This window comes from Lupinus angustifolius, chromosome LG01 (assembly GCF_001865875.1).
Source record: "Lupinus angustifolius cultivar Tanjil chromosome LG01, LupAngTanjil_v1.0, whole genome shotgun sequence".
Lineage (NCBI taxonomy): Eukaryota > Viridiplantae > Streptophyta > Magnoliopsida > Fabales > Fabaceae > Lupinus > Lupinus angustifolius.
The window spans coordinates 35,695,759-35,839,937 of NC_032009.1; the positions used below are offsets into that span (position 1 = coordinate 35,695,759).

Sequence of the window (144,179 nt, forward strand, 5' to 3'; positions counted from 1 at the left end):
GTTGATCATTAATGACTTCATTAATTGGCTCATTAACTATTTGTTCATCCTCTAGGTTTTGGATATTATCTTGTTGTCTTTGTGTGTTATTTGACGGTAATATAACTAGAGGAACAACAACCTAAAGAGACATCTTCGAGTGAGGAAAATTTATCAGAATTCTCCATAATCCACCATTTGTGATTTATCACTCCCACTGATTTGACCATTCTCAATGAACCTAGCAATTCCAGACTCAACTATTCTCGTACTATGGTTAGGACAATAAAATTTATACCATTTTGATTTTTCCGGGTAGCTGATAAAGAAACCATTAATGGTTCTTGCATCAAGCTTCTTTTCATATGGGTTGTACACTTTTACTTTTGTTGGACAACCCCAAACATGGAGATATCTCAAACTAGGTTTCCTGCCAGTCCATAACTCACAGGGAGTTTTAGGAATTGCCTTATTGTGAAGCTTATTTAGCAGATACACAATGGTCCTCAATGCATACATCCACAACGATAAAGGTACATCACAATGAATCAACATTGACCTAACCATTTCCATTAGTGTACGATTTCGCCTTTCAGCCACACTATTTTGTTGTAGTGTGTAAGACATAGTATATTGAGCACACATGCCTCGACTTTCGAGAATCTTTTCAAATGGTCCTGGATATTGTCTATTCTCATTATGTTTTCCATAATATTCACCACCTCTATCAGACCTGACAACCTTAAACTTCTTTTCAAGTTACCTTTCAACCTCATCAATGAATACCTTTAGGACATTCAGTGATTGATATTTTTCATATAACAAATATAGGTAATAAAAACTTGAGCAATCGTATATAAGAGTGATAAAATATTTTTCACCACCCCAAGATGGAACATCAAAAGGATCACAAATATTTGTGTGTATCAATTCAAGAAGTTTGCTACTTCTTGTGGTTAAATTCTCTACTATGTTTTTAGTTTGTTTTCCTTTAATACAATCTAAACAAATATCCCAATCGCCAAAATCCAAAAGAGGTAAAATTTCATTTTCGTTAACCTCATTATCCTTTCTTTGGATATATGGTCTAATCTTTGATTCCACAAGTAAACAAAATTCTTATCAAAATCTTTAAGCTGACTACCAACATCATGTTCAACAATATTAAATAAAAATTCCTTATATTTAAAATCAAGATTGAAACAATATAAATCATTCATTAAAGTACCAGAACTACAATAGTACGAATGTTTATTAACGATGCCCAATATTATAATTTAATGGGTAATTAATCTTCTGATCTTGATGCATTTAGTCTCTAAACTAATGATGATTATGAACCATATGAGTTAAGGATTGACGAATCAACTCCACTTGAGATGAATCTGTGTGAGGTTGAACATGTTCATCAACTGCATGTTGTATATTTTCTGGTTGTGTAACATAATCTTCTTCATTATCTAAAACTTGGACATGTGGAGCATGTTGTGGTTGTGGCTCAGCTTCAAATTCTTTTCCTGCTTCTATTAATCCATATGCTAACACCATCATCTGCATATTATAATCAAGTGTTCTAGCTTCAGCTAAAGAAAAGAGATAGCGTAGATGCATATACATAACAAGGATATGATTTGAAAAAAAATAAAAAATAATTCAATAATATACAAAAATATATATCTCAAATTTATGAACATATCAAATATGATATCACAATTGGAGAAATTTATTGAGAAAAACAAATAAGGAACTAATGATTTACCTTCTTACACCTCTTATGGCATATAACTACCACATCTAGCCACTACATCCTCATCTTCCTCTCCAAGTCTTCTTGTTTTTCTTTTTGAGAATCCACTTCTTCTGAATTCTCTAAATGAGTTTCATCCATTTCTTTTTTCTCTAATTGTGTATCCTCGTTTTCAGCAATATCATCTTTTATTGTTTCATGAATCATTGTATTACCAACAACATCATTTGATGTTTGGGAAGTTGTCTTTATTTTCTGACCACCTTTCGTTGTAGTGTTATAACAACAAAAATGAAATTTTAGCTTTTGGGATTGAAGAAAGAAAGAGTGAGATGAAAAATAAGAACTTTTGTATGAGGAACAACAACTACAAACTAATATGTACACTTCATTGAGATGGTAATCATCAAAAAAGTATATATTTATATTTATTTCTACCACCTTTTATAGAATTTTTATATTCCTCAATTTTTAAGGATTTTTTCCTCCAATCTCACCATTTTTCCAATTGTTTATCGGATAAAGATTCAAACTTGACGTGTCATCCACACACTGAGTCAATGAATCATTAGTTGGACCAGTAAATTATTGGTTGGATAGAGTGATATAATATATATTTTTAAATTCATAATAATAATTAATATTATTTAATAATATACTTCAAATTGAGATATATTATCATCACTCAAGTATTTAATTAAAAAACTAACAAACAATGTTTTCTTAAATTAAAATGTCAATAAGTTGAAAATATCATCAAATAACATAAGTTTTATGCTTTAGTCACAACAAAAGTGAAAAAAATAAGTTTAAACATAATTACCCTAACAAGATTCTATTATAATATTTACTAACAAACAATAAATATAAATACAAATAAGTTGAAAGAATGAGATTGTTTTTTCTCAAAATAATATTATTTTGGTTTTTTTTGCAAAGATAAATAAATTGAATAACTCGACTGGTCTAACCAGGTGAGTCACTAGTTTAATACTTAAATCAGTCAAGTTTAACTCGAACAATTAATATTATGTTTATGAAATTTGACTATTTACTAACCATGTAAGTATTATATTGGCCTGAAAATTAGGATCTAATTGTAATGAACATTGTCAATTATGTATCATTATATTAATAAAAATGTGTACCTAAATATTTGTCATAAATTTAAATTTTAAATTTTAAATGGTAGGGGATATGAAATTTGTTGAGTGTAAAAATTTTAAGTGGACAAAATCATAAAATTAGTATAAAAATATATCATGTAAAATAATATAGATTAGTTGGAATTGAATAATAAAAACATATTTTGATAGTTTTTAAATAAAATTAGTTGTAAAAAACTAGAGAAATATTTTTAGAATTATAAAATTGCTAATCATCTAAGAGCAATACATAACAAAAAAATGGGAAACATTTAATCCAATTTTTTTTTTTTGCGTAATAGAAATATATAGTCTCTCAAAAATTACAAGTCTCATCTCTATGTCATGGATATCCCTTTAAAAGACAATATAATAAAGTATGAATCATTTATAACCTTTTATATTTTATTAAAGGTTCCCAAAGGAAGATTAACCCTTTACGGACATATCGATAACGAAAGTAGGATTTATCTCTATCAACAAATTTTTTAGTACATACCAAAAGAACCGAACACATGACATCATATTTACGAAATTCAATTATCTAGTCATTGGTGGCAGATATTGATATAAATTTTTAAGAGGATCAATAATGTTTAATTATAATTTATAATTAAAATTAATTGTGAAACGAAAAATATAAAGAAACGTGCATGATTGGATCATGAATAAGTTTTTCAACTATTTCATTTTCAATATAAATCACTATGTGAACTTCAAGAAATTCATCATCTATCATATTATGTAATTTTGTATGGTTGTCTTCATTCCTAAAATGATATTTATATAGTACCTGAACCAGAATAGCTAAGATAAGATGAATAACTTAATAAAGTAAGATATGACTAACGACATAGGTTGAGAATTTTTCAAACTTGAATGGCTAACGATACCAATAACAAAATGTTGACATTGACATACCAAACTAATTTTTTGTTGCTCAGTAGGATATAAATTTTGAACAAAAATATATATTTTAACAATATTAAATGACTTATAAGTATCCTAGAGTATTCATTATTAATACATAGATAATATCTTTTATCAAATATAAAATCATTATAACTTAAATGAATCATACTATTATATATAAGCAACACCAACATGTATACGTGTAAGAGAACGTGATCTATTATGAATAATTTTTAAAAGGATCATACAAGTTATACTACATATATTTATCAAACTACAAATTAAATAAATATGTGATCTCAAACCAGTATCTCCATAAAGACATCATTTGAGTGTATGTAAAATAAATGTTATTCCAAAAAAAATGTGTCTCTCTTATATAAAATAATTAACTATTTTATTGACCAACTACAATAAATGATATTTAGAGCGATACACTTTGTGATGCAAATAATATATTTCTATAAGTAAAAAAGGTAAAAACTATCTTAATAAATTTAAAAATAAAATTCAGGGGAACAACTCCATCCACCTACCCCACTCATGATCTGCCGCTGGTCTTCATGTTGATCTTATTAGGATATTTATTGTGTTTTGAAATAATAATATTTTAATAATTATGAATATAGAATCTCAATAATTATATTAGTATCAAACAGATTTTATAATATTAATAATTTTCCATATTTAAAATTTGACACCCATAATAAAAAAATAATTAATAATAATAAATATTTGTGCGTTTATACCAATAAATTAATAATAGTATATTTTACTTACTTAAAATATGGCTATTGTAACTTCTTTTTTATAATTTAGTTATATTAAAAATACACAACCCACTAATTGACATATTAATACCTTCTTAAATTTTTATTGATTATCCCTTGAAATGCATAAGCTTTAAATACTAGATAGAAAGAATTTTTTTATAAATAATAATCAATTCTCTCACTTGAGGATTTCCGTAATTTAAAAAAAAATGTGTATTAAAAAGTATCCAGGTCAATTAATATATCAAATGAAAAAATACTAACATGATGTTGATTTAGTTAATATATAAAATATTATTTTGTGACATATTGTTATGTTTCTTATAGTATAGGAGAATTTGTATTAAGATATATTTTTTTAAAGTCAAAAGGATGTAAAAATATAATAAAGGAAATGATAATTAAGTATTGAACGTCATTCCTTATAACTAAGCATATTAATTAATTTTTATCAATTATAAAAAGAAAAGTTCCTATAAAAAGGAAAGAGAAAATTTCCAAAAAAATAATCATAATAAAATAGAAATATAACAATTTGATTTTTCATTTATGATTGTGCAGGTATATATGGTGCATGTATTGTCAATTTAATCAGATCTATGCCACCTTCATATTAATCAATATATATCTTTACCCAATAGATAAGGCATAAATTCTTTATAATGTGTACTATCATTTTTCCTAAGTATTGTTAGGAGAGATTGATTCATTAGCCTTTAGCATTGGATGATTCTTAAAGATTTGACAAAATCTTACAAACCCAACTAACTGCTTGTCTATTTGGAAAATGTTAGAAAAATAAATTTTAATAGTATGTCATATTTAAATATTTCTAAACTAATGAATATTGACTTCTTTATACTTTAAAAAATATAAGATATAATACACATTACATATTGAATAAAATAATACTTTAGTTAATTGTCAAATGCATAGGACATAAATAAAATGAATGAAACGTAAACATTAACAATGTAAAAAAATTTACACTATCCGCTTATTATCCATCGTTGATTTCTATTACTTTTGTTTGAAAGTCAATAGTAGTTAACAAATCAATGGTAAATAATACTGACAATATAAAAAACCATTACATTATAAATGTATACATACTAAATCCACATATATATATATATATATAAAAATAAAAAGACAACTAGTTTATTTATTTATTTATGTTTATCTGTACTATATACATATATTTCTATACTACATATAAATGGAAAACATGGTGTAATTACTATCATGATATAATTTTTGGTAATTTTTAATTTATACAAAAATCATATAATTATACCATAAATATATTAACAATCCTCTCTCCTTAATTTGACCATTAAAATAAAGACGAAAATATAAATAAAGTTCCCACAATAAAAACTATAGTATAAAATTGATTCAATATAAAAAATATTCTAATTCATCAAAATTTATACTATATATTAAGGAAAAATATGGTGCAAAAACCACATGGTATAATTTTTGTTTTTCTATTTTGCTCTTGTCACTTTTTAATTCCTAAAAAAATTATATAATTATACTGTCAATATATTTACAATCATCTGACCTTAATTTGACAATTAAAATAAAGAAAAAAAATATAAATAAATTGCACACGACGCGAAATACCTATCGCCATACTAATATATATAATATATAAAATGATCGATTTTCTTCTATGGGCTCTTAAATAGAAAGAAATATAATATTATTTTATTAATAAACATTACTTTTGTTGGTGTTTATATTTTTTAATTAAATTAGTCTTTAGTTGTTGGCCAGCTCTTAGTAAAAACATTAAATTTAAACCTTTTATTTAAGTTTTATACGGTAAATATTTATAACATTTAAATATTAAGGTAAGTTCTTAAAAACATCAAGAGATTTTTTTACTCCCTGTTAAATTCATTGAATATGAAATTATATAAAATTAAATATTGTCTGAAATTTATATATATATATATATATATTATTTACATTTAAAATATATGAAATGGAAGCTATACGATTATATATCTATTGATGTTTAAATATAAAAGATGTATTGACATAATTTATATTTTATATAAATTATAAATAATATAAAGTCAATATAATTTGATATATTATTAATGAATTTTTCCTCCCAAGAAATATGATACCCAAAAAAAAAATGAAATATATATATACTTTGTTATATATAATTATTAATCTATTATTGCTTGTTTTTTTATTTAAATAATCCATGAGAGAATTTTCCAATATTAAGTTCCACCTCTTTTAATGAAAGTCCAAATTGTCAATACTATATAAACTTATTAAATTCTCAATATGTTTTAAAATAAATGTAAAATTATCTATACCTATCAAAATTTAATTAATTGGACTATAAAACAAATCCACCACATATACATGCATTATCGCAAATGTTAAGTACCAGTGGCACAATACACCTAGAAGAGAGTTGAATAGGTGTGGCGGAGCTCAAGTTCCACTTTATTGGTTTTTACACACTTGCTAAAAAATGTCCAGTTAATCGATTAACCACTGGGCTTAATCGATTAAATCAAAACAGAAACATAATGATCAGAACAACAACTTGCACAGTTATTAACCAATACACAAGCTGATATACAACATATATTTTTATGCAAGATTAACAAGGATATAGTAAGGTATAAGTGTTAGGTATTAGTGGCAGAATACACCTAGAAAGGGGGTTGAATAGGTGTGACGGAGCTCAAGTTCCATTTTTTGGGTTTTTATACACTTGCTGAAAAATGCCCATTTAATCGATTAATCACTGTTCATAATCGATTAACCAGTAACAAAACCAGAATGATCAGACCAACAACTTGCACAGTTATTAACTAACACACAAACAGATATACAACAGATACTTTTATGCAAGATTAACAAGAACATAACAAGGAACAAGGATGCAAAATATTAGCTCCAAACTCGCATTAAAACATCTTGAAATATAAAAGAGAACAGGATAGAAAAGATTACGCATGGATTTTATCCTTGTTCATTTTGTTGTCCACTGCAAAACTACATCTAGTCTTCCCCTCTGATCTAGGAGATTTCCCTTCTTCACTATAGAATACAATGTATGTTACATACACGCTTCCAAATACAAGACTCAAACGCTCCTTTCTTGGAACCCAAAGAACTTCGTCACTCTTGGTTTGACCTTTCCCAAAACCGTCTCCCAAGAAAACCTTTCTTGCGCGATTCGACCCCAGCTAAGGTATCGTTCTTTATCCCAAGACCTCCAAGTCTTTGTGTGAAGAACACCTTATCTAACCGTAGCTAGGATTTTCCCAATCCTTGAATAGCAATGCTTTGAGTTATTAATGAGTACTTAATACTCGGATATTACAATAAAGATCAAAGCCTAAAACCTAAGCAAGAACTCACAAGACGTCCTAGTCTAATATGAATGTTCATGCATGAGGTTTCTGAAAATATGCAATCATAAAGAACTATCTTTTTTCTTTCAAGAAACACAAGAATGATGCAAGAAAGCTTTTCAAAGAATTCTAATCTTAAAGCCTTAGCATGATCTAATCTTTCTTCTAATGCAACACTCTCTAATAGTTTCTAACAATGATGATTAATTGTCTTTTCTTCTGTATTTTTCATTCTTAGCCGTTTTTACAATTAGCCAGTATTTCTGCAATTACCCAGCATTTATACAAAACAGATTTTGCCTCTAAAAACGGTTTTTTCAGTTATGTAGTTGAAACAGTAGAAAACACTCACGTTAATCGATTAAGCCATGAGGTTAATCGATTAACCAGTGTATTTTTAATACATGATTAAATAGTAAACTACTTATATGTTATATGCTCATGCAATACATGATTTCCAAAATATAATACCTTTAATGCACAAAATCAATGTATTCAAATGCATGAACCTAATTATCATATATTTCTAGATGATGTCTCATTATAGTGGATTAATTACTTTATTAGGTCTTGTGAGACTCACACCTAGGTTTACCTAACCTAGACTCAATATCTATGGCAAACAACTTAGACTTCTAAAAAGATAATAAAGAATTATAACCTAAGTCTAATAAGACACCACTTGAGCTTTCGGCATGTTGATTGTTGTTCCATCTTCAAGCTTTAATAAAACATTGTCTTCATAAAAACATAGGCAAAACATTGCTAGTGCAATCATTGACATTTTGCACTCTCAATCTCCCCATTTTTGATGATGACAAACACCACATCAAATAATACGAAACATTTGATGAATTAGCTTGATGATGTTGTACATTTACATAATTTGAAGCGCTTTCCTCTCCCCCTTAGGTAAGCAATGATTACATGTACAACCTTAAACGTTACTTGTTTGTAGAATATTGTAAAAACATTTTTTCTAAATTTCAAAAAAGCACTTTTTAGAGAAAACAAATCTATAGAAAAACACTTTTTCAAAAAAAATAATGATTTTTAATTTTTTTAAAATGTGATGCTAAAAAACACTTTATTCATATCCTATTTTTTTAAAATGATTATCTTCAAAAGTATTTTTAGGTTGATTTTTTACTCTAAAACTGAGTACAGACAAATTTTGCATGACATATCCATTATGTAAACAGTTTAGACATGGAATGATTAAACATATATGTATACCACTTGTTAGGTACCATTATCACCACTTATTAGCACTTTGTTAGGCAATTTTTATTTTAAAGCATATTTCAATCATTCAATTATAATACATAATTAAGACATGTTCAAGATTCATGCAAAAACAAATTCTATTTAACATAATTAGCAAGGTTTAACATAATTACAAAATACTAAAAGATGGTACAACCATAACCATGAGATGTACTTGACTCAAAAAAATAGACGTAAGCCACAAAACAACAAGAATTAAATTTCAAAAAAAAAATTGAGCCCAGGTAATCGATTATCACAAAATTTAATCGATTAAGATGATTTATTTCATAAAGCTTTAGCTACTGGAACTCATTTAATCGATTACTCGATTACACTGAGGGTTAATCGATTAAAGACAGAAAATTGACAGTTTTAAGCACAATTTTGAGCTTACTAAGAAATAATTTTGTAACCTTGTTAATATAATTACCTTACTTACCCTTTGGGGATAGGTCAAGATTATCACTTGTTTGATGAAAAGTTTGATGATATGATCAATGTTGTATATTTGACATTTAAAGTGTGTTGCTCCCCTTTCATTGTTCTTCCCTTTATCTACTCATCAACCTTGTGCCTAGAACATGTTTTGTTGATTTATCCATTGATGCTCAAATGTCCTTTGGCACACCTTCAAACACAATTTACTTGTCTCTTTTGGGTACCCAAGTTCTTTTGGGTCCCTTCTTGTTAGTAACTAAGGGATCTTGCCCCTTCTTTACCCAAACATATTTGCCACTCGACACACCAAATTTTCTAATAAAGCATGTAGTGCATGTGTGACCATGTGTACCACAATAGAAACAAGTAGGCATGTTATTATTTGACTTCTTATGCATATGAACTACTGGATTTCTATATGGTCTTTTCTTAGGTTCAGGTTTATATCCAATTCCAGATCGCAACGTTTCTTGTATTAGCAAGTAATGTGTTAAGGTTTTCTTGACTATATGTGAGCTTTAGAAGTTTTTGTTTCAAAACAGAATTTTTAGTATTTAAATTCTCACAAGTATCACATATAGAGGGTTGACATAATTTAGAAGTAGAGCTATCACATGAGGCCCATACCTAGATAAGATCAAGAGTTTCATTTTCAAGTATAAGTTCATCTAATTCCTTTTTCATATCAATTATTTTCTTTTCATGCAAGGAGATAACTATTTTTCTATCTATATTTATTTTACCAATTTTCTTTAACTCCTCATGCATTTCGACATAAGCTGCAAATAATTTATCGTATGGAGGAGAGTCATTAGAGCATGATGAAGTATAGGAATGTACCTCAATAGAATCATCTTCATCACTAGATGTGCACTTCTCATGCACTTGTGCCATAAGGCATACCTTTGAATTTTTCTCCTCATTGGATGAGCTTGAAGTCGAATATTTCTCGGAATCGTTTCAAATAATGTATGCTTTTTTTGACTTGGAAATTTGAGAGTTGCTCTTCTTGTTACCGACTTTCTTGAGGTAGTTCGGGCACTAAGGGTGGCATTATAGGTATAAAAATACCGGAACTTGACTACCAAACTAGTCTATAAAGATGTAAGAATAACCTACATGACATATTCATCCTCTCTAAAGGGGACAACCCCATCAAGGTTGTCGATCTAAAAACCAAGCTTACAACTATTTGGAGTGTGATCGGGAAATGAAGTATTATCGCTTTGGGTAGAGGTTTCTATGATTTTTCCTTCTCCTATGTTGATGATATGAGAAGTGTGTGAGCGTTAGGATCCTAGAACCTAAAATCTGGATTTTTGCATCTCTCTCTGGATTCCATACTTTAACCTAAGCCTTCAAAAGCTAACTCACTCTTAATGTTGGATTAAAATTTTAGGCTTACCTTAAGAATATTGGAGTGATAGGATCATATTATCCATTATAGGTGGTATTGGTACACTTATCTCCCTTGTTGCTAAAGAGTTTAAAATGGCTATAGCCTTGAGGCAAGGCGATCCAATAGCACCATTACATTCCTTATTATTGTTGAAGGTCTTAGTGGCATTATGAAAGTTGCATTAACTATGAACACTTTCTATGGATACAAGGTTGAGAAGGACGAGATTGTTATCTCCCACCTTCAGTACCCAGATGACACCTTGCTTATTGGGTGAGAATTCTAATTGTAATGTTTTGGTGCTTAAAAGCATCTTGAAATTCTTTGAATTAGTGTTTGGATTGAAAAGTAACTTCCACAAAAGTAGCTTCATTGGCCTTAACTCGAATCAATATTTTATTTTGTCATGCAGGCAGTTGATAAATTATATTGTGTTATTGATAGTGTCCCCTTCAAATTTCTAGGATTACTTGTCAGTGCTAATCCTAAAAGGCTCTCCAGTTGGTCTCCTATCATTGATACTTTTAGAAGAAGACTCTCCTTGTGGAAACAAAAGCTCATCTCCTTTGGTGGCAGGGTAACTCTCCTAAAATCAATATCATGTTTCCTACCTATTTATTACCTTCCTTTATTTAAAGCTCCAAGATTCATTTGGGGAAAGGGTAAGATAGAAAATTTATACATTGGATGAGTTGGAAGAAGTTGTGTAGGCCTAAAGGGGAAGGTGAGCTGGAGGTTAAAAACTTATTTTTGTTCAATTTATCACTTTTAGGAAAATGGAGATTGTTAAGATAGAAAGGTTCGCTATGGTTTAAAGTTTTAAGTCCTAGATATGGGGATGAGTTTCTAAGGAGTGGAAGAGATGTTGAATTTGAGTGCTTTAAGAGAGGTTCATCTTGGTGGAGAGATTTAGGTAATCTTAGTCAATGCAGGAAAAATGTGGGTTGTAATTGGTTGTTAGCAGGTATTTGTAGGAAGTTAGGTTCTGAAATTTCTATTAAGTTATTGACAAGTTTATGGGTGGGGGAGAACCCCTAAAAACTCTTTTTTAGTATTATTTCAAGTGGCTCTGGAAATAGGTGAAACCATAAACTCCTTGGGGAATAAAATCATGGGATTTGGAGATGGAAACTATAATGGAGAAGGAGCTTGTTTGAATGAGAGAAAGAGGAATATGAAGAAATCTTAAAAATTCTTCAAGTATCTCTTCCTATACAAGATAATGTAGATGGTTGGATATAGATTCATAATAAAAGGATTACTATTCAGTCAGAAATGCATATCAAGTGTTGCAGAATAAACATGGAAGCAATAACTTTAATTTCTTTAAAAGAGTAAGCAATGCTCCTAAAAAATGAAATGTTTAGTGTGGAAACTTTCCTTGGATAGAGTACCCCAAAAAAGTGAATCTAGATAAGAGAGGTGCATTAGGAGAAAATGACCATCATCAATGTACTCTATGTGGGGAACATGATGAATCTTCAAACCACTTGCTTTTTACTTGCTCAACATCCTACAAAGTGTGGCAAAGTCTATATTCTACATTTGATCTTACATCCATTAGACATAATGATGTTATGACTAACTTCTCAATGCATGAGAGTATGATTTGGTTGGGGAACAAGAAAGACAAATGTGGATGTCTCTTTGATTTGTAACTATTTGAACTCTTTGACATATTAGGAACAAAATCATCTTTGAGAAGTCGCAGTTTCACATGCATGAGATGATGGACCGTATTTTTTTTATTCTTTGAGTCGCCCGCTTCCATAATTTCTCTTAGTCTTACATAGAGTGGGTGTGGCATCCTTCAAACTATCTCATTCTTTGTTAATTCTCGAGGTTGTATGGATATGAACACCACTTGTTCTCCTAATTCCTTTATTTCATTATTAATAAATTTCTTTAATGATAAAAATATATATTAAAAGTTAGTTAATAGTCACATTTTTTTATTGATAATTGTTAGTATTTTATTGTGGGTGAGACTCTATCATCAACCTCCTTCACCCTAACCATCAAACTACCTTATAACTCACATTTTTGTTGATGGTGGATTGACGGGACTCGAACTCACAACCTCTTGCACTACATTCCTTAAGTCCCCCCTCTTCACCAATAGACCACCTTATGACTCCCTCAGTTAATAGTCACATGATCACTTAAAAATGTTATGTGTGTTTATCTTTCAATCTTGATAATTCAAATAATATACAATGATGCATATTAATTATTCTTATTTCTTATATTAAAAGTTATTCTTACTTGAGTCACTTTTATTACAAACATATACATGTCTACAATCTTTAACACGTGAACTTTAATAGTTATATGTCGTGCTCTGATTTTCGGTCGCACGACTTTCTTAGAGTCGCCACTACATTTTATGGTAAAAAATGCAAAAAAATATTTTAGCCCAATTACATTGGGCTTTGGATTTTTTATATCCAGGTTCGGGAGTCGGGTATTTTACTTGTGACTTTTCACATGCCCTGATAATAATGAGACTCTCCGATGATTAGAGGTTTCCTGGTTGCAATCTGGTCTAATGTGAGGTTTATTCAAGTGTAAAGTCTCATATTGGATATGAGGGGAGGAGTGCAATAGTTTATATCTGGTCTAATGCATTAATCTTTTGGTTCAAGACGTAGTGTTTCACTTATTACTCTTCACTTTTCCAATGCCCCGATAACAATAAAACTCTCCTGTGTTTGAAGGCTCTCATAATATACAAATTATCTCATTGTGACTCTTGAAAACTTAGATGAGACACTAACACCTATCTTAATGAGAAACTAACACCTAATGATTTTCAATTTTATTTCCTATTTTCATATCAGGAATTGAAGAACTCCATTTTTTTTACATCAAATTGAAACAAAGCAAGCAAGGGAAAGATGATAAATATGGAAATCATTGTTGAGAGGGTTAATCCACATGATAGAATCATCTATATGACTATGTGTTTCATTGTTGCTGGCTTAAACTCAATAACTTAGTGGCTACAATAATTAAGTTATAGAAGTGACGATATTTGTTCCAAAGAAATTGGACACCACATGATAGATAATCATATAATTATGTATTTGATACATTGGCTACTTCATCATTTCCAACCATGCTTAAACTTTCCATGTCCAAACCTACCATGTTTCCAGCGCTTGCCAAATTTACCATGCTTAAACTTTCCATGGCCGAAGTAATGGCCGTGTCCGTAACCGTAATGATGACCGCCACCATGTGTCAGATGGTGAGCCCCATATGCGGCCGCTGCAGCCGCGACTCCCCCGGCTAACAATCCTCCTCCCATACCAACCCCATGCCCTGTATAACAAAGAAGTCAGTACCACAATGCACATTGAAATTAAATCATAACCCTCTTCAATTTTAGAACTATTCTAAAGTATGAGCAATAATTTACTCTGTAAGGCTTGATTTATAGTTTAAAACCACTTGAAAAAATATAACATGACAGTGATATACATTATATAGAATAAGGAAAAATATTTTACCTAAAACATAGTACAAAATAATAGGAGATAATCTATCTCTATCCTAATAATTACACAATCAAGCAAAAAAGTATTAGGAAAAACCATTAAGATAGTAACAAAAACCTTGATCTAAATGATTTTTCTGAAATTGAATTTTTGATAGAACCCAATAGGATTGATTCAATCTAGTGGGACAAAACAGAGGATATTGGAAAGTAATATTTCAATTCCAAACATAATCATATAATAATCTCTAATTCTCCATAACAAATTTGGATAGTTAACTGTACCTGAAGGATATGCACCTGGGTAGCCATGTGAGGGAGGGTATGCAGATGGTTGGTGATGATACCCGGAATGTGGGTAACCAGATGGTGGATACCCTCCCGCTGGAGGATATCCCGAATGAGGATAACCAGCATGTGGATACCCTCCTGCATGTGGATATCCCGAAGGAGGATAACCACCATGTGGATACCCTCCCGGAGGTGGATATGCTGTTGGAGGGTAGCCTCCTGGTGGCGGATATCCTGCGGCCGGGTATGATCCGGGTGGAGGAGGATATGGATAGGGAGGTGCTGATGGATAGCCATAGCCAGTCATATGTGAAAAGAGACCTCTCTCATTGGACTCATCATGCTTGTCTTTTCCATTTCCCATGTTAATTCAATCTAAAATTTATCAATACAAGAAAAACAAAATCTAAATTATGAAATGTTACCAAATAAAATAACATCAATAAATGGAACCTGCTCAATGATTTTCTTCAAGATTTTCATACTTATACCAATGTTATCAAAACATTTCCACCATTCATCATAAAGAAAGTGGTATAATAATAAGATAAAAAGTGACGAACTGGTACGAGAGCCAGTACCCGAACCCGTACCTTATATCATGTAACTTAGGTACCAACAAGTTGAAAACAACTTGCAAGCTGTATTATTTCCTAGACGAGTTCTTGAATAGATCATGTAGTTTACAGAGAGACAGAATGTAATTGTACACTTATGCAACTATGTTTGAAACCTATGTTTTCTGCCACAACATTACAGCAAAAGGGGTATGATACATGCATATGACTTTCATGTGATTAATAACTAACTTTTAATCTTAATCGATCATAATTGATCATATCTTACAGATTTATTGTCTTGCAGTTCTTATATGAGAACCGAGACACTTGAGTTATTCCCTGTATATATATATATATTCATCAACTTTGGTGATAGTTGTTTAGGATTAAAAGTTAAAACAGGTGATTTGAAGAAGCTAAAAATATGCCTTCTCATAAAAGCTAAATTTCAGTTTTTTCTGGTAAAATCCGAATCAAATAAGCATATAAGTGCCAGAACAGAAGTGCTTTTTTAATCACCAAAATCACTTTTTTTTATTTGTGACAAATTCTTAATTCATTAATCTAAACAGCATATCAAGAAAATAAATAAATAAAAGATTCAATTTTTAAACAAACCCATATCTCTTGTAGAATGATCAAACAAAAGGGTAATGAAAAATCAAAGAAAAAACAAAGATCATAATTGATCCAATCCAAAAAACATGGAAACCCAAATTGACCATGGTTCCAAAGATTTTGAAATTTTCCAACAAAAAAAAACATGAAACAATTATCAAAATTTGGAAACAAAAAACAAATAAAAGTAATATTAAGGATGATGATGATACTTACTAGATTGAAAACTGTAACAGCGTTGTCTAAAATTTTGCAAAAGTTGAAGAATGCTAAAAATAAATATTGGAACTAAACTCCACGGTTTTCGTGATTCGTTTAAAATAAATATTAGGTGAACAATTATAATAGTTATTATTATACTTATGATTTCGTGATTCGTTTAAAATGACGCGTTTCTTCTACGCGTTATTTAGCTTTTCATTCATGATGACTAACCATTGTCACTTTTACCTTCCGTCTCTCATTTTAATATCTTTCATAGGGAAGATAGTTCATGTAAGATACGGGCCGAGATCACATGTTCTTAATATTGTTTTATTATCTTTTTTTTTTCAAATTTTGTGAAAATACTAATATTACTAATGTCTAAAGATATTAAGCTATTAGTATTTTCACAAAACTCAAAGAAAAATGAGAATTTGTAAAATTCAGACATTCTATCTCATTGGATTTGGTTCAAATAAAATTTGGGGTTATGATTATTAATATGTAACTTAGTCGACCTGTATGATATTGCATAAAAGCCTATTGAAAGGAAGAGATTAGTTCCTTAAAGATGAGAAAATACCATCTATTAGAACAAAGATCTGAAAAAATAAATACATATTTTTTCTTTATTTTTAATGGCAAAAATATGATTTATTTTCATTAAAAATATAAATTTGTTGTTGGAAGTTTCATTCCTATATTGTTTCGTAGCTTAAATTTGAACATTCCAAAGTCTCCAAATCCAATGAACACTACACCAGTATCTTCTCGAACAAACCAAATAACACACAACTATTTTTTCCACTAAAAGACAAAAGCAACTTCTAACAACAATTTTTTTCACTAACAAAAATAAGCAACTTCAAATAGCAGCAACCTATAAAAACATAGTAAATAAGATACATTGTGCATAGCAGAGCAATGAGGAAGCTTATTGGTGCAAAGCGGAGACAGAAACGAATAAAGCAAAGACAAAGTCACACTAGAATGAGAAAGTGAAGACATAGAATGAGAAAAAAGAACCATAAAGAGTTTTTTTTAGTCTCATTCTTTTGTAATGAAGTAATTTCTTTTGGAGTTCGTGGATACCTCTCTAGATAAGTGTCGCTCCCAAAAAATCAAACTTTGGACATTTGATATCTAATAAGCCTTACACCACTAGACATAAGACATCAATTGTAAGTTAAACCGAGGTCTTATATTTAGCGTACTATGGTTTCGACATTGATTGTAAAATTAATAGACCTCGAATACTTTCAGAGCTCGATTGTTTTATAGTATTAGCCTACTAGGTTCTTGATATTTTTTTTATATCAAGGCTAGTTTTTTTTAAAGAATGAAGAGGAAGAGGAAGAAGTATTGTTAGTATATATTTTATTGTAAAGATCAAACATATTATATAAATGATTGACATTAGGTTACTTATGAAAAAGAAAGAACAAGAAAGGTAATTCTTCCTTTAAAGAAGAAGAAGAAATAGTGAACTAAAAAGAGTAATAAAGAATGAACTTTGAGATCTTTTTTTTATCAAATTGGTTGATTAAAGCAAGTACAAACTCTCCATATTTATAGGACGGAGAATAACAACTAAAATAACGAATTAACTAACCAAAAAGCACGTGTACATTATGAGAAAACAGAAAAATAAAAGAGTTGCTTGTATCGCAAGTAAGCTAACCAACTCTGGCAAGAGATGTTGCATAGCCATGAAACCCAGTTGGAACATGGCCTTGACCGAGGAATCTAACTTGGTCTGGTGCGTGACCCTGACTCTAACCGAAGGAGTGAATTTGGCCTTGATCGAGAATTTAGTTTGCAACAGATTTTTGGTCGTGACCGAGGAATCATGTTTGGCCTGTTGTATGGCCTTGGCCTTGACTAAGGCAGGCAAACTATATGTCTCGGTCATAATGCACAAGCTCTGACCGGGTGTGTAAAATTGGCTTGGACATCCTCGTACCTTGACTCGATCAGAAATAGAGCATGTGCCAAACTTGGCGCACCAATTTTTGGCCTGGTTCCTGGCATGTGCACATTTCCCTTGTGCCTGGACACAATATTTCTGACCCTTAGCTTTGCCTTGCTTGATGGTGTTTGAATCAACTCCAAGTAAACTATTTATGGCAACATTAATGTTAGCATAATATGATTCATTAGTGATATTGGCAAAATAGTATTTGAAATATTGAGTTACGGGCCAACTACTACCAAGTCCAATTAATATAAACATTAAATATTACCATTAATAAAATTGTTTCTACCACTTCATTACATAACATAGGAATAGGATTACATGTCTTCATTCATGTTTTACTTTGTATCCCAAATTAATTAAAAAGTCACATTCAATAAAAAAGAAAAATCATAAAACAGAAATTAATATTTTAATATAATTTTATAAAATTTGATTGGTTAAGGATATTAGGACAATAAAATTATGAGATAGAGGATCCTTGTCCCATAACATAGTCTTCAAATCTAATGGGGGATGGATGACACTCTTGGACTTGTTTGTATGATTTGTTGTGTTATTGGGCTCAAAAGCCCAACATATTATAACAATACTACCTCACATGAGGCCCAAAATCCCTTTATATGCATCACTATGCAATTCTCCATGAGAAAAGGGTTTAAAAGATTACAAAATTATCATCTACAACTACATTATTACAAGGTTAACAGTTAACCAATATGCATGATTAACCATGAATTTATACATCATTAACAATGTGTAAAAATTTCTAGTCGTAAAAGGAGATAAAAAAACCATAGGCGAAATGATCAATATTTTGTTGATAAATATAATTTATGATAGAGTATTATAGCGTCATTCAATGCGTATAGCTGATCACAACTAATGGGATAAACGCATTGTTCTTATTGTTATAATAATGTGTAAAAAATTGGTTTGAGACTAGGAGTTGAAAAAAAATATAATTACTGTTTTAAGAGTGACAAGCTTTATATAACTTAGTCCTAGAAATTAAACTATATGTAATTAGTGAATATTTTTGTTGGTTACCCTACTTTGTTAATGGAAAAAATTCCAAAAACTTTTTATTTCTTTGTGTTTTCTTTGGTCTTTCAATGTATCAAGAACATGATAACAAATAAAATTAAGTTCTTTCTTTTGGAACAGATATTTGGAATCTATGTAACAAATAAGAGGAAAGTTGTTGATTTTTTAATCTAAAAAGTTGCAGATTGAATTAATACATTCTTCTTTCATAACTGGTAAACTCTTACACTATTTCATGCATGCTGATTTAGTTAAGAAAAAACTGTTTTGGTAATAACAATAAACATAAAATGCATTGATATGAATGTTTATCTTGTTCAAGATTCTTCCACTTGGGGTTGAATAAAAAAATTGCATGGGTGCTAGGAGCAATAGTTACCTAGTACACGATATCGATATATGGTTCATCAGGATAAGTAATTTGTCACTTTTTATATTATTTCTATAAAACTTTCTTTACGATAAACCCAATATTAGTATGAAATTCATCTCAAATAAAGGCTTAGAATCAATTGTTCTAGGACAAATCCAATCAATCCAGTAGTTACTTGCAATTTGAAGGGGTGCTTCTTTAATTTTGATAAATATAGCTTTGTTTCTTATTCAACTTCATATGTTAATACAATGGCAACTTCAATTACATGATCCTCGTGAATATGGAATAAGGAGATTATAGAAATTGAAATTGGCTTTTATATAAAAAAAACATTCTTTCTGAAAATTGTCATTCTCTATATTGTTGTTATTCATATTACATATTTTATGGTTGGCTACATAAACCTTATTACAATTCTACTAAAAGTAATATTTGATTTGAAGAAAGAATAAAGACCTTGACAATTAAATATATAGTGGCATGTTAAAAAGATTATTATGATGATTGTTCAAAACTGTGTTCTAATATAAAAAAAATCATGGTTTTTGTTATAGACAATGGTTTTCTAACTGTAGTAGTCTAAGGTGTTGCCTTTTGTTTTGGCAATGGTTTTTTGACATAAGACAACAATGGACAAAAAACCGTTGCCTTTATAACTAACATAGGCAATGGTTTATTTAGTTTGCAAGGACTACGGCTTCTTACCGTTGCCATAAGTAACACCTAAAATCGATGTCTATGATAGTTTACAGAACGGTTATAAAGTCGTGGTCATAAGTAACACCTAAAACTGTTGCCTATAATAGTTTATACAACACTTTAAAACCGTTGCCATTGCTCACATTAATAAAAAAATAAAAAAATTCAGTAGAATTTCAATATCAAGGCATGGTATACACGTATTTCTTAGAGCATGGCTTCTATGATAAACGAATATTTGTTATGCAATCTCGAATTAGGGAAATGAGAAGAAAAACGAATGAACAAGTGAATGAAAATGAAAGAACAAGTGAAGAAAAACCGAATGAACGAAAAAGTGACTTGTTGAATGGAATGAAGAACAAGAACAAGTCACAAAATGGTGATGAAGAGTTAGTGTCCTGGTGATGAAAAACGTGGAAATAAACTCGGAAGGAGAAGCTTCTAGATAATGTGGTCCTCAGAAGGAAGGACGTAATGAATAATGGTGATGAAGAGTTGTGGGATGGTTTCACCGTTGAGGAGAAGCTGAAGGATTTGTGAAGAAAAAGGTTTGTGAAGTGGAACTACTTAAATTAACATGGTGTTTGGCTTTCAAAAATTAATAAAATCATAAGACCATGGTTTTTTTTTATAAATTATATAACTATGGATAGAAAAACCAATGTCAAAGAGAATGATAATAGGCCACGGTTATCAAATTGTGGTCTTAAAGTGAAATAGGCAACGGTTTTTAGAACAATTGCATCAATAGGCAACAGTTCTGAAACCGTAGTCTTAAAGTACATTAGGCCACAATTTTGAGAATAATTACGGCAACAATATCAAAAACCATGGTCCAATATAATTAATAGGCAACAGTTTTAAAATTGTGTCTCATTATACTTTTAGACCACAGTTTTAAAACCGTTAAAGATGGAGGTGTTGCCGTAGACCAAAAATGTGGTAGATCCTTCAACTTATTTTCTTTTAAAGATCAACATAAATTTTAATGTAATATTTAAACAAGTATTAATATTAAATAAAAAGGTTTTGTTAATTTTACGTTGATGATGCTTAGAATGGGCATTAATGTCCTTATCTTTTGATAGACAAAACAGGAAAAGGGAGGATCCATTATAAATTTTATCATTAAATTCGAAAGATAATCGGAGGTGAAAGAAAATTTAAAAAGGGTGTAGAATGACAAAGCGATTGAGTCAGATAATGTATAAAAACAAGAGTGATATGCAAAACTCTGAAAATTATAGGGGTTATTAAGCTCATGCATGGCGTTATGAGATATGATAATTGAGTAGAGATTGAGAAGAAAGATGTATATTAGTGAAAATCAATTTGGTATTATGATGGGGAGATCGACCATGGAGATGATATACTTGCTACGACGATTGATGGAGAGGTACTGAAGGAATCCGAAAAGAATTGTGCATGTTTCCACTGACTTTGAGAAGACCTATGATAATATAAGGTGCCTAGAGAAGTATTGAGTAAAACTCTAGAGAAAAATGTGTTTATATTGTCTACATTTGAGAAATCAATGATAAAAATATTTATCCTGGTAAACGAAGATGTTATTTCTTAATAACTTTGCCTTTAATAACTAACAAATTCCAACTAAATTAGTCTCAGCTAGAAGAAATACTATTCCCTTGATACTAATCTCAATTGAGCTTTTTATGACAAGCATGTAGAAAGTGTCCATCACTTACCACTGAATTGTGAATTTAGCTATGGCATTTGGAATATCTGTTTATTTTCCATCAAATTGTTTGGACCACATCATGCAACATATCCCTTATTAACACGTTGTTTGGACCATTTCATGCACCATATCTTGTTAATTATTAAGCCATGGAAAGGTGGGGAAATTGATAATGATTTGGTTCATATAACTGTGGTCTTTGTAGCTATATTCTCTAAGGGGTTCATAATTATATATGGGTTAGTATCCATTTATATTTATTAATCCATTTATTCTATTTATAACAAGAATGTTAACAAGTCACATTTATGTGACTAGTGATAACAAGAAATAAGTGATTGAACCACTAAAATATGTATAGTTGAGATCATCCACCACTATCACTATCTCAAGTTATTAACTCCATTCTTAGCGCACAACTTGACACTTGTTCATAACATGTCTGACTCAACCAGTTATTACATAGTGACTTGAATTCCATCCACTCATGTCGATTATATAATAATTTTGAGTTAGAATCTTCTCCGGTACTGGAAAGTCCATTTCAGGAATATAAAGCCCAGATTAATTTAGTAATTTAAAAAGAATGTTTAATTAAAAATTTAAAATCTAAATCATTCAAAAATTATAAATACCATATGTCATCATCTCATCTAGTACTGATATTGGACCCTTCATAGAGGATCCGGATTCAATATTTTTACTTCTCATTAAGATACTTTCCTTTTCAGCCATGGAGAATTTAAGAAGTTGCACCAACTTTTAGCAAGCACAATTAATACAATCAGATTACAAATCTTATTTGGATTTTTGAAAACATAGGAATGATAATGTGTATGGATAATTCGGGTAGTGCAGTATCTGGACCAGTCCTGTTCTCTTATTTTATGACCTAAACCTGTGTAGGTATTTATTGGGTCTATCTGTATGGTACTTAGTAGCAAATTCACAGGTATTCTAAAATTTAGAAAATATTTAAAAATCGTGAATAACTTATATATTTGTACATATGTTTCTTATAATAATATGTGTTGTTTTAGATAATTAAAAAATAAAAAAAAATATGGTAAAAATCACAAAACATAATTAAAGTAAAATCATATAACTTTAAATTATCACTTAAAAATAAATAACTTCCTAATTATAACATAGTGCTTAACAACATAATATCACAATTATGATGGAAAATATGTTTATATATGGAGCGACTCATGTGAGAGCAATACGCTATTATGATAAAGATAACAGTTAATATGGACCATTAATTATATTTGAATGATTAAAATTAAAATATACATGCACATAATTATCAAATGACAAATAACTAATTTTTAATCCTAATCATCTACTATTACTCATAAGATCCAAATTTATTGGTCTCACAATTTTAATATGAGATTTGTTTTGACATAAGTTTTGTTTTTGGTTTCCCACATGTATCTTCGCACTGGAGGCAATCATGTCCGAGCTGAGAACATCCATATGTATGTGGGACTAACTCTCCCAGCAGGCATTTTTTCCATCCTTAAGACTCGAACCCGAGACCTTGCTTAAGGGGAATCAAGCATGTACAACTTGAATCAATGCTCGTTCGTGTTTTCACATGAGTTGCTCCCTCGATATATATACATATCTATACATACATATATATTTACATGTATATACATACATATATATTTACATGTATCTACATATATATATATATAGGAATTGTAGGTCTGGATATCTCATTACTCGGATCCATTCAATAATGGATTTAAAAATCTTCAATCTCATCTACCTACTTTTCAAAAAATATGGAACTGGGCGAGAATTATTGATATGTACCCACAGGTACGGATACAATTGTCATCCCTACTAGAACATCACACTAACAGAAGGTTCATCTTTTTCACTAACATGATATTTCAGATGTCTTATGTAACATTTCATATGGATGTCATGTCAATCTTAGAGATGAACATGAAGCTTGTTCTTTAGTATGGAAGTAGCCGGTTGGGCGGGTAAGTTTCGAGCAAGAGATCTTTTGAATATCGCCTAAGTTATGTATGGGAGCGCTTGAGTTGGTACCTGAAAAGATATTTCGACACTGAAGTTAATAAATGAGAGAGATATGTGTGTAGAGAATTAAATGCAAGATCAATAGAGAGTATTAGATGTCAACCCAAGAAGCTTTGCCAATACAACATTAGGGTCGTCCCCTTCATTCTATGCCGACCCCGGCCCGGGGCTGGCTTTTTGGGAAGCCCGTTCCCACCGCGCTCACGGCCCGGTGAGCTAGGCAACTTCCCTAATGAAAGGAATATAGCATAAATTAAATTAGGGAGGCCGTAGATGAAAGCCTCTTCAGTAAACTCTGTCCGCTTCCGCTTCTGAATCTGGATGGCGGCTTTGAGAAGAATGACATAAAATATTTTCTAGTAGATGTTGTTGGCATGACTGAACATATGTCTTGTCGTGTCAGACCTAGACAAGTATGAGTTGTTTTATCTATGTCGGGTAGCTCTAGCATGTCCGTATTCTATGGATAATTTTAGGCATGTCTTTATCACCTAGTAGAAGGTGTTACATGATGCAAGTGGCATGCGTGATTGTGGCATAGATCTGTGCTATTTAGGCGGCGTAACAAATGAATGAGAGAGGCTTGTGGTCCCATGTATTATCCTTTGACTTATGTCCAAACAATTTTGTCCTTTCTCTACATTAGTCGATTGTTAGGTTTTGATCACAGATCATCCGTAGAGGACTTGTCCATGCCCGTTACAAAGCTCATTTAATTTTTTATAGATTTAAGTAATAGAAAAAAATTGGATGACTAAAACGATGGTGATTAAATATTTCAAAAACACCAATAACATTTTAATGTAGGAATTAAACAGAGAAAACAATATCTATTTTTTTGGTGGTAGATGCATTTATGTATAAAATGCACAGGAACAAGTGAAATGAAATAAGACAAGTGGTTAAGTAGACGTGGCCCAGTTCAAGAAGAATCTACCTTTCAAAAACAACAAAAATCAACAAATTTGCTGGTATTGGTTAGTTGGTTGTTGGGAGTTATTATATTATATAGTAATAATATTTATAAAATATAAATCTTAATAAATAACCTTTATTTCGTTTTGGCTTACGTGTGAGATTTAGCATCAAGGATATGCAGAAAAAACTGTGAATGAACAAGATAACATAAAAAACTTTAGTATTAAAGTACATATTCTACAAAATAGGTGATCCATTAAAAATTGCATTAAATGTTATAGCATTATATACCCCAAAAGATAAAGTAGCAAATCAACTATTTTGCCTTTAGTTTACCATATAAGAAAAAGTTTAATATTTCTGTAAAGATTTTATACTTTTAGAATATTATCTCGTTTTCATATGTATTACTTTATTTTTATTCAAGAGAAAGAAGAAATGCTTTTAATTAACAATGATAAATAACAAGAATTAAAATCTTCTCCGAAAAGAAATCGGTAGTAAAATTATAAGGGGGAAATATATTTTCTTAATTTTAAATTTATTTTATTCAACAATAAAATTTAAAATTTGGATATTAATTTAATGTTATTTTCTGCTATATGTCATTATCTCTATCCACTTTCTGGAATACCAAATACTAGGGAGGATGTCGATAAATAGAAAAGCTATGAAAATAGATTGAGTAATGTTTTAGAAAATTGAAAAATCAAATATGATAATTGGTCAGAATTCGTCCACCTGGCCTGGAAATTGATTCAAGTTTGAACTAAGTTTCCTTAAAACCACTGAACTATTATTGTTTTTTGTCAAAACAATTTTTAGTATCAAGAAGATATTAGTTTACTGATATAATACGAAAGTTTGATTCTTATATACGACATTTATTGAAAGTGACAACTGCAAACTTCGAAAGAGATTAGTTTTTGGTAAGGGATACCTGTAGTTGTACAAAAAAACCAATTTTTAATCTTTTTTCATTATACACTCGAAATTTTATTATTTAAAAGAACCTAATTTAGAATGTATTATGTTAATTTTATATATCATTAATTAACCATTCATAATTAGAACTTAATATGATTAATCATTTCATTTACTTAATATACCTAATTTAAGTAAGAAACCTAATCATTTTGTCTTATCAATCCTCTATGACTATTGGTTTATACTTTATACTTTTAATCGTATTTATAACTAAGTTTTATATGCAAATAAAAATAGATTTTCTTGATTTTTTAGAATTTTTATGTGTTTATAATCTTACTCTCATTTAATTAATAGTCTTATTGAAAACTAGAAAAATTAGATATAAAAAAAAGTTAATATGGACAAATGTGAAAAGAAAGTAAATGTTGCATAGAAAATATAAAGTACATTTTAAAAAGGGTGATGAAAGAAATCTTATAGTCTTTGTCTTATAAGATAGAATATACTAGTAATTAATCATTCATAATTTGAATTTATCATAAAATTTATTCGGTTAATTAATATTCCCAACAAGATAAAATTTGAGCAAAATGTTTCCCTTAATCACATCCTCTTCAAAAATATACTTGTTGGAAGACTATTTCTAGGTGCATCACTATTATCTACTCATTTGCATATTTGTTTTACTTATGAAATTAGTAATCAGTGATTATGATATAACTGTGATTATTTACTCCAAATTGATAATTTTTCATTCAAAACACTAATTTATTTTATTATTAGGTAAATGAGTCCCTATATATTCTTTTTTAGTAACCATGGACGATACTCAAATTTTCTATTCCTTGCACGGACAAAGATGAGTTTGCTTATCTATCATAAGAAAATCGATAAATTTTGTACATTAAAATTAAATGAAAATAAGAATTTAAAGCAAATCATTAGGACAAAAAATGAGTATTTATTATATAAAAAGTTAATTATATAAAATAATTTACACTAATATTTCATCTTAAAAAGGACGAAAATTGTGAGAACGTTACATATTTTCTTTTTTTGCTCATCTATAATTTTTTCTTTTTAGGGTTGGAGTCGAGCACATTTTATTTTATTTTTTGTCACATTTTTAATACATCCCGAGTGATTTCATGTTTTGTCCATAATAATATAATGCAATGATTTCTATAATCACCAAATTAACAAACACGAGAGTTAACATGTGATGCATGAATGAATTTTTTTTATATAATAATAAAATATGCCAAATTGGAAATTACTTATGTAAATGAAAAATTGGGCTTCTCATTAATCATTATTTATGGACCATGTGGAGCGTACTTGTCCCATCGTCCTTTGATATCACATCTTTAACTAAAACATTTTTTATAATTTAATTGTAATGCATTTCATAGAACATTGTTTTTGAAAAATAATTAATACTAATTGCCACTTAAATTGAAAATAAAACTATTAATCACATGTCATAATTTAAAAAAAAAACAATATGTAATTTATAACTATTCAATTTTGAAAAAACTATTAATTAGTAAACCTAGTTGGCTAGTTCACTAATTATTTAAAAGCATTGAATTTTAAGAATCTCCATCCACTCATTCAAGAGATGAAAGACTTGGACGAAACGCAAACACATGAAAAAGAAGAAACTTGATTTTGCGTAGTTAAAGCCTAGAGAGGTTAATTGTGAAGAAATATTCATAGGTTGAGACATTTAATAAAAGGGTCTCCAAAGGACGTGTGGAAAGTGTACATTGGTTATCTCAAATTATATCATAAATCATATCATAGATCAATAATATTGAAACAAAAATTGAAAAAATGATAAATATTTAATTTTTTAGTTGACATAATATATTTTCATTAGTCCAAGATATAATTTATGACACAGTTTAGGATAACATATCCTTATTCCATAATAATCCACCGATACTAACACATGCAAATGTTAAAGGGTAGTTGGGCAAAGAACACATACATTACCCAAGATTTACTATTCAAGAGAGCTTAAAATAACAATTCAATCGTGCTAATTAACAAAAAATCTTGTAACTGATACTTCATCTTTTAAGATAGATATACACCTGAAAAACACAACATTAACCATTCAGAATAAAATTACTAAAAAATAATATCATGATATTAAAAATAGAATAATAGAATATGTAAACATAGCATAAGGTAGATAATTTACCAATTATTAGTTAGTCTATTCTTCCTTAAATTTAGTAAACATGACCCTTAATATATTTCAAACATTTGAAATCACATATGATAGCTTATTATTTTGGTATTGTTCAATAATCTTCCCTATAAAGTACATCATATTGTATTTATCATATCTTATGCTACCTAATCTAGAAATAGATTAGATTAGGTCTACCTTCCTATAGATTCAATTACATGTAATCCTTCTTATTTCTCAAGTTTTATATATATATATATATATATATTACTTGTAAATTTGCTTATGTGTTAGGACACCCATTGTTATGATTTTAGTATAATTCACTTTGGTTGATAAAAAAGAAAGAAAATAGTTAATTAAAGGTATTGTTGAGAATTTTTATTCCCTCTACAAATTGATGTGTTACTTCTCTTTCTATACAGAGATAGATATAAGTTGAGTACCTCTCTTCTCTTCTCTGATAACTAATTAATTATAGAATATGAAATTGATCTAGAACTAGATTTTCATTCTATATGGAATAATGGTAACTTTATACACTTGTAAGACAAATTATTTATTAGTGTGATGACAACATGAGACTATAACAATCCAAATATTACTATCATATTTTATTTTTAATATAGTTATTTATATGGCCTATTTAAAAATATCTCAACTACTTCATAATTATTTCTTATATATAGAGCACTACCTGGTTCCAACATTATGCAAACAAATCTTCATTTTCATACCTACAATTAAAAATGGCGTCCAAACCTGGCATACTCACTAATTGGCCATGGAAGCCTCTTGGGAGTTTTAAGGTTCCATCTTTTAATTTTCTCATATTTTTCTAAGGCTTCATCTCTATTGTTTAATATTTCATCTTCTTAGTTTTTTTTCCATAAAATAATATATTCTCCTACTAAAACCTTTTATCCACATTAAATATGATATATGTCACAAAAATAATATATTTTATTAATAATTGGTTTACAACTGACATATATTTCTTTCATCTAAAAGAATTTAGTAAGAGAATATATCATTTCTTTTTTCCACTCATTTGTAGCAAGTAGAGTACAATATTTACTATAATCATACATTAGTTTCTATATATATATTATATGTAGCATACTAACATTTTTTGTAAATATACATGTGTATAATTGTATGTATGGAATGGATGAAGTGGGTAATTTTGGCACCATGGGTTGTACACAGCACCTACTCTTTCATAGTGAATGATCCAAAGGAAAAGGACCTTAGTTACTTCCTAATATTCCCATATATGATGGTGAGAATGTTACATGACCAAATTTGGATCACTCTTTCTCGATATAGAACTGCCAAAGGTAGGAACAGAATTGTTGATAAGGGCATTGAGTTTGAACAAGTTGATCGAGAAAGCAATTGGTAACTACTTCATTTGTGATTTTTTTATTCTTCTCACTGTAATTTCTTTCTAGTAACGACAATTGTGATCGTAATATCGTTATATATATTGCAATTGTGGTTGCGATGTTGTTGTATATACCTCAATTAATAGGCCTCATGAATCACATTTTCATAATTATCCACGATCCGTGGTAGATTTAGAAGGATTATTTGGGGTCCTTACAGTAAGTCTCACATTGCTTACCTTAATGTCTCGTGAATGATTTAAATACTCGTTGTACTACTTCTCTCATTGTCAATTAGTTTTGAGATGAAAATTTAACATGGTATTAGAATCATAATTCAACTTTTTTCCGGTTGTCATATACCAAAAGATGTCATTTAATAATGGGTCAAAGGTAATCATTTACCTAGTTTGATAGGCTTTTGTGGAGGGATGCATGTTGTGAAGCAAGTCTCACAACAGATATCTTATTGTCTCGGGAATAATATAAATATTTGTTGAACTACTATTTTTGTCAATCGGTTTTGAGATGAAAATAATTATAATTTTGCAGGGATGATCAAATATTGTTCAATGGGCTCATATTTTATATAGGTCATATGACAATTCGAGAGAGTTGCTACTTACCAATATGGAGAACAAATGGTGTTATTATCACTACTTTATTGCATGCTGGACCAGTAGAGTTTCTTTATTATTGGTTACATAGAGCACTTCATCACCATTTTCTCTATTCTAGATACCACTCTCATCACCATTCTTCCATTGTTACTGAACCTATTACATGTAACTTTTCTTTTCTCTCCATTATGTTTCACTTTTTTCATACTTTACCAACACTTGTTTAACATGAATGTATCTATTTTTATTCCATTTTACACCCATTTTCATTTGAAAAGAAACTTATATTTTGTTTGTTTATGATAGTTAAGCTTGGTAAACTTGTCTCCAATAATTGCTTCATTTCGTCCTTATTATAAAACAAATTTTATAAAACATTGATCATTTTTATGAGCAATACTAAATTACGGTAAGATTATAATCATATATTATTTTTCTAGAAAATCAAGAAAAATAACTACTTTTATTGAATATGTATCCTTCAGTATTGAAAATCTCATTTCTAGGGTCTATTAATATGAGGAGATTGTGACACTAACACAAATAAATATATAATGCTTATTATTTTTTTCACTAAAATGATTTTTAAAGTTAATAGTCTCATTTCTCCTCATATTTTATATTTTAGCATTAAACTCTCAGGTACCAAAGATAATTTAGACTCTATGGTATTTGCAATTTATTTGGGAGTGTCTTATAATAAGGACTACATAATACATTTTATACTCCTACAATTGATTATTATTATTATTTTCCATATCCTCACATGATCCTATTAATTAATGGTTGAAGACAGGTGTCGAATTACTCCCTATTGTTAAAATAAAATAAAATAAAAATAAAAGATAAAGATTCAAGGGCTTACTTTATCATTTAGAAATACATTTTGTGGCATGAGAACAAAATAAAGGATGTTACACCTATTTCAACATGGCACATGTAATGCTTTCTGAGTAGATACAAGAAGTAATTGCCATTATTCTAGCTTTAATTGTTTGACTAAATAGCAAAACCCCAAAAATATAGGGAAAAAATTAAACATTCAGTAACTTAAGTGAAAACAATTCTCATATAAAAATTGTGTAAATAACAAATATACAATCATACATGTATAGTTAAAATTAAAAGTTAGTTATTATTCATATGATCACTTAAAAATGTCATATACATTTATATTTTAATCTTAATTATTCAAATAAAATTTAACAATTCATATTAATTATTGTCATTTCTTACCTTAAATTAAATAACATATGTTTTGCATGCATGCAATTAATTAATAATTGATTTGTTGAATTTTGCAGCTGTGATCCATCCATTTGCAGAACATATAGCTTATTTTGTGCTATTTGCAATTCCATTATATACAACAATTATTACACAAACAGCTTCAATAGCATCATTTGCTGGTTATCTTGCATACATTGACTTCATGAACAACATGGGTCATTGCAACTTTGAGTTCATTCCAAATTTCATTTTCACAATATTTCCCTTCCTAAAGTATATCATGTATACACCATCGTAAGTTCCTTCCTAACTCTTAATTATTACTCAAATTTTAGTAATATAGTTAAATAAAAATCTATAGAATCTACCTTGTTCATTCTTTTTTTCTTTGCTGTTTTAGTTTTTTAATTTGTTTTTAGTTGATTTACAATTTCAAGGTTTAATCATTTTTTTCAATTATAGTATCATCGAATAATTATATATTATTAACCAATTTTATTTTTTATCCTTTCTTAAAAAGTAAATAAATATATTTAATTAAAATATAATATTATTTAATAAGTTTGAAATTATATGTATTAACTTTAAATAACAAAACATAAAAAGAGTAGGATGAAAATGTGGATTTCCTTGAATAAGTATTGTGTTAGTAGCCCACTCCACATATATAAGAAAAGATTTCCTCCTAAATTATATCTTATACACTATTCTACATCAATAAAAATATATCATATTAGTTAAAAATTTACACATTTATTATTATTATTATTGTTGTTTTTTACTTCATGATCATTGAGTGAGATATTGTCTCAGATGAAATTTTGGACAATAGATCTTTAATTTATTGTACTTTTTTTACCATTAGTCCATTATTACCAATTATTAGATGTATTAATTTTAGAGAAAAAAGTGTATGCAGGAATAGTAAAAGAGTATTATCTTATTATACATGGCTTATATTTACACAATAATACAAATTAATAGTATTAATACACTGAAATCTTTTCATCCCTCTAAACTTTTATTATTATTTATGTGATTGAGTAATTAAGTTTTTAATTTGTCAGGTTCCACTCATTGCATCATACTCAATTTCGAACAAACTACTCACTTTTCATGCCAATTTATGACTACATTTATGGAACCATGGACAAGAACACAGACACAACATATGAAATATCATTAAAAAAAGAAGAAGATTCAATTGATGTTGTACACCTAACACATCTTACAACCCCTGAATCTGTTTATCATCTAAGATTGGGATTTGCTTCATTTGCATCAAGACCATTATTATCTTCAAATTTCTACCATTATTTTATGTGGCCATTCACTCTTTGGAGTGTTCTTATGACTTGGTTTTATGGTCAAACTTTTGTTGTGGAGAGAAATACTTTCAAAAACTTCAATTTTCAATCATGGGTTATACCAAGATTTCATGTACAAGTAAGATTTTGGGCTATTTATTTTTTTCATTTTTTAATTGTGGGAGAAAAATTAACTCCTATATGAATAATATTGTTTCACTTTTATACTTTTGTTTTACAGTACCTCTTTAAATGGCAAAGGGAGACATTAAATAAATATATAGAAGAAGCAATACTTCAAGCAGAGATGAGCAAAGTTAAAGTTTTAAGTCTAGGCCTTTTAAATCAGGCAAGTTCTCTTATTATATATGTACATTTTCATGATATTTATTTCTAGTTCCGCTATTTTTTTTATCGGCAAATATTAGTATGATAATATTTATTATGGGTGAGATTCAAATACTCATCATGGAAATGGGAAATAAAACATTGAAAATATCCAACTATTAGTTTGATGGACCCACACATTTTGAGTTGCAGTGGCAATACAAAGATTTATGTATCTAAGGAATGAATGATGTAAAACTGTAAAAGTTATTGCTTTAAACTAGACTTTGGAAATGTTCTAAATAAAACTAAAATTTTACAATTTCTAAATTTTGAATACCCTTTATAAGTAATTTATTCATAGAATTGTAGGCACAAAAATCTAAAATATATATGATATAAATAAATACTGAGACTTTGTTAGGCAAGTGCATTCATTATTGTCGTCCTAGATTTATCCCTATGTTAAATATATTATTATTTAATAAACTTACTATATTTTATTTTATTTTATTTTTCAGTTTCTTATTCTCTACCCTTATACTGATGTTAAGCAAAAAAAAATTCTGAAGCATTATTTTTTCTTCACTAATTTTATTAGAAAATGTATAAAATGTTAGTTTGGCATAAATGCAAACTAATATTTATAGAAGAGAAAAAATACATATGCATTAATAATGTAAGAGTTTTTTATATTATCACTTCATCATCTATCATTCATGTTTAATTAATAGTGACTTTTAAATAAAATAATATAAATAAATAGTGAATGATACGATCTGATTCTTTACCCTAGCAATTGAATTAATGATTTTAACTGAAAGCATATATTAAAATTCAATGGATGCAGGGAGAAAAGCTTAACAAAAATGGTGAACTTTACATAAAGAACTATCCTCAGCTTAAGATAAAGATTGTAGATGGAAGTAGCTTAGTTGTGGCTATTGTTCTCAATACTATTCCCAAAGAAACTTCTGAAGTGCTTCTATGTAGTAAACTTACTAAGGTTTCATTTGCCATTGCCAATGCTTTATGTGAAAGGGGTACTAAGGTAATGTATGTTTTATTTTAATTGGGAAGTTACTATTATTTATACCGAAAAAGATATTATAAGAGTTTTTTACACGTATCATTTACTATTTATATTTAATTATTATTGACTTTTAAAAAATGGTAAATGACTGTATTTAAATCTTTACACTAATAATGGATAGATATTATAATCATAGTTATATAAAAGGGTGATTATCTAATACATGAAAAAGGGTTTTCATGATCAATTTTTTTTTTCAGATTACAACTATGTATAATGATGATTATGCCTATCTTCAATCAAGGCTCTCTTCTGAGTCCAAAAAGAATTTAGTTTTCCCTGGCTCATATACTACAAAGGTACATCCTTCTAATCATTTATTTATACTATTTATTGTTTCTTTTGTAAACAAATTTAGTGGCAAATTCCAATATATTAATAATAACAAATGTTTTGATAGAGTAATTAATTTTGTAATTTTTCTATTCAATAAGTGGGCCCTACTTCCTATAAGTGGAATGTTATTTTCCTATTATTAATATTTCAACAAGGAATTTACTAATTAAACTACTATATAAAATTATATATATATATATATATATATAGTTTACACCTAAATTTTGTTTACACTAATTACACTCAATCTCAACTATTCATTTTCTTAAATCTAATGGACCAAATGAGTAAATGCAATAAGTTATTTAAGAATTTTCTTTTTCGCTCTCATTATTTATTGCAGTCACCTATTTGGTCCGTTAGATTTAAGAAAATGAATGGCTGAGATTGAATGAATTAGTATAAACGAAACTTGAGCGTAAACGAATTTCTCCTCGTATTATACTAATAATGTTAATGTTTAAAAAATAAGATATATACTTTGATTAGTTTGATTTTAACCATTTGTTAGATTTGGTGATATATAATGTATTAGAGGTATCAACATATGTAATAATTGTGTACTTGATTCTCTTCAATTAAATTTTATAAAAATTAAGTCATTTTAATAAAAAAAAATTATAATTTTAAATAAAATTTTACCATAGCGATTTAAATGAAAACTGGTCGATTGACTATTTTTGATTAATTTTAGTTGATTTTAACTGGTATAATAGCACGATTGACATAATTATTATGTTATATCATATTGAAAACTGATTCATCCGTTTTTCAGTTGACCCGATTAGTATAGTAGGGTTTTCATAAATATGGTTTAACTAAAGGCTAATAATACTTTTATTTCATCTATGGATTAAACTTCAAAATAATCAAATAACTATTAGTGTATCCATTGTAATATTGACAATTTTTGACACATGCAATTTAATTTGTTTATATTTCCTATATTTCTTAGGAGAAGATTTGTATAGTATGAAATAATAAGCAGATTCATCACACAAATGTATATATTAAATTTACAGATATGGTTAGTTGGAGACGAATTTAACGAGGATGAACAAAAAAAGGCACCAAAAGGATCAATGTTCATACCTTTGACACAATTCCCTCCTAAGAAACTACGCAAAGATTGCTTTTATCACACCACTCCAGCAATGATAACTCCTCCTTCTTTAGTCAATGTCCACTCTTGTGAGGTAATAATTACTACTTCCATTTTACTTTTCATTATGCTTTCATCAAATTTTGTATAGTAGTGTAATATATCGATACACTATGAGTGTAATGATTTATACACAATAAGTATATCATTTATCATTTATTTATATATTTTTTAAGAGTCAATGATAATGAAACGTGAATGATGAATGATATAATAACAATATTTAAAACCTATACATTGTTGGTGTATATATTTTTTTTCTCATTTTTTATAGGAATAGTACTATTCCATAAGTGTTTATGGTGTTGTTTTTCAACCATAACAAATGACATAATTTATGGATAAATAATTCGACATCTAATCAAAGCTCCATTATCAGTTTTTTTCATTAAGATTTTATCTCAAAATTAATTAGTAAAGAGATGAGTAGTCCAATGGGTATTTAAATCATTCTAAGGACAATGAGTTAGGCGATGTGAGACTAACTTTCCAATATTGTTCTCATCGGGGAATAAACTCACAAATAACTATAAAAACATTATTTAAGTTTTGTCCTTTTTTATACTAAACTTTGATAATTGAATAAATGAAATTCAAAATATTTCAGGATTGGCTACCAAGAAGAGTGATGAGTGCATGGCGTGTGGCTGGAATATTGCATGCCCTAGAAGGTTGGAATGTTAATGAGTGTGGAGATAACATGTTTACCATTCACAAAGTTTGGGAAGCAAGTCTTCAACATGGGTTTAGGCCATTGAAGATTAATCATGTTGCTTGAGTTCTAAATTAATTATAGCACTTTATATGAAACATTTCAATGGTTTATTCTTTGGAGAATAATATTTCTATGTTTTAATCTACTTGCTTATTATCATGTTTGTAATAAGTAATATGTCTCTATAAAATCATGTAACTCTTTGTGAATCTGTATTAGTTGTTCCTAAATGTGTTTATATGTTATATGGTACTAGTCCTCTGGCTTGCAATTTTATTAAGCATTATAATAGATTGTAAAATAGTTTGTCTGGGAGTTGAATTTTGGAAGGAAAATGAAGGTTTGAAGTCATGAAATACACTAATGATATAACTCCAAAGTCTTTCATTTCATGTCATTTTCTTCCTCTTCAAAACTCGACTCGTAAACATACTGTGAACACCCAATTTTATCTGGCCTATTTACCAAATCTACAAAACTTGCAAAAATTTCAAAAGTTTCAAAATAAAAAAGTGATTCATTATCTCTCATAGAACCAACAATATTATCTTCCTTAATAAAAAAAATATTATGAACTTGTCATATTATTATAGTGAACATCAGAAGAAAAAGTGTCGTAAGAATCAGAACCATCTCACAAGTATAATTCATGGCTCTCAAGCCATCAATTTCCCTCCAAAACTCCCTCACAAACAGACCCTCAATATTGTACCTAAGTTACTCCAAGGAAAAAACACCACCTAGTTATAACAAAATAATGCAACATAAGAGGCATGAAATGAAATGAAAGAATTGTGCTACAATAATAATTATAACAATGTTCATCCAAGGTGTCCAAAGACTCAAAACCATAATCATAACACTTCAATCTTTAATTGAAAATTTAGTAACTAAAGCAAAAATCATCATACAATTTCAGAAAGATACTCTAGTTTGAAAATGAAAACAAAACCAAGAACTAGATGAACTATGAGACAGAATCGCCACCACAGGCGAATACGAAAAACACGAAACAACATGCAGAAGGATTAAGCTTGTAAATTGTCACGATTTCGGCTTGCTAGAACTGATCATTCCGACATTTCACCCGCCCGCTACGTTGAAAATTTTGTACATGAAGGATGAAGGCTTGAGTGATACTAAAAAGGCTAAGATGGTGGAGTGCACACATATCAGCTTCAGATATTACTATGTAAGCTGCAGAAAACAAATACATAACAAAACCAGATATTGAGTCAATAATAATCATGGCAATGAGAAATTGGTAATCATATTGATATTGTGAACCAAATGAGATGAGAAATCTCAGAGTTTAACACTAGGTCCCTATAAATATGTAAAGGATATCCGTGATTAACATAATTATCTATTAATACTAAGTAATAATACATCATTGATTAGTATGATAGAGATTTGATAAAGATGATAGAATCGTGTCTTAGGTAGTTTGGACATGCGTGGAGGAGACCTGTAGAAGCCTCCATAAGGAGAATAGATCAAATGGAGGTTAGTCCAATTCCTGGAGGAAGAACCACAGGCAAAACTACTAAGAAAGACTTAGAGATCAATGTTTTGTTAATGAACATAATTTATGATAGGGCATTATGGCGTCGTTCGATCTATGTAGCCGATCCCACCTAGTGAGACTAAAGGTTGGTTGTTGTTGTACTAAGTAATAATACATCATTCCCTCTTATGAGAGACTAAGTACCCTTGGGATTCTAACAATTGTTAGAATTGGAAAATACAATAAATTTTCTATTAATGCCACTCTCCACTACCTTCCTTATCCCAATATCAATACTAATGACCAGATACAATAATAAGAATCGAGCGTTAATCACACTAGGTGGGGTCGACAATACTCATGACCACATACCGGTTAACAATGGACCTAGTTCAGCATAAATCCTTTGACTAGTACCTTCAATTGTGCACCCACATAGGATCCAAAGAAAAGAGCTTTTCGTTTCTTGTTCCAGACGCAGGAGTTCTAGACGGCGGAGCATGTACCGTAATTGGAAGAACCCATTCAATTTTGTCCCTTCCCTCAATCAGAAGAGGATGCTCATATCTGTGGTACAAAAACTATATATAAGTTTGAATGGCAAATACCTTGAAAATGATAATTCTACTTTTCTTCTTTTGAAGCAAGTGTTATAGTTGTCTCTACAATAATATATGTACAACAAACAGCAATAAAAATGAAAAGTTGGTCTTTCACCATGATTTGAGGAAAACATATGGTACAAATATTACAAACCAGTGATTAAGAAGCCTATAGTGCATGCGCATTATGTTAAAATGACAAAAATGCTCCTCGACTAGGAATGGCAGCAGGCTAGATCGAGTCAGGTTTGTGCTTACCCGAACCCGAAATCTAAAACTCGAACCTGAATTAAGTGGAGTTAAAAAAATACTACCATCCCCAAACCCATCGTGTTTCGGGTAACTCAAACCCTACGGGAACCCGCCCGGAACATTTATTTTTATGTAAATATTGGTTCTATATATATGTCAAATTTTTATTTATATATAGGTTTTATAATTTTACATATATTAATTGGGTTCAGGGTAGGGTATCAATTGTACCAAATCTGAACCCGAAAATTGAACTCGGGTAAAATCCAAACCCAATCACATCGAGTTTTCTCTGTTAAATTCGGGTTGGGTTCGGACAGGTACCCACAAGTTTGGTTTTCATTGTTATCCCTATCCTCGACAAAGAAAATAGGTGCATGTATGCGTCATAGATAGTGGGAGAATGGAATATTATAAAAAGCTTAAAAGTAAATACTAACAAATATGTAGAATGCAGCCAAAGATGCAATGTATGTGGATTGTAGAATAATTTGCTTGCATGTAAGACCAACATAGAAAGCATGCAAGGAAGGAACAGTAGAAGAGTTCAAAGGTGAAATAAGTACTTTCTCCAATCCACATGCTTTGGAGTGTTGAAAAATTCAAACCGGAGAACCCATTGTACAGATACATGTGCAGTGGAGAAGGACATTGGACCATCCATGGGGACAGAAAAAAGGAAGCTTGTCTGCACCAAATCCGCAACAACCTCGTGATGGTCACTCTGAACCTAAAAGCGCAATTCGGAACATGAATGTCAGAATTAGATGCCTATATCACATTATAATAATATACAAATGTTCGCAGATTTTCACTAGTTAAATCATGATCCGATCTTGGATTAAGAGAGATAATATGCAGAAAAAATAAGGCTCGGGACACAACATAATGTAGACAGAAACACTAAATGAACATTGGCCATTTAAATTAAGTTAAGACCATATAACACACTCATAGTAACTCTAGCAAATGGTGCATATAGTTTTGTGCCGCTATTTCGACGCATTACACTTAATCTATTTAGTGAATGCTTGGAAGTAAAGTTTCGACAAGAACACAAACAAATAACTAGCAAATGAGAATATTGAGTCGGATGAATAGACATATAATTATCTAATTATTATGAATGAGAGGAAAACAATAGAAGATCACCTAAAGAGGTTGGATCATGTGAGGTTTAGATCAATACATGCTCTAGTTAGAAAAAGTGAATAAAATGGAACATAGTCTAAGAAAAACATTAGGAGGACATTAACAAAGACCTTAGTCAAAATGGATTGAAGGAAACTTTGGCTTTTAATACAAGCATTCAGTAAAAATGCAAAAGAAGCTCGACCAGTGATAGTGAGAGCTAAAAGCAACAGCCCGAATACCTTGGTGATTGTAGGGGAATTCCTCCTGGAAGGGTGGACAAATCGCCGATTTATAGTTTCCGAAGTTTCCAATGTTACTGAGATCTACAAAATAATAATAGTAGAAGTAATAAATTCCCTTCCAGTGCAGGAATCAAAAATAATTCATTAACTATTAATTTAAATCTTCATAGCTGATAAAAGGGCTGTCACCTCAAGGCATCTCCTAGCTCCTTCTTCATGAAAGAAAGTAAGAGTCCCACCGATCTGTAACAAGAAAATCGATTGTGATTAAACTTTCTAACTGGTGCTCAACATGTATCAAATTCTGCATGATTCTTATTACCATATCACTGAAGTAATATGTTGAATCCGAATTTTTCGGGGAAAATTTAAGCAAAACTTGATCATCAAGTCTAATGTTATAAGACCTTCCTCTAATGAAGCCTTCTGCTGCAGAAAATGTCTGCAAAAAATTAGCTTACGCATAATCTACAAATAAGTTTATGCACAATATCGAATATGATCTAATTGCCTAGGCAGATCTTTTTAAAAAGTGAAGAAAATGGATCAATTTACATGCTAAAGATTCAATGGGTCCTGCTTCTGGAGAAGACGATACTCCTGCATCATCCGGAGAATATGGCTTTCTGAGCTTCTGTTGCTCACTTGGGGAGACAATGCCAAACGACTTCTGGGTTGATAAGGCATCTGTTTGTTAAATGAATTATTATTTCGCAAATATGGTCCTTCGATACAAAGCAGTAGTAAAAGGGTGACACCTATCAATCAAACACTAACAAACCAACATAACTTGAGACTGTTTCAGAATTTATCATTTCCACCGGAATATGCAGTTTCATATATAAACTGACCAGCAGGTATAGGTTATATTACTCACCGGGACCTGAATCAGATAACACCTCAGCAACTGATAATCGAGGAAGTGCCATATTTGATGATAAACTTGTTCGTTGACCTTCAAAAGCAGAAGAATCCCTGTTCAATGATCTTGCAGTAGATCGCAATGATAATGAACTTCCAAAGCCTATGTGTAGATTTTCTTTCAAGTTATATGAGGAAACAGAGGAGACATCATCTCTTGAGCTGTCATATTCCTCGTCAACACCATCGTACATATCATTTGCTCTAACCTGTAAGGAAATGATTGTACGTTATATCAAGGGTCCAAGGACAGTATGCGGTAAGTAAAAGGTACTGCATCAAAAGAAACCATAGGCAGAGAAATATATAATATCCATAAAGAATTTGAAAAAGAGTATAGCACAGTTGAAGACTTATTTTGGGATACAGAAGATTTGAAGAGACTTAGGTTCATACGGGAAAAAGTGGAGTTTAAATACGGATGATATCGGTAGGAGGTCAGGGGGAGGCAGCTGGGAAGGCGTCCATCAATGGACTATATGATAAACCACAACTGAGCCTGGCACTATATCTAGAACCAAAAACTTCCAACATTCTCCTCCTCAAGTATTAATCCAAAAACAAGGACACCAAACACAGTACACTGCCCCTCGAGTGAACTAGTGGAGTATCAGCTCAATGGTCTAACCAAAGTAGGTTCTTTTCTTGAATGGCAGCAAAAACCGTGATAATACAAATAACTATAACAAAAACTTCGCCCGGGCCAAATCATCAGCTTTGGTACGCTTGTTATTGTTAGGAAAGATGAAACGCAAAGATCGATTAAATTGGACTTGAATAGAAACTACAATAGTGAGTTGCCACATCTAGACTCAAAATCTTAAGTATTGAGCCAATAGGTCTTTTCACTCACACATGATTTTTCAACATTAAGGCACATGAATGGCATCATTATAGGTCGATGACCAATTCTTGCAAAAGCTTACGTTGCTCAGATAGTTAGTTCTTCAAATAGTATCAGAGCCTCTATAACCACATAATCAGGAGTTCAACTTCGCCACCCTCATTCTCCAAAATAGAAGTTTAGTTCCGGCACAAGGCCAGTGGGCATGTGCACTGTACATGCTTTAGGGGCAAATAGCTATTGTCGTTGGTGCATGTTAGATAAATATAAATTCATTCATTACCCTTCAACCAACAACTTAAGCTTTGGTGGAATTGGTTATTAGCAAATGAGATCAAATCAAATAATACAAGGGGGGAAAACAATATCAGAACACAAGTGGAACTGGCACCCAACCCCTACGAACATTTTTCCGTCCCGAAATCGTTAAATAACTCAATATCTTCTCCAATGGTTATGAAAATGGCTACTTGCTACTCTTAATTAAATGAAAATAGCCCATCCAAATGCAAGCGTCAAATCGAAGGAATAAATAAACATTAGCCATCAATTTCAAATAAATATGAAATCAATTTCAAGATAAATAAAAGGTAAAACTACTCCTTTGGTCCCTTAAGTTAATTGTTTGTCTCACTTTGGTCCCTTAATTTTTTGTCTCACTTTAGCAGCTCTAATTTATTTCTATCTGTGATGTTATTCCAATGTTAGTTTTTACCTATGAAACACCGACTCCAACACGGATATGGAGCACTACACAGACACTTGGACACGGACATGGTCCAAAATATAGGACATGGGGACTTGACACTATATATATGTATAATATTAAAAATAGAATTAAATATACAAAAGATTTAAATAGAGAACCAATATTTATATATTTTGCATGATGATGATGGACCTCACAAATATTATTAAAAACATCATGACGTAAGCATTTTGGTCTTTTACAAAAAAAATCACAAAACTATCCTTCATTTTAATCTACTTAAAACAATTATCCCTCTCCATGATCATCATCATTGAAAAAGATAGCATCTATCTTAGGTTCATCAAGTTAGAAACTTCAAAATCAAGTGATCCAAACTCATCTCAACTCTCAAGCTATATCCCAGATTTTAATTTCCTCTTTAACCTCTTAGGAAGAGGTGTCGGTGCTTCATAGATTTCTACTTAACGTTGTTAGAATATTTTGTTAGACTAACTAAATAATATTATTTCAACATGTGGCGTTGACTCCGATCCACATGTGGTTTGAGGAGATTCAGTTTAATGGAATAATGTAATGGCGTTAGGTAAAAATTAGCATTAGGACTAGCAGCGGCAACTAAAATAAACTCGAGGGAACAAAGTGAGGCAAAAACACTCCAACACAAGAACACCTAATAGGTTGCGTAAATCTACATTCCCTAAACCCTACTAGGTGGGAGCCTCGTACACTAGGTCGTCCTTTTATACAATAACATAATAAGGAAACTAGCACTGAGAGCATTGTCAATTTATTGCTCACATTCGTTTCCCTAGAAAGTCACTACCACTTATGGTTTTCTCGGTATTCCTTCTAGACGAAGAACATATATGTTTTGTTCTTAGCTAAAGCGCCAGCCGCATCCCATTTTAAGTGTATTTTTTCAAGTCATTTCACATTTTCCAGACTCAATGTTTTAGAATTAGAACCAAATAAGGGCATTCCTAAAGCAGAGAGTGACAGATAAATTTAAGCTAAAACCACAGATAAGTTTAGTTTACCGAATAAAAAAATATCACCAATAGCATACCCAATCAGCATCTCCATTCATCTCTTTCCAAAATATATCCAGTTGGACTGTGGTTGGGGGAACAATATCTGAAAACATATAAGCACTTCGATATATTACTTCGAATGTTTAATGCATATTAAATGAAGCTACAATGCTAGATTAAATGAAAAAAAAGTATAAGTTCTGCAGTCAAGTTTTATAAGCAATGAGTACGGTATCCAATGAGACTATATTTCTTCTGCATCAGCTAAAACAACAATCGAAACCTTTTCCCACTAAGTTGAGTCGGTTACATGGATCAAATGACATCATTGTGATCTTACCATAAATCAGGTTCTCATAAATCAGTTTAGTTCTAAGTCCTTGTTAATGGTTTCCCCTATGGTTTTCTTTGGTCTCCCTCTACCTCAAAGGCTCAAACTATTGGGTCATCCCCTACGGCCCTACCTAAATTGTTCTCCTCGTATAGCCAAACCACATAAGTTGAGAGTCCACCATATTGTCATGTAACACATCTAACGCAACATCATCATATCTGGAACATTGAGCCTATGATCAACATAAGCTAACATTCAAAAATGAAAATAAACCTTTTCCATCAAATAAAGCATATTTTTCTTTTGGTAACAACAAGCATCTTAGAGGGTGAGCCTCGACACATCGATAAGGTTGTTTGCCTTGTAGCATAGAGGTTATAGATTCAAATCCTAGAAACAGCCTCTTCACTTGCAAGGGCAAAGATGGATGCATCTATGCTCCCCACACCCCACTATATGAGAGCCTCGTGCATTGGGCTGCTCTTTTTTAACAAAAGGCATCTTAGTTTATAAAAAATAACATCTTTATATTCACTACTTGAGAAAAATATTTTGTTCATAACTGAAAACAATAAAGTAGGCTTCCATAGGGAAATCAGAAACTATTACAATAGGTTAACAATAAACATAAAATAGAAAGAAAAGTTAGCAACAAAACTAACCTTCATCCATTAGAATGCCAGTGCTTTTCTGGTTTACCCATATTTGTAATGGAATACGAACTTCCTGCCAAAAATTAGTAAAGAAACTTCAGAATCTTAGCAGCAGAAAACTGAAGGTAGTGTATATCTAACACTTTTGAAGTTTAGTAATACTACTATGCTCATGCAAACACTCTAAAATAGGCTATTTTCAATAAGTCAAGCACATTTCAAGTTTAGATCAACTTCTTGGTTTTGTTATTTGCCTGCACCATTATCCCCTATTGATGGGAAACACATCGTCACATTTAACATGTCGGAGATTTGGACAATATATAGAATGATGATATAATCAATAAGGATGAACTTCCACAATTCACATTCTACTCTTGACTCTTGAGATGGCTTGAAACCTTAGACACCAGCAGTAAACTAAGTATATCGGAAGTATACATCTAGGAGAACTAAACAAATAAACAATGAGCATGTTCATCTTCCCTGGACAATTGCTTCACACAGCTTACATATATGTATGCATCTTTTAGATGTCATGTTACACTTTCATCATTTATTAGCTCTCTAATGATGGTTAAATATATTTTTTTTAGAAGAAAAAATGTAGAACGTTTTTAAACAATGTTTAAAAAATAAAATAAAACATTATAGAGACAAAACTTGTGGCATGCAAATAAACTGGTGCTGCATTTCAGCATAAATTAGACTAAGTCATTGAAAAACCAACCAAATCGTTTATATCCTTTATGGACTCTAGACGAGATTGCCCGTTTTCCATAATTAGCCACCCTCCGGTTAATGCACTTTTAACGTAATACAAATAGCGAATGTTTGAACCCTTGTAAGATGGTGGAATGATGTTAGGCAGTAGAGTTCGCACCACATCTGCAAATAACATTCAACATAATCAACCGTCTTGATATAATAAATAAGAAAACTAAAGAATACATGTTCAAATGCAATATCATGAGTGATCACCAAGCAATTATATTGACAACTTGCAAGGGATACAATCAAACAAATTTCATAATTGAAGTGTACAAAAAAATCAAGCTAGATTTATTTTTTGTCATGTCCTTGGAAATTTATTTATTATGGTTTACCCTCTTTTATCATTCATTTGTCCCTTAACTTTTGTGAAGATGTTTGGGTGAGTTCTGCCCCTCTTTTGAGTCTTTTACTAGGCTTTTTCACATACCTTCTTTGCATAATGCCTCAGTCTGCCAGTTTTATTCTAAGGATCATTCCTCTAGGAACTTAGTCTCTTCGGGTCTTATAGACACGATTCGCCCATCTTCTGCTCTTGACTATAGAAAGTGGACACATGATCCTTTATGAGTTTCACTTGTAAATCCTACTTTCAGTTCTTGACTCTATCTAACTATACAGATGGTTTTTGTTGGATACATTTATTTAGAAATGCAAAGCTCCCTCGAAGGTCAAAGCTTCTGTATGGACCGCTGTCGGATATGTTTGCACAGATTACTCAGTCTCCTTGATGAATCTTGGACTATCACTATGGAGCTGCACTCTTTCCTCTTTACTAGATTTCGAGGTTTTTGTTCTCAGAAAGATGCCAAAATTTGGTGATGGTGTACAGTTTTTGCTATTATTTGGTGTACATGGCTAGAAAGGAGTCATGGATTGTTAGAAAATCTTTCTCCTCATTAGAATTCGGTTGGGAAAGAGTAACTTTTTCGGCATCCCTTTGGTACTCTGCCCACGGGCTTTTTTGAGGGGTTTCGATGGTAGACTTGCAAAGGGATTGTCATGCATTCTAGCATCGCTTTCTCCTAGCGTAGCAGTTCTCTTTTCTTTTTGTTCTTTGTGAGGATCACTTATCCTCTTCTCTTGTACTACTCTCTTCTTTTCAACTGAAATTTCTTTATCTTTATCAAAATAAAAATTGTCATGCTGTTTTTTAGAGCATAAAATAAAGAGTAAATACTCATTTCAGTCCATCTTGTTTTTCCACCTTACCAGTTTGGTACCTCAAAAATTGAAAAACCCAAAATGGTCCCCAAAAATTTCATATGTGGGTCAAATTAGTCTCTATCAGGTGTTATAAAACATGCTAAAAATGACTAATTTGACCCACATTTGAAATTTTTTTTAGGGACTATTTTGGATTTGTCAATTTGTAAGGGACCAAACTGGTAAGGTCGAAAAACATGAGGGACTGAAATGAGTATTTACTCTAAAATAAGTAATTCAAATTAATGGCGGATGATGTAGCGACGGTGTATAAATCATTAGACTGACAGTGCATAAATATTACACTCTAATCAATAACTCAGGCTCAAACTCCCCACTTATCCGATTTCACTCATCTAGACGTTGGCTTCCACTTTGGGTCAGTGGTTAACACGTCTGCCTAACTCTATCTTAGATTTGTCATTAGACATGCTCCATTGTTCTTCCACCTTCTTCGATTCACTATCACTTATTTAGACATTTGTTGGAAAGCCTTTTTCACATCAGCTGATAGAAGACCTCCTAATACTATAAGCAAGGCCCCGAAAGATGACAATAGTCGGAATGATCAAAATACTAATCCCATCCAAAATTACGATTATTTCATTCATGGCAATAAACCAAAATAGCACAAGACGAAAGAGTCTCACTTCTTCTATGTTATTTTACTGGTCACAACTAAGCAAGCTGTAACCCTTACTATAATCACATATTGCAGTTCATATCTCTCTACCAAGTATCTCATTTTGGTAATATCGAAATTTCCAAATTTCTAGCTATGGTTGCGTACCAAACAAAATATAAACATATAATTCAATTACAATCGGCAACTCAAAATCAAAGATCCTAAGTTACATACTTCGGGAAAGGCGGATGAAAAAGCTCTTAGACCGCTAGAATGTCGAATAATTAATAAGGAACATCCAAAGTACACCGACTAATTGCATAAATAAGAATCTTTTGGATTTCAAAATTCCGGAAGCATTCCCACTCAAGATTAGAAAATACATGAAATAACTTGGCTTACATGATTTGCTGCTGCCAGCATTAACGATCTGATTTGCAATCATGATTGGTGTTGAGCACTCTAAAAATAGATGTTCACCTGAAAGGAAGATGAAAATATTAATATTAAAACAAGAACAATAGTAATACATGAAAATATATTATGTTCATCTAGTGTTAGAAATAAAAGAGAAAATGCTCAATTTAGTCTCTAAGAAAAATATCAGCCTCCAAATTAAAGCCTGAGAAATTAAAATCAAAACTCCGAACTTGGTCTCCATAAAACATCAAATGTCAGTCAAATTAGTTACAAATAAGGTCTGAAGCATCCATCGAGCTAGTCCCTAAACCTAAAATGACTAACTTTAACCAAATCTAAGGTTTATAGAGAACATATTAAAAGTTTTTTAGAGTTTTCTTTCCTCGGGAACAAAAATATGTATTTACTCTAAAAGTAAAACAACAACCAAGATGATTAAAACTACATTATGGGCCTGTTTGTTTAGATTTTAAAAGAGTAACTCTAAGATACTCTAAAAAGGTGATTTTCTGAGAAGCTAGGGAGTGTAACTTCTAGCACCAACAAGGCCTAGCATAGTTGTTCAATAGTTTGATTCCAAAACAACAATGTCATGATTCAATCCATGTTGTGTGCATGGAAAAAGCTTTGCTGGTACTCCAATGGTCTCTACACCTCAACAAGATTAGACTTCATTGGTAGAGGCAAGTTCTACTTTTTTTCTTCGGTTATCACCTAGGACACTCTTGATTCATTAAAAAGGGTGAACTAGTGCACGTGGCTCCAAGCTACTAGGGTTTGGGGAGAGTTGAGGTACACAATCGTACCTCGTATAGTTTCCGGGATATGAACCCATGACATCCATGTCACAAGGCAAACAACCTTACAGCGTCGAGACTCATCCTCACACCCTTGATAGATAAAAGACAAATATAACCTCTAGCAAGAGCTGAAATTTAGCCATTTTCAGCTTCTACATTTGAAGCAAAATTCCAGGAAAAAAAACACCATCTAATTATGACTATATAAAAAGTGATTATTTTTACAAAAACAGCTTAAATGCAAAGTAGTATACAACAAAACCAACGAACCTCTCCTTTGCTTAGAACCAGGTAAAGGTTTCTGTGTAGCAAACCACTGAGTATCCAATTTCTCAATCCCTTTGATCTCAAAACTGAGTCTTTGAACCAAAAATGAATACCCATTTGATGGATTTGAGATATGAATGGTCACAATAACTGGATCACCAGGTCTATAAACTTCTCTATCAGTTTCAAGTTTCAGTATTGGAACTACTTGTTCTTCAATACCCTTTGATGATAAATTCTTACCAACCAAATTTGATGATGAAGAAGAAGAATCTCCACCTCCAAATAACGAGAATCTCCTCTGCAACATTGCTTAACTTTTTTTCCTGAAAAAAAGTGATTAATGGGTAAGGAAAATTTAAGCAAATTGGTTCAGAAATTAATCAAAGAACAGAAAATGTAGAGAAGGGTGTTACCAACAATGATCAGAGGAAAAGGGTGTTGGATCTGATCTGAGTGGTGATGATATATTATTATGAGAGGGTTGATTCAATTATCACATTGAAATTAATAAAAAAAAATTCTTCTTTTTTTTATTTGCATATTTTGCACTATTTTCTCTTATCAATTATATTTTTGTTGATTCACTCTTTTATTTAATATATTAAAATCAAATTATATAATATTTTCGCAAATGCCTTACAAAAAAATAAAAATAGATTATTAGTATTATTGTAACATTTGACCGTATACAGAATGGAGAGACATAAATGAAACAAAAAAAATAAAAGATTAAAGTGAAAAAATAATTAAGTTGAGAAATAAAAAAGTATTTTGCGAAAATTATGAGTTTCAAAATTACTCATTATCTACAATATTGAGACTAAAACTAGAATTAAGCCAATATTTTAATTAAGGTAAAAATAAATAGAGATTAGTGCCTATCATTGCCAATATAGTGCAACAGTTTACCAAGTTAACTCCCATTTTAAGATGTAATTTTAGAACATTTGAGATGATTGAAAACTTTTGCAATTCACACATTCAGATGGAATAGTCCTTAATATTGTATGATGGATGTGTTTGTATAATTTTTTATTAGGATTGCCCAAACCGTATTATATTGTAATTAATTGCGGTGTAATACTATAGAGTTTGGGAATGTATGTATATTTTTATTTAAAATTTAAAATATATTAAAATGTCTTAATTTTTTACTTTGATATATAGAATTTAACACACCACACTCCCTATTTAGAGGTTTAAAATATGGTCTGCCATCTTGATACATATTTAGCTTTGTCAAATGGATAAATAAATTATTTACTATACTCTTTATTAGTAACTAGTCTGTACAAGCACTTCGTGTCTGCCGACAAATATTGCATGATACTATATATTCAATTTTTATATATTATATTTTTTTATTTATGACAATGTTTAATTTAAAGTGAGATATATAGTTAATTAATGTATTAGTGGTAGTTACTTAGGATTATATAGTTTTTTTGTAAAAATTAAATAATATTAAGGGCAATATAGGAAATGAAAATTACACCATAATGGAAGTTATTTCAAGTTTTGACTTTATATATAGTATAGATGTTAATATAATATATATGTATATGAAATTTCATACATATTAATTTAATTAGAAAACTACTTGATCCATTATGCCCACATATCAGCAATCTCACCTGTTTCATGAGTGATATTTTAGACATTTGAAGTGCAATTTTATTCAAATTAAACTCATATTTATTTAGTTATTATATTCAAATTAAGAATATAAATAGGGTTTTTTTAGGGTGAGATTAAGTCGGATAAGATATGTTAGTTGCTCAATCCTAGAGTAATTTTTGAATATGTACTCAGTCTTAAACTTGAAAACTAACCTGACCATAAATATTGGTCCAAAAAAACTTTAATTTTGAACCCGAACCTGACTAAATATAATGCATGTCCTTTTAGATTAACTATTCGTATTATTGCTTATCATTATTAATAAATAATTTGGTATATGAAATGATATATATAACAATTTTGTTAGTCAATTACATTTATGTATATATGAAGAAAAATAAAAGAATCAATAATACTTTGAACCAAAGAGATATCATAATTCTATACAAAAGTGAGTAGACACATATAAACTTGACAAATGACTAATCATGTGACAGATTGAGCTAGGTCAAATTTATCCTTACTCAACTTTAAATATTGGTCAAGTCTAATTTTTTATCCTCAGTCTGACCCAATAAAACTCAATCATATTCAAATTCTGGTTCAAGCCAAATTTAATAAGCAGATAGAGTCGGGACATACTCTTTTGATCCTGAATTCCATTTCCATATCCAAATTGCATGAAAAAGACACACCTGTCCCCAAAATCAACTATTCCGATAGCCGTTACATTCACGCAAGTAACCACATACTCCACAAACCTAAATTTACCATTTTGTCCCTCTACATGCATCAACTTTCTTAGCCTATAAATACGAAACCGCGTTTCCTTTCCTTCTTTCGAATCTCAGATCTCTAATTCTCTTCCTTCTTCGTCAAAAAGGTATTACCTAATTCTCATTCCATTTGAATTTTGCATGATTCGGTTACGCAGATCTTGGATCTGTAATTTGTTGTTGTTGTTGTTGTTGAATCATTCATTGATTTGTTAAACATTGTTAGTTTCTATCAATAATTTAGCTGATTTTTTTTGTAAAGGTGAAATTGATGGAGTGATTTGTGATCTTACTTTCAGTTTCGTAATAATTTCAATTTTGCAACTGAATTAAGGTTTATTATTCTTGTTTGTTATTTTCATGTGCATTTTTCATGGAATATTTACCACTTTTAGTATTTTAGCCATTTGTTTCGCTTTTTTTATTTAGATCTGATTTGATGCATGTTTTGGTTATCGGAATTTTCATGCATATAGAGATCGAGTGCCAGCTTTAATGGAAAAAACTAACAGAGGCTATTTTCTGTGTTTTGTGTTTGATCTGTTAAATAGTGAATTGATGTTGTGAATCAGCTGAATTTTGGTTGAGTTGCATAAAAATCCGAGGATTTAAATGATAATCTGCATAACCATAATATTTTAGATCAAGTGTGACTTTATGTGATTTGTTAAGTTTTCAATTGGGCTCCCTGATCAAGTGTTGTGCTACGGCGATGGTGAAATGGCTGCTTTACCACATTGCATGTTGTTGAATTTCTGGAATAACTCTGGATTATGGCAGTATAACTATAAACTTGTATGATATATACTTTATTCTCCAATATAAATTGACTGATCATTATATTTGCTTGTGGTTTCTTTTTTGTGTGTGCAGATAAACACATTTTAGTAGCTACTCATGGGAACTGTTGTTGAGGCTTCAAACAAGGTATTCACGGTAGATGGACTTGCTTCTAGGCTTCTAGCTTTTTTTCATTTTAAAATTTCTGATTAGACTGGTTCTTTGAAATTCTGATTGAAGTGAATATTTGTCATGATTCTCTTACTGCTATAAAGAGTTTGAAGGTCTGAACTTCAAAAATATTTTTTCCTCGATTGGGCAGAATGACATCGAATATGTTCGTGCTATGTCCAGTAAAATATAGTTTTTTACAATAAATATATTTTACGTTTTCTCTTAGCCATTTTCTTTTGCGTTGTTGAGATCATATAATTCTTTGTGCAATATCAATTTCAACCAATCTGTTTTATTTTTTGATTTATGCTCTTTACTTGATTGTAGGGTGCAAATGGAAGTATCCCACAGAAAAATCCTACAGTTGTTTTTGTATTAGGTGAGCACTAATTGATTGCATTCAAGTCAAGGATGTCTATAATCATCTACCCACCTTAATTAGCTTTTGAAAAAACCCAATGCATTTGAGTTCATTTTATATTGTTCAAAATGACCACAGCTCACTGTAATTCCATGTTATATCTTTACCATATTGTACAAATTAAAGATAGATTGTTTTCCTAAGATCATTTTGTTCTTACTAGTTACTTATATGATCCTAACAGAATACTGACCGTGTTTATTCTTTAGTACAATTATATAATCTGATCAAATTAATATGCTATAATTGGATACTTTCATCATTTTTCAGTACATTTCATTCCAGTGTTAAATAATGACATTTTGTATCTCTTTATTCAGATATTCATTTGCTACTGAAGTAATTTGACACCAGGGCTTTCATTTTTTTTGTTTTTGGTTATCGTGTACTTCTGCTAAACAATTTTTCTAACCTTGATAGAACTATTTCATTGCTTTGGTTTATTCATTACAAACCATTTGCAACTTAAACATGGATCTTCAGTTAATCTTTTTTGAATTTTAGCATACCATTTACCTTCTAGACAAGAAATCTGTCTAGTTAATATGGAAATACATGACTACAAATATGAACTTTTCTTCGATAAATGATACGCCAGAACCTTGTATTTCGACACTGATTATCATGCAACTTCAATTTTCGCAACTTGTTTTAGTTTTATAAATTCACAGCTATCACTAGCTTCAAGACTTAGTTTTATTTGCTTGCCGTATAACACATTACATTATTCCACCCTTTCCTTTTCATTTTGAAGAATAAATTTGTTATTTGTGTATGCCTCTTATTTATTGGAATTTATAGTGGATATTTTCTGATTTTTAAGTTGATTATTGATATGATGATGATATAGGTGGCCCGGGAAGTGGAAAGGGTACTCAATGTGCAAACATTGTCCAACATTTTGGGTATACTCACCTCAGTGCCGGTGATCTTCTGCGAGCAGAAATCAAATCTGGTTCTGAAAATGGGTACATATGTTATGCTTCATCTAAATATATTAGTGACAATTTCATTCTCCTGGATCACTAGGAATAGAATAACTAATTAATCTTGAATGCTCAATTACTCTGTCTGATTGTGATATTATGTCAGTGAGATTGTCATATTTTATTGTATTTTTTGAGATTTTTAGGATATTTTAGAAGATCTGGTATGATTTATTTCTTACTTATTATTTTCTGATTTATTACTTTGTTTTTATTAGGATTGATTATGTTAGGAACTTAGGATTTTTTCGTTGCATGTCGTTGGACTATAAATAGGATGAAGGAATACACAAACCTTATGCATATTTCCCATTATTTCTTTGCTTCTTCAACATGGTATTAGAGTCTGCCCTGATGTTGGGACACTTAGAGATGTTCATTTATGCAAACTTTATGTTGCAGATGTGTATTGCTGAACATTAGGGAGGTGAATTAAGTATAAAAATCCCACATAAGTAGAGAATATCAGCCAAGGGTCATTTATAATGACTTAGGCAATCTCCCTTTATGATCTAGCTTTTGTGCTGGAGTTAGACCCATTTACTCTATAGTTGTTTGTATGTTCTCATTTTCCAACTACAACTGCTGAGAACTGATGTTCATCTGCCATTTTATATTGGGATTAAATTGTATAAATATCATGGAGTTTATATGTTTATTATTTTATTTGTGACAGAACAATGATTCAGAATATGATTAAAGAAGGAAAAATTGTTCCCTCAGAGGTAACAATTAAGCTTCTGCAGCGAGCAGTTGAGGAAGATGGCAATGACAAATTTCTTATTGATGGTTTTCCTCGCAACGAGGAAAACCGTGCAGCATTTGAGAATGTGGTAATTGTTATTTTCATGAAATAGAACTCTTCATTTGTACTTGTTCCCAATGTAGATAATTGTACTAGCTTTTTTTCCAAAATGTATTCTGGCTTTGTAGACAGGAATAGAGCCGGCATTTGTCCTGTTTTTTGATTGCCCTGAGGAAGAGATGGAGAGGCGACTTCTTAGTAGGAACCAGGTTGGATTTTTTCCTTCTGAGATTTTATTTTTATTTCTTTGTGGTCGGAAACTTAATACTTTTTGTTGGTAATAAAGGGTAGAGAAGATGATAATATTGAAACAATAAGGAAGCGGTTTAGGGTCTTCTTGGAGTCTAGTCTCCCAGTGATTAATTATTATGATGCAAAGGCAAAAGTTTGTAAGGTAATTGATATTTCTTGTGCTTTTTTACGGTACTTTTTTGGGTGAGTTTCTTAGTTGCCTCTTGTGTACTAAGCGCATGACAATTTTCTTTCATAGATTGATGCTGCAAGGCCTGTTGAAGAGGTATTTGAGACAGTCAAAGCAATTTTTGCTCCGAAAAATGCGAAGGTAAATCATTATGTTCGGTTTATGTCAAAGCTTTATATGTATAAGTTCCATTTTATATCAAAGAGAAAACTAGGAAATCAAGGTCATTGTTAATTAGGAATGTATCATCTTGATATTACAAAATGTTGTAAACTATTATTCAACTAATGAGTACCCTGAGCCTTGCAAGGGTATTTTAAGAAATTTAATTATATTACCTTCTATCTGTATTATTATTTTATTTTTCCTATGTATGGTTAGAAGACCTAGTGAGGAGAGTATATTAAGTGGAGGTTAGTTCAATTTTTAGAGGCACAGGGAGGCCAAGAAAAATGAGGCAAAACGATTAAGAAAGATTTAGAGATCAATGTTTTGTCAATAAGACTAAGAGATGATTACTGTTGTATATATTATAAATATGTAAAACAACTGTTTAAATCTTTTTCCTTTCCTTTATCAGATCTTATTTGTTTTCAATACATTATGGATATGATTCACTTTTAAAGAAAAAATGGATAGGACTATTAAGTCTCAGATGTGTTCCGAAAGAGGTGCCTAACAAATTAATCCACTCTCAACAAAGAGTGCTCAATGTAAATTCTAAAAGCCTTGCTGGTATCTCCTATCCGCGAAAGAGTGTGGAATTAAAACCGGAGTGCTTGGCTCACAAGCTATTCTTTTGAGACAAAACAAAATTGGAAAAATAATTTTAATTATATGGAACATTCTCGAGAGGCAAACCAGATTCTGAACCTTCAAGTATGACATAATTTTCCGATTGAACTAGCTTTTCTTTCATATACTACTATTCTCACCACCACCTTCAGTTGCGCTTGTTCTCGTTGATATCAAGTTGCTACCGCTTACTTACTACTGGCTTCATAAGGAAGTCACACATTATCAAAATGGTTTTCTGAGACTTTGTTAAACTGCAGCTCCCAAGTTTAAACAGAAGTTCAAAAAAATATATGTATTTTCCAATCCTGCAGTTTAGTGATACAACAGCCTCTTCACTAGTCTTGACATATTAGAGCCTCCTAAGAAATATAAAGGCAGAGCATCTTGAATTATAAAAAGGGAGCCTCAATGCACAAGGCTCCCGCCTAGTAGGGCTGAAGAGGGTAAATGTGCATAACCTTATCTGGTTATCCCTACAATTGGAGAGGTTGTTTTCAGGATTTGAACCTGACCTATTGGTTACTGAGCAACAACCTTACTGTTATGATGATACTCATCATGTCATCTTGAAATTATAAATGTTCAATTTTTTTCGTACAATGAAATGTCATTTTGGTGTCCAAACATCAGTTTTATGATTATGCCACAAGCTTTTCCAGGAATTGATGTTCATTTGTGGTATTTGCAGGCTGATTGAACTTACCCTTGACTTCATTCTGGAAATTTAGAGGTAAAAGTTCTACCAAGAATGGTGAAGGATCCCATATATTTTGTTTTTTCATATGATTCACTTTACTGCAAAATGTTGAAACCTTTAATCTCCTTTATAGCTAGTGGGACCAGTACTTTTTTCTGAGTGGGGTGATAGATTACCAGAACTTCATTCTTCTAGTGGGGATAAATTATGTTAGGGTAGTGGGGCAATTGGGATCTCTTGTTTTTAAATTGATAAGAGACTTATGCCATCTGATAATATTATTTAAGCTGAAGATGTCCTTCCAAGTGGTAAGGCATCAATTCTCTTTAAGTATACCCTTTGGATCAATGTTTGGGCAATCTCTCTGGACAAAGTTACCCACTTAAGCATCTTGTCTAATACTTATATATTCTATTGGTGGTATGGTAAGGTGCTGAAAAAAAGTAAAGAATGTTCTTATGGTACACATCTGTTGTCCCACACTTTGTGCAACTTCATATGCCATGGGTTTGTGATTGGTCAGAAAAATACTTAATAATTAAATTTTAACTTCAATATATTTTTTCTGATCAATCACAAGGTCATGACACATAGAGTGGCACAAGGTGTGGGACAACAGATATACTTCTGATACGATTGATAATGAAAGGCACATATTTGATTTTATCTCACCTCTTGAATCATCTTCAGAAGTTTTGGCTGTAATTTGGTATCATTAGTGGTTTTGAAAAGCTACTACTCTAGTAGATTTATAATAAATTAGCTACCCACGAGGTGTTGATCAAGTGGTGTAATGCCCCACTAGATCCCAAATGGGCTTAAAATGACAAATGTTCGATTTTTGTGAGAGATACTTATTGATGGGGACAGTCGTGCATCCCGAAAGAGATTAGTTCTTTACTCATAGAGTGAGAGAATACTCTTGGTTTTTTATCCATATTTAAAATTATTTTCTTGCTTGACCTCTCTTCTCTTTTTTCCTATTTAGTTTTAATTGATTGTTAGTTTAAAAAGTTTTTGTTTAAAAAATGATTAAAAGCTTGGGGAATTAGCTATGTATCTATTTTATGCAGTGAATATTATATTTACAACCATGTATTTTTTCCAACTGCATATGAATTTGGAATATTGTGTATGTGGGTACTGATTTATTGTTTGTTCCATTATTATCTTTTCAGGTATTATTATTATTATTGGTTGATTGTTCTGTTGCCTCCCATTTTGTTAGAAAATTGTAGTATATATATATATATATACTTCAGGTATTATTACCTCTATTATATTGTAATGTTCACTCATTCATTGATTGCAATAAACAATTTTGTGTGGGATTTGTTTATGCATATATGTTTCCTTATCGACTTCATTCATTAATCTTTGAGAAAAATATATACAATTAATGAGTTTTATGCATTTTTACTTCATTATTTACTATTATTTTATCATACTCTTTAAAAAAAATAATTCAAATAAATGATTGATTATATACTGACTGTATAAATATTTACAATGATAGTATATAAAGATTATCCTCTTAATATCTGATGTCAGTTTGCAGCAATAAATTAAGCCTTCTAAAGCATTTATTATTTGAAAATAAAATATATTTTTTTTTTTAAACTTATAGCTAGGGTTGCTCGAGCAACCTTGGGCCTCGGCCCTCGCCAAAACAAAAAAAAAAGTATAAACCCATGAGGTGATAGTCTATAACTGAAGCAGAATTTTTTAGCAAATGTGGCTTCATTATTATCATACAAATAATGTATGATACTTTTTTTTGAAGACTCAATAACTAATGACCTAAACCACTCAACTTATATATATATTTTGCATTAGTCATAAATATGTAGTATCTTATAGTAAATATGTAGTTCCCTTACCCTTTGTGTGAAAGAAAGAACTAATTTTTTTCAGAGTGTGTGGCTGTCCCTTCCAACAAATATCGCTTATAGGAATCAAACATTGATCTTTTGGTCATTTTAAGATCTAGCGGAACCTTGCTCCACTAGACCAACAGATGTATGGGCAACGACATTGCAGCCATTTTTCTACAATTGAGATAAAGTCAACATAAAGACAACCACATTTTAAAACTAAGATAAGAATCAACATAAGTAACAAAATGTGCACACACAAATAATTGCTTTCAATGTTGATCACCACAAGTCTTTAGTTAACCTTGCAAACAGGGAATAGTATCAGTTAAGATTTCAGTCTTCTCTCTGAAAACAAAACAATTGGAAAATAAGCAAATCACTATTTTGAAAGAAATGCTAAAAACAATTTAACTTCAGCTTTACCAAAATTATACTTCATTTCTGAAAATGCAGCTCAATTTTAACCATAATAAAAAAAGTTACATGCATATAGAAGCTGTATGAACACTCTAATAAATTCGACATGTAACTTAGAAAACTCCCCTTTAAATGTATTTAATCTTTAAAAATCATAGAATTAAGAACTATGTGTGATGAACAAAAAACACTAGATATTTCACTGATTTACACTTTAAGATACAAAAAAATGTATTTATGTTTATGCATTAAGACATTTAATGGGAACAATGTTGTTAAACTCCGATCAGTCATTGACTTAATCAACATTCTGAATTAATGTATCACAATATATCATTGGTTGAATCATTAACTCAGCTCATATTAAAAAATATAATAAATTAATAATATAATATTATGTAATAAATTTATATCAAATATAAAAATTTATCATTAATGAGTATAACATTAAAAGATTGAACACAGAACATAACCATTTTACTATAAAACCATATCACAAATAAGTTAAAAACAATCAAAACAAAGGCACAAAGGGAAGTTTCAAACTCAATTAAAACAATTCTAAGATAAATTAATAAATAACAACTATAATTACAATGATAAATGTAATTACACTGAGTTAAAAGAACCAAAATGTTTTACTCTCAAAATGATGTGGTTTTAATGTTTTTTTAAAACTAATTGAAGTAATCGACTCGAATTGGTCTAACAGGATGAGTCACGATTTTATACTCAAATTGACCATATCGAACTGATTCATGACAGTTTTTATGCATAACCGGATAGAAGAGTGACTCAAACCCGTTATGTGTCCAGTTCACAGTCAGACAAATCTGACCAGATAATCTGAGTCGAGTTTAATAACTATGAATAACATTCTATTATAAATATGCAAAATGAAAAGTTTAAATGTTGAGGTCGAGCACAACGGTAAGAATGTTTGTGTCATGATGTGAATGTCTTTCACATCATGGGTTCAATCCTAAAAACATATTCTTCATTTGTGATGATAAGAATATGTATATTTATCTATGTAGTTACATTAGGTAAAAGCCTCCTCCATTATCTAACCTAAATAAATAGGTTGAACCAAAAAATTTCGTGAGGACTTTTTGAAAATATTATTTAGCTTAATAAGTCTAGTCTTTGGTAATTTAAAAAGACATAATAAGCCTTACATGATGATTTATTTAATTATATCATATATTAATTGTAATATTTTAGTATAACTAATATTATTATATATGAAATTGTAATGTAAAAAATATATACAGAAAATAATTTATTTGTTAGTGTTAGATATGTATATTTAAAAGTAGGTTTGTTAGTACATTCAAAGACTTATTTAATTATATCATATATTAATATTTATATCATGTTATTTTAATATAATTAATATTAACATATATGAAGTTAAATGTAAAAATATGTATAAAAAGATAATTTAATTGGCAGTGTTAAATGTATATATTTATAAGAAAATAAAGTATTTCCTAGTATAAGAAGATCTTTTTATGTTAGTGAAATCATAATATGTGTCATGTTTCATTATTTTCTATAAAAATATTTTTAAAATTAAACAAAATAGTACACATGTCATATTTTTACTGGCTAGATGAGATAAATTATCTCCTTGTATGAGAATATACATTATTCTCTATTTATAATAAGTAGGTTTGTTAGCCTAGACTTTTAAAAATACTTGACTTTTAAAGGGTCAAACATAAACTTAAATTTGTTTAAGAATATACGATACAGACTTTGTCTATTTAAGGTAAATCACACGTTTCCACTTTCCATCCGTAATTATCACTATTAAAGTGCTTAGTCAAAAATTACGGTTTCCAATGATTTACACTAATGCTTTAAGCTACAAAAAAATGTATAAGTATGTATTATGCACTACGACATTTAATAGCCGTATGTTATAAAATATGCAAGAGGAATATGTGTATCTTACATAAATCGGTCCGACCAAAAAATTTCATAAATAAACTAAAGTTTGACTTTTGAAAATCCTATTTAATTTAATATGTGATGTTTTAGGTAATCTAAAACATATAACATACATAATACCAACGAGTGTTGATTCAAGTGATATATGTTTGATTCTCCTTAAGCAAAGTCTTAAATTCGAGTTTTGTAGATGAAAAAAATACTCACTAAGAGAGTTAGTCTCACATACCTATAAATGTTCTCAACTTGGATAGGATTGCCTCTAGTGCGAGATACATGTGGGAAATAAAAATTTAAGAGGACAATATATTTAATTATATTATATATTAATATTGATATTATAATATTTTTAACATAACTAATATTATTATTTAACTTTAAATGTAAACAAGCATAATTAAATTGTTACTATTAGATGTATATATTTAAAAAAATATTTGTTAGACTATGCTCTTTAGATATGCTTATAGATAAGATTTTTAAACAAACATAAATTTCAATTTTTTATTGTGTAATATCTATGCAATTGTTAATGTAAGGATTTATATAGTCACTATATTATCTATTATATAGTCACTATATTAAGAGTCAATAATAATTAAACATAAGTGGTAGATAATGCACAAAACTCCTACTACATACATCTACATAAAACTTATTCTTGCATGCATCTTGTTTCTTCTTTTTTTAGCAATATAGTGTATAGACTTTGTCTATTTATGTCAAATCACACGTTTCCACTTTTCCATCAGTAATTATTAGCATCACGCAAAATATGAAAGTGCTTAGTCAAAAATTATGGTTTGAACATTACAACATGCCTTGATGAAGCCACCTTGTTAGATATTACCCTTAACTTGTTTTCTCACAAATAATTCTATTTAAATATTTTAATATACTTACTTCAAATTTATATTTATTGTAATACTTGTCCATTCCTTAATTATTGTTATCCATTTTGATATTTATGTTTTGTTATCATATGTGACTTGGTATTGTATTCCTTGATATTTTTATTTGCATTTTAGACATTGAATACCACATCCTATTTTATATGTGGAAAAAATCATCTCCAATATTGAAGAGGTCATTTTATTGCTTACCTTTTAAATTTGTTTTATTGATTTGCCATAATTCCGGATATCATTTCACAGGGTTATTGAATATTTGTCAGTATTATTTTGAAAATTATATTTACTTTATTATGTTTGGCAAATTTCATTCATGAATATTTATGATATTTCTAATTTTATATGGTTGTATGAAGTTTTAATCATGCATCCCTTGATTTCTGCACTTCAAACATAAGAAATGACATCTTATTATTTTACACATTAATCACAATATTTCAATTTGTGCCTTTACACTTCCATTCATTTGTGCACTTATTTTTTTTGTATAGGTACTATCTCACACTATGAGTAACGAATTAAACTTTCCTAATAAGTGCTAATCTCAAGAATCAATCTCTTAATTTTTTAATTATCTGAAAATCTAGCAGGACCTTATATCGCTGGATCATGTTGTATTCATTTACTTTTTAAAGCGCAGCCAACTTCACCTCCACAATTAATTTCAGTTTCATGTGTGACATATTTATGATTTGTTAAGAATTTATTTTTATTAATTATCAATTAAATTTATTAGCTTTTAGTCGACAACAAAATTTACAAAGCACTTAAGGTATGATATCTTTTTGATAAGAAACTAATTCATCTTAGGATACGTAACTCATCCTTCAAACACCGCCTCACTACTATATTCAAATCTCCAACCCAAAAACACACTCTTAAATGAACCCTTACTATAGATAGAATAAAGAGAACGTTAAATTTCTTTATTTATGTTTTTTGTTTATAAATTTTGAAACAGAATATGCCACGTACTTTGTAAAAGCTTGGAGGAAGAAATCCCACCCCACCACTCTCGCTACCGTTAATTTATTCTGGTACTAGATAAGACACGTCATCTAAGACTTAGTAATCATGATAACAAATATATTAGTTTTAAAGAGTTTAACATTCTTGGAAAGATTTTATATTATCTTGTTACTATATTATCCACATTTATGTGAAATATTTTATACAAGTTTTTTATCTTATTTAATATTATCTACATTTATGTATCAATGACCATTAACTTTAAGAGAGAAAATATGTATACATAAAATATTTATATTATTAATTATTAATTTTTAGATAAAAATAATATAAATAAATGTTGGATGATAGATTAACTTTATACAAATATTTATATTGTCAATGCATAGATATTATACTTTAAATAAAAGTAGAGAAAAAATATATTAATGACAGTATACGAATTTTATACAGTATTATTGCATCATTAATCATTTATAGTTCTTATGCATACCATCATTATTATAATTTATTTCTAATTATGTTTATCAATATTAATATTATAATTGTTATTTGTTAGATCATGTGAAAACAAAACTTTTATTATTTAATTGAGTTCAAAACTCATTAGTGCCCATAGTGAAACATTTATAGTATAGTATTAGTGAAGTGAACTACTAATGTTTGCTTTTTAATGATTTAACCATCTAATTTTGTAATAATACTTGTTTTAAGAAAATTAAATTAAATTACATTTACATCCTAAGTTTTAGTAAAATTACATTAGTCACAAACTAAGTTTTCATTCTTTCACCTATAAAAACCTCTAATTTATAGTCATATATTACACTAACTACATTTATAAGAAAAATAAGTGTAACAAAAAAATGGTGATAAATGTAATTAAGTTAAACAAAATATAATATATGTGGAAATAAGTACATTATAGTGTAATTAAGTATATTTTTTTGTTCGTTACATTATAGGGTAGTTAAACAATATTTCCTTAGAATTATTAATATATTTTATAATTAACAAAAAATAAAAATATATGGACTTGTGTACTTGTTTCTATAACGAGAATAATGTATCTCCTCATATCAAGAAATAATATATCTTCTCTAACCAGTAAAAATGTGATATATACGCCATTTTGTTTATTTTTAAAAATAATTTTATAGAAAATAATGAAACATAACATATGTCGTGATTTCACTGACAGAAGAAAATAACTTATCTCCTTATACTAGGAGATACTTCATTCTCATCTTATAAACTTTTGATTTTCTATTGTTTTTATTAAAGACTAGATTCGACCAACTACTAGAAGACAAAACATAACATCCATTAATCATTATAATTATGTTACCTTCCTTGTATAATCAAAAATCAACCCCACTAATTACTACTCTTCCATCCCTAGTTTTATCTTATTTTATATGTCTTCTTACCTTATAAAACCAAGATAAACTATATGTATTTTTTAAATCTATTTTTATATATTAAGTAAGGAGGACAATGTGTGTAAGTTGAGCAGTACATTATTTGTACCTATTATATTATTTTATTTTTAGACTTAGATACGTTCCATAATATTCGCTAGGTCTACTACCCACGAGTCATTGAGTACTCAGTGAATTTATGTGTACTGACAAATTAAAAAACATTTAAAATAATTTTAGTAATTTATGTAATTGTGTGTTGGTTTCCTACAATCTCTTATGTTATTTGGATAATCAATAAGAGAAAAAACTATATGATATATTTAAAGTTTTAAACACATTTTAAATTTATTATTTTAACATTATGATGTAAAATTGATTTAGTAAGAATTGTCCAATCAACAAAACATTAGATTATACATATCAATATAACATAATTGTTTAACATCATAATAAACACATTAACATTATAACGTTATGAATTATTAATATGAGGAGGAATCCAGTTATCTAAGAGTAAGTTTTACTCTCCATATTATCCATCAATTCTAGAGGAATCTAATGATTTTAATTAGTTAGTAAATTTAAATTATTAGATATTGATAGAATTGTAGGATAGAAAGTATGTAGATCCCCACTATATTAATATATATATATATTGTACAATAGGTCTGTGCGCCCTACCAGACCCATTTAATATATGTCTTAAAATCTCTCATGTCTCAATTACCTACGTGCTCAAAAATATGAATCCAAATCCAACTTATTGTAGGTATTTTTTGTTGGTATCATGGTTTCGAATACCCATTGTCATCCCTAATATTACCCATTTTTCTTACCTAATTTAATTTTTAATTTTAAAACCAGTTCTTAGTAATTTTTCAATACAATTATTGAATTGAGATTAAATTATTTTCTCCATTTTTTACTATACTATTCTTTCTTACAAATTGTTCTTTTAATAATTTTCTTCCAAAAATCCTTTTCTATCTACTTAAATTGAGATCCAAGTTATAGTGAGAATCTAATTGTGACATGATATGAACATTTTAAATTGTATTCAATTTTTATACTCTATTGACTTCTTAAAAATGAGGAAATACTTTCTAAAAATACTAACAAAAAATATTAAACTTCAACACATTTCACATTCTTTTTTTTTAAACAAATTTATTTCAAAATCCCAAATTAGTTGCATCTTATTATTTCCTATTTTCTGACTAATCAATCAACAAATCAATTATCAGCAACAAAATAAACAAATGAATTCAAAGATTGCTGGATCATAATAAAAGAGTTGTTGTTATTCAACAAACACTTTCTTTTTCTTATAACAAACTTAGTTTCTCTGTCGTTTTCCACTTTTCTCTCTCTCTCTAAAATTTCTCTCTCCCAATTTTACCTTCTTCTCTATTTCCCATTATTATTCTCTCCACAAACCTTCTTCTCTATCTCTTTCAACGCAACCAGGAACTATACAAAAAACGGCGTCGTATTGAAAGCCCTATTAAATAATAATGAGGTGTAAGAAACACTTACATGATCTTACCAGCAATATCGGCGTTTGTGCCTCATGTCTCCGGGAGCGTCTCGAACCGATTTTCCAGGCCCAGGCCCAAGCCCAACAACACGCGCGTGTTACACCACGCTCCTCCGATGATCTTAAAAACAATCACTGTGATAACTCCGTCGGTTTGAATTTTCCACGGTCGGTTTCGCCGTACGTTCCTCGCCGGAAAACCGATCACGATCGACGTTTCAACCGGTCGTTCTACAGCACGCCGTTGGTGGATCCGTCGTTCTCCGAATCATGCGACGGAGGCAAAACAACGTCGTCGAAGAAGATAGGGAAGTTGTGGAACCTCTCTAACCTATTCCAATCTAGATCGAACAAATCATGCGATGATCCTTCTTCGTCAGTGGCAGCATCAACGTCATCACCGTCGTGGTTATCGACGATTCTCTCACCTCACCGGCACAATAAACAACGAAATTGCGAAGAATCGAGTCGAGGAAATTCAACAGAGAATAAATTCTATAACGATGTAGATCACTCACCGTTGGAGAATCACACGGCGGCGGTTGCGGCGAGGCGGTCACGGTTAGGTTCCGCCGGAAAGAAGCTATCGGGAATGGTTATATGTTTGAGTCCGTTGGTTCGAGCGAGTCCGAATCGGAACACACCAATGGTTATGGTGAGTGGGACCCACACATCATATTGTGCGAACCGTTCTAGAAAGTTTGCAGATTTTGGAAGAGTTACTCATAATCGTTGAGTTTCTTTCCTTTTTATATGTGCTCACGTTTTCTTTGCTTCATTTCTCATTATTCTGCAGATTTTTATTAAATTTTTTTTATTTTATCTTTTGAGACAAAATACTGAACAGTTTTTTTTTATACTTTTTTTAAATGCTCAGATACAACACATTGCATATTGTGTTTGATGTTTATTTGGATATGTTTTATAATGTAGATATTTCATGTAATCTATGTAGAAAAGGAAAGAAAAATGTAATAATTATGCAGTGTTAATGTAATATAGTTAGTATATCATTCACAATTCATTTATATTACATATTTTGTTAAAGAGATAACAATAATTAAATATGAATTGTAAATGATGTAATTATATTGTTCTTGCATATATTTTATATATTTTATTTTTGTGAAAGAAAGAATGAATGGTGATTTGTTTAGGTTTTAGTGTATTATTATATTCTAATGTTTTTGTTTTTATATATACTAAACCATGAGCAATATAATATTCTTCTGCCAATTCTTTGTACAATGGAACTCTATAAGTTTTCATCATGAGGAGGAAGAGAAAGATATAGATTTTACTTTTAGAATGGACTTTCATGATTTCTTGACTTAATTGAGTTTTAATTGGATAATGAATACGAGAGAATGTTATAGGAGTGTATTTTATAGTTCTCAAGTATTTTCATTTCATTCTTTACCTTCCGAAAATCGACTAATAAGTTGGAATTCCATGATGTTGTTTGCTTTTGGTACTTTATTAAATTATGAAAGATTAATATTTTAAATTATACACTATGTTTTAATATTTTGGTTATGTTATTGCTACACCATCAACCACATTCTTCTACAATTGTGTGGTGAACACAATATAAAATGTGGCTTCATCCACCATCACTTCAAATTTAAGACATTGGGAAAAAAGTTTTCTTCAAACATGCTTTTGTTGTAGTTGTTGGTAGCTTCATTTAAATCTTGAAACTACTCCTTTCTTTGTTTTTTTCTTTTTTTATTTTATTAGTCATTTTGGGAGTTTGTCTTGATTTTATTTATAGGTATAGTTACAAATAATGATTTTGCTATTGAAGTGTACTTATTCACTCAAATAATTTGAGTGATTAAAGAAAACTTAGTTTGGTAAGTAAAAAAACATTTTTTGATAAATTAACAATGTAACCAAACAATTACATTTCTATATATTTTATTATATCCTATGATTTTTTATATAATAATATGTACTCAAACCCTATAAATAAGAAATGCCATTTTGACATTTGTAGAGTATATATAGAGGATATAAACCATAAAGGTTAAACCCCAATACAAAACCCTTTAACTCAGCCTGAATTGTTCTCTTCCTTAGAGAGATTTATCATGAAGTGAAGCTATCATTTGGCTTACTTCATTGATTAAAAAAAGAGTATAATATTTATATTTATTAATATAAAGATTTATACACAGTCAATATATCATTCATTATTCATTTGAATTAATTTTTAATGAACTAGTCATGATTAAACATGAATAATAGATAATATATTAGTAGTGTATAAAACTCATAAACTACCGATACATACATTTTTTTCTGTTAAAAAAAATGGTGTGGGCATTCAAGGACTCATTTTAGTGTTTTTGTTTGTTCTGTTTTGGGATTGATGGCATCATGGTTTCTTTAATGTAGACACATTGAAGATATTCATAATGGTTGGTTTCACTCCATTGTGTTTTTTTCTAAGACATGGTATATGGAGGATCTCTTTGTCTCCTTTGTATTCCTTTTTTCATCTAATAATCTTTCTTCATTTAGTAAAAAATAATTAAAGGAATATTATGAGTGTCAGAGATCAAATTAGGGTTCTCCTTTTAGATATAGATGTTTATTTGAAAGTTCACTTTTATGGGTAAGTTTCTATACATTGACATTGTAATTGCTATTTTATATTAGAATCAGTGTGTTCATGTACTTGTCAATCACTTTTTTTCCCACTTTTGTAAGGGTGTTTACGGTCATTTCAATCGGTTTTTAGATAAAAAATAATCCAATTCAAACATGTAATTAACATATGATCTGGACCGGTCTGGTCTGTTTATATTAAGATGTTCGATTCAATCCAAATATAATATGCGGTTTCAGTTCGGTTTAGATCAGTTTTTTTTATTTTATAAAATATTGAAATTGCACATACATTCAAAACTCATAAAAATGACTAAATATTAAGCATAAAATAACAATAAAAATAGGGCTCAACAATTTTTAATGTGCAATTATAGTATAAGTAAACAACATCGTAAAATAGTAATAAATAGTAAGACAATAATAATAAAAGTAAAAATAGTAACAACAATAACAAGATATCAATAATAAAGACAACAAAACAACATGATATCAATAACAATAATATGAGTACTTGCAACGTAATTTTAACAGTTATAGTGTTCACCGATAATTAATAACAATAATACTTCACAACAATAAAATTGATAATAAAACACCTAATCAAAATAATACTTGAATTCTCTTTACTTGTTATGAGATTGATTTAAGTTCTAAAAAAGTGTATCAAAAAACATAACAACATATATATAAGTATGTGTTATAGAATATAACAAATAAAATATAGATACAATTTTGGAGTTGGGACTTCAGAATAAGTTTGGTAGACACTTAAAAGTATTACACACTTAAACTTTACATATTATTTCAGTCCGGTCTGAATCGGTCTGCATCCAAGAGGTGAAACCAAAATCCAGACCGGACCAATCGGTCTTTAAAAAATAAGTCCAACACGACCCAAATGCATTCGGTTTTTGCGGTTTCGCTATATTTTGGATCGATTTTCGGTTTTATTGTTGGACCGGTCTGAATTTGAACACCCCTACTTTCGTGCGGTATGATATACATATTTCTTTGTAGTTTTTTCATTTATAACAACAAATATCAAAGCTTTTCCCATCTGGTAGGGCTGATTATATGAATGATATGATGTTATTATATGTTCTTTAGGTAACCCGATGAGGCACATGATATAATAATGAGTTTCTCCTCATCAAATTCTAGTCATTTTTTTGTGGTTAATCCTACTGAGTTTAGATCATTTCCAGCACTTGAAGGATTTATAGAGATGTTGATATATGATATAATTAAATTTTAAGAGTCTGAATTTTGAATTTTTTGTAATTAAATAAATTTCATAATTTTCAAATCTATTTTTTCCTCAATTTCAAGTACCGGAGGATGCAATGCCGGATAATATCTCAGTTCAACCATATCATACTAAAACATGATTTGAGCTTTTGTTTTTGGTACAGTAGAAAGAAAAAACAAAACTAAATAGAAAGAACTAAACCTATAAAATTTTGAAGCACCAGCCGGAGGAGAAGCCAAAATCTTAAAAGCTGAGCACGGAAGGGCATCAGTCTTAGCCATAAAATCTGCTAAGGCATTGGCTTCCTTTGAACTAAAATGAATATGAACCTCCCAGCAACGAATAAGCAACTTGCATATCCGACTCACCACTTCAGAAATCTTGTGAAATCTGACCACAAGACCCTCTATAATGATTTGCACAGCTTCCAGACGGTCATACTCGAGCGCAACATCTCAGAAACCTCTATGACAAGCCAAAATCAAACCTTGTTCCATTGCGATAAAATATGCTTCGATAGTAATAACAAATCCAAAGCCAACAGGGAAACCCATAAGCTAGTGTCCTTCATGGTTGCGAATAGCGTCACCGCCTCCCATCAAATTAGATCTCATGGAACAACTACTATCGACATTCAGCTTCACTTGCCCAACTGCTAGACAAGACCATTGAAAAAGAGAAAGCTTAATATTTACAATGTTGGCATCTGACAAAGCAAACCAATCTCTAAAATTCTAATGCACACTAGAAGCCGCAAGGTTAATATCTCAGGCCAAAAAATCCAGGATAGTGTTATTCCTCCATCTCCAAGCCTACTAAATACCTGTTAAAAACAAACTACGAAAAAGGAATTTAGAATTATCCACTAGTCACCTGATGAAAGAATGATTACTCCATAAAGAAGGATCAACAAAGCCCAAACGACACCATAACAGAATCGAGTTATTGCAATTTCGGAGAGTATGAAGGAGCTCCTCAACAAAACTGACACTCAGAACAAATAAGACTGAAAGTCAACTTCTGCATGATTGTGAGCTATTATAAATACTAACTTGTTATAAAAAAACAACTTTGGGCTTTGTGCTTGATCTTGATATCATCTAGAATGATTTCCATCCTAAAAAATTCACAAATTCTATGGTCATAGTTGGAAATTCTAACTATTAATCCTTTTCCTCCTCTTTTAATTAATAATTCTTTTCCCGAAGCCATGAGATACACTAGAATAGTTCAATTGATTTGAATATGTCTCTTGCATGATTCATGGAATGGCTTATCATGCTCACACCATATGTCAAATTTGACCTCATATCCTTTTTAATACGAAAGAGTTCAATACTAAACGTAAATAGTAACATATGATATATAATTATTTTTAATTATCCATATATTAAATTATTTATAAATAAAAAATATGAAACTTCTATTTACCTCATATTCTAGTAGAATCCATTACTAGAGAGGATTTCAGCTCGTAAAATTTAGTGTAATGTGGGCTTTACATTATCAACTCTCCTACCACTTTTTGATACCAAACTTTATTAACCTTGACACTTTCTTCCTCATTACTCATTCTATGGTTTTACTCATTTGGTACTCCAACACAATTTTCTTTTGAAAGGATCATCCCAAAGTTTCCACCATCTATTTGGAGAAATCCATATGTTGCAAATTGATCGGCCCATTTACAAATTTTACAAAAAAAAAGTTGAAGGATCAAAAATCCATATTTTTAAACATTGAGAACTAAGATATAAACTATACTTCAGAGATTAAGTTGCATTTTTCATTAATTTTTTGTATGCTAGTATGGTTTCATATAACAACTTTTCATATTCTCATAACGTCGTCCATAATTCAAATCTTGATTATTTTAACTATTGAATAAAAGTAATACACATAAATAATAAATGATATACGAACCATATAAAAACTTTATACCATAGGTACATATATATTAACCTCATTGTTTTATTTTGCATTCTAAGTACTTAACTTTTTTAGTTAATTGACATGATAACCTAAGTTGAGGTTATCACTTATCAACTAACCATTAATATCAATTTATTCCCTCAGCCATCACCACCTTCCACAAATATTATCACCTCTTTATAGTCCTTATGTTGAAATAGAGGGAAAGTAAATATTCGTACTAGTTTCATGGATCAATCATAGTCCTTTTTAAAACTTAGTTTACCAAAGTTTGCTCATGAATATCATGAGTATTGTGTTTGTGATTTCAACTTGGTTTGCTTTTTCTACAAGTAAAATAGGATTCCTAGACAAAGTATCCAAAAATTAGAAAAAAGAATAAGCCCTAAAAAGTTATGTCATCTTATAATAAATAATATTAACCTTTAATGGATCAAGGAAATAAAAAAGGAATGTAAACTTAAGAATAAATAATGTTATTTACAATTTAGAAATATAGTGGATCCAATCAACATTAAATTTCGACATGAAATACACCCATTAAATATTGATTTTGGTTTTAGTTTCGGCTAAATTTTCTTTGTGTTGATTATAAGCTATACTTTCTTAATCGATAGGTTTTTTTATTTCTTCAATAAGAGTGTCAAAAGTGAATTATTTATTTCTCGAATGTAAGTTTTCCTTTGATTATTACAAAATACCATCCAGCAAGTATAGTATATTGTTCTAAATTTAATAAAAATATATACAAAAGTCAATATATATTTATTGCCAAACACACAAAATTTAAGCAGTGAGAGCAATGTATACATTAATCGAAAATATTAAAAATATTTTTTATAAGTAGGTTAATTACCAATATAAAATGTAAACCATATATACAATTTCTATAATAATCATATTGTGCTACCGACTGCTACACTATTGAATCATTTTAAAATTATTAAATTATTAATTTTCATATTTTTAAAATATTAAATCAAATATTATTTTCAATACTATAGAAAATATCTCTATATAACAAAATAATAACCTAACCTTTCATCTCCTATATTTCACATTCAATTCATGATAACCTTTCATCTCCTATATCTGTAGAAGTGGTCTTAGATTTTTGTGTAAGTTAATATGATAGTCATAATTTTAAATCTTGTTTAGATGAAAGAGTAAAAATAAATAAATAAAAAAGAATAGAGAAATGTAGGTTATGATAGGAACATGTAGTATATGTGATAATTAATACTAACTTGATTTCATTTAATACTTTTATATTGTCAGTATAAAGATTTATATAATTAATTATATTATTTTTTATTTATTTGATTTTACTTTAAGAATCGATCATGATTAAATATAGATGGTAAATAATATACTGATAATGTATAAAACTCATATACTATCGGTGTATACAGTTTTTCATCTTTGTATAAAGATTAATAAATGTAGCAGAAGGCCGAAAATTGAGGCAGACGTTGGACCTTCTCCATTAAAATGTTTGGTAACCTAACAATAAATGAGATATCCATTAATTACATGCCTTCTCTTCCTATCTAAAGAAATGGATTCGGATCACTTGTTTCGAACGGTGTCATATTCTATATATCAAATCAATCAAAACGTGACTTTTTATTTTTACAATCTTTATTTAATTCATATAGCAAAATGTGATGGATTTAAAACAGAAAATAAGACACGATTGGAGACAATTGATCTTTTTCCACACCAAACCCCCCTTATGCTTTTCCTCCTTCCAAAAAGTACCATAAATCACATAACCCCCTTATTTATTTCTATTTTCTCGGGTAAAAACTCCATAAATTTTAGGTTCATTTTTTAATGTTATAATTTATTTTTTATTTTGTGCAATTTTTTATCTTATCAGGCTAATGATTGTTTTCTAAAATAAACCCTAGAACTCGAGAAGCAGTAGTAATTATTTTTGTTTGTAATATAATTAATCTCTATTTGTTTGGCTACATGCAGTAATATTACATTTTCAAAAGATTCATCCTTATGATACATTTTGAGCAACATGTCAAAGATTCATCATTTGTCATTCTTATGTCTTTTAGCTTTTTGTTTTTGAAAAAAAAATATAATCCTCTTCAACTCTTTTAGTTTTAATTTTATACATGTTAGTGATCAATGAGAATACATCTTTCGTCCTAAAGTTTATATCATTCTATGTATTATGTAATTTTCATTGGTCGGAAAATATAAAATTAATATATATTTAATTCATAAATTACTTTTCTAACGAATGAAAAATATATGATACATGAAGTGATACAAATTTTGTATGTAAGTTTATCCATATAAAAATTTAACATAAAACCTACTTTGTATTTTACTCTTATAAAATTAAAATTAAAATTACCAAGAAGAATGAAGTCGAAATATTTTTATGCATAATTATTTTGTGCGTACTAGAATTAATTATGATATATTATTTGTAGAAATTATTTTATACTGTTATTTTATCATATTGTTACCTTACAACTATTTAAATATCATAATAACTACTTCAATATATAAAGGATTAGGCCATCTTTCAATCCCAAAATATCATCCCTCCACTATATCCAAACTACTCAACAATCAATCAGATTTTATATAAAAAAATAGAAATAAAATTATAACGAATTATGTTAAAAATAATAAGAGTGTAATATTTATGTATTGTTAGATTAAAAATTTATATATATTTAATACTTCATCTTTTTATTAATATGCAGTCACAATATATACATACATTGATTCGAATTTAAATTGTATATTTTCATCTTATAATATGAGCACAATATTATATATATTATCTACATGGATTCAAGTTTACACTAATTTGGTTCATGGTAAAACATTGAATTAAAGCGAAATGCTAAAGTAATATTTATGGGGGGAAAATTGAAAAATTAAAAAAATATATAAAAAAATTAGAAAATGTTTTACGTAATATTACGATCATACCCCTGAAATCCAACGAAACATTTCGCTAATCTCTTCACCAATTCTGTTACCTTCAATGTCATAATCAACACTTACTGGAACGACGTCGCTTCTTCTACTACTCCCGCCAAATCTTCCAGAGCTTCTAAACGACACCGTTCTCGACGATATTGAAGCTGAAATTCTATCCACGTAATCCTTAAGCCAGTTTCTAACTCCGGCAACATCTCCGGCAAGAAATGCTTCATTCTGAGTCACCGAATACTCCGCCGGAATCGGAATATCCTTTTGATCTGAAACGCTTCTCCGGTGAGCATTACTGAAAGGAACCTCTGATTCCTCATTCACTAAGTACTCAAACGATCCAATGGAATATGACCTCGTTCCCGCGCCGCCACTACGAGCATCATCGGCGGTGGAGGAAACGGAATCCTCCGGTGCCGTTGCTGCTGCGGTTCCTCTGCGGCTCACATTCCCTATCTCAACTCGAAAACTGTCGCTTCCGGCGGAGGATGACGACCGGAGAATCTTGGCGAGGTCGTTATCGGCGGCGACAATGGCGGATCGGCAGAGCGGACAGGAGAGGTTGGACTGTAGCCAAGTGTCAATGCATTCCGCGTGGAACGCGTGGCAGCAGAGCGGAAGGAGGCGGAGGAGGTCGTGGTCTTGAAACTTCGACAAGCACACGGCGCAGTCAGCGGCGCCGGTGGCGGAGCGGCGAGTGACGGAGGAAAACGTGAACAAAGGGAGTGAGTCAATTATAGAGGATGGAGTGATTTCCGGCGAAATGCGGCGGCTGGATGTGAAGATCGGAGTTGCAGCGGCGGATGAGGGGACGGCGGAGGAGGAATGGGAGAGGCGGCGGAGGCAGCGGCGGTTAAGGTGACGGATTAGGAAGCAGATTGATAAGGAAACGATAACGGTAACGGCGAGGACGGTTACAATGATGAGAATGGTTGGGCTGAGGTTCTTTAACGAAGATGATGAACGGCGTGAAGTGGAAGATGAAAGTGGGATAAAGGTGTCTGATCCGACGACGTTTAATGATAATGGAGGAGGAGAAGACATTGTTAGAAAAAAAGGTTTCAGAAACAAGAAAAGGGAAAAAATGGTGCAACGTAAGTAAGTGTGTTGTTTTTATTTCATGGGTTGTGTGAGTGGGAGCTTCATTTTGTTGTCTCAAAGTTTCTCGCATTCCATTTATTTTTTTATTCTCGTTGGTCAGAAAAATAAAATCGAAATTTAACATATATGATATTTTCTGATCAACGAGATTAAAAAGTTATGTGAATTAACATGTATTGAGACAGAAGATGTGCTTTCCTATAAATAGATATCATGTATATCATTTTTTTGCTTGTTTTTCTATCTCTATCCAATAAAAAACTGACACTTAATTAAAAGTAAAAGCCATAAAAATAAAAACTAATATTTTCATATTACTTAATGAAATTTGATCGGTTAAATACATGAATATGATTTTCGGGGAAGAGAGGATCTTTATATGTTTTTGTTGTTGTTTTGAGAAGAAGGAGAAGAGTCACGTGAGGAGCACGTGAAGTGTGGTGAGGGGATTAATGAATGATGAATGAGATGGAAATGAAATTAATTTGGTTGAATGAAGAGAAGTAAATGCGTTCAGGTTTATGGAGAAGAGAAGAGAGGAAACAGCAATGTCTGGTGAGTGTTCTTAAATTCTACATGGTTAGACTATATCCTTCTGCTGCATTTGTGTAGGTGTTTATGTGGGCTCCATAACTTGCTTCATTTTATTTAATATTTCCTTTATTTCATTATTTATTATTATAATATATTAAGACATAGGGTAATCCATCATTTTCTAGTCATTCAGAGAGAAATTGGATACCAAATCCTTCTTTCAAAGGTTACATTTGTTACCAAATCATGATTAAATTTGTTTATGTACCAAAAAATCATGATTAAATGTGTTTTATGTGAAGCAATTCTTGAGAAGTTTTCTTGGGAAGAGTGTGAGTGATGGCAAATCATGATGAAAATACTTATATTGGTCTATGGGACGATCGTAAATCCATAGGGTAACTAAGAATATGACAAATGGTATCAAAGTGACATATCATCTTCTAACATGATGTGATTAAGGGACGAAATAGGCCAAAGCGATGGACATGTGTGTTGGAATATCATCCATAGGTTAGTGTTCTTCGATAGAGTATGAAAGAAGTATATAAGTGAGTTTGAAATCACTAACCCAAAATTTTAAGACATTAGATCTATGAGTTCATCCATTCATATGATATGTGACCTATGCGTGAAATGGGTTGGCTCCATGCAGTTGCTTATAGGCGGAGGGATACATGAATATACATGCCAGAATGAGAGGAGTCTTACAACTCTTTATATGCGATTATATCAACAAGATGCATCTACTTTTCGCGAGCGCATCTCTATTGATAGAGCTAGACTACATTTGAAGATTAGTGAAACTCTCATCCATCATCTAAACTTATTATTAATAACTATACAATATGGTATGAGAATAGTCTCGTCCTCGTAGAACTCTTTTTATCGTATGCTACACAACTCATTTTTATGTATTACCAAAAGTATTCATTTGTCTTTTAACAATGAATTAATTTTTTTTTATTGTGTGACTGTCTCTTCCAACAAATGATTCATAACTCTTTTGAAATTATGCTAATTAATATTAGGAACTTAATAATATAAAGATGTGTCTATTGGCACAATAAAAATATATTTGTTAAGTGTCACTTTCTTATTATTTTTTTACTAAAAAGCGTCTACCACCATGCCTTTTAAAAATAGAACATGTGTTTGGTTTCGCTAAGGTCAAATCATGTACCTTTTTAAAAACAATTACCGTTCACTTGGACATCTTGTATTTAGTTTCACTTAATTTGTCCTTTGTTTAACAGAAAATAACTTATGTTTTTTTGGGTAGAAAAATAACTTATGTTTTTTTGGGTAGAAAAATAACTTATGTTTTATTTGGTCAAAACAAATTAAAAGTATAAATTAAATAATTAACTCACTTTAATGCTCTTTTAATATTTTATTAAATATAATTTAATATCCACTAATGAGAAAGTTAAGCTAAACACTATATGAATACTTTTGTAAGTATTGAATGATTTATATATTACTAAGGCATAAATGCATTTATTTAGTTTTTGTTTATTATTTTTTAAGCAGTAGTAGGAGAATTTATAAAAAGCTGTTACCGAATATGGCAAAACTAAACTTCAAAATGAACTAAGAACTCGCAAAATAGAAAAAATATTGCTACTAAGTACGAAAAGTTGTATTTTAATTAAACTAATTCACAGTTAATCGAGTCTATGTAATAAAAAAACGGGTGAAATAAGACTAAACATGGTTTATAATGGAAAATTGACATCTGGGTTTGTATTTATTCATTTGGTATTTTTTAAAAATTTCGAAATAGAAAAACGTAATTGAGTAATTTAGAGTATTTTTTATCTCATTTTTCTTTATCTTTTATAGAAGCACATCTTCTATATCGCAATATATGTAACTTCATGTGAATGAATTGTAATTGATTAAAATAAATATTTAATAATTAAAATTTTAAGTTAAGAGATATTTTGGAACAAATGTTCCTCATCTTTTCTAACCCGTCAGTCTCAACCCTTCAATCCCAAATTCCTGTTGAAACTTGTGTGTTAAATTTAGAATTATATTGATTTCAATATTAATATATCATCAATTTTCTCATATGATTAATATATAATCCTTCGATTACTGTGTGTTACACTTTAATTTAGTAGTCAATATAATGATTTGACATATAAACAATAGGTTAATAACCTAAAAAAACCCTTATGTAGTTATGTCACAAGTTCATAAATTATTTTTCATTTATATATAATTAATTAATTAATATTAAGGTTAGTACTAGATTTTCTTGTCAATTTTTTTATTATTATGTGGTAATGGATTGCTACAACAAGAATTGCACTAGAGGGCCACTTAATCATAATTACACTAATTATAAATTATGAGAAAATGTGTATACATTGGTAGTGTAAGAGATTTTTACAATATCATTCTATTACTCACCATTCACATTTATTTATCATCGACTTTTAAATAAAAAATAACGCAAATGAATAGTGAATCATACATTGATTATATATGAATCTTTATATTGTCGGTATACACATATTATATTCATAAATTATTGAATGGAATGACTTACCGACAATATCGGCACAAAATAATCCCTCGCATTTATAAGTTCTAAACCAACCCCATGAATGCAAACCTTAAATAAATATTGAACCTTTAGTTGACCCCTTATTTAATTTTTACACAATAAATATTGATTACATAATATCAACTTTTATTTTTTTTAAAACTAAATATACCCTTTTACAACCTTTGGATTTATGGAAATAAACCAAGTTCATCGTTAAGATGCATATAACATTTCACAAATCTTAGACAACTTTTTTAATAGGCAAATGTTATATATATATATATATTATAGATTAAATGTTTGTATCTAGTAAATAATATTGAACATAAGTTGCTTCTTCTTTTTGCAAATAAAAATCATTTGAATAATGCAATTGAATCTGTGGCTGATATTGTCCACCATGTTGGCACAATATTTGGCATGGTAATGGATGAAAGGGTGAGTAAAGGGTATTGAATAGCGGCACAGAATGTAGTGTGTGGGAAATTGATGTGGTGTCACATGATGTTTGTTGTGGCTCTCCAAAGTCATGTAGTCATCATTACTTTTATTTATTTTTTATAAATAAAAAATACTTCTTTTTATTTTGACTTTCATATTATATATTATTTAAAAAAACATATTCCATATTTTACATATTTATTTTATAAAAATTTAATTGTTTATATCTATACATTAATTAACATTTCTAAATGACTTAATACATGAAATAATTTTTTTTTTAATTTATTCGTGAAGTAAGTAGATTCTCTCTCAAATATATGAAGTGAATTAAGTGTGAACAATTGTTATTGTGAAAATGAGAATATTTAATGTGAATTAATTAATCTTACTTTAATATGATAACTTTTTTATTAAGTAATTTTTAATCCTAACTATTCAGGTATAATTCAGATTATAAAGTCATAAATTTATCCTGTGATCTCTTTCTAGAATATATTGTTGAGTATTTCAAGTATAAGTTAATGTAGTAAAAAAGCTTGTGCTACATATAAATAGACTAATTAAAAAATATATAAGTGAATAAATTTATAAATTCAGTGTGATAATGTTTTAAGTTAAAATGTGGCATGAAATGTTTTTTCACTCAAATACATATCTTTCTTTATGAAAAGAAGGATTGTATCATATGATTTGTTTGTATAAAAAATATCACATGATTTGTAGACTACATTTAATAAAAGTGATGATTCTATAAAAGTCCACTCTTTCTAATCATATGTGGTGTGAAAATTATTTTAGCATTTGAATATGCTCAAAATTTATGATAAATATGACACCACAGTTCAATAAACAACCACATGATACATAGATGGAAAGTATTGTTTGGTCTATTTAGGGTTGCTGAAAACATACTTGTTGCATTCATCTTAATCTCCAAATATTAAGTAATAATATAATAAAATTAGCAAAAAGAATATGCTAGTCTAAAAATGATCATATTATTTTTATTTTTATTTCACACCAAAGTTCAATATTTGGTTAACACAGTATGCAGTTAACATTAGGAATTTGAGGGGAACAAAATGCATATACTAATAGTATAAATTTTTTTTAGACTGTCATTTCATTATACATAACTCATATCTAATTATTTTTTACATTTAAATATAAATAATACAAATGAAATGATATATAATATACTTATTGTATATAAATATTTATGCATATATAATGAAATTTTGACTCTTCAATCTTAATTAATATTATAACTAAGAAAACCTAATGGCAGTGTGGGAAAAGCATTTAGATTCAAAGGTAAAAAGTAAACGAAAATAGCTTTTCTTAAGGGTGCACTTAATTAATCAACAAGGGAAGAATTTTCCTTAAGAATAAAAAGTCAAATAGGATTGAGAAAAGTTGAAGTTAACTTCATCATCTGGATTGGAATAATCCAAGATGACCCAATCATTATATCTCAGTTTTCTATAACACAAATGTACTTGAGAAAACTTTAGATAAAAAAATAAACATATTTTATAACTTGGGAGATGAGGTATGGTTGTGCCAAATAAAATATTGATCAATAAATTATAGCAAAGTTAGTATTTTAATGTTGAAGAGAATGGTACAGGTGTTTGAAAACATGCAAACCCAAAAAACAAGGCAACTAATACATTCCATAATATTTGTCTATTACAACCATAATCTCTCATTATCTCTTCTAGGTGTCATATTTTTAATACAAGGTTGCTTGTATTTTAAAAAGAATATGTACTATAAAGAATTGGGTCCTATAGTTCATGAGCGCGTGTGCTTCACTATTCTTTCATTTGCAACAGAAATTGAGGAACATATACTTTCACTCGACTTGAGAGTTGATAGTAATAAGAATATATAAAAAGGAGTAGTAAAATAATAGATCTTAAGTTTTGGTATGAATACAGGAACAAGCGAACAATCAAATAATAAAAGAGTAGAGGTAAAAGAATAATATAAGAAATTTGGTAATAAGGTTCGGCAAATTGTGCTTATATCCTTAGGAATGTTGAAATACTACCACTATGTATTAGAGAATAAAGATTTGTGTCCCGCTATTGTTCTCCTTGTTACATTAGGTTTACATAACATAAACATATAGCTCACTACCTCAACTCATTTACATCAACCCAAACTCATAACTTGTATTGTTGTTCTCTAGAGAATATGAGTCATTGCACAACAATCCTCACCTTGGCGAATATCATCAATCTCTATCTTTCGCCATTGGGTTGGGGGAACTCCATAGTCTAGCATCATTTAATGTTCAGCAAGCTAGGTAATGCAAGAACTTGTCCACGGTGACAGACTTGGTTAACATATCAACTGCATTTTCTGAAATGTGAATCTTCTGTAAAAGTATATGCCCATAAGCTGCTAACTCTCTGATCTTATGAAATCTCACATCAATATGTTTGGTCCTAGCATGAGTACTTGGTTCATTGCCAAGAAGATAACATCCCGACTATCACAATGCAGCGAAACTCCACCTTGTTCAATGCCTAATTCATTTATCAGCCCCATAAGCCACATGGCTTCCTTAGAAGCTTCACCAACTATCATGTACTCTACTTCAGTTGTGGACTTAGCAACAACATACTGAACTGACGATCTCCACATAATTGGTCCACCTACAAGGGTAAAGACAAACTCTGTTGTGGACTTTTTATCTTCTAAGTCTCTTGCATAGTCTGAATCAACATAACCAACAACTGAAGGCTTACTCTATTGGCTGCCAAACATAATACCGAGACATGTAGTCCCCTTCAAATATCTAAGAATCAATTTGACTACTTCTCAATGTTGCTTCCTTGGTTTTGACATGTACTTGCATACTTGACTAACTGCTTGTGCCAAGTCCGGTCTAGTACAAACCATATCTTACATCAAGAAACCCATTGCACTAGCATATGGAACCTTTGACATGTACTTCTTCTCTTCATCTATCTTTGGACACTGATCTAGGGAAAGCTTGAAGTGATTTGCCAATGAAGTACTTACTACTTTAGCATTGCTCATATCAAATCTCTCTAAAATCTTTTCAACATAGCTTTGCTGGGAGAGCCATAGTTTTCTAGCTATCCTATCCATGTGAATCTCCATCCCAAGAATCTTCCTAGCAACCCCTATATCTTTCATGCCAAACTCCTTACCTAGCATGACTTTCTGCTCATTGATATCACTCAAATGATTAGCAGCAATTAACATATCATCAACATAAAGTAGTAGAAAAATAAAAGAGTCATCAACAATGCTTCTCACATAAACACAACAATCATACACACGTCGCTTGTAACCAAACTTCAACATATAAGTGTCAAACCACTTGTACCACTCTCTAGGAGACTAATTCAACCTATATAGAGAGTTTTTCAACTTGCAAACCAAGTGACTTTGTGCAGCTGCACTAAACCCTTCTGGTTATGTTATGTAAAATTTATCCTCTAATTCACCATGAAGAAAGGCAGTCTTCACATCCATCTATCATAAGTGCATATCTCGGCTGGCTACTAAGGCAAACACTGTCCTAATAGAAGTGTGTCTCACCATTGGGGAGAAAATCTCATTGTAGTTGACCCCTTTCTACTATGAATACTCTTTTGTTACAAGACGAGCCTTGAATTTCCCCCTTCTTTTTCTGATACTGTTGGCTTCCTCTTGTACACTCATTTTCACACTTGTCTGGTAGAAATGGGACAAGCTCCCAAGTTTGGTTCTTGTGTAGAGACTACATCTTCTCCATCATATCACTCATCCATTGTTCTTTCTCCTAATTCTTTATAGTCTCTTGAAAGCTACATGGATCTTCTGAACTAATATGGAGAGCAGTTGAAGCCATATCTCTCTAGATTTTTGATAGGACGTCTATCTCTGTCTCTAGCAAGTAGATACTCCTGCATACCTGAACTCTTCGCCTGAGAATCACCATATTCTTGACTTGAAGTAGTACATGGTTCATTACCTTTATTTACTTGAACCATTTTGTTGCTCACTAGAATCATATTTGATCTCAAAGTTCCTCTATTTCGCATAGACACCTCTATCAAAACTGTCTGTTTCAACATAAAATCTTCCATCACATACTGCATCTCTACTCAACACCACTTTTCTAGAAATTGGATCCCAAAACTTGAACCCCTTCACACTTTTGGTATCTCCAATGAAGATACACCTCTTTGACTTGGGATCAAGTTTAGATCGTTCATCACTAGGAACATGTACATACGTAGGACAACCAAATATGTGTAACATATTATAATTGACTAGGTTACTTGTTCATACTTCTAGGCAACGATGCACTAACCCTTGATCTTTTGGCACTGTACTCAGACGATACTACGCATTGCTTATGAGCCACAACCTGACATTAATATTATCATATCGTCGATCCATATCATAAAGATTTAACAAAGTTTTATATTGTGTGTTGACTGTATAATACAACTTTCACCTTTTATCCGGGTTTAGGATTGACTATGTATAACATCAAACACATATAATGATAGTCTTCTACCAAAAGAATAATAAGGTGGAAAATAAATTAAAAGGAAAAATTAGCATAAATGAATGCAAGGAGAGTTGCAAAGAAATATTATTATTTTTCTGTTCATTTAAGAGAGATAATGTGCAGTAGATTTTCACTAATTTTTGGGGTTATGTATTAGAAACTGTACTTAAACTAGTTTTAAATTGATTTTACTTACCTTATAGTAATTAATCTCAGTGAATGTCTTATTCAATTTGGATAGGATCCTTGTTATTAAGGATCTAAGTTTGAAACATATTTACTCATGTGATAGTGTTTAAGAATCACAACTACATTAAATAGTTTCAAATAAGTGTTCAAGAGTTTAAGAAGCACAACTCAACCTTCATTTCTTATTCATTAAGCCATGTTCAATCTTTTGAATCCCTCTATGAAAATAAGATTAAGGTAGATTTTTATGGCAATTTGTAAATGAATGCAATTTTTTAACCTAGTTCTATTCTTGAATGTTGCAATTGCTTGATCACTAATTGATTTGGGCTTTTCCTCCAACTAAAAAACCGACAGGAATTTGGGACAATGGTTTTGGGTAATGCATGTGTTGGGTGTGCTGATTGAATCCATATATTCTACCGAGTCCAATACTGAATAAGATGATGACATGTATTCTTCAAAAAAAAGAAAGTAACGGTATGTATTTAAAATTATTTTTAAATAAATAAACAAGTACTTAAAAGGTTGATTAGGCAATAGGATAGACACATGCATACCCCATTGGTCATGCATAATGAAATCAATTTGGATTGGACATAATCATATGTTATATGTACAAGTATACAATTCACTTGCACGCAGATCGTCACTTTTTATATTAATTTATAAAATTATCTATATGATAAACTCGATACGATACACTGTATAGTTATTTCAACATTATACATAAAATAAAGAGTGCTAACCGTTGGTGTGTGGTTAACCATTCTGATTTGTTGTCTCTATGCATCCACTTTGTGTTACTAAGACCAATTTTAACCACTATAGATATAGTACTAAACCAACCAGGTATGCTTTTATACTTATGCACCTTTCTCTTCGAATGCACAATCCTGACTTAAACATCGAAGCGCCTTGCAGATACAACCCTCTTCTCTGTCACTAGATGAGGTCGGCTACATGGATCAGTCAATATCATAATGCTCTATTATAGATCATAAATCAACCATCAATGAGATTGAGAAAAATGAGCAAAACAAAGAAAAAGAATTCAAGAATTGTCAAGTGAAGATATTGCATTATTGTAAATTGATCAGAAAAGTGTAAGCAGTAAAATGAACACATAACACATGAAAAAGATGTTTAAAAAGACAACACTATTTTTCTGCCCTCCACTACAAGGAGCACTACTCCCACTATAGCACCCCTTCTTTTGCTCGATCCCTGCCCCGCGATTTTCGAGCACGAATGTCGAATTCGTCTTGCCATTGCTAAACAAAACACACCAAAAGAAAGGCCCTTTATGATTTCCAACAAGACCAACTCCCACCTCAGCATGTGATTTGTTTCTCAGAACAGACAAAGATTTCTTATCTGTAACAAGAACATGGGAAAATGCTAATGATGGTTCAAGATAATTCCTTTGACAACCCACAATGTGTCCAGTTATGGTTCCAAAAGTTGGTAACTCCACACCACAATTTGGACCAAAAACTTCAGTGAAGTCATCATCAGGAGTTTTGCAATTCACAACATTGTTATTAGTGCAGTTTCCTTTGCATAGTTCAACATATTGTAAGGCCATGCACCCTAAACCAGGGTTGTCATTCAAGTTAGAGAACTTTTGATCTGTTAGATTCTTGTTTATAATGTCAACAATTTCATTTGCAGGGTTACCTGCATAATAGAGAGAACAAAACCAAGTGATTTCAGAGTTGAGATTCTGCATATATCAGTTTAGAGTGCATAGACAAAATCTGTTTAATGTGAATGACTCTGCATATAGTAGTAAATGTTCATGCACATACATATATGCAACAATAGAATGATTCATATTTGCAATAAATTTATGAAAACATTAGGGAACTTGATTCTGTTACTACTAATAACTGCATCGATTTGATATAACTAAATGTATCCTCTAACCCTATGGGTAAGGAACTATTTCCCTTCAAGGCATGGCTGTTTCCTAACAAGTGTCGCTCACATGAATCTAACTATTGACATTTTTGGTCTATCTAGAATCTAGTGGAGCCTTATGCAACTATACCAACGCCTTGTTGGTAATAACTACTTCATTTGATCCTTATTAACGAGGACTGTGAGGCTCTCCCGCCTAATAGACTAATGTTTTGGGTTGGACTCTACTCATGTGCTTGTCTTAACAATTGCTGTCTTTCATTGAGAGTTGTGCCACAGAAGTACTACCTATAGGTTGAATTAAGGTACCACTACCAAATACTGATAGATGAATGAAGTCGCCAAAAGAGAAAAAGTTCACATTGGGCGAGTGTCGATAGATTGAAAGCTGCCATGGACGTCAGTCCTTAAAGGGGACAATAATGTTAGGAGTCGCACATTGGATATCATAACAAGCTTAATGTGATACTTAAACCAAAATCAAGTTACATACATCAGTTACATACAAGCTCACTTTTAATCAAAATCAAGTTTTCAAAAGTCAACTCATAGTTACATGATTCATGATACCTGTTCTAGTTCCCATACCCCATTTTTAGTTCGTCAATTTTTACAAGTTATGACAGATAATTATAGTAACTATAGATGTAGAAGTACTTTAAAACCAGACAATATCAGAACAACCTTGTAGAATCTCCAAAAATAAACAACACAAGCATAAATAAATCATGGGCATTTGTTATTTATCATTCTCACATTGTTCATATGATAACATAACAGCAAAATGGACAAAAAAAAAAGTTAAACAAGTAAAAAAAGAAAAGAAAGTAAATGTAACATTACCATGGTTGTGTGAGAAAACAAGAACAGCAAACAAAAGATAACAAAAAAAGTGGAACTCATAGCTACTGAGCTTGTTCTTCATCAAATGCAAAGGCAAAAATAAAGAAGACATAAGTGGATAAAAAAGGGTTCTTTGTGATGCTTTTGAACAAGACAAAAAAGCTCACTCTGCAGGAAATGGTGAAGAATTTGTGGAAAAGGGTTGATTGGAGATAGTGTTGCAGTATAAAGTATGGTCCCATATACCCATTATCTAACTTTGTCTTTGACTCATTGGACATTTTTTCTTAAAAAATGTTAGCTAATTTCAACTACAAAAATATTAGATAACCGTAAATATTCATTTTAGTCTTTCATATATTTCAACCTTACCAATTTATTCATTCAAAAAATAACCCGTAAATATTCATTTTAGTCTCTCATATATTTTAATCTTACCAATTTAGTCATTTAAAAAACGAAAAAACTTAGAATAGTTCCAAAAAATTTCAATGTATCTGAAATTAATCATTTTGGGATCAAATTAGTCCCTAAAAAGTGTTGTAAAATATGTTAAAAATGATTAATTTCATAAACATTTAAAATTTTGTGGAATCAATTTTCTTTTTTGAAAGATTAAACTGGTAAAGTCGAAAATACGAGTAACTAAAACTTAATTTACCCTAAAATTTATTAAATCCATTATTTCTTTGTTTTTTATACGGTGGTACATGTAGAATTTTAGGATGGTGAAAACTTGTTAAAGTGAGTTAATTCAAGTAATTTATTATATAGATAAAACTTGTTATGAATAATAAGATAATAGTAATCCAAATAATAACTAATAAGATAAACATAAATTATTAATAAATTCAAATAAAATGAAACTAACTAAATTCTAAATAAGATCATGCTTTATTAATTCAAATATATCTGACACACCTCCTCAAATTAAAACTTAGTAAACTTTAAGATTATTACAAAGAATTCTTTTGAAATTAAAAAAAATTAAACTAAATATATGGTTCCACAAAATCATCATAAATGTGTTGTAATTGCAAAGTCTTTTGGTATAACCATCATGGAATGATGGATTGTTGTCGATAAGAAAAGAACTCACTTGTGACAAATTTATCATTAGGAGAAAGTGAATCACTGGAATGATTGTTGGTGGAAGAAAAATTACTCATATAATCATCATCCTAATAATTGTCGATGAGAAAAGAAATCACCACGAGCATAATTCACCAATGAGAGAAAAAAAACACCACCGCAATGGTATTCGCTGGAAAGAGAACTCAATGGTATAATCACCATTGTAATGATCATCAATGGGAAAAGAAATTAGTACTCATATAATTAATCACTTGGATATAAGATATTATCGAAATGATCATTGGTGGGAGGAAAAATTAATATATAAAACAAAGAAATTAATTTTTGTATAAGAAGATGTTGGTATTTGTTTATTAGGACGACTTTTATATGAAATTTGCAATTATTAGGTTGAAGAAAAAATGAATACTAATGTTAAGGTGATGAACAAAAAGAGATGACTAATCAGAGTTCCAAACTTTCACCATCTTAGCATCAGAAAATGAAACCAATATAATAGTATATAGAAATTTAGGATAGTAAATGATTGGTGAAACTCAAATATGAGTTAGTCGAATAATTTATTATATAGGCAAAAATTATTACAAACAATAAGATAATAATGATTCAAATGATAACTAACAAAATATACATAAACTTTAAATAAATTCAAATAATATGAAATTAATTAAATCCTAAATAAGGTCACGCTCTATCAATCCAAACATATCTAACATTACCTATATGATTTTAATTTCACAGTTTTAATATTATTGAGTTTATAATAAAATTATTTACAGAATTATTTTATTACTTTTGTGAACTATACCAATAAAACTGAATTTAAACTTAAAAATAAAGGAAAACTACTTATAGATTCCTTTGAAAACATAAATAACTTAAAATACCAACTTGAAAATTTAAAATAATTTAGAAGACATATTTAAATATGAATTACGAAATAAATTAGTTTGCTTATTTTCATTAATGTGTGAAAATAGCTTTAATATAAAATGTTATTATTTTTGAATAGTTATTTTTTAATATTTTAAAAAATGACCTTATCTTTGGTATAAATATGTTGAAGTTCAACTGAAACTGTATAATTATATTTAGGAAAAATTCTGAAAAATATTAATAAAGATATAACTTCTCATAATATTTAAGAATTTGTGACTATCATCACATAAGTTAGTTGATTGATTTCGAATATCCTACCAAGCTCCCTATCAACTAGTGTAGTAAGTTAGACTAACAATTATCATAGATTCATAGGTATGATATTAAGTAAGTCAAAATATATCTAAAGAAAAACATTGATATAGCACTTGTATCTCATACAATGGTTTAATAGTTAAAAATATAATAAAATTATGTTCATTAACTAATGAAAGAAACATCATTTTCTTATGATATTATTTCTATTTGAATAATAAATGGAATCAAATAGATATTATGTTGATGGAGTTTGTTCATTTGGGGGCAAAAGGAGTATAAAGACCTATTAAATCTACTAGGGAATTATGTACCCAATCTTGATGTTTCAAATGGATGGCTTTGGACTTATAACAAAGGTTACCAATATTTTGTTAGAAATGCTTATAAAGTCATTTCTTGAAAATAGAATGTTGACAAGGGACTATTCAAGAAGTTATGGGAATCTAATGTTCCACCAAAGATGAAATGCTTTGTGTGGAAATTATTCGCGGGTGGAGTTCCAACAAAGCTATGTCTTGCTCAAAGGGAAATCCTAGGAGCAAATGTAGTGTCGTGTTGTGCTCTTTGTGGGGAAGAGGAGGAAGAAATAAACCATCTATTCTTCACTTGTTCAAAGTCTTATCATGTATGGGAAAATCTCTACTCCCAATTTGGTATCATCTCTACTATATCCAATGATGTTAAGCTTTTCTTCCCACTTGCACCTGATGCGTTTGGAGACCAAAGGTTTAAGAAGGTGGATGCCTCTTTGGTTAATCTCTATATGGACTATTTGGCATGTTAAGAACAAGATCGTTTTTAAGAACTCAACAGTTTCATCTTGAAAAGGTGATTAATATTATATTTTTACATTCTTGGAATATCCTAAGTGCTCGTTACAAGAATTTCAACTTCTCATATTTGGAATAGGTATTGAACGTGTCTAAGTATTTTTCTTCTTGTTAATGTTTGCAATTGTGGATAAGAGTACAACTCGTTCTCCTAATTTACATTTTTATTTTAATAAAATTCATTGCTGATAAAAAATAGATATTATATTAAATGACATGACTATTTGTAAAGTCATTTAACATGAATGATGACATAACCATTTGGAAAGTCATTTTCAATGATGGAAGTAACTTATCATGTCCTATAATTAAGGATGTGGTCTTCACTCTACCAAACCAAAAAGTACATTACATCTATCACTAATGTACCATTAAGATATGAGTCAAGAGGGAGAAACCAACATTCTACGAATATGGAGAAATTAACATTATATGAAGAATATAGTAATCTATAAGCAAGACTTCTTCCTCAAATCAAATCCATGAGAACGACACAGTTCTTCTTAGTTATCTTTATGAAAAATATGAAGTTTTAGAACTTAACATTAATATACTTACTATAGTTTATACATGCATATAAACTAGTCAAAGTTTTTAATGCAAAAAACTCACAATTGTGACAAAAATACTAATAGTGTACAATCTTAGCAAGACAACTTTGAGCATTTTATGTATACTTCATAGCCTAGACATATGGCTGAAACTATTTTTGTTTGCAAGCCCACTGATAAAAGGTTGTGAAGGTCACACTTAAAATTCTTGGTATTTGATATGAATGAACATTTCATGATAAATTCAATTTACTTGTTTAATGATTCATTTTCACACTTCACATGGTGGCTTACCATCGAGTACACATCCAATATCTTACAGTTTGTGTTATCCATTTTCAACGAACTTATCTGAAAGATTATTAATTTCCTTCAAAGAAGCAAATTCAATATTATTTTGCATATCAATTGTGTAAGTCTCGACTTGATTATCAAACATCACCAAATGAGTTGAACAAAAAACATGTGGATAAAATTTTGTAAAATTCAATCGGTTTTGCTCTATCAAAACTAGAGAAGAGATCGACTAGACTCAAATAACATATACAAATAAACAATTGAGTATTTGTTTCGGAGAAACTATCATGAAGTTCACTAAATTGCATGTCCACTATATTATAAAATAATACAATAAGATAATGATTATTTGTTTTTCATGAAACATGTCATGTTGTTTACAACAACAAAAATATAAATTGGGGTTTGTAGAGTTAAGTAGTGTCGTTACCCTACTTTCATGGACGCGACGAGAATAATGCAAATAAATGCAATGAAGTCGCCATTGGTGTTTTTTAGAGAGAAAACATGAAAAATCAATTTTAAAGAATAATGTTTGATATGCTCATAAAGAAAAATTAAGTTCGGAAGTCGATTATGGATGAGGAAGGTGTTCGACACCTCATACCGCCTGTTATAAAACGGTACCTAGATCGATCATGTGGATATTCTTTCAAAATATTAATTTCACCCTCACATTATTACACCAAGCCCACTTCTCGAAGGCTCTATTAAAAATTGCTTTCTTGGAGTGTGGTGATGATGCAGATGAATCTTGGAAGAGAGATAATAATGGTAGAGAATGTGTAGCGGTAACCAAAGCCTAAAGACTCTGATACTATAATGCGAAAATAATGTGAAAGCGTAAAACGAATATTGTAAAATTTTCTCATTATTTGATCAATGCATAAGACCTTATTTATAGTATATGAATATGTAACAAATTTACCTAAACAAACTAATTAACAAACAAATAAAACATGTGTTAAATGTGTAAAATGTGTAAAGTGTGTAAAATATGTAAAATGTGATATGTTTCTTCTCCAATAGTTCAGCTATTACATAAATATCATTTTCAGCAATGAACACAACCAAACAAAATTACATAGTAAGATAGAAGATGGATTTCTTGCACACAACATAATGATTTATATTAATAAAGAAATAACTGAAAATTTTATCTTTGATATGATCATATATGTTTCTTTATATTTTCATTACTATATTAATTTTAGTTATAAATTGTAATTAAGTATTGTTATCTCCCTAAAGTTTAGATCAAGATCCATCCCTATACAAATGGATAATATACTTACTATATATAAATTTTTATATTCACAATACATTGATATTATACTCTTTAAGTTAATCATGCATGCTTTTATTTAATAACATTACAATTTTATGATTATGACCTCCTATAAATTTTTATATCTTATTTTAGGACGTGTTAGGTGTATGTTAAGAGATTATTTTTTTCTTTTCTTTGTTAGATGTTGGGTGATTAATGCACCAAACTAAAAAATTTCTAGTTTTTTATATGCACAAATACATCATAGATAAGGGTGGAAACAAACTAGACTAAGTTTCACCTTAAACAGGCTGAGCCTATATAACATATAGGGGCTTATGCTTAGCCTCTCAACCTGTTTTAAAAGAAAATTAAACATTAGGTCTGACCTGTTTAAAAGTACGGCATGTTAGTCTGTTTAAAGGCCTATTATATTATATAATCTTAAAATATGTCATCATATCTATATTTAAATATGCTAATATGTCTACTTTTCACGAGACCCTTCTAACCCTAACAATTAAATTATATTTTTGTATAATTTGTTATATTAAAATTACATATATAATAACAATACTTATACTAAAATTGTATAAAATTAACATTATTACATAATATAACTAAATAGGTTGGTCTATTAGGCTTAATATGCCTTCTGGATGATCTAAAACCTGACATGTTAAATTAATTAGGCTTTTCAAAAAGCCTGAGTCTGTCATGTTCATAAAAAAATTCTAGTCTGACCTATCTTGATATAGGGCAAGTAATATACCCATGATAGACGACCTTTCTTGTCTCCACCCCAATTTATAGAAACCCAACCTTTATCAAAATAACATGTGTGTTGTAGAAAAAAAGTCTAAAAATGACGGTGCAAGCATTTTTTTCTTCTATTTTTACTTATTGTCACGGGCAAAAAAAATTGGCCTAATTTAGTGGATAATAAAATTAGAGTTTCTTTGTGTTGTACCTTGATTATGTTGTTGTAGAAATCGGGTTCTAATTTAAAGTAGGATTATACAATATATTATGGAAACTAAGTTACAAAATTATATGTAGCAGTAAAATTAAATTTAAATTAAAGTATTATTTGAAATGTGTATTTGTGAAAATAAAATATAAATATATAATGAATTGTATAAATCGATCCATATTCTCACCAAAAAACTAATATATTGATATATAAATTATTGTTTTTAATAGGATGTTTGATGATGAGATACTTCACCAGATATCATCATTACTCATTTTTAGAGTATGTTTTTGGCATTTTCAAGACAAAACTCCTACTTGGCTCACTTCAAATATTTCAAGGTTTGTATTACATTTTTTTTAAAATAAGTTTATTATGTTTTAAAAGTCTAACAATTACCAACAAGACATTGATATAGTGGTATAAGGTTCCGCTAAATTCTCAGGATGACCAAAATGTTAAGAGTTTGATTCTTATGAGCGACACTTGTTGGGAGACAAACTGCTAAATCCTCAGGATGACCAGAAAGTCAATTACAAGAATTGTTCAGTCAATTCTTCACTTGATTTTCTACCCAGTTAATCGATTAACTATAGTGTTAATCGATTAACTGTTATTGATGTCGTCTTAATTCTGCTTGCTTTCCAATAAATTTATTATAGGGTTTCTCTCTTTCAGCAACCGAAATTGATCTTTTGTCTTTCCTTAAAAAAAATTATAAATAAATTTTATTACATAAAAGAGTTAAAGAAAGTACCTCAAATATAAATTAGTACAATTAAGACTGCTAGCTAAATAATAGCAGCACAACTATATATCCAACTCATTATTATTATAAAACCTTTCAAAACAATTCTTATTAAATGATTCAACAACATCTAAAATCACCTACAATAACACTGTAAACAAAGAATTACATTAGTATTCCATTTGAACCAAGACATAGGTGCATGCTTGAATTTTCCTTTAATCCAAAGTTATGACTTAAGTTTTATCTCGTTCATAATTTCCTCCATGTTGTTGAGAATTGATGCTTTCCTGCTCGTCCAAATTCCAGCCATCCATATCACTATAAGACATTGGACAAACTTTTTCATTCTACTAATAGGGAGTGTTGTAACAGATGGTCCTTTCTCAGTGATGGTAATACCAAATCGACACCTAACCATTATAAAGTTACTACCACACCAAATAAGAGAAATGACATAAGAAAAATAGATGATCCATTGATTCGTCGTTCCTTAAATATTCATTGCATGAATTGAAGATATTGTTTGTTTTACTAATCTACAAATGTCTTTCCTAAAATAGAGATGTTTTTAATGGTTACTAGCAAGTTACCGTGCATTTGCATGAGATGGTATTTTTTTGCCGCATGATTAAGAATACATATTACATGTACATTTATGATTAAGAATATGTATGTTGCTCGTGTATTCACATGGTTAAAACCATATATGTTACCAGTGCATTCATATTGTTAAAAATTATTAATTATATATAAAATCATGTGGTCAGACCATAAAACAGATAAACTTAATATGGGACATCTTCTAGTTTAATACCTTGCTCGACTTTCCCAACATTGTTTTTTACACATACATGACATGATATAGTTAGTAGTATCCTATTAATAAAAAAATCATCAATAAATTTATAATTTCATTATTATTTTATTCTAAAATAAGATTAGTATAAAAATAAATATTATTATTTGACTCTAAATTAACTACAAACAATATGTTATGATTCATATTATTATTATTTTAATATTGCTATAGTAAACATTATATTTTAATATTGCATAGGTAATCATATTCTTTTTATTTTTAAATAAATCACATACATTATAGAGTTAATTTGTTGTATCATCATCTTATTATATTTGATCGTTTAACTTAGTTGATTAATTGTGTATAACGTCATTTTTATAATTGATCCAAAAAAATTGAGTTTTTATATTTATTTATGACATTAAAAATATAATTATTTATTTATCAATATCTATCTATATCTATACTATATATAAAGCCAAAACATGGTGTAACCACCACCATGACATAATTTATATATTCCTATTTTGCCCTTCAAAATTTTAATTTAAAAAAACCATATAATCCTATATAACCACCTCAAATATATTAACTATAAGTTGCATATCTATATCTATACTACTTAATAAAGGAAAAACCTAACCTAGATTTTACTTTATAACTTCTAATTTCATTTTATAACTTCTAATTTTATCTTTACTAGCGTGTTGACAGACACTACCGTGCATGTCAACCCGTTTTTCTATTGTTTGTAATGTGTATTCTACATATTAAGTTGTATTATATATTGTAATTTGCAGTTGAATATATATTTGTTTGAAGTAATTATTCAATCTTAAAGAAAGGATACATATACAATTGTGTTCATCAAGAATAGAGTATTGATATCTTCACTTAATTTTATTTTCTAGCGTGTTAACATCATCATTGATTCTACAAAACAGGTAATTTCCTATCGTTTGTAATGTTTATTCTACATAGAAAAGTGATTTTTTATCAAATTAATTAAAATCGATTGAGTATTGATATCTTCACTTAATTTTATTTTCTAGCGTGTTAACATCATCATTGATTCTACAAAACATGTAATTTCCTATCGTTTGTAATGTTTATTCTACATATAAAAGTGATTTTTTATCAAATTAATTAAAATCGATTGAGTAAATCTATTGCATTGGTCACAATGTATATCCATTAAATTAAAAAATAGGAATGCATGAAATATATTGCATTGGTCGCAATGTATGCCATTGAGTAAAGCGGGTTGACAGACACAGTAGTACCTATCAACACGCTAGAAAATAAAATTAAGTGAAGATATCAAGACTCTATTCTTAATGAATACAGTTGTATATGCCTCATTTCTTTAAGATTGAACAATTACCTCAAACGAATATATATTCAACTGCAAATTACAATATATAATACAACTTAATATGTAGAATACACATTACAAACAGTAGGAAAGCGGGTTGACAGGAACGGTAGTGCCTGTCAACACGCTAGTAATTATAATTGTGCATTAAGTTTCAAAGGTTAAATAATTGTGTAATATGCTAAATTAATCATGCACGTTATGCATTTCAATAAATCAGAATAAATTATAGATTAATGAATCCAAATATAAACAAATTGTCGGAAATGATGTAAAATATTAATGAGTAGATATTACTCAAATAATATTCCATAAATTCATTAACTATAATACTGCAAATTTATATTTCATTTTTTGTAATTGATCCATAAATTCAAACAAAAAATTGAATATAAATTGAATTAAATATTAATATTCCGAAAATTTATTATTCATGGCAAATTTATATCAATAATAAACATTGCTTAAAATTAGGGAAATATAAATAATTTAATCAAAATATAAATCAAACAAATTAATTATCACAATCAAATCAAATTGCTTTAATATTTTGATTGTCACATCCTATTAAAGATTAAATAGAAATTAATCCAAAAACGCAATGAAAAATCAAATCACAACTAATTTTGAGAGCAATTATTTAATTTTTAGATAACGGAATAAAAGATATTCAAAGACAATCATGCCTAATAATTTTGGCTTCTAAAATGTAACTAACAATTGATTAATTGTGTACAATATCAATTTTGTAAGTGACTGAAAAATGTTGAATTTTTATGTTTCTTTATAACATTATTGTTTAATTATTTCTTTATCAGTATAATTATAAATATGCATTAAATTTTCAATGTTAAACTAATCATGTAATATGCTCAATTAATCACGCTTGCATGGAGTTGAATGAATCATCACAAATTACAATTTAAATTGATCCATAAATTCAATTTTTGTAATTGATCCATAAATTCAAACAAAATTGAATATAAATGGAATTGAATATAAATATATTTCGCAAATTTATTATTTACAATTATGAAAATTTATATCTATAATGAGCATTGCTTAAAATTAGCGAATCGTGCTTAAAATTAGTGAATCATAAATAATTTAATCAAAATCAAAATCAAATCAATTAATTATCATAATCAAATGAATTTTCTTTAATATTTTTATTATTACATCATATTAAAGAGAAATTCAATCAAAAAACACAATAAAAAATCAAATAACAAAAATAATTGTTGAGGACAATTATTTAGTTTTTAGATAATAGAGTCAAATACATTGAAAGACAATCATGCCTAATAATTTCAGTTTTCAAAGTGTAACTACCAATTAATATTACTCAATTAATACATTCAAAGACATTAATGAGTAATTATTACTCAATTAGCATTCCACAAATTTATTAACTATAATTATGCAAATTTAAATTATATTTTTGTAACTCATCCATAAATTCAAACAAAATAGAATAAAACAGAATATAAATGGAATAAAATATTAATATTCCATAAATTTATTACTCATATAGTAGAATATAAATGAAATTAAATTGTCTTTGGTGGCTATGACTGATATGATGATCACATTTATTATCATTAATTAGATAAAATATACATATTCAACAATTAAACATGCCAAATTATTAATGACGAGAATAAAAAAAATGTAAAGATTATTCTTACTAATATAAGGTTGACACATTCAGATAGTGAAAAAAAAAATTCGAATGTAAAAGAACAAACACATAATAAAATTAAAGAACTATTATTCTACAATCAGATAATGAATATAACCTCTAATCGTTGTATTATAGGATGTGAGGTTTCTTTTCTGCAAATGTCGAAACAAAGAATATACCAATTCGTATTTCCTGCTTTAGAAAAATAAACACCGAGGAAAAAATATTTTAACAAATATCATGTGAGAAAAAATAATCAAACTCATTTATTGTGCAAATGAGAATAAAATTGAAGATCTTAGTAAGATAGGGACACATAAACATAACACTAACCCGTAGATATGCTTTAAGGTAGAGTCAAACTGCAAATGAAGCGATAAGATGATAAAAGCGAGATAAGATGAGAAGATAAATAAATTCATAACAACAAACAAACAAATACAATATTATAACTTGTAATTAAATGTGTGTATATATAGATGAAGATCGGATACATAACATAGTTATTGAGGGTTTGGTCATTGTTAAGGATGAAATCCTTGTAAATCATACACTAAGGAAGATGATTATTGGAAGAACAAATCCACAAAATAATTACATCAATCGTACCATATATACAATATAAACAAATCAAAGAAAAAATAAGAACACACATACATAATAAACAAAATCAATTAAAATATCTAGAAAATAAGAGCATATCTAAAAGTAAATAAATGAATGAAAAAATCAATAAAAATACACTTTAAACAACATATTTACAAAAGAAGAACAAATCTACAATGATGAAGATTGAGTAACGGGATACAGAAGTCATCATATTAGGTTAATGAATGAAAAAATTAATAAAAATACACTTTAAACAACATATTTTAAAATAAGAACAAATATACAATGATGAGGATTTAGTATCGGGATACAGAAGTCATCATATTAAGTTTAAAGAAATGAAGATTGACGAATGAAATACTGGATTGTAGACATGTGAGAGAAGAAGGGAGAAATATGAAAGGAAATGGGAGAAGAATATGGAGATATGAAATGATAATGGTGGAGAAGTAATTCACATGTTAAAATGGATTTAATCCCCTTTATTGTGAGATGTAATTTCTTTATAGAATAAAAAACAAATGGACCCATTAATCATTAGAATTAAATTGTACAATGAACAAAAATGGAAGGTTAACATGTTTTGGAGGAAAAATTTTGATTGAGAGATTGACACATGTCATGATGGACCTTTAGCTTTGATGAAAGGTTGACAGATGTCATGAGGGCTTGAGAGATTGACACATATTATGACGCTATAGGTAATAGATTAGAATTTGTTTGCAACTTTATATTATGACGCTATCATCTTCTATATTTTATTTCATGGTTTTTTAATAAAATTTATTACAAATAAAATGTAATATTCTAACACACTTATATTCTATCACATTTTTAAACAATAACAATACAAGTTGACAAACATAATAATGAATGTCGACACAATAATATAAACAAATTGCAAAGGAAGAAAATGAGGTTGTTGATGTTTTGAGACCTAATAAAATGGGCAGGATGGTGCTGTATTTTTTTTAAATATATGTATATTATTTTTTGAGACAAAAATATATGTATGGACAATATTTGAGTTATATACATTGTCAGTATATCATCCATCATCATATTTATATTTAATCATTATTGATTCTACAAAACCGGTAATTTAAATAAATGGTTGATATAATAACTATATAAATTTTTACACTAAATGGGCATAAATATTACACTCCTATTTATAACTCTATAAACCCATTTTTTTTATAAATGACATGCTTTATGAAAAATAAATAATCATTATTGTGTTGAATTATTTTATAATATTATGGATATGTGACTTAAGCAACTTTATGATCTTTTCTCCTAGAGAAATATTTATTTACTTCTTTGAATGTCTTGTTTGAGTCTAGCCGATTTCTTCTCTAGTTTTGATATAACAAAAGTAATTGAATTTGCAAACTTTTATGCACATAATTTTTATTTAACTGATTTTATGATGTTTGATAATGAACTTGAGACTTACATCATTTATATGTTTAACAATATTGAAGACACGTTTTTACCAATAAATTTATCTTCCTTTGAAGTTAGTAAGCCAATTGTAGAAAGAGATTTTGCAACTATGACAATTGTGAAATATGTTATATAATCGAATAGAAGATGCATATATGAATAACTTTCTAATGACTTATGTTTATCAAGAAGTAATTAATAACATTGACAATGAATTAATCATTGAACGATTTCAAGATGTGAAATCACATAGAGATTAATAATAAAATATATAATATATTTGATTAAATATATTTAATTTTGTAACTTGACATTAACATTTTCATCCTTTTATAGTTGATAGTATTTAATGTTTTAATTTTTAATATATATTACATATCCTGCTTCTAGATTCTAGATCCGTGTGTAGGGTTAATATAGTAATAACTAATAAGATATTACCGATCGTTTATTAAAAAAATGTTACCAACCTTCAAAATATAATTCACTGTCATGTTATAAAATAATAGGGCAATATCTAACTTTCTTTCTAATGTGAATTATGAAATGATTGATTGAAACCATAGGCTCAGAGCCACATGCAGAGCCAGCAATTTCACATGGTGGGGTGAAGATCAAACAGTATATAAAAGGACATGATATTTAATTAGGATTTAATATGTATATACTAATAGTATAAAGTTTTTTATATTGTCGACTCATCATCTATCACTCATTTGTTAATCATTATTGATTCTTAAATAAGAATAATAGAAATCAACGATGAATGATGTGTTGTGGGTATAAAAAACTTTACACTGACAATATACGTATATTAAACTCATTTAATTAACATTCTAATAACACAATATAATATAAGTACTACTAAGATATTTTGATGTTCTTTTATCTGCAATGAATTTGATATTTATCCCACATACTAATTACTTTAATATAATAAAAATATTGATAAGATATGTTTCATATACCACTAATTAATGTTAATACCGATTATTTCAATATTTTATCATCCAAAAAGCAATACCCACCACTAATCAATTATCTTTAGCAATCCCCATTTCAACTCACAAATTCTCCATTATATAGAGGCATCTATCCCACCATAGTTTTGAAGCCAAGAGCACAAAACACTTTCATAGTCCAAATTTCTCTACCAACCTCACATGCAATGAAATCTTATCATTACAATCTCAAATTCCTCTAACCAAAGATCTGAAATCTTGTTGCTTTTACTTTGTATATCAATGTTCTTGGTGGGTTTCTTAATCACTTAAATGGTTAGTAAAAACATATTATAATATATGAGCTGTGACACTATAATCTTCATCTTGTTTTTTATATATATTTTCTTAAATAAAAAATATATTATTTGTTTACTACACGCAACTAACAGTGTATAAATAATGTTGTGAAGAGATTGAACCAATTGTGATATTTTGAGGAGGCAGAAAGGAGCATCCTACATTCTCACTTGCCAAGATCCATTCATAGTAAGTGATTCCTTTTTCCACTCTTAAACCTGTTACATAAAAGTGAATATTCACTTTCCTCTTTAAAATATTACGCATGTATCAATTTAATTTATGAAAAATTAAAAACTCAATTTAGTACTCAAACATTGTAAATATGAGTCACTATAGTCTTTGTCATGAACCATAAAAAATGCTAAAAATATTAATTTGATCTATGTTTGATATTTTGGTTTTTTTTATTTTATATGGATCAGATTAATATATACAAAATATTTAAAGGAAAAAAATAGATATTTATTCTAAATTATTATGTAGTGAGGGGTAGTGATGTTAACTTTGGATTAATGCTGAATTTTACTCTTTAATTTTAATATTTTATTTGACTATGACAATGTATTTATATGATAATTTTATTTGAGAATTGATGTTTTGTTTTGTTTGAGAGCTTCATTATTGAATTATTAAATTGTAACAATTAAGCAGTCACTTAAGTTATTATGTTTTAGCAAATCCTTACTTCTTATAATTTAGTTATTTTGGATTAACTTTTTTTAACGTTTCATTTCAAAATCAATTGACAATGAGAGAAATAGTTTAATAAGTATTTAAATCATTACATAGATAGAGAGAGACAAGGGATGTGTGACTTACTTCCTAACATGTACCAACCACAAAAGCCCGTAAGATCGGGCAAAAATCTTACTTTTGATCCATGACTGTTAGTGCATCTTTTGGCTCATGAAAACCAAAGAAAGTTGGACTTTGACCCTGATACCAAGATAACTCTTTATGATGGTAAAAAGATTGGTCAAAGTCAAATATGAGTTAGCCTAAATAATTTATTACGTAAACAAAAGTCATTACAAACGATAAAATAATAATGACTCAAATATTAACCAACAATGTAAACATAATTTACATTCTTACTTTGGATAATTTGTTTAGTAATTATTATAGCATACTTATTTTATCCTAATATATATTGTAGCAGGTGGTTGATAATATTAGGTCTATAAGCATACACAAAAAATGGTGTCCATAAAATCATCCTACATTGTGATTCCAAATGAACCAACTCCAAAGGGTCTTTTGTGGCTATCCCACAATGACCAAACAGTGCGTTGGGATCATACCTCTTCTATCTACATTTACAAGGAACAACCCAACCTTGATGCCATTGAAATATTGAAGGACTCACTCTCTAAGATTTTAGTCTCATACTATCCTATAGCTGGTAGATTGAGATATGCAGAAAATGGTAAATTGGAATTAGATTGTAATACAAAGGGAGTGGAATTGGTTGAAGCTGAAAACACAAAAACATTGGCTCAATATGGTGATTTTTCACCTAATGAAACTTTCAAAGAACTTATTCCTAAGGTTGATTATACTCAACCAATAGAGGACATTCCCTTAATGTTGGTGCAACTAACAAGGTTTTATGGCATTGATCAAGGTGTTGCCATTGGAGTTTCTTTTTCTCATCCTTTGACCGATGGGTTTGGCGCTATTCGCTTCATTAACTCATGGGCCAAGCTAGCTAGGGGAGAAACTTTAGAGGCTTCTGAATTGTTTCCAGTACTGGATCGTTCAATACTAAAATCCCCGCATCCACCATCAGCACCACGTTTCGATCATGCTGAGTTCAAGCCTTTGCCTCTCATGCTAGGGAGTTCTGATCACTTAGCTGAGCAAGGGAAAAAGCTTAGTGTGGTAACATTGAAACTCACATTAGAGCAAGTTGAGGGGCTGAAGAAGAAAGCAAATGATGAATCTCAGAAAGAAGGGTCAAGACCTTATAGTAGATATGAAGCTATTGCAGCATATATTTGGAGATGTGCATCTAGGGCTCGTGAACTTGATCATCTTCAACCAACTCAACTTCGATTCGTTGTCGATTTTCGTAACAGATTGAATCCACCTCTTCCTAAGAATTACTTTGGAAATGCTTTTACTCCAACAGTGACACCAACATGCTATATTGGAGACATTATATCAAAGCCATTAAGCTATGTTGCCCAGAAAATAAGAGAAGCAACTGAGCTTATAAAAAGTGATTATATATGGTCACAACATGATTTTATTAAGTGTCATGAGAAACTTAATGAGTTAAGACCCTCCTTTCAATTTCAAGAGAAGCATAAGAAAAACTCTCCATTTTTTGGAAACCCTAACCTTAATGTTGTGAGTTGGATGCATATGCAATGGCTTGAAGCAGATTTTGGTTGGGGGAAACCTATGTATTTTGGTCCAGCACTTGTGTGCACAAGTGACAAAGCATACCTCATTAGAAGTTCTAATGATTCCATCATCATATCTATGCATTTTCAAGTAGCACACATGCCACTTTTTATCAAGTTCTTTTGGGAGGATATTTAATAAAGATGGTAAACTTTGGCGTAACAATATTATTGTTTGTATTGTCATATAAAAGTTATCTGTTCAAATCCTGAAAACAGTCTATTCCTTTATGAGGATAAGACTGCATACATTAATTTCAGTTTCCGTTAGGTTGCAGCCTTTTTCACTTGATCATCCTTTTGTTGAAATATTTTATAAAATGTAGGAGTGTAATTGGTTTTAAATCAATGTAGCTTTTGGTGTCATGAGTTGGTGTTTGGCTCACATATGTGTGTGATTGTGAACTATTTGTAAGGTTTGTGTATCCATTATGTTGAATTCAGTACATTCCTTTTATTAATAAAAAATTCACTTATTATGTTATATGGATTGATCACTTAGCTTGTTATTTTGACTAGAAGAAAATGTTCAAACTTAGATATGTTATATAGTACTTAGGTTCATTACTTTCTTGACCTTGTTATAAGAAATACTTGTTTCTATCTTATTAACTCATGACCTTTATTATGAGAAACTATACGCACGTTTATATAATGAAAGAAATGGGTAATAGGAGCAAAATGAATAATGATTGGAAATTGTATGGGTTCTTATATAATCACTAAAATATATTGAATGGATAGTTGGTTTTACTAAACATGATGCTAGAATTGAATCCAGCTTCATGTAAGGAAAATATTTTATTAGAAAATACAAAAAATATTTCATGATTTTTAAGCCATGACCTTTGATGCAAGTAGACTTGCATGGTAGGTGTCCAACAAACACAAAAAGCTCCTTTAAAAAAAATCAAATGATAGATATTGTTTGTGTTCATTGAGCATGATTTCATCCCAATCTTTCTTTGGTGCAAATAGACTAATAAGTCTTTAATGACCATACATGATTTTATTCATACATGATTTTATTTAATAACATTACAATTTTTATGATTATGATCTCCTCTAAATTTTTATATCTTATTTTAGGATGTGTTTGGTGTATGTTAAGAGATAAACAAATTTCTTATCTTTGTTGATAGATGTTGGGTGATTTCAAAGTTTATATCTCACCTGCTTAAAAGTTTGGCATGTTAGTTTATCTAAATGCTTATTATACAACAATATAATCTTAAAATAGTTGTAATATCTATATTTAAATATGCTAATAAGTCTACTTTTAACTAGACCATTCTAACTCCAACAATTAAATTATATTTTTGTATAAATTTTTATATTAAAATTATATTGTAACATTACTTATATTACATTTGTATAATATTAACATTAGTACATAATATAATTAAATAGGTCTTTTGGATAACCTAAAATATGATCTGTTAAACTAAAAAGGTTTTTCAAGAAGTCTACGTCTGATTTGTTCATGAAAAAAGTCTAATACGATTCATCTTATTATAAACCAAGTAATAGGCACTGTTTTTTCTATTTCCACCCCTAATAATAGAGAACACAACTTTATCAAAATAACATGTGTGTTATATGGAAAAAGTCTAAAAATGACGCTGCAAGCAATTTTTTCTTCTCTTTTTACTTATTTCACGGGCAAAAAAATTGGCCTAATTTCGTGGATAATAAAATTAGTTTCTTTGTGTTGTACCTCGATTATGTTGATGTAGAAATCGGATTCTAATTTAAAGTACTATTGAGTTTAAAATATCTGCACCAACATATCATTCATTATTGATTTGTATTATTTTTATTTGAGAGTTAATAGTGGTTAATAAATTAATGATGAATGATTTACTAGTAGTATAAAAAATATTTGTACTGTCAATGTATAAATATTAAATCCTATTTGAAATGTGTATTTGTGAAAAGAGACTATAAATATATAATGAATTGTATAAATTGATTCATATTCTCCCCAAAAAATAATATATTGATGTATAAATTATTATTTTTAATAGGATGTTTGATGTTGAGATTCTTCACCAGATATCATCATTGCTCATTTTTAGAATATGTTTTTGGCACTTTCTAGACAAAACTCCTACTTGACTCACCTAAAATATTTCAAGGTTAGTATTAGTTTCCTTACTACTTTTTCGTTTCAAATAAGTTTATTATTTTTTAAAACTCTTCAATAACTAATAAGGCGTTAGTTTAGTGATCTAAGTTTTCCTTAATTTTTATGATGGCCAAAAGGTTAAGGATTCGATTCTTAGGAATGATACTTGTTAGGAAATACAACCATACATTTCAAAAAGGATTAGTTCCTTATCCAAAAGGTTAAAGAATACCTTTGTAAATACGAAAAAAGTCTAACAAATAAATCTTTTTCATCAACATAATAAAGATAGATGTATTGTTATGGGCCACCTTATGTTTCTTCTTTAATAATTCACATTAAAAATTGAAAGTTTGATATTACACTGATTAATCAGTTCTTTAACATTTTGTAATAAATGTATGGTAAACATCTTATCACTATCTTATCTAAACATCAACAAACATCTTATCACTATTTTATGTACCACATTTTTAATGGAAAATAGGAAAACATAAACATTGACATGGACAAGGAGTAAATGGTTGCTTCTCATGAGTCTCATCTATCATGTTTCAATGTTTTATGGACCAAAATTAGATAGTAATTAGGGTAAGTTTAATTTAGAAATGCTACATGTTACAAGTAGATTTTGGTGACTGATTTATAAATGTGTTTTATTTATTTATAATGAATTGACATACCCCAAGACTGTGTTTCAAGGGTATGCTTCATCCCTACCCTAAGGCTCGAATTCTCGAGTCAATAAGTGAATACATTTTCTCATATCATTTTCCTCCCTTATATATTTGCTCCTATAGTGACTGTGATATCATGAACTTCTCTGCTTCTAGTGTAAGACGACATACATCTATCATCTTCAAACTTCAATAAGTTAGAGTCTCATGCGTTGAACTGTCTTTTTATTTATTTATTTACTCCTATCGCTTTCTGCTTGACTATTTATTCCCCCACTAACTACCACACAATCCCTTTACCTATTTGGGTGGGTTATGTTAGTTTAAACTAGTAAAAATCTAGTTTGACAACATTAAACTTGGTATGAGTACTTTTTCAAAAGAAAAGATTAAACTATAAAAATAAACCTAACAATCTAACTAGCACTACGTGATTGTAAATTCAATTTGAGTTTGGCTCAGTTCAGGAAAACTAGTTTGTAGTTGTGAGCATATAACTTGTAGCTATGAGCTTGGAATTGGTAGCTATGAGCTTGGAATTGGTAGTTATGAGCTTGTAGCTATAAAAGTAACTTATTAAATTAGACTTATCCGGTAAAACTAGCTTTGGAGCTAGCTGAAATTTGAAAATAACTAAAAATACGTCAAATATTTATTTATTATTTATTAAGTTATTTATTAGAAGTTTTCATTAGAGTAATTAAATACATAAATAATTTAAAATCAATTTTTTAATAATTTATTTTAATAATTTATTTATATTGGATATGCAATATTTGTATTTATTTAGAAATAATGCCCGACAAAAAAATTGGTGTTTTTTAGTTGGATGTAACTAATGTAATTATTTAAAACTTCGAAGGATAAATTGGAAAAGGAATTATTAAAAGCTATTTTTAATTTTTAAACGTTATTTCAAGTAGTTTTGTGAAAAATATGTTTCAAAGTTTCAAACATTACAAGCTTTTTTTTAAACCTATAAACTCCTTTCAATTTTTGGTTACCAAATAGCTCTAGTAGCATTGTCAAACACTACCTTTAGCTGCACTTCATTAACACCAACAAACCCAAGTTAAATGTTTTAAAAATACTAAATATTAAACACAGTAGAATTACTTTTTGATAAAAACATGTATGTACTCACATTATATAAGTTTTATAACTTGTTACTGTATCATTCATCATTCATATTTAATTATTATTAACTCTTCAAAAAAATAATATAATCAAATGGTAGATGATATAATGAATATGTATAAATTTTACACGATCACTGCATAAATATTACACTCTATTTTTTGTCACCAAATAATTTGATTAAATTAGAAGATTATGGAGGGCATAAGGAGTAATATAGAGATAATCATAATATAGGAACATTATTAAATAAATATGTTGAATTATTTCACTCCCCACTTGGGAGATAGTCACAAAATTAAGTTTAGAATAATTACATGACATACAGCCAGATTTCAATCCCCACAATCGAGATAGTGACAAGATCTCGAATAATTTCATGACATACATGTAGAATGAGTCGTTAAAAGTGGATTGAAATAAGTTGCATTTATATCACAATTGGAGTAAACTCTTCCATGTTTTTCTTAATCACTTATTGGTTAACCACTAAAGATAAAAACATCTTTATGTCGACTTACATATGATCATAATGATAATAATCTTATCATCATCTTGATCGACTTATAATCATAACGACCATCTCAACTTGATCGACTTATGATATAGTGTTATCCTCGTGATCAACTTATGATGACAATAATATTGTTATTATTGTCGAATTTTAATGATCTTATTGTTGTATGTTAGACCTAGAGATTATATAGTCAAGTAAAGACCCTTAGAAATGTTAAGTTCTATAAGATACTCAGAAGTTTCAAACTCCAACTAGAAGAAATGAGGCCTTGCATATTCTATAGTCCACTTGGTATCACTTTCCTGACACACTTTCCTATCTTTTTCAATCATCTTGGTTTAATCTAGGAGTAACAATGGATCATAAGGAACAATACATGTTGTTACTAAAGCACACAACAATTTTGAATGGCACGAAATAATCGTTACTGGCTGAGTCACGACTAGTTCGCTCTCCTCAAGACGTTTCGTGGTACTAGTAAAATTATGCAAACAGACTATCAATCACCTTGTTCGCACGATAAAACAGTTCAATTCTCTGTTATACGATTTTTTAGTGTAGTGTAAGAATCGTTCTCGAATACACCCACAATATGGTTACCGGTGCCAATTCTCGAATTCCCACAGCATGGCTACCCGTGTCAATTCTTTTTTCACAATACTGACTACCATTGTTAGTTCTCAAAATCCCCACTTTGGCTGCCTGTTATTTATGATTTTGTATCTTTGTTTTATATTATGTATCATGCAATTAAAGATCCTACGATTGGTATTTCAGCAATCAAAAAGAAATTCTAACAACTTTCATCTATATCAAACAAAATTTATGGAAATTCAACAAAAAGAAGATCATTCTCAATGTAGTGTACACCATTCTATACATCAATCACATAAAATTTCCCTGCTTTGAACTTAATACATATTGAAATTTTACCATAGATGAAACTATTAAGGCACATTGATTCTTTGTAGAATCATAAATCTTCTTCTACTAGCACTCTCAACATGTTCACCAAGTTTTTCAAGATGTTCCATTCTCTTTTTCCATAATACTGAAGAATCTGATTCATTCATCTTTTCTTCATGCTCAACTACATCATTTTCTGCTGCATCAACATTTTTCTCTGCAGTGTTTTCTTCATCATAATCTTGGATTATCTGCTTCAATCTCTCAACCACTTGCCTCATTGTCGGCCGGTCTTTCGCACTCTTACGTAGACAACTATCCGCAAGCTTCGCCACCTTTCGTGCTCCACTAATCGAATATTGTCCTACAAATGCCGAATCCATTATCGATTCGAACCTTTTGCTGTCAGGAGGATACTGTTTTATCCACTCCAATAGTTTTTGCTCCATTTTAGGCCTATTTCTTTCCAATGATCGCCTGCCCGTAAGGATTTCATATAGCACGACGCCGTAACTCCACACATCGCTCTTCGCAGTGAGATGGCCTGTCTCGACGTAATCCGGAGCAGCATAACCATATGTCCCCATCACCTAACATAACAAAAAGTTCACATAAGCACTGCATAATCTTGATCATGAAGTATAAATGCATCATTGCAAGCATTAATTCTTTTGCTTATAATTCGAAAGTCGTATTTCGGGGTATACACTATGATAGTACACATTGGAAGCTAAATCATCTAACAAATTAAAATCATGTAAACTTTGAAGTTTATAGTCGAATTATATCCACAGAAAAATGCAGCATAATAGTCTCTAATATTCAAATTCTCTGAGATGAAAAATACATTACACAAACACAAATGTAATGAGCAAATACTAATGAATGAATATAAGACACACAACACTTACAGCAGTGGAAACATGAGTATCCCCTGCAGCTGGACCCTCCCGGGCGAGTCCGAAATCAGAAAGTTTTGGCTTTAAATTTGCATCGAGTAATACATTCGACGATTTAAAATCTCGATATATCACCTACAGTATTAGTATACAGAATGTTAGAAGTAGAAGCAGAAAAGTTAAGCAGAGCTTATAGCAAGATAAGTTAGAGATTATCACATGCTTAAGCTTCTTGATTAAATGAATAGTTAACCAATTAGCTAAGAAAATTTCATGGTTGTTAACAAATTTGAACTTACCTTAAGTCTTGAAATCGATATTTATCTATTCCTGTGCGCTAGGCCGAGATCGGTAGACACATTCGTAAGTTCAATTTCCTCTTTACTTAGGGAGTCCTTATGGTAGAACTCCCTTCTAATCAACATCTTAAACTTTCTCAAGACGTGTCATCCATAATCAGTGTTTTAAATTGCGGTCGCCGTTGCGGTTACTGTGATTATGGTTATTCTATCTAAAACAAGACTAGAATAGACTCTGCTAAACAGGGAGAGAATCCAAGGCCAGAGGTTTCGTCAACAAATTGAATTATTTGTTATAGATTCACAATCATGATACCGTTTTTTGCACATGAATGGTTTGAGTCATTAGCATGCGCCCTCGTGTGAAATCGTGTTGCGTTCGTGACTCCTACCTTGTTCTTAAATCATAATTTAATTAGTAGAAAGGGGCATCGAAGATTGAACTTGAGTCTTGACACTAGTAAAACCGAATGCGTATCTTTAACAGTTTTTCGATTGGGGAAAGTAGGTATATTAACTAAATAATCATATTGCTTTAACTGGTACCTGAACTTCTAATTCTTCATGCAGATAAGCTAACCCTTGAGCTGCTCCAAGTGCAATTTCAAGTCTTGTTTTCCAAGGAAGAGGGTCATATGCTTTCTCGAAAAGATGAGATTCTAAGCTTTTATTCGGCATGTATTCGTACACGAGTAGTCTCTGGATCCCTCTTTCGTCATCCGAAGCACAGTATCCGATAAGCTTGACAAGATTCGGGTGCTCCACAACACCAAGAAACTGAACTTCAGCTAACCATTGCTTATGACCCTACATGTCAAGAACATAAATCGAAGAAAGGCCAAAAGAATTTTTGTCAGATTCTTGAGGCATTCATTACATAACATTTTTGTGAATAAACGCAACAATGAAGAAATTTGTGTCAAGAGGCCTGCCAAATACGATATAATATTATGATGTCGATACTGCGAAGCTCATGAGCTACCATATGAAGAATCGAGATAACATTTCGGACCAGCGAAGCTGCCTTCAATACGAAGAAATCGGTATAGTTCACACATTTATTCTAAAAGATTAGTGAGTTTCATACCTGTGATGCATCCTTGTTAAGCCTTTTGATAGCAACTAAAACAGGATCACCATTCCCTTCAACATGCTTGATTGAACCTTTATATACACTCCCGAATCCGCCTTCTCCGATCTTAAGAAGCCTGCTGAAATCATTTGTTGCATGCTTGAGTTCCGTGAAGGAGAAGGCCCGCAAATTGCGAGCCTTCTCCTCGTACAGTTCGGGTATACCGCGATACGAAGTCGACGATGAGCATGAAGACTTGGTGACTCTTTCAGGTTCAGCACCTGAAAACTGAGATAATTTCTTGTGACCCTCTTTCAGTTCAGGTGCTGATATTTGCCTATTGCTCTTTGATTTGTCTTTAAAGTAGTAAAAGCAATTCATTGCATACAATTAAGTATGATTCTTATGCATTATCTTTTATCAACATGTAATGAATTCAACAAATTACCATGCAAAAATGAATCAAATTACTATACTAATTTCATTACCACTAGAAAAGAAGAAAAGCATAGCCAAGTAATGATACCTAGTACACATGCAAAATGAAGCATAATTTGTTAATTCTGGTATATATAAATAAAGAAAGAACAAAAGGGTTGAAATTGAAGAGTAAAATGAATGCACTCTCGATTTATATATGGTCAATACATTATCTATCGTTTATTTATACTGCTTTTTCTAAAGAGTCAATGATCATTAACTATAAATAGTAGATGATACAATGATAGTGTATAAATATCTTACATTCTCGATGGATAAATTTTTTTGTCAATGAACAATCTTCACATGTGCATAGAACACAAAAAGTGTTAAAAGGGTGTGTGTACATTGAAAATGGTTGAACCATGCAGATGCACCAAAAGAAGAGTGAAAACGGAACACATCCCTATGTATTACTTTGCTTGTCCTTTCATTTACATATCTTTGTCACAGAAATCAAAGACCAAAAAAACAAAGTAACAAGAATTACCTATCCCATAATTTTCTTGTCTTTATATCTTGAACTAATTAAATTTCATGAAATAATATTAAAATATTAATTTCTATTTTTATAATTTTTATTTTTAAATAAAAGAAGTTTTCTCATTAGTTCGGGATACCAAATAAGACATGAATGGGGATGTGTGATAAGCATTCGAAACAAAAGACCACTTCTCATTCTGTGTTTTCATTGGTTGCACAATAAATGCAACCTTAAAAGTTGCCATCATTTCAAGTTTCTATTCTGTAAGGCAAAATAAAATATTTCAAGATATTAATTCAGTAGATAAAGTAAAGTTGAGGTATATCTACCTTGATTATTTAAATGTGGGTAAATCTTCACTCTCTAACTTTAAACTTAAACTATATGCAAGACAATCTTATTCTAGTTAAAAAATATCTTATTTATATCAGTTTTTGACAATCACAAAAAAATTATTTCTAGATTTCACAAAAAAAATTATTAGAAATCAACATGTTATATTCTCACTTTATTTGTTTTTATTTTGGAGTATACTACGAAACTAATAATAATATAATAATAATATATATATATATACTATATATAAAAGTAAAACATGGTGTAATTTTTATTTTCTGTTTTACCTTTAACATTATTTAATTTTTACAAAAAACTATACAATTCTAAGTAATCACCATCAACACATTAATTAACCACATATCTCACTTAGATTGAACATTATCATAAATACAAAAAATATAATATAAAGTGTATCGAATACAACAAATACATTCTAATTCTAAAAAATTGAATACGTAGTATCATACAATATTCACCAGCAGACATGAAGTACCTGTACACACTAGTAATAATAATTTCTAAAACTTTTATTCCATTTCTAACACCATTTCATTATTCTTTCTTTGTGAGTTATGTCTTAATTAATTCCATATAATTTGGTCTAGTAGTGTGTGCTTAAGGTTACATCAAAGGTAATTAACTTGGTTTCTTTTGCAATTAGTTTATACTCTTTTAGAATCAACAAGAAAATAACAATATTGTTGATGTGAATAGCAAAATGTCTTTACTTTTCATGTATATTTTTTATAATTAGTTTTAACTCCATCAATATTAGCAAGTTTAAATAATCAACAATTATAAATGAGCTCATCTTGCTCATTTCCTACCTTAGTGCTCTTGTGTGTTGTGTTGGGAGATCTTGATGTATCATTCTTTCATGGGTTAAGTGGAAGAAGTATATAAGTGAGTTTGACACCATATCTTCATCCAAAATCTTAAGGTATTAGGCCTATGGGTCTATCTACTTCTATGCTCTTTAAGTCATCCATTTTTGCACAATATGCGACTTATTTATTCACACTTGGAATACCCAACTTATTGGTATCTTGTTCATTTTTTAGCAAGTGTCATCTTTGGTGTGTCTCTCTATTAATTCCCTTTTTTGTGTTCTCTTTTTTCATTCATGTGTGTTCTTTCTTTTTGGCTCACTTGTGTGTCATTTAAGCAATCTTTCTCTTTGTCAATCTTTAATTTTCTCTTTTTTTAATCTTATCTTTCTTTGATCTTCAAGCACTTCAATTGGAGTTAAAGATGCAATGTTTGCTTTCTTATCAAATCTTCCAATTGATTTTTGAATGCTTCAAGAAATTGTTTAGTAGTTGTATCTTCCATACTTAGAGCATAGTGTGCATAATATTAAAATTAATGTTATAAAAGAATATTTTATTTATTAATGATTGATTTATAAGTGATATATGTCGCATTCTTATAGTGTAAAAAAATGTATAATATAAATTTGTATGAGAATATATCATTGTTCAACTATAAAATTCCAATGAACCAAATGATGAAGATTGGAAGTTTATATTTTGTGGTTGATTATAAGAAAATAAATTAATTTATTATCAAAGCAAAGTTAACACTTTTAACCAGTTTTGTGAGAACCGGATCGTACTAGGCGGTTTGATCAGTTTGATCACTGACCGGACTTGATAACATGGCTATGGTTTACAGTCTTAACCAAATGAGAGTTAAACCAGAATAATTTGGGAAGTAAACCAGACAATTTACTTAAAATTAAAAACCTCCTTCCGAAAATATCTATCTTATGAAGAAAAGGGAATAAATTAAAAAGGTTTAATTTTTAATCTTCTCCTAAAATAAATAATTTAAATGAAAATAATCTTTGATTAAATAATTTATAATTCTAACATTATAATTTTAAATATTTTGAAAAAGGTTTAATATAATAAAAATAAAATTAAATCTATAAACAAGTTTGTCAAACATCGAAAACTGGAAAAAATAAATGAAGAAAAATCTAAAATTCTTATTCAGATAGACAAAGACCTGCTTTGAAAATATGTATGTGAAGGAAAATAAATAAATGAAAAAGTTTGAATTTGGCACCTTCCCATAAACTAAAATAATTTAAATGAAAAATATATAGACCAATTAATTTTTTCAAAAAATTTAAATATATGGAGAAATTAAATTTACGTATGATTAAATCTACAATTGCATTTGATAAACACTAAAAACAGGGGGAACGATAAATGAAAAAGATATGGTAAATTATTATTGTAGAATCTCTTTTTTTGTTGTTGAAATATCCATGCTGTAAAGGAAAATAAATAAATGAAAATTTGTTTTATCATTTTTGTCCTAAAATAGAACAATTCATAGTTTACTTTTCTAATTATAGTTTATTTTTATGTCATAATTATATTATTATTTTTAAAATTTATTGTGTTACTATTATTATACACAAAAGTTTTCATTTTATATTATCTCGATAGTAATGATTATTATTTTATATTATTACATAGTAGATGTATATTGAGAATAATGGTTTGACCTATATGAGAGACTGTTTAATGCTTATAGATAAAAATACATTATAAAAATATATTAGACTCAAGTATTCCATAAATAACATAATTGAATCTGAAGAAAAAAAATTGGGTTTTCACATTTGTATGAGTTTGTTTAAGTTTTAAATAAAATAAGAATGATGAGTGTAATTAAGTTAAACAAAATATAATATATTGTGGAGATAAATTCAAATAGCATAAAAGATGATGTTTCTTCAGTACTTTTGGCTTGTTACAGTATATTATAAGAATGATTTAAATGACATCTCGTTATAATATTTGATGTATTTTGTAACGAACAAAAATAATGAAGATATGTTGACTGTTACACTATTTGAACTTATCTACATAATGTATTATATTTTGTTTAATTTAATTTTATTCATCATCCATATTTTATTTAAAAGATCACACTACTAATTATGAAAATCGCTCCTTCTTTAGTTAAATTGTATGGAAAATGTCTCAACCAAAATATGTTATTGGTATGAGAGCCTATACAACTATAGAGGGAATTCTTACACATCTAAACCAAATTCATTAACATTAATCTCATTTTTTTGAACTTGAATTCGATCCTAAATGTTCGTTGAGTCATTTTTTGAACTCGAATTCGATCCTAAACTAAAGCTAACCCAATCATAACTATCGATCAAGTTAGCATTTAAACTCGAACTTGATCCAAGACCCTATTAAGTATAATACATACTCATTTTTGATAAAATTTTCTAAATATTATTCATTATTATGAATTTGTAATTTCACATATAAAATGATATATATATTATTAATCATGTATATATGATGAAAAAAATTAGAGAATCAATAATACTTTCGACAAAAAATGTAACATTATTCTGTATACATTTGAATAGAGACACGTACAAACACAATAAGTAAGTAACCATGTGACATGTCATGTTTGGTGTCTATCCGACTCTACATATTAATCAAGTCTAATCCTTGAATGCAAATTTAGGTCCAATGAAACATAATCTTATTCAAATTCAATTATTATGCCATAATAGGTGAGCGGGTAGGGCTGAATTCTATTTAACCAGGTCTATATTACCTCGTTAAATGTTGAGAAAGTTGACTGTTGGATTTTCAATCATGAATTAAATAAAGAATTCATTTGTATTTTTGTATATTAAAAAAAAGCATGGATCACATTAAAAATATATAGTGAATATTGTTTTTTTCAAATAAAAAAGAAAGAGAAAGGGTTTGAAATGGAATAAGCGTGCGTATGTGTCACAAAAACCGCAACCCATTCCAACAGCAACAATCTCTAAAACCTATTTCCCCTTTTTCACTCTCTCTCTCTCTTCACTTTCTCCCTCTACTTTCTCTCTCTACTTTCTCTCTCTACATTCTCTCTCTACTTTCTCTCTCTTCCCATTCCATTCTCTTCACTCTTTACGTTCCTTCTTCACTCTCTCACTCTCTCTTTCTCTCATTTCAATCGATTTGTGTTCAAGAATTGGAATATATGTCCTTCAATCAATCCAAATCCGATAAGAACGAATCTCTTTATCGGAAATCTTCGAGATCCACTAGCTTCAATCAGCAACGTGGTTCATCTGCCTCTTATGTCAAAGCCGCTGCTGCTGGTGGCGCCGCCGCCGCCTCACTTTCATCTAACCGGAGGTAATTTAGGGTTTCCAATTGTCATTATCACTATGTGTATGGGATTTGTGAGTTTTTTATGTTGAATTGTGTTTGTAATGTGATTTTTTGTTAATCAGGTTTTCATCATTTAGGGCTAGTTTAGGATTAAAAAAAAGTGATTATCAAAAAGTGAGTGATGTTTTTTTCTCTTCAGATTAATGTTTTTTTATAAATAAAAATGCAACTAAAAGCAAGCATATGAAAGTTATGAGTGATGTTTTTTCAATCAAAGTAACCACTTTTTATCCAGCGTACTTGGTACATTGTAAGTAGTACCACTTTTTAAGCTATTATTAGATGAAACCAGTGCATGATATGTGATAGGGTGAATTAGTTATGTGGCAAGTAAGGTCAATGAGTGAACCATGTAGTTATTTTTATTTTTTGTGTGAAAGAAGTCTAAACCAATGGACTCTTATTATCTTTTTACCCAGTACTTGAGGGTTAGCATTGGTGCAAACGAGTTCAAATCCTGGAAACATCCTCTCCCTTTTCCAGGGATAAGGTTGTGTACATTTATCCTCCCTAGACCTCGCCAGGTGGGAGTCTTGTGCCCCGGGCCATCCCTTTATATGTAGACTACTTTTCTTCTTTCTTGTTGTGTTATTGATTCTCGTGTTGCTTGTTATAGTTTTAACAAGAAGCCTAATAATGCACAAGGTGGGCAATCTAGGGTGAACTCTACCCCGGTGAATTCAACAGAGGCTAATAGTGCTCCTACTGCCGCGACCGTACAGAATGGTACCCACGTACAACCACAACTACATGGTAAGCTTGAGGAAGATTATTTATTTTAAATTTTAAAATGTAGTTCATCTCTTAATTGATTTTTAGTGTTTGGTTGTTCATTATGCATGCCAGTGTGTATAGGCTTTACCGTGGATGAACTTGTGGAAGGTTTCTCTGTCTTTATAATCAATTATATGCTGATGTTATTTATGTGGTCAAATGTTTGTTAACTTATGCTTTTATTTTTTTTGTATTTCGTTCATTATGTGGTATTACAGGAGGGGCACCTGATGCGCCACTTACAACCAAGCCATCTGAATCATCAGCTGCACAGAGGAGCAGTAGAGTTGTTCCAAAAGCCCCAGCTTCTCAACCGCCACCCCCCATTAGTTCTGATTCAGCCAACCCTACAACCCCTTCCAAGGGTATGTTAAACTTATAGATTTTTATGTGGTACATAAGATGTGAATTTAGTGCTAATTTTTAAGTCTTATAACTTGGGTCATTGTATATTTTCATGTTCCGAAATGACTTTCCTTTATTCCTTATTAGATATTAATTTGCCTACATATTAATTGTGATTTGTGAGACTGATGTGATTTGAATATTTATGTCTGCCCCAGGAGATGCATCCAAGGCATTCCCTTTCCAATTTGGATCCATTAGTCCTGGTTTTATGAATGGGATAGCAGTAAGTTTCTGATAAATCAATTGATCATGTCTGCTGTGGGATCCATTAGTCTAATAAATAAATGTTTGTTGTGATGAGTAATTGATCATGTTCTTATTTATCGTGTACAGATTCCAGCCCGCACTAGTTCAGCTCCTCCTAATATAGATGAGCAGAAGCGTGATCAGGTACTCTTTCTGACCTTTATTTCCTTGATTTTTGAAGTACAATATAGATATAGATTTACTGCACTGTCCTCTTCTTCTGAAGGAAAGAGGATATAATTTACCTTTCTATCTTAACATGAATAAGAACTGTTCGGACAAGTAAAGTATGCAATGTAGCTCAGTGGTGAATTGCTTGTGTTTCACCATTCAGGTATGGGGTTTGGCTCGTACCTGCTGCCATTGCTAAAAAACTGCTTTGGCAAGTACCATTTTTTATGTGTTTTGTTAGTTGAAATCTCAATTAGTTTTATGTTTTTTGATAGAGATGCAAGTTTTTGTATGGTTCTTCTAATTGCTAAACTTTCAGGCTCATCACGACTCTTTTAGATCTGTGCCTTCAGGGCCGACACCTCCTGTTCCGAAGCAGCAGCAGCCACCTAGGAAAGACGCAGGTGTCACCCACCAATCTAATGCTAGGGAGATTCATACAGGATCTAAAGGAAGGAAGGATCCTCCGGGATCAGCTTCGACCCCAGCAGGCCTGATTCAGAAGCCTTCTGTTGTTTCTGTAGCTGGGATTTCAACGCCAATGCCATATCATCAGTCACAGGCACCTTTACAGTTTGGTGGTCCTAATCCACATATTCAATCTCAGGGTTTGTCAACAGCACCCCTTCAGATGCCTTTACCGATACCTATACCAATTGGAAATCCTGCCCAAGTGCAACAACCAGTTTTTGTTCCTGGTCTTCAATCTCATCCAATGCATCATCAGGGGATAATGCATCCAGGCCAAAACCTGACTTTTACTCCTCCAATGGTTCATCAGCTGTCCCATCAATTAGGAGGCATGGGTATTGGCCCCCAATACCCTCAGCAGCAAGGAGGAAAATTTGCCACTCCTCGAAAAACTACCCCTGTGAAGATTACTCATCCTGATACACATGAAGAGCTGAGGCTTGATAAAAAAACAGATGTTTATTCAGATGGTGGGGCATCTGGCATTAGATTACATCCTAAAACCCCTTCTCTGTCTCAGCCCGTTCAACCTTCTGCAGCTTCTCATCCTTTGAAATATTATTCAAATTCCTTTAATACAAGTTCTCACTATCATCCACCTCCTAGTTCTCTTTCACCAACAAGTAGCCATATAACTCCTACTTCTCAATCACCGAGATTTAATTATCCCGTGAATCATGGTCCGCAAAATGCGAGTTTCATGAGTTCAGCATCACTTGGTTCTCCACCTGTTAATAAAGCTAGCACTCCTATCATTGGCATGTTTGAAGCACATAATTCGGAAAGTTCCCATGATGGGCCTAATACTCCGTCATCAGCTCCATCTGGAGTAACTTCTGTCACTATTAAGCCAAGTGGTTCATCTGCTTTGGTGGACTCATCATTACCCAATTCCAGTATTTCTGGTGTTCAAGATAGAGAATCTAGTTCCACAGCATCTTCTGATACTAGCTCCTTTGTGCCACAAAAAGAGTCTAAAACATTTACAGAGAACTCTTCACACCAGTCTAAATTGTCCAGTAACTCTTCAGTTCCGGGTTCACTGCCAAAACAATCTTCTGCATCTGTTGCTGTATCTGCTGAGAAGCCTACAGTCATTCCCTCGGCGCTTCCTTCACCAACAGCTAGTGGCGATTCTGTCTCGGTTGTGTCTAATAATGAACGCCAATTGAAAGAATCTCTTAGTAGGTCTATCTCTCTTACGAATAATCATAATAAACCATTGAACAAAGGTCAATTACAGCATCAGGTATTGTGAGTGCTTTATTGTATATTATTATATATAAACATGTATATAATGTGATCGTTGTTTACTTGAGTATAATACAACCAAGCCTTAGTCCCATTAGGTCAGGTCGGCTTTTTATTTGAGTATAATGTGTTTTTGTTTTATTTCCCCCCACAGGTTTCTGTTAAATCTCCTATAGAGGCTAATGTCTCTTCTCGAGCTGTTGGCAGTGGTGTATCTGATACTGGAATTTCCGAACCTGCAGGAACTAAAACAAAGTATTCTGTGGCAGTTAATGCTGAAGCTCTTCCATCATCTCCTGACACAATATCAGCTACCAGCAGTAGCGTTCCTAGAGCTGATGAAGTGAAGACCAACTCTTCTGCCGATGTTTCCGCTCTTTCAGTTGAAGAAACTGGGGTGCAAGTTGCTGATAATTTGAACAATCATAAGAATGATAAACTTCATGACTCAGCAGAAGTTAAACATTTAAAGCATGATATTTTGGAAATTTCAAATAAAACTGATAAGTCGTCTCTCGAAGATTACAAACAAAACATTATCTGTGATGGTACAGAATTTCAACAGTCTGAACAAGATGCTGCAATGGTAAGCACGGAGCTGATAACCTCGAAGACTGTACAGCACCAACAGGATGAATCTGCAAGTTCCAGTGCAGAATTTGAAAGCACAGGTATTGACTTAGGCACTTTAACCTCTATTTCATTGGATTCTGTAGGTGTCTTTTAGGTAGAAATGACAATTTAGTTACTAATGGTACCGTTTCTGAATTTTCTGGCATGTCAGATCTGCAGTCTGCTGATCTTCCAGAAACAACTTCAATACGTGTGAAGGATAGTTCAGAGAATGCTGACAGTGAGTCACTGTCTCTTCCAATGTCAGGTAACAAGGATAGACAAACTTCAGATGCAAATAAGGCAAAAGTTACATCTAAAGGAAAGAAGAAAAGAAAAGAGATTCTTCAGAAAGCAGATGCTGCCGGGTCAATTTCTGATCTCTACAATGCATACACGGGACCTGAGGAAAAGAAAGAAGCTGTCCTGAGTTCAGAGAGCGCAGAAAATGATTCTACTTCTGGAAATTCGAAGCAGCTGAGTGCTGAACCTGCTCAACCTGGTGCTGTAGCAAGCAAGAAATCTGGAGAGACTAAAGCTGAACCCGATGACTGGGAGGATGTTGTGGACATGTCTACACCAAAACTTGAAGTTGCTGATAAGTCAAAACAGGTTAGCGATGAAAGTGGAGGTACAGCCAAAAAGTATTCTCGGGATTTCCTTTTGAAATTCTCTGAGCAATGCACTGATCTTCCTGAAGGTTTTGAAATCTCAGCAGACGTTGCTGCATCTTTGATGAGCGCTAGTAGTAGTAGTGGTCATTTTATTGAGCGTGATTCACATCCTAGTCCCGGAAGAAACGTAGCTAGGATGGATCGCCGTGGAAGTGGTATGAATGAGGAAGACAAATGGAATAAAGTTTCTGGTGCTTTTCATTCTGGACGTGGACAAGGGGTAAATAATTTTGGTGTTTTAAGGAATCCTCGTTCCCCGGCTGGAGGGATCCTTTCTGGGCCAATGCAATCCATGGGAAATCAAGGTGGAACGCAAAGAAATAGTGCTGATGGTGAAAGGTGGCAACGTTCTGCTAGCTTCCAGCATAGGGGTTTAATTCCTTCACCTTCAACTCCTCAAACTCCTTTACAAATGATGCACAAAGCTGAGAAGAAGTATGAAGTGGGTAAAACATCAGATGAGGAACAGGCAAAGCAGAGGCAATTGAAAGCTATCTTAAACAAACTAACCCCTCAGAATTTTGAGAGACTTTTTGAACAAGTAAAAGCAGTTAATATTGATAATGCAGTCACCCTCACTGGTGTCATCTCACAGATCTTTGAGAAGGCTCTGATGGAGCCTACCTTCTGTGAAATGTATGCCAACTTCTGTTCACATCTGGCTTCTGCGTTGCCTGATTTCAGTGAGGACAATGAAAAGATTACATTTAAGAGATTATTATTAAACAAATGCCAAGAGGAATTTGAGAGGGGTGAAAAAGAACAAGAAGATGCCAATAAGGCCGACGAGGGAGAGGTCAAACAATCTGATGAAGAAAGGGAAGAGAGAAGAGTCAAGGCTAGAAGACGTATGTTAGGTAACATCAGATTGATTGGAGAACTATATAAGAAAAGGATGTTGACGGAGAGGATAATGCACGAGTGCATCAAGAAGTTACTGGGTCAGTATCAGGATCCAGATGAGGAAGATATTGAATCATTGTGCAAACTGATGAGTACTATCGGTGAGATGATTGACCATCCCAAAGCCAAGGTGCATATGGATGCGTATTTTGATAGAATGAAGGTATTTTCAAATAATATGAATTTATCATCTAGGGTGAGGTTCATGTTGAAGGATGCGATCGATTTGAGAAAGAATAAATGGCAACAAAGGAGGAAAGTTGAAGGTCCGAAGAAGATTGAGGAGGTACACAGAGATGCTGTGCAAGAGAGGCAAGCTCAAGCTCAAGGTGGTAGGATGGGTCGGGGTCCGGGCAACAATCCATCAGCAAGAAGGAGCCCCATGGATTTTGGTCCAAGAGGATCATCAATGTTGTCTTCTCCTACTGCTCAGATGGGTGGACTGCGTGGGCAGCCTACTCAAGTTCGGGGGTATGGTTCTCAGGATGCTCGTTTTGAGGAAAGGCAATCTTATGAGGCTAGGACCTTGTCAGTTCCTTTGCCTCAAAGAGCCTTAGCCGACAGTTCTATAACCTTGGGACCTCAAGGTGGTCTTGCTAGGGGAATGTCAATTAGAGGATCAGCAGTAATTTCGAGTTCATCAATTTCGGATGGATTTCCTGTCCCTGGAGACTCTCATAGAATGATTGGTGGTCCTAATAGTTCTGGTCCAGTTGCTTATGATCAATCAAGTGCTCCAGAGCGTAATATAAACTATGGTAACAGAGACTTGAGGAATGTAGATCGGAATCTCGACAGACCTATTTTAACTTTGCCTACTGCTCAATTGCAACGTTCAACAGTCTCCCAGAATGTTCCTTCAGAGAAGATATGGCCAGAAGAGCGACTACAGGACATGTCCATGTCAGCAATCAGAGAATACTACAGGTATTGTTTTTCAGAAGGGCTGTTACTACCTTCTTTTTTCCACTTCTATTTTTGCTGCAAAGATTACAATAACGGTATATTTTTTATCATTTTTAAGTACAATCATTTGTATATTGGACTAGTCCAATTTTTATGTGGCTAGAATCTAACAAGGTAAATTGTTGCTCAGGTGATAGCAAGATTTTTGGTCCATATTATATTTTTTGTGTTAAGTAGGGTGGGTGTTCCCATTCTCTATGAATGTATGGCCTCACACAGCATTGAACTTTTTTTATCCATAAGCATAAAGCATTAAACATATCAGGGAAAGCATTTATATCCTCTATATTATTTTAAAAATATAAATTATGTTCCTGAGTTTTTCAAATTAATTTAGTCACTGTCATAAGGTTTTTTGGCTTGTTATAATTACATGATTTTGTTGGGTTTTCAGTGGTCCTTCCCTGGCTTTCTTTTTTGTTTATAGGGTGGTTTACTGAAAGGAAACGTAGGAAAGAAGAGAAGGAAAAGAATGACAAGATGTCCTCTCTAGGTATTTTAGTAAAAATATATATTTATATGTTTGTTTTTACTAAAATACCTATAGAGTGTGGATCTTACAGCCTAGATGTGAAACTTCACAACTTTTGCATAGCTGTTCCCTTTTAAAAATCTTGCCAGTCTCCGGCCAGTTCTTTTGAATGATTCCATAAACAAAATCAATCAAATAGGTTTTGGGGTGTATGCTATGCAATCTGTATTGTGATATAATGGATTATCAGTAGTTGGTGAAATGTATTTTGTCTTTTCAGATGGCGGCATCTGGTACCGCAAAAGAAATAATTTATCATAAAATTGTGTACAAATGTGAATAAGAAGATTTAATCCATTTATGGGGATTTCTTTTAGCGCTGAATGTTTGGGTGGTTTTATTGCCATGTTGTGATTTCTTCAAAATGTGTTAGTTGAATTAACTACTTTGCTGCATTCTTTTCATATTCCTCAATTTTCATATCTTGTTTACTTAGTTGACCTTCATTCCTCAGCTAGGTTTGTGTAAGGCATGTTTCACTTTTAGCTTCTTGCGCTCTTTAATAGTTGTTAGTTGTGACAGACAAATGTATCTAATAATATTTAATATAGGAATTTATTTGCACTTTGATAATTAATGGAATGTTATGGACCCAATTATAATATTTCATACTTTAGTGGTTGTGATTTGTTTACTTACCTTTAGATATTGGACATCATGATAAAGTTTTATCTTATGCATTTAGTTATTATTCATGCCTGATGGGAGCCAAATTAAATTGACTACATATGTTGTCACCAACAAATGTTTTTTCCATTCTTATTGTTGCACCGGTGAATTTATTTCCCAGTTATCATGTCATGTAAATTGTCTTACTGGATATAATGAAATTTTCAGTGCTAGAGATGATAAGGAAGTTGCATTATGCATCAAAGAGTTGAACTCTCCAAGCTTTCACCCTTCTATGGTTTCTCTTTGGGTCACAGACTCATTTGAGAGAAAGGACACAGAAAGAGATCTTTTGGCTAAACTACTAATCCACCTTGTGAAATCTCAGGATGGCACATTGAGCCAAGCCAATCTCATCAAAGGGTGAGTGAGATTTATTTACACTATGATATTTGACTCAGATTTATTTTACTTCAAAGACGCTGGCCGTGTTAATTATTATTCATTCATATTTTGGCTAGGTTCGAATCTGTTCTCAGTACATTGGAGGATGCTGTTAATGATGCCCCCAGAGCAGCGGAGTTTCTTGGCCGAATTTTCGCCAAAGCTGTAACAGAGAGCGTAGCCACCTTGAATGAGATCGGGCGGCTTATACATGTCGGTGGAGAGGAGCCAGGGAGTCTCTTGGAAGCTGGGCTTGCAGGTGATGTTCTGGGATGGACCTTAGAGTCTATACAATCAGAGAAAGGGGAAGCTGTTTTAAGTGAGTTTCGTTCAAGCTCTAACTTGGTGTTGGAAACTTTTAGGTCACCTAATAAATCAATTACATCAAGGAAGTTAGAGAAATTTATTTAGAGGATAGTGATGCTCATTGTGCCCTTTTTAGATTGGGTATTAGGTACTTTATATGCAGAGATGATATTCTCCATGAGATTAAGTGGGTTAATGAATTTTTCATATGGGATTTTTTTATATATTATTTCTCAAACATTCTCACTGCAATTATAAAAAGGTTCAATTGAGCATTAGAAATTTTTAGACTGGGTTATTATACCTGCTTGATCATTGAGCATCAAGAATCATTTCATCTGCACTTAATAATATTGAACAATTGAATGTTGAGAAATAATAAATACCTTGTCATAGGTTATCTGAAAGCCAAAAAATAAAATGGTGTCAGATACTTATTATTGTTAGCAATTAGTTATTATGAATGTTATTATTGTTAACAATTTATTACTATTATTTTTAAGGTTCAAATAAATTTATGGTCATATAATTTTATTGTAAATTTGTTTTCAGTCTATTGATACTAGTTGATTCATATCATAAAAGACTCAACATTGAGTTAATGAATCTTATTATTGTTAATTTGTTTTGGTTGTTGTGACTTAGACTTGAGTACATTAAGCATACTTGAAATCACTGATGTAAATATGTAAGTGGCTAATTCTGTAACCTGAAATTTTGTAAGTGGGAGTTGTTAACTCTAAGCCTTTGGAAGGGTAGAGTTATAGAAAAGAGGGAGAAAACTTGTTGAAGATGAATCAGAAATTTCTCCCATTTGGTTGAGAGGGAAAAAAGTGGGTGGGTTCAAAGAATTTATTTCTCTCCACTTATGAGGAGAAAATGAAAAGAGAAAAAGAAACTTTACCTAGAGAAGAATCTCTTGTCCCAAATTTGTTATTCTATGGAAATTTAAGTTGTTATGTAAATAGGATATCTAGAGCATATTTAGTTTTGTTAATGCTTAGGAGATATTGTAGGAACCTGTTAACTATCATGAGAGATTTTAGGAGCTGATTTAAATTTGTCAAAGATATTATTTAGATTTGATAATATATTATATGAACAATTTTTGTGTATATATACACCACATCATTGATGAATAAAAGCATATGAATCATTCCTTTACACATATCAATTGAAAATGTTAATTAAAATTATAATATTTGTTTTTAATTAATAATAAAACAATATTTTTTTTCTCTTTTCTTTATTTTAGAGACATTTTTGTAATTTGAACCATAATATTGTCGCTCTTCTCATTTTCCATCCAACCAAACAAAAGAGGAAAAAAATAAAATAATTCTTTCTATTCATTTTCTTTTATTATTCTCTAAGATCAAACATTACAAAATAACAATTAATTAATAACATATATAACATTATTCATTTTCATGTGTACATAAAAATAAAAAAATATCACAATCCATAATTAGTAGCATATAGCACAATTAGTAACATATATAACAACTAATAATATATATAACAATAATTTAATATGTATACAATAATAGTGTAAATTTTTTACACTATCAACAAATTATACACTGTTGATTTATTAACAATTATTGGCTATAAAACAAACAAAAATAGCTGACAGGGTAAAACACATTTATTTTAAACTCATAACAATACAATTAATATAACATTAACCACCACACCAAAGGAAAAGTCATGCTAAAACAAACTTTCTAAGTTTGATGTTAACCCTCTCATGAAGTCATATATTTATCTTCTTATTGTAGTATTATTTTAATTCATTTTAATTTTTTGAATCCGAAGTTAATAAAGGGAATTTAGTTGATGTTTCTCTTATTCCAACACATGTTCCATTATCAAACACATTCACATTAAAATGGACTAACATTGCAAAACATCAAAATAAAACCAAAACACCAAAAGTAAATAGATTTAATACGTATAAGTGTAAGTATTTTTTATATCCACCGTTTATTTATTAACTACAATTCACTCTTAAACAAGAATAATATAAATTAATAGTAAATGATATACTAACAATATAAATTTTTTACACTATCGATCCACATATTTTAAATTTAAGGTAAATTTAAAGTAATAAAGATTGATTATAATTTACAAATAGATGAAATTCCTTTTTAACTAAAAAAAGAAATGAAACATAAATCTCCTTAAATACCTACCTTTTCTCTTTGACTCTTCAATAACCAATTTTTTTGCTTTCACACAACAACAACAACAAAACCCTAATTTCACACTCTCTCTATTATTCAGCTCTACTTCATTCCCATAAATGTGTTAATTTTGTATCAAATTATTAAGTTATTTTATTAATTGCAGTGAAGATTGTTCAAAAAAGTTAGTTTTTTTTTTCCGTTTCTTGGTTCTCTTTCTATTTGAAGAAAAAGAGAGTAATTGTGAGATCAAAGAGTTGGAATATATGTCCTTCAATCAATCAAAGTCGGATAAGAACGAAGCTTTTTACCGGAAATCGGAGAGATCCTCCAGCTTCAATCACCACCGTGGTTCCTATGTCAAGGCCACTTCCGGTGGTGGCTCCGCCTCACTCTCCTCTAACCGGAGGTAAGTTAGGGTTTTCAAAGTTTTGTTCTTTTTTAATTCAGTTATGATTTTGAGTATGTGGGGGGTTTGTGATTTTTGAATTCAGAATTGTGTTGGTACTTGGTAGTGTAAATTTGGGTTGATTAGGCTTTGATGATTTAGTGCTGCTTTAAAAAAGTGATTATCCAAAAGTTACCTTAATAGGAAAGCTGAAAGGTTCAGATTATTTATTCGGATAGTTTTTTTAAAGTGTAACAGAAGTTACAGAACAAGCATATAAATGTTATAAGTGATGTTTTTTCAATCAAAGGAATCACTTTTTTGGTGTGAAATAGTCTAAACAAATGAACCCCCTTAGTATACTCACCTCCCCAATGGGGTACCTATTGAAATGTATGTATATAAAGTAGAAGTGATTAGTGTCGGTTTAAAAACGGGAGAGGTACTATGTGTAGTTTAACATGACAACGGGAGGTGTCTGTATAACTTACTCTATTTTGAACTAATATAAAGCATGTGCCTTGACACATTGTTGAGGTTGCTGCCTTGTGACTTGGTGATCATGGGTTCAAACTCGGGAAACACCTATCTATTTATAGGGGTAAGGCTACATATATTTATCATACAAACCTTACTAGGTGGGAGCCTCACTGTTACTCCTTCCATTATAAGTTTGTAGTGTTTTCTTTTCTTTCTGTTATATTGATTCTTGTGTTTATTGTTCTAGTTTTAACAAGAAGTCTATCAATGCACAAGGCGGGCAATCTTGGGTAAACTCTACCCCAGTGAACTCAATAGAGGCTAATAGAGCTCCGGCTGCCCGTACCGTACAGAATGGTACCCATGTACAACCGCAATCACATGGTGAGCTTTAGGAAGATTATTTATTCATTTATTTAAAAATGCCATTCTCTTATTTGACTTTTAGTGTTTGGTTATATTGTAAAGGTGTCACTAAAGCTTAACGGAAAATTTTACTGCACAACTATAAGACCTGCAATGTTATATGATACTAAATGTGAAACTGTAAAATGTCAACAAGAGTATAAACTTAATGTAGCTAAGATGGGAATGGTGTGTTGGATGAGTGTATACACTAGACAAAATATAAATAAAAATGAATACATTAAGGACAAAATTGGGGTGCTCCTATTATATAAAAGATGGTAGAATCATGTCTTAGGTGTTTTGGACATATGTGGAGGAGATCATTATAAGCCCACTATGGAGAGTAGACCAAGTGCAGGTTAGCTCAATTTTTACAGAGGGAGTCTAATAAAAAGCATAGGTGAAATGATTACGAAAAAAATTAGATTAATGTTTTGTCAATGAACATGATATATATGACCGAACATTATGGTGTCGTTCAATTCATCTAACGGACCCCAACTAGTAGGACTAGAATTTGGTTGTTATTCTTGTTATGAATTTCACTAAAATTATATGCATGCTAGTGCCTATAGGTTTCACCTTAAATGGACTTGTGTTGCTTCCTTCTAATGGAAGAATAGGGTGATGTTATTTATGTGATCAAGTTTGTTTGGTAACTTATGATTGTCCTTCTGTCTAATTTGATCATTAACGTGGTATGATAGGAGCACCTGATGCATCAGTTACAACTAATCCATCTGCTGCACAGAGGAGCAGTACAGTTGTTCCAAAAGCTCCTAGTTCTCAACGGACGCCCCCCATGAGTTCTGATTCAGCCGCCCCTACTACCCCGGCTAAGGGTATGCTAACCTTACAGTTTTTTGATGTGGTACATAAGATATGGAATTAGTGCTAACTTTTAAAGCTTGTAGCTCGGCTTATAGTAAACTTTCATGTTGCAAAATGATTTTCATCATTAGTGATTAATTGCCTGCATATTAATTGTGATTTCTGAGACTCATGTAATCCGAATATTTTTGTTGCACCAGGAGATGCGTCCAAGGCATTCTCTTTCCAATTTGGATCCATCAGTCCTGGATTGATGAATGGGATGACAGTATGTTTCTTATAACTCTTATAAATTAATTGCATAAGGTCCTTTGTGGTGTAACTTGATCATATTCCTGTTTATCATATGCAGATTCCTGCGCGCACTAGCTCAGCTCCACCTAATATAGATGAGCAGAAGAATGATCAGGTATGCTTTTTTATTCTTTTGACCTCGCCATGATTTTCACACTACTACAATATAGATATAGATTTTATTCTATTGCCCCCTCCTGAAGGAAGAGGTTATTATCTAAGATACTATATTAATATGAACTAGAAATGGTCTGACAAAGGAATACTCCCTATGTGTCTGTTCTTTGTTAGTTGAAGTCTTAGCTTGCTTTTTGTGTTTTCTTTACGAAGGAAGTTTTTTATGGTGTTAGAATACATAAACGTGTCTCAGAATATCTTCAATTATCTTATAAAGAACATCTAGATGATACTTAAATATAGAGAGAATATATCATATTATGGTTATATCTTAGATTTGTTTAGAGTATCGTAGAAGATCTCTTAGGATTGAAATTACTTTATTTTATCTGTGTTATTTAATTAGGAGTCTAGTATTAATATAAATAGGGATTAATGTTGTCTTTTGTATCAAAATATAATCACATCATCAATCACAATATTAACACCGACACATAACCATGCTATCATTTAAAACAGTATCAATATAGTTTGCTATTTTAAGCATTCATTTTTCTCCTTCCATATATAAATCCTATAATTATAACATATGGTTCTAATTGCTGAACTTTCAGGCTCCTCAGGACTCTTATAGATCTGTGCCTTTAGGGCCGACACCTCCTATTCCGAAGCAGCAGCAGCCACCTGGGAAAGATGCAGTTAGCACTGGCCGATCTAATGCTGGGGGGACTCACATAGGAATTAAGGGAAGGAAAGATCCTCAGGCATCAGCTTTGACCCCAGCAGGCCTGATTCAAAGGCCTTCTGTTCCTGTAACTGGGAATTCAATGCCAAAGCCATATCATCAGTCACCGGCATCTTTACAGTTTGGTGGTCCTAATCAACAGATTCAACCTCAGGGTATGTCAACAACATCCCTCCACAGGCCTATACATATGCCTATGCCAATTGGAAATCCTGCCCAACTGCAACAACATGTTTATGTTCCTGGTCTTCAATATCATCCAATGCATCACCAGGGGATAATGCATCACCAGGGGATAATGCATCAAGGCCAAAACATGAATTTTAATCTTCCAATGGGTCATCAGCTTTCCCATCAGTTAGGCAACACGGGCATTGGCATAAGCCCACAATATCCTCAGCAGCAACAAGGAAATTTTGCCACATCTCGACAAACTACTACTGTGAAGATTACTCATCCTGAGACACGCGAAGAGCAGCAACGAGGGAAAATTGCCACTTCTAGAAAAACTACTACAGTGAAGATTACTCATCCTGAGACACATGAAGAGCTGAGGCTTGATAAAAAAACAGATGCTTATTCAGCTGGTGGGGCATCTGCTGTTAGGTCACATCCTAACATGCTTTCTCAGTCTCAGCCTGTTCAATCTCTTGCAGCTTCTCATCCTATGAACTATTATTCAAGTTCCTTTAATACAAGTTCCGTATATTTTCCACCTCCTAACTCTCTTCCACCAACAAGTAGCCAGATAGCTCCTAATTCTCAATCACCGAAAATTAATTATCCAGTGAACCATGCTCGCCAAAATGCAGGTTTCATGAATTCATCATCTCTTGGCCCTCCTCCTGTCAATAACTCTAGCATTCCTAGTATTGGCAGTGTTGAAGCACATAATTCAGAAAGTTCCCATAATGGGCCTAGGACGCTGTCATCAACTCCATCTGGTGTAACTTCTGTAACTATTGAACCAAGTGCCACGTCTGCTGTTGTGGGCTCATCATTGCCCAATTCCAGTATTTCTGGTGTTCAAAATAGTGAATCTTGTTCAGCAGCATCTTGTGATACTAGCTCCTTTGTGCTACAAGAAGGATCTGAAACTTGTATAGAGAGCATTTCACACCAGTCTAATTTAGCTAGTAACTCTTCAGTTTTAGGTTCACTGCCAAATCAATCTTCTGCATCTATTGCTGTATCTGATGAGAAGCTTACAGCCACTCCCTTGACGCTTCCTTCATCAACTGCTAGTGAGGATTCTGTCTCGGTTGTGTCTAATAACGAAGGCAGAAGGAGGGAATTTCTTAGCAGGTCTAACTCTCCGAAGGATGATCAGAATAAACCATGGAAGAATGGTCAACTGCAGCATCAGGTATTGGAAGAAAGGTCAACTGCAGCATGTATATAATGTGATCTTGGTTTACTCGACTATAATGTATGCATTTTTTGTTTTCCCCCACAGGTTTCTGTGAACTCTCCTACTGAGGCTAATGTGTCTTCTCGAGGTGTTGACAGTGGTATATCTGATAATGGAGTTTCCGAACCTTCAGGAACTAAAACAAACTATTCCGTGGCAGTCAACGTTGAAGTTCTTTCATCATCACTTGATACTATATCAGCTAGCAGCAGTGGCATTCCAGGTGCTGTTGAAGTGAAGGCCAAATGCTCTGCCGATGTTTCTGCTGAAGGATCTGATTTGCAAGGTGAACTAGTAAAGCATGATATTTTGGAATTTTTTGTTAAAAATGATAAACCATCTTTTGAGCGATACAAACAAAATATAAACTTTGTTGGAACAGAATCTAAACAAACTGAACAAGATGCCGCAATGGTAAGCATTGAGCCGATAACCTTGAAGACTGTACAAAACCAACAGGATGAATCTGCAAATTGCAGCACAGGTGATAATTTAGGCACTTTCACCTCTACTGTGTTGAATTCTATAGATGTCATTTTAAGTAGAAATGACGACATAATTACTAATGTTACCGTTTTTTAAATTTATTTTTTGTCAGATCTGGAGTCTGCTGATCCTCCAGAAACAACATCAGTACATGTCAAGGATAGTTCGGAGATTGTTGGCAGTCACTCAATGTCTCATCCAGTGTCAGGTAACAACGATAGACAAACTTCAGAAGCAATTAAGGTAAAAACTATACCTAAAGGAAAGAAGAAAATAAAAGAGATTCTTCAGAAAGCAGATGCTGCTGGGTTATCTTCTGATCTTTATAGTCCATACAAGGGACCTGAGGAAAAGAAAGAAGATGTCCTATGTTCAGATATCACGGAAAATGATTCTACTTCTGGAAGTTTGGAACAGTTGTCTGCTGATACTGCTCAACCAGGTGCTGTATCAAACGAGAAATGTGGGGAGAATAAGGCTGAACCTGTTGATTGGGAGGATGCTGCTGACATTTCTTCTCCAACACTTGATGTTGATAAATCACAACAGGTTAGCGATGAAAGTGGAGGTACAGCCAATAAGTACTCTCGAGATTTCCTTTTGAAATTCTCGGAGAAATGCACTGATCTTCCTGAAGGTTTTGAAATCTCAGCAGACATTGCTAAGTGTCTGATGAGCGCTAATAATAGTAGTGGTCATGTTATTGAGCGTAACTCACATCCTAGTCCCGTAAGAAATGTAGCTTGGATGGATCACCGTGGAAGTGGTATGATTGAGGAAGAGAGATGGAATAAAGTTTCTGGTGCTTTTCATTCTGGGCCTGGTTTGGATGGTTTTGGAGGTAACGCGGGATTTCGAGCTGGCCAAGGAAGCAATTTTGGTGTTTTAAGGAATCCTCGTTCCCCGACTGGAGGGATCCTTTCTGGGCCAATGCAAGCCATGGGAAATCAGGGTGGAATACAAAGAAATAGCCTTGATGGTGAAAGGTGGCAACGTTCTGCTAGCTTCCAGCATAGGGGTTTAATTCCTTCACCCACAACTCCACAAACTCCATTACAGATGATGCACAAAGCTGAGAAGAAGTATGAAGTTGGTAACATTTCGGATGTGGAACAAGCAAAGCAGAGGCAGCTGAAAGCTATCTTGAACAAACTAACCCCACAAAATTTTGAGAGACTGTTTGAACAGGTAAAAGCAGTCAATATTGATAATGCAGTCACCCTCACTGGTGTCATCTCACAAATCTTTGAGAAGGCTCTGATGGAGCCTACCTTCTGTGAAATGTATGCCAACTTCTGTTCACATCTAGCTTCTGCGTTGCCTGATTTCAGTGAGGACAATGAAAAGATTACATTTAAGAGGTTATTATTAAACAAATGTCAAGAGGAATTTGAGAGAGGTGAAAAAGAACAAGAGGAAGCCAATAAGGCTGATGAGGGAGAGGTCAAACAATCTGATGAAGAAAGGGAAGAGAGAAGAGTCAAGGCTAGAAGACGTATGTTAGGTAACATCAGATTGATTGGAGAACTATATAAGAAAAGAATGTTGACCGAGAGGATAATGCACGAGTGCATCAAGAAGTTACTGGGTCAGTATCAGAATCCGGATGAGGAAGATATTGAAGCATTGTGCAAACTGATGAGTACTATTGGTGAGATGATTGACCATCCCAAAGCCAAGGTACATATGGATGCATATTTTGAAGGAATGAAGGTATTATCGAACAATATGAACTTATCTTCTAGGATGAGGTTCATGTTGAAGGACTCAATTGATTTGAGAAAGAATAAATGGCAACAAAGGCGGAAAGTTGAAGGTCCAAAGAAGATTGAGGAGGTACACAGAGATGCTGTGCAAGAGAGGCAAGCTCAGGCTCAAGCCGGTAGGATGGGTCGTGGTCCAGGCAACAATCCATCAGCTAGAAGGAACCCCATGGATTTTGGTCCAAGAGGATCATCAATGTTGTCTTCTCCTACTGTTCAGATGGGTGGACCGCGTGGCCCACCGAATCAAGTTCGAGGATATGGTTCTCAGGATGCTCGTTTTGAGGAAAGGCAATCTTATGAGGCTAGGACCTTGTCAGTTCCTCTGCCTCAAGGAATTTTAGGCGATGGTTCTATAACCCTGGGTCCCCAAGGTGGTCTTGCTAGGGGAATGTCGATTAGAGGATCGGCTGTAATTTCACCTTTATCAGTTTCGGAGGGATTTCCTGTCCCTGGAGACTCTCATAGAATGGCTACTGGTCTTAATGGTCATAGCAATTTACCACAGCATGCTCCTTACAGTTCAAGGGAGAATCCTTCATCAAGATACATGATGGATAGGTTTTCTGGTCCAGGTTCTTCTGATAAATCAAGTGCTCTAGAGCGTAATATAAATTATGGTAACAGAGACTTGAGGCATGTAGAACGGAATCTCGACATGCCTGTTGCAACTTCACCTACTTCTCAATTGCAAGGTTCAGCAGTCTCCCAGAATGATTCTTCAGAGAAGGTACAGCCAGAAGAGCGACTGTGGGACATGTCCATGGCAGCAATCAAAGAATATTACAGGTATTGTTTCACTTGGTGCTGTTTCTAACTTCTATGCTCCACTTTTATTTTTGCTACAAAGATTGAACTCAGTTTATTTTTTTCTAAGGTATTATTCTTTGTTTATTTGACATGTCCAATTTCCCTGTTATCTTATTTCTCGTTCTTACATGAACACCCTCTCTTACATGAACACCCTCTCTTTTACTCGGCTCTACCTTTCTTTATTCTCTTTCTTCTAACTAATTCCAACATACATGTTTGATTGCTTACATGCTCTTCATCAGCATATAGCAAATTGCAAGGCTTCCTAATTCATGAACATACATTGTCTCAGCAGGATTTTCCCTTGGTCCCTAATTATATGCCCCACGATCTCTATTGATTCTCTTACCAAACTGACTGAACACAATTTTGACATCATCTTCTTGTGATTCAATTTTGTAAGATATAACTCTGTTATGGCCTCCAAATTCGATCATCTCTAGAATATGTATACTCTTATCTTGATAATTAATTATAAATGTCTTTAATATGATCTATTTTTGCATTTTTGTGTGTTTATATGTGTAGACTATAAATTACTTTGATATATTTTTCTTATCTGTAGCAGCTGTCCTGCTAGTGTTTTTGGGGTCAGCCACTATCCGCAAGTGACTACCTTCCTCGGGTATTTTAGTGAAAACAAATATGCTTGGGGGATATTGGTCACTTTTTGAATGATTCCATAAACATCATAAATCAATCAAATAAGTTTTGTAGCGCATGGCAAGCAATTTTTGTCTAGCGATATGTGAATTGACAGAAGATTCTCACTAGTGGGGGAAATGTCTTGTCTCTTTTCAGATGGTTGTATCTGATACCGTTGAAGAAATAATTGATCATAAAGTGTATAAATGTGAATAAGATTTAATCCATTAATGAGGATTTCTTTTATGCATTGAATGTTTCTCTTTATAGTCTTATTTTCTTGCGATCATATCTTCAATATGTGTCAGTTGATTTAGCTACTTACTGTTAACCTATCTTGTTTACTTTCTTTTTCTATTTAAACCTTCATTCATGAACTGTAGATTTGTGTAATGCATGTTGCATTTTGAGCTTCTTACCTCTTGAAGAGCTGTGACACAAATTTATCTTTTCATATTTAATCTAGGATTTTATTTGCATTTTGCCGACCCTACCTCGAGGGATTTAAGGTTTGGTTGTTATAATTTATTTGCATTTTGATACAGTCTTGTCCTAAATCAATGGAACGGTATGGGGGCAATTACAGTATTTCACACTTTAGTGGTTGTGATGTGGTTACTTACCTGTAGATGTTGGGGATCATGATAAAGTTTTATCTTATGAATTTAGTTATTATTGATGGCCCAATGGGAGCAAAATTAAATTGATTATCTATGCCGACACCGTCAATTGTGTTTTCCTTTTTTCACACTGGTGACTTTATTTCCCAATTATCTTGTCATATAATTCTCCTACTGGGTATTTTGAAATTTTCAGTGCTAGAGATGAGAAGGAAGTTTCATTATGTATCAAAGATTTGAACTCTCCAAGCTTTCACCCTTCTATGGTTTCTCTTTGGGTCACAGACTCATTTGAGAGAAAGGACACAGAAAGAGATCTTTTAGCTAAACTACTAGTCCACCTTGTGAAATCTCAGGATGGTACATTGAGCCAAGCCCATCTCGTCAAAGGGTGAGATTTATTTTATATGATGACTCAGTTTTTTTATGTGAAGAAGCTTGCCGTGTTATTTATTATTTGTTCATATTTCGGCTAGGTTTGAATCTGTTCTCAGTGCATTGGAGGATGCTGTTAATGATGCCCCCAGAGCAGCTGAGTTTCTTGGCCGGATTTTCGCCAAAGCTGTAACCGAGAGTGTAGCCACCTTGAATGAGATCGGGCAGCTAATACATGAAGGTGGAGAGGAGCCAGGGAGTCTCTTGGAAGCTGGGCTTGCAGCTGATGTTCTGGGATGGACCTTGGAGTCTATACAATTGGAGAAAGGGGAAGCCGTTCTGAACGAGATTCTTAAAAGCTCTAACTTGCGGTCGGAAACTTTTCGGTCACCTAATAAATCAATTACATCAAGGAAGTTAGAGAAATTTATTTAGAAGATAGTAATGCTCATTGTGTCCTTGTTTAGGTTGGGTGGAGGAATTATTTGCCTAGTAGTCCTTTTGGGGGGAGGGGGTACCCTATGCAGAAATGACTTTCTCCATGAGATAAGTGGGTAGATGAATTTTTATGTGGGATTTTCTGTCTTTATATTATTTGTCCAACATTTTCATTGCAATTGCATAAGGTTCATTGAGCATCAGAAAGTTTTAGGCTGAGTTATTATGCCTGCTTGATGAAACTGTCTCTTTACTTATTTTTTTTGTAGATATAAATTGTTCAATGAGCATAAAGAATGTTCTTATCTCTTTTCAAATAGCATCTAATGAATGAAAAACTTGTAATGCTGAAAAAGGCTAGGACTTAGAGGTCTATTTTATTTATGCTATGAGCTCTTCTTAAATCATCTTTGTGAAGGTTATAATAAGGCACATTAGATGCCACAAGGGGGTGATTAGCCCTTCATAAGTTTCTAATGTTGGTTCACTCAACAATACCTTGGCATATGACATGAACACTTATCACTCATGTTATTGATCTTTGATTTAGAATAGTACTTTAAAAAAGGTAACAAGATACAAGAAGGCAATCTTAGAAAGTCAGTGGATTATTCAAGTGTGAAGTTTCCTATGTTGTTTGATAATGTTATAAACTTACTTGTGTTATTTTATAATAGTAAAATGTTATTTTTTTGTTGTTTAATTACGCATGATAATTTTTTAAATTGTGAGTATGCCATTATTAAATATTGTAACATAATATATTTGAACTTTTTTAATGCAAACCGAGTTAACCAATCCAACCATTGATCCACTAATTAAACTAGTGACTCATTGACTCAGTATCCTGACTGAGTCATTGATCAGTCCGAGTTTAATAACACCAACAAAAACACTCCTATAAATAGAGGCTTGAGCACATGACAAAGAGACAACAAATACAAGAAAAACATACAAGAAAACACAATATAAAATACACAAAAAAGAGAAGAAAAATATATAGTGGATCAAAATAAAAATTAAAAATTACTTATATATCCTAATTAAAATAATCAAAATAAAAATTGGCAGTACTTTTTTAAATGTATCTTTAAGATGATACATAGTTTTTTTATATTTCACATTTCTTAAAGTGAATCGTTTAATTATTTTCATAAAAATAATTATTTGAGATTAGATGTAGTGTAAACACGAGTGTTGCTGTCTGTGGTGTAGATACGAGAGTTGCAACCCCATGCATTCTTCGAAAGTGGATATACATAAATCTCTTATTGGTAATCCATAAATAAATTTCAATAAGAATTAAGATTTGAGTTAGGTGATATGTTATTGGTATATAGAAAGATTTCAATAAAATTTAAGATTTGCATAAGATTTGAGTTACAATATCACTTATTGATATCTAGAAAAGTATTGAGTAAAATTAAAAATTAAAAAATAATTAGAAGATCTTAGTGACATCTAGATCCATCATATCAAAGTTTATTATATTCAAATCATGATGGATTAATGTGTTCCCTTATGTTTTCTTCTCAGACTCATATCAAAGTGTTAATATATTATTGCCTAAAGTTTTAAATTCCTCTTGTCTTTTTATTGCCTAATAAGGACATGTATATAACACATTCATTTTTCTATTTTTTTTTCAAATGTGAGTCAAAATATTTGACATGTTTATCTAAATAAGTAAGCTTTTTTAGATGACTAGTTGATCTTAAAATGTTTATAATCAAATAAGTTTGCCACTTTATTTAATTTTATTGGTTAGATTAGCAGAGTGAATCTATATATTCTAAAAGTGGTTTGTGAAAAATTGTTATTAAATCATATAAATATATTAAGAAATATTATTTTATTGTTATATATATTAAAATATTTTCTTTTACTATATATAAAAAATATTTTATTTTATTTTATTATTATTATATATTAACTCTGCTCCCCTCATCCATTATATTATTGGAATATTATTCTTCATTTTCATTCCAATTCCAATTTAGAGACATAGTAGAGTAGTCATGACATAGAAGAGATACATGCATTATAGAGGTTGATAAATATTCTTCATTCCCTTTGGAAGCTTTCAAAGGGAATGAAGAATATTTATCAACCTCATGCATATAACTCTTCTATGGAGAAATATGATGCTAAGTTCAAGGCAATAGAAAGAGATTTTTATCATAAATGGTGTTGAGGCTATATGGATTGAGGATTTATTCAAGGTACATATCTTAGTAATGATGTTCCCTTATTTTTATTTTTTATTTGGGTATCTCACACTCTTTTACATTTTGTGATTGTGTGAAATAACTAAGGTTCCCAATGGATTCCCTACCCTTAAATTGATTATCTCTACCACTACTAGTTTCAATTATATTTTCTAAGTGCCCATTATTATAAACAATAAAGCTTTTTTGATAGATTTGATATTATTACTTTTATCCCAAAAAGATTGATTTTGGAGATTACCAATTATTTATTAGTCATATATTCTTGAACTGTTTTGATAAAAATATATTTTTTAGTGAATCGAATGAGACCTTTGACAAACCTAATAACTAGAGATTCATGTCTTCCAATGAAGTTAAGGTTTCCATGAAATATGGAGCGCTTACATACATTTTCCTATCTTATTTGGAAGGAGATAAAAAGTCAGAAAGTTATACAAGCATTTTCTCTTTGATGGAAGCCTTAAATTCATTTGCATGCATGAACATCTAAATATTAGGAATGTTAAAGGTTTCACAAGATGCACTAGAAACTATCATTTTATCAAAAATGGTTTAGGATAACTTGATTATAAAATAAACATGCCGATCCCTAAGATCACATCTATTTGGGATAAAGATAAACATATCAAGAAAATACTATATTGTTTATAAGAGTGAGACACTAAAAAATAAAGTTGAATCTATCACAAGTGCAATAGTAAGGGTAAAGACAATTAAATCAAAGAGTGGGAATCATTATATATAAGAGAGTGTTTCACACCTAAATCAAACAAGACAAATAAAAGAACCTCCTTAATAAGACATGTACTTTCAATCATATCCCTAGCCTTTATAACTTCAACATCACTCATGGTAAAAATTCTTCATGTTACCTTAGGTCTTGCACCTATTACAACATTAATATTAAAAAATATCTAATTGGAAGTTCATTTTGATATACTTAGGTCTCTTACAAAAGAAACAACCATTTCTTGGTCTAAGGCAATCAACTTGGTCCAAAGTGGTTGTGACCATATTTGTTGCACAAATATGGAGAGCTCAATGTTTATCCATCAAGAGTAGCAATAGGTTTCAATTGTTGAGAATTGTGCACTTGGTGCCTATGAAATCCAAATTTTCTTTAACTAATTGCATGCATCAAAGAAATATCTCTCCTCTTCATATCTTCTTCAAACATCATGCACTTGTTGACAATGGTTGGAACATATTTATTTCTTGATGCAGTCTGGTTTTCGGCCGAAAGACTAGATCTGCTACTTATGAAAATGCGAACTCGACTTCTACCTCTCCCTAATGGAGCCACCAGCTATGACGACCTGATTTTTGTTGGAAGATCGTCCCTATGACTTAAGAAGAGACAAACTCGATTTATACCCTTCCCAATTGATTTGGAGTCGTCACTATGTTTTTTGCGATTAAAAGGTAGAAAACTCTCTATTATGTCCAAATTGGATAATATGGTATTTTGAACAAAGATTCTGAGTTCGGGAGTCGATTATGAATTGGGGAATGTATTAGCACTTCATCCACACATATTAAAATGATATTATCGCTAATCACATGGACTTTTATACCTTTAAACTATTATTAAAAATTTAACTATCAAAACAAAATATTTTATTTTTTATATTTGTGTCTCGCATTGCAATAGAGAATCCAAAACTACGTGGTCTTGATTATCCTATTGCACCTAGGATATGGAGGAGCAAGTTAATCTCTTATAAGACACAAAAATAAAGAATAAAATATTTTGGTTCATTAAATAATTTTTAGGGGTGTAAAAAGTCCATGTTATTGGCGAGAGTACCGTTTTAATACTGACGAACAAGATGTTGATATCTTCCTCGATTCATAATCGACTCCCGAGCTCAGAACTCAAGTATAAAAGACCATATTATTCAAATTGGGCACAATAAAGAGTTTTCTATGTTTTAACCGCAAAAAACGTAATGGTGACTCCAAATTAATTGGAAAGATAGAAATCGATTTCGTCTCTTTCTAAGTCGCAGAACCGATCTTCCAACCAAAAATCAGGTCATGACAATGACCAAACATCATCTTTAGCCAGGCTTCAAACCAATCTCTAACATAACACGCTTCAATCAAATAGGAGAAATACTTAGCCAATTTCTCAAACTTGGTAGCATATTCCCCCACTAACATGTTCCCACTCTCTAGGCGCAATATTTCCAACTCATTCTTCCTAAAATAATGGAAACAATTCTAAAGAAACTTTCTCTTGAAAGCTTCCCAAGTAAATGTTTGTTGTTTCCCTAATTTGTGTGCATTAATGCACCCCATAGCTCAAATTAATTTTGGGTTGAACGTTGATTAGGATTCTAGATAACATTATGTTAAAATGGTAGAGTCATGCATGAATTTTGATAAAATAAAAAAAAAATAATGAGAAAATTATTCATTGAATGATTATTGAATTGATGATTTACAAAGTTACATTGAATACTTTACATAAAGGGAAGAAAAAATTAACTAACCAAACACCAAAACTAACTAACCAATATAATCTCTCATATCCATATACACTATTATTTATATGATACAATATATTTCAAGACATTCTAATTCGGAATTTGTGTATTCTCATCTATGTTTTTCAGAATAGCTACAATCTGAACCAATAAAGCATTATATCCACGTCCACTTCCAGCCATCATTAATCTACACACAATTCACATTACAACCAAATGTTCTATATATATATATATATATAACAAAACATCCTCAAAATAGGTCTCAATATTCTGTCACTATGAATGCATATCATCAACTAACATAAATCTAATTGGTTTAACTATGATAGAAATCTAGAATATGACGAAATATGAATAATATTTATTCAAAAATAACAATATTCAAGAATATAGCCAAAGAATGAGATAAATATAAAATAGGATGAAATATAAAAAATACTTATTCAAGAATAACAAGAAAAAAGTATGATGAATTATTAGCAAAATTTGCATATATGAAATTACCTTTGTTTATTATTTAAAGTTATGCATACAATTGTACATTGTTTCTTTTCATATGTTCATCAAACTTGTCTTATATCTCATGAAAGTAGTTGAGTCTTACCATTTAATCATAAGGACAAGTACTATCAATTTTTTATCCAAATAAGACTATGCTAACTACATGCTACATCCATCATCATATTGACATGAGATCATACAAATATTACTATGCCAAGGTTGTAATTTCAACACATGCTTCCTACCCATAATAGTTCTCAAGGTTACTAATACTTTGCGGTTTTAGACAGGAACAGTTGTCCCATAAAATGTGTCATTGTTTGTGATTGATTGAAAAAAAATATTGAAATTAAAATTTTAATAATTAAATATTTTTCCGATCAATCATAAGTTTTAGTACATATACAAAAACAGAAGATACCCATCAACATTACTTAGAATACTTCAATTAGCATTACAATTTAATATTCAACTTACTTAGAATGATTCCTTTTCCAATCATAATTGATTACCTATATAATTGTAGGAAAAAAACAACACAATTGTCTCTTTATTTGACTCCCCACTACAATGATTTCCCTTTTCCAATCACACTCACACTACATGCATAGGCACAAATTTCATTATCCATGTCATTCAATTTTCACTCATCTTATTTCCCACATTTTATATTACTCCATATGTCATGAATTGTGGTTGAATGAAAAAATACATTTAAATTAAAAGTTTAAGTGTTATTTATTTTTTTAACCAATTACAACTCATGACAGATTAAGTGACATAATATTGTGGGACAGAATGTATCATCGGTTAAAGACCTATAAGGGTCATGCACATCAACTTTGAAGGTAGCATCTCTAAAAATGTAGAATTATACCCCATCAACAAATATGATGATAAATTTCTTTGGAATTTTAATTTGATAATACCGTAATCTTTGAAAGACTAAATTGATTATTATCTCTTTATAATATCATTGCTCACCAAAAATCAAGCCTTGTAACATCTTTTATTGTTGTTGTTTTCTTGCTTTCAAAATTCAGTTCTTTAAATATCATATATATTTTTTAAAATAAAGTATAACAAAAATTGAACCCAAAAAATGCCCTTAACCTGTTTTTAGTTTGATTATTACAGTCTTGCACACCCTTTTAACTCAACCAATGCGTATTCATCTCTAAATTAATTAAGTACATAAAATATCTCAATTACTAAATGGCCTTTTTTTTGTTTCTTGTTTCTCATATTGAAATAAAATTTAATTCGATAATTATTTTTCGTAAGGTCGAAAATGGTAAAGGCTAGAAAGCATAATATTTGCATCACTTTTATTTAGACAAGAAAAAAATTAAATTCATCTTCCAATTTCAAATTCATCCTTTTTAATTTTTTAAAATGATAAACCATATTAGTTTTACTCTTTACCACTTTAATTTTGATTCATCCATACAAATACTCAAATAGGTTCAATACATCAAAGAATATTACTTAAATGACTCAACTATGTTCTCTATTGAACTATATCCTTAGAAAGGTCTTTTAATAACATGATCCTGAATACAATAATCAATCATATTTTCCTCATCAAAGTATTACTCATGTTTTCTTTCTAATACATCCATTTTATACTTTTCTTAGGATTTAACATGTACACACTAAGTGTAAGTATTTTTTACACTGTCAGTAAATCATCTATCATTGATTTGTTAACTACCATTAACTCTAAAACAAAAGTAATACAAATCAACGGTGAATGATGTGCTGATAGTGTAAAAAACTTTATATTGTCAGTGCACAGATTTTAAATTGCTTTTCTTATAGTTGTTTTCCCATTTATGAGTTTATAATGTGTGCACTGACAATGGGAAAACAACTATAAGAAAAGGAGTTTAAAATCTTTGCACTGATAATGTAAAGTTTTTTACACTGTCAGCACATCATTGACCATTGATTTGTATTACTTTTGTTTGAGAATCAATGATTGTTAACAAATCAATGATAGATGATTTACTGACGGTGTAAAAAATACTTACACTGTCAGTGTATACATATTAAATCCTAAGAAGAGGTTTAAAGTTTTTTATACTGTCAGCACACCATCCACAATTAATTTGTATTACTTTTATTTGAGAGTTAATGGTGGTTAACAAATCAATGATAGATAGTTTACTAACAGTGTAAAAAATATTTAAACTGTCAGTGTATACATATTAAATCCACAACACTAATAGGTATCCACAAATTCATAAAGTATTAAAAACAATTTCTAACAACTTATGTAATTGTACATCTATTTCCTTTAATCTTTCCATTATTTCAAATAATAAAACAAATTATAAAACTCGAATACATAACTTTAAATTGTCAATTAAACACAACTATTTTTATTCAAACAAACTACTTCAATGTTATTATGAAAAAATTATTCAGCAAGTACTCTTTAATCAACAGAATATCATAATTATATATTAACAACTATAAAAGTTGTAATTATTCAAGGATATTTGAATTGCAGGTTCAAGTACCAGCAGATCTCAGTACCCCATTACCCAGACCCGAACCTACTCAACAACGAGTTTTAAAATTTCCAACCCCAATTACCAACAGGTCCAAAAATACAAACTCAGACGAAGTGTGGATATAACTATTTGGGTAACCATTGTCATCCCTACCCTAACATGAAATCAGGAATATTCAACAGAGATTCAGAAAGCACAAAA

At 30.7% G+C, this 144,179-nt stretch overlaps 10 protein-coding genes, 1 long non-coding RNA gene and 1 pseudogene across 22 annotated transcripts; 7 read left to right on the plus strand and 5 right to left on the minus strand.

The window, feature by feature from the left end:
• LOC109363622 (glycine-rich protein A3-like) lies at window positions 14,156-35,829 on the minus strand. 4 transcript variants are annotated; one of them, XM_019609882.1, is made up of 5 exons: window positions 35,819-35,829; window positions 34,846-34,849; window positions 32,371-32,376; window positions 14,842-15,222; window positions 14,156-14,381 (listed from the first exon to the last, which is right to left on the minus strand). In XM_019609882.1, the coding sequence occupies exons 4-5, from the start codon at window positions 15,209-15,211 to the stop codon at window positions 14,164-14,166; spliced, it is 588 nt and encodes a 195-aa protein (XP_019465427.1). In that variant the 5' UTR covers window positions 15,212-15,222; window positions 32,371-32,376; window positions 34,846-34,849; window positions 35,819-35,829; the 3' UTR covers window positions 14,156-14,163. The 4 variants fall into 4 exon arrangements, with proteins under 4 accessions (XP_019465427.1, XP_019465433.1, XP_019465418.1 ...); XM_019609888.1 differs by lacking the exons at window positions 32,371-32,376; window positions 34,846-34,849; window positions 35,819-35,829 and adding exons at window positions 30,872-30,873; window positions 32,350-32,368; XM_019609873.1 differs by lacking the exons at window positions 32,371-32,376; window positions 34,846-34,849; window positions 35,819-35,829 and adding exons at window positions 16,062-16,069; window positions 16,245-16,338 and having other exon boundaries at window positions 14,842-15,227.
• Window positions 28,849-36,551, plus strand: LOC109363612 (protein ECERIFERUM 1-like). Its single transcript, XM_019609865.1, has 10 exons — window positions 28,849-28,946; window positions 29,315-29,538; window positions 30,078-30,310; window positions 31,450-31,669; window positions 32,443-32,821; window positions 32,924-33,031; window positions 33,860-34,060; window positions 34,303-34,401; window positions 35,461-35,634; window positions 36,208-36,551. The coding sequence occupies exons 1-10, from the start codon at window positions 28,887-28,889 to the stop codon at window positions 36,376-36,378; spliced, it is 1,869 nt and encodes a 622-aa protein (XP_019465410.1). The 5' UTR covers window positions 28,849-28,886; the 3' UTR covers window positions 36,379-36,551.
• Window positions 37,100-49,143, minus strand: LOC109363638. Of its 3 annotated transcripts, none has more exons than XM_019609903.1 (14): window positions 49,057-49,143; window positions 48,640-48,962; window positions 47,552-47,629; window positions 45,278-45,435; window positions 44,557-44,620; window positions 43,596-43,663; window positions 40,930-41,182; window positions 40,608-40,739; window positions 40,375-40,481; window positions 40,242-40,295; window positions 40,050-40,133; window positions 39,243-39,406; window positions 38,240-38,389; window positions 37,100-37,512 (listed from the first exon to the last, which is right to left on the minus strand). In XM_019609903.1, the coding sequence occupies exons 2-13, from the start codon at window positions 48,944-48,946 to the stop codon at window positions 38,242-38,244; spliced, it is 1,617 nt and encodes a 538-aa protein (XP_019465448.1). In that variant the 5' UTR covers window positions 48,947-48,962; window positions 49,057-49,143; the 3' UTR covers window positions 37,100-37,512; window positions 38,240-38,241. The 3 variants fall into 3 exon arrangements, with proteins under 3 accessions (XP_019465448.1, XP_019465438.1, XP_019465443.1); XM_019609893.1 differs by having other exon boundaries at window positions 48,640-48,960; window positions 49,052-49,140; XM_019609898.1 differs by having other exon boundaries at window positions 48,640-48,963; window positions 49,053-49,130.
• On the plus strand, window positions 50,994-57,459 carry LOC109363653 (UMP-CMP kinase 3-like). Of its 3 annotated transcripts, none has more exons than XM_019609917.1 (10): window positions 50,994-51,142; window positions 51,909-51,962; window positions 52,317-52,368; window positions 53,261-53,378; window positions 54,073-54,229; window positions 54,330-54,410; window positions 54,488-54,595; window positions 54,692-54,763; window positions 56,109-56,156; window positions 57,296-57,459. In XM_019609917.1, the coding sequence occupies exons 2-9, from the start codon at window positions 51,933-51,935 to the stop codon at window positions 56,115-56,117; spliced, it is 627 nt and encodes a 208-aa protein (XP_019465462.1). In that variant the 5' UTR covers window positions 50,994-51,142; window positions 51,909-51,932; the 3' UTR covers window positions 56,118-56,156; window positions 57,296-57,459. The 3 variants fall into 3 exon arrangements, with proteins under 3 accessions (XP_019465462.1, XP_019465472.1, XP_019465456.1); XM_019609927.1 differs by having other exon boundaries at window positions 56,109-56,144; window positions 57,289-57,309; XM_019609911.1 differs by having other exon boundaries at window positions 50,995-51,142; window positions 56,109-56,150.
• On the plus strand, window positions 64,923-66,028 carry LOC109363669. The gene has a single exon (XM_019557119.1). It carries the CDS (start codon window positions 65,186-65,188, stop codon window positions 65,942-65,944), a length of 759 nt encoding a protein of 252 aa, XP_019412664.1. The 5' UTR covers window positions 64,923-65,185; the 3' UTR covers window positions 65,945-66,028.
• LOC109324990 (E3 ubiquitin-protein ligase ATL4-like) lies at window positions 73,871-75,105 on the minus strand. The gene has a single exon (XM_019557129.1). The coding sequence runs from the start codon at window positions 75,017-75,019 to the stop codon at window positions 73,967-73,969; it is 1,053 nt and encodes a 350-aa protein (XP_019412674.1). The 5' UTR covers window positions 75,020-75,105; the 3' UTR covers window positions 73,871-73,966.
• On the minus strand, window positions 84,406-86,338 carry LOC109325000. The gene is made up of 2 exons (XM_019557141.1): window positions 86,113-86,338; window positions 84,406-85,026 (listed from the first exon to the last, which is right to left on the minus strand). The coding sequence occupies exons 1-2, from the start codon at window positions 86,222-86,224 to the stop codon at window positions 84,443-84,445; spliced, it is 696 nt and encodes a 231-aa protein (XP_019412686.1). The 5' UTR covers window positions 86,225-86,338; the 3' UTR covers window positions 84,406-84,442.
• LOC109325072 lies at window positions 100,201-114,115 on the plus strand. The gene is made up of 4 exons (XR_002105072.1): window positions 100,201-100,272; window positions 100,410-100,527; window positions 101,219-101,221; window positions 114,105-114,115. It is a non-coding gene; the product is annotated as an uncharacterized LOC109325072 (long non-coding RNA).
• Window positions 100,449-102,875, plus strand: LOC109325045 (spermidine hydroxycinnamoyl transferase-like). Of its 2 annotated transcripts, none has more exons than XM_019557192.1 (2): window positions 100,449-100,485; window positions 101,459-102,875. In XM_019557192.1, the coding sequence occupies exon 2, from the start codon at window positions 101,497-101,499 to the stop codon at window positions 102,844-102,846; it is 1,350 nt and encodes a 449-aa protein (XP_019412737.1). In that variant the 5' UTR covers window positions 100,449-100,485; window positions 101,459-101,496; the 3' UTR covers window positions 102,847-102,875. The 2 variants fall into 2 exon arrangements, with proteins under 2 accessions (XP_019412737.1, XP_019412744.1); XM_019557199.1 differs by having other exon boundaries at window positions 100,470-100,485; window positions 101,456-102,875.
• On the minus strand, window positions 108,109-110,723 carry LOC109325063 (probable serine/threonine-protein kinase PBL19). Its single transcript, XM_019557207.1, has 4 exons — window positions 110,358-110,723; window positions 109,817-110,077; window positions 108,984-109,106; window positions 108,109-108,662 (listed from the first exon to the last, which is right to left on the minus strand). Exons 1-4 carry the CDS (start codon window positions 110,721-110,723, stop codon window positions 108,114-108,116), a joined length of 1,299 nt encoding a protein of 432 aa, XP_019412752.1. The 3' UTR covers window positions 108,109-108,113.
• LOC109325015 (eukaryotic translation initiation factor 4G-like) lies at window positions 115,464-124,522 on the plus strand. Of its 4 annotated transcripts, none has more exons than XM_019557176.1 (11): window positions 115,464-115,829; window positions 116,482-116,618; window positions 116,858-117,004; window positions 117,203-117,270; window positions 117,381-117,437; window positions 117,784-119,184; window positions 119,341-119,857; window positions 119,971-122,019; window positions 122,089-122,302; window positions 123,711-123,905; window positions 124,004-124,522. In XM_019557176.1, the coding sequence occupies exons 1-11, from the start codon at window positions 115,672-115,674 to the stop codon at window positions 124,335-124,337; spliced, it is 5,277 nt and encodes a 1,758-aa protein (XP_019412721.1). In that variant the 5' UTR covers window positions 115,464-115,671; the 3' UTR covers window positions 124,338-124,522. The 4 variants fall into 4 exon arrangements, with proteins under 4 accessions (XP_019412721.1, XP_019412726.1, XP_019412715.1 ...); XM_019557181.1 differs by having other exon boundaries at window positions 119,971-121,995; window positions 122,086-122,302; XM_019557170.1 differs by having other exon boundaries at window positions 119,341-119,707; window positions 119,762-119,857; window positions 119,971-122,302.
• On the plus strand, window positions 126,611-136,452 carry LOC109325007 (annotated as a pseudogene).

Coding starts and splice junctions, on each gene's coding strand:
- LOC109363622 (XM_019609882.1), bottom strand. CDS start 15,211: ATGGGAAATGGAAAAGACAAGCATGATGAGTCCAATGAGAGAGGTCTC. Junction 14,382..14,841: donor CCCAGGTGCATATCCTTCAG/GTACAGTTAACT, acceptor TTTGTTATACAG/GGCATGGGGTTGGTATGGGA.
- LOC109363612 (XM_019609865.1), top strand. CDS start 28,887: ATGGCGTCCAAACCTGGCATACTCACTAATTGGCCATGGAAGCCTCTT. Junction 28,947..29,314: donor AGCCTCTTGGGAGTTTTAAG/GTTCCATCTTTT, acceptor GAATGGATGAAG/TGGGTAATTTTGGCACCATG. Junction 29,539..30,077: donor GTTGATCGAGAAAGCAATTG/GTAACTACTTCA, acceptor ATAATTTTGCAG/GGATGATCAAATATTGTTCA.
- LOC109363638 (XM_019609903.1), bottom strand. CDS start 48,946: ATGTTGCAGAGGAGATTCTCGTTATTTGGAGGTGGAGATTCTTCTTCT. Junction 43,664..44,556: donor TGGCATTCTAATGGATGAAG/GTTAGTTTTGTT, acceptor ATATGTTTTCAG/ATATTGTTCCCCCAACCACA. Junction 40,740..40,929: donor GTTATCTGATTCAGGTCCCG/GTGAGTAATATA, acceptor TTTAACAAACAG/ATGCCTTATCAACCCAGAAG.
- LOC109363653 (XM_019609917.1), top strand. CDS start 51,933: ATGGGAACTGTTGTTGAGGCTTCAAACAAG. Junction 53,379..54,072: donor AAATCTGGTTCTGAAAATGG/GTACATATGTTA, acceptor TATTTGTGACAG/AACAATGATTCAGAATATGA. Junction 54,230..54,329: donor GTGCAGCATTTGAGAATGTG/GTAATTGTTATT, acceptor CTGGCTTTGTAG/ACAGGAATAGAGCCGGCATT.
- LOC109363669 (XM_019557119.1), top strand. CDS start 65,186: ATGAGGTGTAAGAAACACTTACATGATCTTACCAGCAATATCGGCGTT.
- LOC109324990 (XM_019557129.1), bottom strand. CDS start 75,019: ATGTCTTCTCCTCCTCCATTATCATTAAACGTCGTCGGATCAGACACC.
- LOC109325000 (XM_019557141.1), bottom strand. CDS start 86,224: ATGTCTTCTTTATTTTTGCCTTTGCATTTGATGAAGAACAAGCTCAGT. Junction 85,027..86,112: donor TGTTTTCTCACACAACCATG/GTAATGTTACAT, acceptor TCTATTATGCAG/GTAACCCTGCAAATGAAATT.
- LOC109325045 (XM_019557192.1), top strand. CDS start 101,497: ATGGTGTCCATAAAATCATCCTACATTGTGATTCCAAATGAACCAACT.
- LOC109325063 (XM_019557207.1), bottom strand. CDS start 110,723: ATGAATTGCTTTTACTACTTTAAAGACAAATCAAAGAGCAATAGGCAA. Junction 109,107..109,816: donor ATGAAGAATTAGAAGTTCAG/GTACCAGTTAAA, acceptor CTAATACTGTAG/GTGATATATCGAGATTTTAA. Junction 108,663..108,983: donor ATACTCATGTTTCCACTGCT/GTAAGTGTTGTG, acceptor TTGTTATGTTAG/GTGATGGGGACATATGGTTA.
- LOC109325015 (XM_019557163.1), top strand. CDS start 115,672: ATGTCCTTCAATCAATCCAAATCCGATAAGAACGAATCTCTTTATCGG. Junction 116,619..116,857: donor CGTACAACCACAACTACATG/GTAAGCTTGAGG, acceptor GTGGTATTACAG/GAGGGGCACCTGATGCGCCA. Junction 119,858..119,970: donor TGCAGAATTTGAAAGCACAG/GTATTGACTTAG, acceptor CTGGCATGTCAG/ATCTGCAGTCTGCTGATCTT.